The following is a 144179-nucleotide window of genomic DNA, read 5'->3' on the forward strand; positions in this document are numbered from 1 at the left end:
CTTTTACAGGAAAAGCAATCAAGTACACTTGATTACCTGCATAGAAATAAAATTTATATATTTGTAAAAACAATCATTACAGGATTTTTGGTGCAAAATTAATGTACGTGCATTGACTAGTTTCGTGGCGCTAACAGTGATTGTTTTCCATTTCCGGCCTAGGCATAGGTGAGTTTGGTATGTGGGCACTGATCCGAACAATAGGTTTTATCCGGTGTCCTTCATCTTTCTAGAAATCTCTTTTAAGTAATATAAACTTTGTTCACAATCTTTGTAAAGTTTCCATAAGTACAGACTTTAGGTTTATTGATATTAATGTACTGCTTTAAGTTATTATGATCTATTGTATAAGTAATAGATACAGTACTAGTTTTTCTTCCAAAGTGTCCTCTTACAGACGTAAGAAGCCATTTTGCTAGGACGAACACCAAATTTGTCAGAGACGAAGCCGAGGATAAAATTGGTGTTCGTCCTAGCGAAACGGTTTATTACGTCTGTAAGAGGACACTTTTGAAGAAAACACGAGTAACTGTATCTGACTTATACGACGATAAGTGTATTGCATATATTAGTGAGAAATTAATGCATTAACAAATAAATAAATAGAGATTTATTAATAGATTAATAGAAATATTTTTCCGAAAGATAAACATTAGATTATTATCATGGTCTTTCTAAATACAATGTATCGGCTAGTGGGAATACTCGAAAATCTCGTGCACGGTCCGCTTACAACCGTACGAAGATACTTTGTCAATAGCTCTGCTGGGGGTAAGGTCGTATAAAGATTTTTGGTGGGGTTTAGTAGCTCGATTTCCTCGTCATTTTGTAGTAAATACTGTAGGACACTCGCAGTTTTGGAGAAGAAAGAAAGGAAATTTAAGAAAACAAATTGAACAGTTCGTTAGGGATATTTGGATGATAAGATTGATCTTCAGAAGTGGAAGTATAAAATAAAGACGGAGTGGGCGGCGGAGTCAACTAGAAAAATGGTGAGAATGGAAAATTATATTCTCTCAATTTAAAGGATTTGCAATGAAAGACAGTTGGGGTTGAACAATGAAGTGATGATTTAATTTTTGAATTGCGCTAAATCGCTATTTTTATATGTACACAAATCATTATGTGTTTTATTGTTTTGATTATTTGAGTAAAATGAATGAACATGATAATAAATCTAAATAAAAAATTGAAAGTGTGTCTGCCTGTCTCTCTGTCTAAAAAGAAAATCATTTACTGACATCAACAATCGTTTCCAAAATTTAAAAAATGGTCTTCCTATAATCAGTCTGCGAATCATTACAATGTTACCCCAAAACAATAAATAACCCCCTCTATCATTTCTCAGACAGAAATCCTTGTCCATTCATCTTGAAGGTTAGATTACAGGAAATCTTGTTCAGTAATAACTTCATCAAATATGAATGCAATGGAAAAACAATAGGTCGAGATATACACTATTTGTTGCAACATGGTATTTCTTTGCATCGAATTACATACAACCGGACGATTCTTTGTCATATTTAACCAATCATTACGTTTAACCATTTGAATCATATACAGGTGCAAAATAGCGAAAACATAACATGTTGAAAATTTATTAAGGTTTAATACAAGAGTCTGCTGATAAGCATCAACAATGTTACAACGTTGACATACTTGTGAGCTTTATTTCAATTTTCAGTACCGATCAGTTTGTTTTTCTTTTTGTCACAATGACCTTTACCTTTAACCTAGGTGCCCCAAAGGTAAGTTTGACGCCGCCTGCCCGAATAACGACGAACGTCGATCTAATAATCAAGTTTCACTCAATGAAAACCCTGTAGATGTAGATTCAGCCTGTTTTTTAAAATCACAAACCATTCAGATTTAAAACTTATAAGAATGGAAGTAGCCGATAGTCTCAGATGGGAAAACCGTGCTTCGAATTAATGACATATGTTAATTAAAAGAAATAAGGCATGTAAAAATGGGTAGGCACGTCCGAATCGGTGTAAGTTGCCTTAGTTCTACCGCCTTAGGTTTCAATTATTAAATCTGGAAAAGAATAAGACAATCAAAACTCCTCAGCCACTTTCCATCGAAAACAACATCAAATGTATGCCGGTACAGCTGTAGAAGGAATTCGTACATTTATTAATAATATTATTAATTCATTGTTTTGTTTAAACGTTTACTTAGTATTACTAGGTTCAAATTGATTCCGAGTGAAGTTTATTATTCCAAGAACAATAACTATTCCTAAGAGTGAAGGCCTTAGGTTTAACTGCTATATTGAAATTATTATACGGTGTAATTGCAGCGTAGTTAAATGTAAATAATTCTGGTATTGTAAACCGTACATATACAACCGATGTTGTTTTCGATGGAAAATGGTCGAAGAGATCCGATCAGGATGAAGATTAAAAATCGGGACACGTCTCCTCTCCATAGAATTGCGTATTGTTATCAGAGATCTAGGGTTTGTTCAGATAATTGCTTTCTGTATGTGTAAGCATTCAAATTCTTTGGAAATTCTCTTAGGGAAATATAATTTAATTCCTGATTTAGTTTTATTATAAGAATAATGCAGACGTTCAAGGCTACGAGACTGGGTAAAAAAGGAAATAAGTCTGGCCGATTGCAACTGTCATATTGGTTGCTATAAACAAATGATTACTCCTTTGTTTGCGTGAGTTTTGCAATGTTTTGGGATACCCTTGGATCTTCTTTAAATGATTAGACGATTTGAAAATATAATATTTTGATATGTGTGTAATGTCTGTTATATTTTAGGGTATTCCGTCAAATGTTTGGGTACATGGTTTGTCCCTGAAGTGTCCGCCACAGGCCTAGGTGGTCCGCTCTTTTTTCTGTAGAAACATTTTGTATTTGTTGTTTCAGTCGTCAAAATCGACCATAGCTAAATTATTGAGCAGACAAATTGAAAAACATCTCGTTGTCATTTGCTCACACAAACGTATAATTATGCTACCTCTTACTACTGACAAATAAGCCTTGGTTAAGAAATAGACTTACTGAAATGTATCTATGATGCCTTCGTTAGAATCGATCTACGAGTTATTAATGAACGAACAATTTGAAAAAAGGCCTGCGCAAAAATACAAACATCAATGTGTTATTGTTTCATTCGTGTCCTTTGTTTGATGTTTCATTGGACTTAATCATTTACATTTAAACAGGTCCTGGGTTATCTTTTATGCTATTGTGCTCTCCTTTCAAATAAGTTCATTTGCCGATGGTTTTCAGGAATACTTTAGGGCCTTAACAGGATGAGTTAGTCACAATTTTAAGACATGAATGTTGTTTATCTAGGAGTGAATGGAAAGTTCCTATACCACAATAGTATTATCTTTTGGCGTCCAGAGATAAAATAATTGGAAGCCTGATTTTACAAAACTATTGCGTCGATGTATCTCAAATATAGCTATTTGGGTCAAGGCTAGAAGGTACCCAACCTTTCTATATCGGTCGCTTGGTACCGTTTCGCCTAAAAGCCTTTAAATGGATATATGTTTCACGGTCGACTTGTTCCATCTATGAGCAATGTTCTCGCATGATTTATTTCGATTTTAATACATTAGAAATATCCTTCTAATCAAAAGCAATGTTGCTATCAGCAATGTGGTCTCGTAAATTTTAATTTATCGCGGCAAATAATGTCTATTAATTTCTTTGATCATTCGAAACTCAGTCTTCATTTCTTTTTTCGTTTGTGTCTGCAACCTAAAGCTTTAATGTGCTTCAACGAACATTTGATAGCTCAATTTATATATCTCATTCGAAGTAACGACAATTCGTTCAATTTATTAGCGAGCATTTTCAGATTCAAAGTTCTCAAATGCAGCCTCTTGTGCCTCATAGTGTCTAATACATAACCAAATGCTTCCAGTTGTCGAATAAAATATTCTATAACATGTGTCTATTCAGAGTTATTAGCCTACTCAGTTCAGCCAAAACAGCATCAACAGTTCATTGCCATGTTTTTATAATTTATATCAATTCATGGGCATGTTTTTACAATTCAAAACAATAAATGGGCATGTTTTGACAATTTATAATAATTAAGGGGCATGTAATGACAATTCATATCAAGTCAGTGGCATGTTTTGACAATTTATAACAATTAAGGGGCATGTTTTGACAATTCATAACACTGAATGTGAATGTCGTGACAATTTACAGTCTATATGATCATATGAAATAACTATTTCTTTAAGAAAAGTCATTGAAGTAGTAAGACAAAAAGTAATAAGAGACGATTTTATCAATAGTATACCAAGTAACGAACTTTAATTTCGTTGCAGCCACTATGTTGTTTTGAACGGCAAATGTAATAGGATCTTGTATATTTTTATTTTTTTCTCATTAGCTTCCTCCATTGTTTTCCTTTGATTATGACCATATTTCAATTAGTTCGTTGGTGTCTCTAAATAAATTATTTAAGTGTATTGTAATGAACTCACAGAATATGCATTTTCACAATCACTTTTGTTAAAACCATTTTTATAAAAAGCCTGACCTATTTAAAACAAGTCCAAAGTTTTTGTCAATATCGTTAGAGCTATGACATGTCTACTCACTATCCATCCAATTAATGGCAAACCAAAATGAGCATACATCATTCAGATCGAGTTTGTTCCTCGTAGTAATGTGTTAAAACAAGCATTTGTTATGTTGGAGTCAATATTTGTATTCTGAATGGTAAACAAGTATGATTTACACACTGTGTGCGTGGTAAAACCATAAGAGTTATTCGCAGGAAATAAATTACACCACTTCACTAAACCTTAAAACAACTGTGTTTTAATCCTGTAGGTTGTTTTCGATTAGAGGGTGTGTTTTTTTTCAAATATAATATAGGTAATAGCTAATTAACTAATTTCCTAGGTGATTTTCGGCTCTTATCATACTAAGTCCTTGAAACACTTATTCTGGTGAAGTGACAGCGTATTAAGTACAACGTCATGGTCCAATATATTTATCGACTCAGACAAGTATACCAATAACCAAATTATAGTGCATGAAATACCTGGATATGAACTGATGACCTCCATTTGCTTTGAGAAAACCAGAACGTTGTTATGTGTGGTGACAGTATCATTACATTAGTGCAATGTCAGTAGCGACCCCATTTATATTCAATGTACTTAGAAACTCGGCCAGTTTTTTAAGGATCTATTTTTCTTTAAATAAATTTCACGTGGACATAACATGTCCAGGAAGTCGTTAAATTGTTAAGAAAATCCAGCACATTGGCTATATTGCAATATATTCTTTGCTATTTGAATAACGACTTGAAATTAGTACGGAAGATATTATCCTCCATTAAATTAATGACTATTTCTAATTGTATAAGACATTTGAAATGACAACTGAATGTACCCTTTTAACTAAAATATCACATGAACTCGACTGTTCTATTATTCTGCAAGTAACATGTTCTTTTCACTTTTCAATTATGTACGATTCTAAATAAGAAGCCGTCATCGTCATCCATGTGTATAGGTTTTGTTATTATTGTCTGCCTGTATTTCCTGCATGACTTGTCGTTGCCTAATATTTGAATTAAAGTTAAGAGTTGAAATATATTGACAAACCATTCTTAAAGTTAGCCATCTATAATATTTTCTTTTACGTATACATAGATGTGTTCACGCATTTAGGATAGGAAAACTTTGACTTTTTCTCTGTCAGTTTATATTGATTAACCATTACATTGCTTGAATAACCCAATTATGATACACAGATGGAGGTAACAAAACAAAGTCGTACCATGATTGCAAAGAAATTGTATTACTTCATTTTTTAAATAGCATAATGTCCATCTGATAAAAAGCTTTCGGTGATAACAAAAATACTTAAATTTAACATTCTTTACTTTGAAATGAAACTTTTCCACTAGCATTATTTGTATAGATGACGGACAAATTACCATAACCCTGTGGAAACAATAGGCCTTTGGCAGGGCTGTCAGATGTAACACTGTATACATACTACGTGGTTAGAACGCCATATGTAAACAGATTCTTGATGCGTATTCGGACAGTTGTACCCCGTCAAAATTGATTTGTACTTATTTTTATTTTTATGCGTCGAACTTAAATTCAAATATCCATAATTTAAAGCTTGGATATATTTCTGTCTTGGTTCTGTTCGGAAATACAGATCTTTTTGGCCATTTTGATGCAATTTACAAAAAATGTTTTGTAACCAATATATTTATTTCATATTTTCGTTAAATAAATATATTTTCATAATAGAAACAAATATATTCCTCGTCTTATATTCGCCGGTAAAATTTTCCTATATTTAAGCAAAGGTCTGGTAATACATTTTTGGATGTTTCATCGGTCAAATGTGTTCAAAAGACAACAACTTATTTGTGACAGACAGCCACTTGCTTTTATTCGCGAATATTGGATAACAAATTGGATTAGATAACAAATTAGGAGGATAATTCTTTCATAACTGAGACAGTGAAGTTCGTAAAAACATCTCAGCAAAACTTATGACGGGCACGAGATGTTGCGAAGTTACGCAATGATAAACTCAATAAAACAGGAAATTCCAATAGCGCAACATATAGTTTCTACTTAGCTACATAAGAAGAAAACATATTTACACAGTTACTTGAAATAGTGCGCCACCTGTAGAGAGTAATAAAGATAAGGACGAATAACTTGTACAATTATACATAAATATTTTATTTTCCAGAAACACATTATTCAATAAACCGAAAAACTAAAAAGGGAATAGTTCATCATAGTTTAGATGAAGTAGGTATCATTGATCAGTATGATATAATCTACAGAAACTTTTGGAATATTTTTCCATATGCCGTAAAAGAAGAGAATATTCATCAAAGAAATGCATACATCTTAAAATAATATAAGCCTCCTGCAAATAAGGTTTTCCAACCATTCCCGTTAATATATCTTTTAGAGTGCGGTCTGTGAAACATCTCGGAGATTATTACTAGTTCTGTGCGTTACGTAGTATAGCGCAGAACTTTTGTCTTAACATTTTGGCGCGCACATATTAGTGCGCGGTTTAATCGGGTGTAAAAGTCAGGTGACAAATGGCTATTGGTCGGCGGTTTAGGCGGGATAATGGTCGTGGCGATTAGTTCTATGCTCGACAGCGATCTGAACGGTCAACTTTTCAGGCAATCAGGTTCAAGTTTATGTTGTTTTACAATATTAGGTATGATTTTGTAAGAGAAATGTACAGATATATGGCAATGTTGTCTTAAAGCATGACACAATAATACTCGCATATTGTATATGGTATGTTAAGTGTATTATTTCGCAAGTCTTAAGATATAGTGGGAACAGTTTTCCAGAGCATTTTACACTCTATTGTTGTTGTCTAAGTGTATCTCTGGTTTTTAATCTGACCCATGATATCTTTTCATATAGTTTGTTGTTTAACAGAACGCTTTAATTGTAAGCAAATATTTCGTAGAAAACGATTTGATCAGATGTATATTATTGTAACGATGTTGTACGTACTATACCAGTGAACTGCTGACGCTGTTTCAAGCAATAAATCGCATGTCCTGCCCCGGCATCGCATGTCCTGCCCCGGCAAAGGTGTTTGTTATTTGTAAAAGAAGTGTTCAGACTGTCTGAGATAGAAATCCCTGACCTTTTGTTTACAATTCAGATTACAGTAACAATCCCCTTGAAATTGAAATATAGTCTATAGAATAAGATTAAGACGGATCATATTGACTCATATGGGAAAGACCGTGCAGATTTATGTAATTCCTGACTGTATTAAATCGAAAAGTACAATTAATCGTCTGCAATATCGTGGAGTTCAAGGCAAATCAAATCCGTACTGCTAGAATAATAGTAAACGTTGCTGAAGGGAGTATCACTTCTTGGTCCTTGGGTTTAAAGCTGTGTGTCGATGACTGCCTGCAAGGCCGTTGTTGGTAACGAATTAAAAGGTCTGCCCGCGCCTAATGCAATCCTTGGCCAAAATTTCAACTTAACGGAATCTTGGAGAAAAATGCAAAGCTGGATGTTTAACCAATGATTGCATCATTAAAACACAAGCAACTCTTAAATATTTCACAAGTGTACACGCAGATGATAACATAGACTTTTACAGGCAAAGAATCGATTTTGGCATAAAATGTTATTTAGAAATTAAGGTCACTTACTTGTGTGCTTACAAAGATTGTGACCCGTGGTGACCCTTAATAACTCGACGTGTTTAATGTTTAACCCTATGAATATATAGTCTTCCGGAAGTAAACAAGTATGATTTACACATTTCTTGCATGGTCATCATACATAGCTGTACTCCCTATATTTTCTCAGTAAATATTCCAGGAGGAAAAAAACAACGTTATTTAGAGACAACAACACAGTATAGCCACCATTACCTTGATAGTACAAATAACTAAAAGTATGTCAGTTTTATATGGTTTTATATGGTTGAACATTTTATATTTAGGTGTAATAGTGTCATTATTTTTTTAATAGTTTTCTTACCAGGGGCCTGTAATGTTAAACGTAGAATCTTAGAATTTGATGAATGAAACGCCGGTGGAAAATAGCATTGTGTAGGGCTGAATATGCATTGTGGTATGATAGTGTAGGGCTGGCTATGTATTGTGGTATTATAGTGTATGGCTGGTTATGCATTGCGGTATGATAGCGTAGGGCTTGCTATACATTGTGGTATGATAGTGTAGGGCTGGCTATGCATTGTGGTATGACAGTGTATGGCTGGCTATGTATTGTGGTATGATAGTGTAGGGTTGGCTATGCATTGTGGTATGATAGTTTAGGGCTGGCTATGCATTGTTGTATGATAGTGTAGGGATGGCTATGTATTGTGGTATGATAGTGTAGGGTTGGCTGCACATTGTGGTATGACAGTGTATGGCTGGCTATGTATTGTGGTATGATAGTGTAGGGTTGGCTATGCATTGTGGTATGATAGTTTAGGGCTGGCTATGCATTGTTGTATGATAGTGTAGGGATGGCTATGTATTGTGGTATGATAGTGTAGGGTTGGCTGTACATTGTGGTATGATAGTGTAGGGCTGGCTATGTATGGTGGTATGATATATAGGGCTGGCTAAGCATTGTGGTATGATATAAAGGGCTTGCTCTATGCATTGTGGTATGATATATAGGGCTGGCTATGCATTGTGGTATGATAGATAGGGCTGGCTATGCATTGTGATATGAAAGTGTATGGCTGGCTATGCATTGTGGTATAAAAGTGTAGGGCTGGCTTTGCATTGTGGTATAATAGTGCAGGGCTGGTTATGCATTGTGGTATGATAGTGAAGGGCTGGCTATGTATTGTGGTATGATAGTGTTGGGCTGGTTATGTATTTTGGTATTTTAGTGCAAGGCTGGTTATGCATTGTGGTTTTAAAGTGTATGGTTTGCTATGTATTGTTGTATGATAGCGTATGGCTGGCTATGCATTGTGGTATGATGGATAGAGCTGGCTACGTATTGCGGTATGATAGTGTAGGGCTGGATATGCATTGTGGTATGATAGTGTAGGGCTGGCTATGTATTGTGGTATGATAGTGTTGGGCTGGATATGTATTGTGGTATTTTAGTGCAAGGCTGGTTATGCATTGTGGTTTTAAAGTGTATGGTTTGCTATGTATTGTTGTATGATAGCGTATGGCTGGCTATGCATTGTGGTATGATGGATAGAGCTGGCTACGTATTGTGGTATGATAGTGTAGGGCTGGATATGCATTGTGGTATGATAGTGTAGGGCTGGCAATGTATTGTGGTATGATAGTGTAGGGCTGGTTATACATTGTGGAATGATAGTGTAGGGCTGACTATGTATTGTGGTATGATAGTGCAGAGCTGGTTATGCATTGTGGTGTGATAGTGCAGGGTTTGCTATGTATTGTGGTATGATAGTGTAGGGTTTGCTATGTATTGTGGTATGATAGTGTAGGGTTTGCTATGTATTGTGGTATGATAGTGTAGGGTTTGCTATGTATTGTGGTATGATAGTGCAGGGTTTGCTATGTATTGTGGTATGATAGTGTAGGGTTGGCTATTCATTGTGGTATGATATTGAAGGTAGATAGTGTAGGGTTTGCTATGTATTGCTATGGATTGTGGTATGATAGTGTAGGGCTGGCTATGCAGTGTGGTATGATAGTGTAGGGCTGGCTATTCATTGTGGTATAATGGATAGTGCTGGCTATGCATTGTGGTACTATGGATAGGGTTGGCTATTCATTGTGGTATGATATTAAAGGTAGATAGTGTAGGTTTTGCTATGTATTGCTATGTATTGTGGTATGATAGTGTAGGGCTGGCTATGCGGTGTGGTATGATAGTGTAGGGCTGGCTATTCATTGTGGTATGATGGATAGTGCTGGCTATGTATTGTGGTATGATAGTGTAGGGCTGGGTATGTATTGTGGTATGATAGTGTAGGGCTGGCTATGCATTGTGGTATAATAGTGTAGGGCTGGCTATGTATTGTGGTATGATAGATATGGCTGGCTGTGCATTGTGGTAAGATGTAGATTAGCGATATCATGCCACTAGAATATGTATGTGTGAAGACGACTCTTATATGTAACATAATAGTAATGCATGCAGTTCCTTCCCTTGATAATGTTTCACATTTTGAAAAAAAAAAACTGTACAAAATACAAAAATATAATTCAATGGAAATATCTGTTCTATAATATTTTCATAACCTTCCACTGAAGTATCAAATGGTGTGACATTATTATAATTGATTTTAGATTATAGGTATAATAATATACATATATCCATTGTATTAATTTTATGCTCCCCTAAATAAGAACATGCAGTCGCCGCCTTGTACATCCTTCCTTCCATCCGTCCGTCACACCCTTGCCCGGAGAATAATTTCCAAACAACTGATAAGATTGAAATATATCTTGATATATAAATAGATAAATGGCAATGAGAGGGGGGCCCTCCCTTCAACCATTTTCTTTCATAATTGCGAATTATTCGGACTATATCTTGGACAATACTTTAGGGATTGAAATAAAACTTGGTCTATAGGTTTAGATGACAACAAGAGGAATTGCAATGCATGAATATCATTACCAAATCAATCATAATCATTAAGTTAAGTATCCCCTTAACCATTTTTTCAATTGTTTTCTAACATTGGTGCTTGTCGGGGCCATAATCTTGGAAAGTGTTAAAGGGATTGAAATGAAACTTCAAATAAAGATAGATGGCAAGGAGAGTGCATAGCAAAACAACATGCTCCTGTTCTGCATATTTAGTTCTCTCGCTTATACCTGACTATGTTTAAGTAATATGTGCTTGTCCGGACCACATCTTGGAATGTACTTAGTGTTAAAATAAAACTTGGTGTATGAATAAATGGCAATGATAGCAAGTGTAGTACCCAAGAATAATAATACCTTTATATATATTTAGTTATCTCCACTTAATTTGATTTATTTCTATAACAGGTGCTTGTTCGGTAAAAAATCTCGATTATTTCTTAAAATGGGAGTGGTACAAGCATTATTGGCAGAAGTTGTAGGCGCAAACAGTTTCAGTTTGATTGTGACCCTTTCTATTGGCAGAAGTAGTTAGCACAACAGGTCTCTGTTTGAGTGTAACCCTTTCTTGTGGCAGAAATAGTCGGCACAACAAGTCTCAGTTTTATTGTGACCCTTTCTATTGGCAGAAGTAGAAGGCAAAACCAGTCTTAGGTTGTGACCCTTTCTATTGGCAGAAGAAGTAGGCACAACCAGTCTCTGTTTGATTGTTACCCTTTCTATTGGCAGAAGTAGTAGGCACAGCCAGTCTCATTTTGAGTGTGACCCTTTTTATTGACAGAAATGGTAGGCACAACAAGTCTCAGTTTGATTGCGATCATTTCTATTGGCAGAGGTGGTCGGCACAACAAGTCTCAGTTTGATTGTGACCCTTTCTATTGGCAGAAGTGGTAGCCACAACAAGTCTCAGTTTGATTGCGATCATTTCTTCTGGCAGAAGTGGTAGGCACAACAAGTCTCAGTTTGATTGTGACCCTTTCTATTGGCAGAGAAAGTAGGCATAACCAATCTCAGTTTGATTGTGACCCTTTCTATTGGCAGAGAAAGTAGGCATAACCAATCTCAGTTTGATTGTGACCCTTTCTATTGGCAGAGAAAGTAGGCACAACGAGTCTCGGTTTGATTGTGACCCTTTCTATTGGCAGAGAAAGTAGGCATAACGAGTCTCGGTTTGATTGTGACCCTTTCTATTGGCAGAGAAAGTAGGCATAACCAATCTCAGTTTGATTGTGTCCCTTTCTATTGGCAGAAAAAGTAGGCATAACCAATCTCAGTTTGATTGTGACCCTTTCTATTGGCAGAGAAAGTAGGCACAACAAGTCTCAGTTTGATTGTGACCCTTTCTATTGGCAGAGAAAGTAGGCATAACCAATCTCAGTTTGATTGTGACCCTTTCTATTGGCAGAGAAAGTAGGCACAACCAGTCTTAGGTTGTGACCCTTTCTATTGGCAGAAGAAGTAGGCACAACCAGTCTCTGTTTGATTGTTACCCTTTCTATTGGCAGAAGTAGTAGACACAGCCAGTCTCATTTTGAGTGTGACCCTTTTTATTGACAGAAATGGTGGCACAACAAGTCTCAGTTTGATTGCGATCATTTCTTTTTGCAAAAGTGGTAGGCACAACAAGTCTCAGTTTGGTTGTGACCCTTTCTATTGGCAGAAGTGGTAGCCACAACAAGTCTCAGTTTGATTGCGATCATTTCTTCTGGCAGAAGTGGTAGGCACAACAAGTCTCAGTTTGATTGTGACCCTTTCTATTGCCAGAGAAAGTAGGCATAACCAATCTCAGTTTGATTGTGACCCTTTTTATTGGCAGAGAAAGTAGGCACAACGAGTCTTAGTTTGATTGTGACCCTTTCTATTGGCAGAGAAAGTAGGCAAAACGAGTCTCTGTTTGATTGTGACCCTTTCTATTGGCAGAGAAAGTAGGCATAACCAATCTCAGTTTGATTGGGACCCTTTCTATTGGCAGAGAAAGTAGGCACAACAAGTCTCAGTTTCATTGTGACCCTTTCTACTGGCAGAGAAAGTAGGCACAACGAGTCTCAGTTTGATTGTGACCCTTTCTATTGGCAGAGAAAGTAGGCATAACCAATCTCAGTTTGATTGTGTCTCTTTCTATTGGCAGAAAAAGTAGGCATAACCAATCTCAGTTTGATTGTGACCCTTTCTATTGGCAGAGAAAGTAGGCACAACAAGTCTCAGTTTGATTGTGACCCTTTCTATTGGCAGAGAAAGTAGGCATAACCAATCTCAGTTTGATTGTGACCCTTTCTATTGGCAGAGAAAGTAGGCATAACCAATCTCAGTTTGATTGTGACCCTTTCTATTGGCAGAGAAAGTAGGCACAACCAGTCTCTGTTTGATTGTTACCCTTTCTATTGGCAGAAGTAGTAGACACAGCCAGTCTCATTTTGAGTGTGACCCTTTTTATTGACAGAAATGGTGGCACAACAAGTCTCAGTTTGATTGCGATCATTTCTTTTTGCAAAAGTGGTAGGCACAACAAGTCTCAGTTTGGTTGTGACCCTTTCTATTGGCAGAAGTGGTAGCCACAACAAGTCTCAGTTTGATTGCGATCATTTCTTCTGGCAGAAGTGGTAGGCACAACAAGTCTCAGTTTGATTGTGACCCTTTCTATTGCCAGAGAAAGTAGGCATAACCAATCTCAGTTTGATTGTGACCCTTTCTATTGGCAGAGAAAGTAGGCACAACCAGTCTTAGGTTGTGACCCTTTCTATTGGCAGAAGAAGTAGGCACAACCAGTCTCTGTTTGATTGTTACCCTTTCTATTGGCAGAAGTAGTAGACACAGCCAGTCTCATTTTGAGTGTGACCCTTTTTATTGACAGAAATGGTGGCACAACAAGTCTCAGTTTGATTGCGATCATTTCTTTTTGCAAAAGTGGTAGGCACAACAAGTCTCAGTTTGGTTGTGACCCTTTCTATTGGCAGAAGTGGTAGCCACAACAAGTCTCAGTTTGATTGCGATCATTTCTTCTGGCAGAAGTGGTAGGCACAACAAGTCTCAGTTTGATTGTGACCCTTTCTATTGCCAGAGAAAGTAGGCATAACCAATCTCAGTTTGATTGTGACCCTTTTTATTGGCAGAGAAAGTAGGCACAACGAGTCTTAGTTTGATTGTGACCCTTTCTATTGGCAGAGAAAGTAGGCAAAACGAGTCTCTGTTTGATTGTGACCCTTTCTATTGGCAGAGAAAGTAGGCATAACCAATCTCAGTTTGATTGTAACCCTTTCTATTGGCAGAGAAAGTAGGCATAACCAATCTCAGTTTGATTGTGACCCTTTGTTTTGGCAGAGAAAGTAGGCATAACCAATCTCAGTTTGATTGTGACCCTTTCTATTGGCAGAGAAAGTAGGCACAACAAGTCTCAGTTTCATTGTGACCCTTTCTATTGGCAGAGAAAGTAGGCACAACGAGTCTCAGTTTGATTGTGACCCTTTTTATTGGCAGAGAAAGTAGGCACAACAAGTCTCAGGTTGATTGTGACCCTTTCTATTGGCAGAGAAAGTAGGCACAACGAGTCTCAGTTTGATTGTGACCCTTTCTATTGGCAGAGAAAGTAGGCATAACCAATCTCAGTTTGATTGTGACCCTTTCTATTGGCAGAGAAAGTAGGCACAACAAGTCTCAGTTTGATTGTGACCTTTTCTATTGGCAGAGAAAGTAGGCACAACGAGTATCAGTTTGGTTGTTACCCATTCGATTGGCAGTAGTAGGCACAATTAGTCTCAGTTTGATTGTGACCCTTTCTATTGGCAGACAAAGTAGGCACAACAAGTATCAGTTTGATTGTGACCCTTTCTTTTGGCAGAGAAATAGGCACAACTAGTCTCAGTTTGATTGTGAACCTTTCTATTGGCAGAGAAAGTAGGCACAACGAGTCTCAGTTTGATTGTGACCCTTTCTATTGGCAGAGAAAGTAGGCATAACCAATCTCAGTTTGATTGTGACCCTTTCTATTGGCGGAGAAAGTAGGCACAACAAGTCTCAGTTTGATTGTGACCTTTTCTATTTGGCAGAGAAAGTAGCCACAACGAGTATCAGTTTGGTTGTTACCCATTCGATTGGCAGTAGTAGGCACAATTAGTCTCAGTTTGATTGTGACCCTTTCTATTGGCAGACAAAGTAGGCACAACAAGTATCAGTTTGATTGTGACCCTTTCTTTTGGCAGAAGTGGTAGGCACAACCAGTCTGTTTGATTGTGACCCTTTCTATTGGCAGAAGAGGTAGGCACAACCAGTCTGTTTGGTTGTGACCCTTTCTATTGGCAAAAGAAGTAGGCAAAACTAGTCTGTTTGATTGTGACCCTTTATATTTGCAGAAGAAGTAGGTACAACAAATCTCAGTTTGATTGTGACTCTTTCCACTGGCAGAAGATGTAGGCTCAAACAGTCTCGGTTTGGTTTGACCTCTGATTGTGACCTTTCCTTTTGGCAGAAATGTAGGCACAACAAGTCTAAGTTTGATTATAAATCTTTCTTTTGGCAGAAGTGGTAGGCACAACAAGTCTGAACTTGATTGTGACCCTTTCTATTTACAGAAGTAGTAGGCACAAGTCTCAACTTGATTGTGACCCTTTCTATTGGCAGAAGAAGAAGGAACAACCAGTCTCAGGTTGTGACCCTTTCTATTGGCAGAAGTAGTAGGCACAACCAGTGTCTGTTTGATTGTTTCCATTTCTATTGGCAGAAGTAGAAGGCACAACCAGTCTCAGTTTGATTGTGACCCTTTCTATTGGCAGAAGTAGTAGGCACAACAAGTCTCAGTTTTATTGTGACCCTTTTTATTGACAGAAATTGTAGGCACAACAAGTCTCAGTTTGATTATGAATCTTTCTTTTGGCAGAAGTGGTAGGCACAACAAGTCTAAACTTGATTGTGACCCTTTCTATTTACAGAAGTAGTAGGCACAACAAGTCTCAACTTGAATGTGACCCTTTCTATTGGCAGAAGAAGAAGGAACAACCAGTCTCAGGTTGTGACCCTTTCTATTGGCAGAAGTAGTAGGCACAACCAGTGTCTGTTTGATTGTTTCCATTTCTATTGGCAGAAGTAGAAGGCACAACCAGTCTCAGTTTGATTGTGACCCTTTCTATTGGCAGAAGTAGTAGGCACAACAAGTCTCAGTTTTATTGTGACCCTTTTTATTGACAGAAATTGTAGGCACAACAATTCTCAGTTTGATTGCGATCATTTCTTTTGGCAGAAGTTGTAGGCACAACAAGTCTCAACTTGATTGTGACCCTTTCTATTGGCAGAAGAAGAAGGAACAACCAGTCCCAGGTTGTGACCCTTTCTATTGGCAGAAGTAGTAGGCACAACCAGTGTCTGTTTGATTGTTTCCATTTCTATTGGCAGAAGTAGAAGGCACAACCAGTCTGTTTGATTGTGACCCTTTCTATCGGCAGATGTAGTAGGCACAACCAGTCTTTGTGACCCTTTCTATTGGCAGATGTAGTAGGCACAACCAGTGTCTGTTTGATTGTGACCCTTTCTAATGGCAGAAGAAGTATGCACAGCCAGTATCAATTTGATTGTGACCCTTTCTATTGACAGAAATGGTAGGCACAACAAGTCTAAACTTGATTGTGACCCTTTCTATTTACAGAAGTAGTAGGCACAACAAGTCTCAACTTGATTGTGACCCTTTCTATTGGCAGAAGAAGAAGGAACAACCAGTCTCAGGTTGTGACCCTTTCTATTGGCAGAAGTAGTAGGCACAACCAGTGTCTGTTTGATTGTTTCCATTTCTATTGGCAGAAGTAGAAGGCACAACCAGTCTCAGTTTGATTGTGACCCTTTCTATTGGCAGAAGTAGTAGGCACAACAAGTCTCTGTTTTATTGTGACCCTTTTTATTGACAGAAATTGTAGGCACAACAATTCTCAGTTTGATTGCGATCATTTCTTTTGGCAGAAGTTGTAGGCACAACAAGTCTCAACTTGATTGTGACCCTTTCTATTGGCAGAAGAAGAAGGAACAACCAGTCCCAGGTTGTGACCCTTTCTATTGGCAGAAGTAGTAGGCACAACCAGTGTCTGTTTGATTGTTTCCATTTCTATTGGCAGAAGTAGAAGGCACAACCAGTCTGTTTGATTGTGACCCTTTCTATTGGCAGATGTAGTAGGCACAACCAGTCTTTGTGACCCTTTCTATTGGCAGATGTAGTAGGCACAACCAGTGTCTGTTTGATTGTGACCCTTTCTAATGGCAGAAGAAGTAGGCACAGCCAGTATCAATTTGATTGTGACCCTTTTTATTGACAGAAATGGTAGGCACAACAAGTCTCATATTGATTGCGATCATTTCTTTTTGCAGAAGTGGTAGGCACAACATGTCTCATTTTGATTGTAACCCTTTCCATTGGCAGAAGAGGTAGGCTCAAATAGTCTCGGTTTGATTATGACTCTTTCCATTGGCAGAAGATGTAGGCTCAAACAGTCTCGGTTTGATTTGGCCTCTTTCCACTGGCAGAAGTGGTAGGCACAGACAGTCACGGTTTGATTGGGACCCTTTCCATTGCCAGAAGTTGTAGGCACAGTCTCGGTTTGATTATGACTCTTTCCATTGGTAGAAGAGATAGGCTCAAAGAGTCTCGGTTTGATTTGGCCTCTTTCCACAGGCAGAAGTCTTAGGCACAGACAGTCACGGTTCGATTGGGACCCTTTCCATTGCCAGAAGTTGTAGGCACAGTCTCGGTTTGATTATGACTCTTTCCATTGCCAGAAGAGGTAGGTTCAAACAGTCTCGGTTTGATTTGGCCTCTTTCCACAGGCAGAAGTTGTAGGCACAGACAGTCACGGTTTGATTGGGACCCTTTCCATTGCCAGAAGTTGTAGGCACAGTCTCGGTTTGATTATGACTCTTACCATTGGCAGAAGAGGTAGGCTCAAACAGTCTCGGTTTGATTTGGCCTCTTTCCACAGGCAGAAGTGGTAGGCACAGACAGTCACGGTTTGATTGGGACCCTTTCCATTGGCAGAAGTGGTAGGCATAGTCTCGGTTTGATTGGGACTCTTTCCATTGCCAGAAGTTGTAGGCATAGTCTCGGTTTGATTGGGACCCTTTCCATTGCCAGAAGAATTAGGCGCAACAAGTATCAGTTTGATTGGGACCCTTTTCATTGACAAAAGTAGTAGGCACAACCAGTCTCTGTTTGATTTGGCCTCTTTTCATTTGCAGAAGTGGTGGGCACAAGTAGTCTCGGTTTAATTTGGCCTTTTTCCATTGGCAGAAGTGGTGGGCACAAACAGTCTTGGTTTGATTCCGCCACTATCCATTGGCAGTAGTGTTAGGCACAAGTAGTATTGGTTTGATTTGGCCTTTTTCCATTGGCAGAAGTGGTGGGCACAAACAGCCTCGGTTGGAATGTAACCCTTTCTATTGGCAGATGTAGTAGGCACAACAAGTCTCAGTTTGATTGTGACCTTTTCTTTTGGCAGAAATGGTAGGCACAACAAGTCTCAGTTTGATTGCGATCATTTCTTCTGGCAGAAGTGGTAGGCACAACAAGTCTCAGGTTGTGACCTTTTCTATTGGCAGAAGTAGTAGGCACAACCAGTCTCTGTTTGTTTGTTACCCTTTCTATTGGCAGAAGTAGTAGGCATAACTAATCTCAGTTTGATTGTGACCCATTTTATTGACAGAAATAGTAGGCACAACCAGTCTCAGTTTGATTGTTACCCTTTCTATTGGCAGAAAAAATAGGCATAACCAAATTTCAGTTTGATTGTGACCCTTTCTATTGGCAGAAGTAGTAGGCACAACCAGTCTCTGTTTGATTGTTACCCTTTCTATTGGCAGAAGTAGTAGGCACAGCCAGTCTCAATTTGATTGTGACCCTTTTTATTGACAGAAATGGTAGGCACAACAAGTCTCAGTTTGATTTCGATCATTTCTTTTTGCAGAAGTGGTAGGCACAACATGTCTCTTTTTGATTGTAACCCTTTCCATTGGCAGAAGAAGTAGGCTCAAACAGTCTCGGTTTGATTTGACCTCTTTCCACTGGCAGAAGTGGTAGGCAAAGACAGTTTCGGTTTGATTGGGACCCATTCCATTGCCAGAAGTGGTAGGCACAGTCTCGGTTTGATTGGGACCCTTTCTTTTGGCAGAAGTAGTAGGCACAACCAGTCTGTTTGATTGTGACCCATTCCATTGCCAGAAGTGGTAGGCACAGTCTCGGTTTGATTGGGACCCATTCCATTGCCTGAAGTGGTGGGCACAGTCTCGGTTCGATTGGGACCCTTTTCATTGGCAGAAGTGGTAGGCATAGTCTCGGTTTGATTGGGACCCTTTCCATTGGCAGAAGTGGTAGGCACAGTCTCGGTTTGATTGGGACCTATTCACTTGCTAGAAGTGGTAGGCATAGTCTCGGTTTGATTGGGACCCATTCCATTGCCTGAAGTGGTGGGCACAGTCTCGGTTTGATTGGGACCCATTCCATTGCCTGAAGTGGTGGGCACAGTCTCGGTTTGATTGGGACCCATTCCATTGCCTGAAGTGGTGGGCACAGTCTCGGTTTGATTGGGACCCATTCCATTGGCAGAAGTGGTAGGCACAGTCTCGGTTTGATTGGGACCCATTCCACTGGCAGAAGTGGTAGGCATAGTCTTGGTTTGATTGGGACCCATTCCATTGGCAGAAGTGGTAGGCACAGTCTCGGTTTGATTGGGACCCATTCCACTGGCAGAAGTGGTAGGCATAGTCTTGGTTTGATTGGGACCCATTCCATTGGCAGAAGTGGTAGGCACAGTCTCGGTTTGATTGGGACCCATTCCACTGGCAGAAGTGGTAGGCACAGTCTCGGTTTGATTGGGACCCATTCCATTGGCAGAAGTGGTAGGCACAGTCTCGGTTTGATTGGGACCCATTCCATTGGCAGAAGTGGTAGGCACAGTCTCGGTTTGATTGGGATCCTTTCCATTGGCAGAAGTGGTAGGCATAGTCTCGGTTTGATTGGGACCCATTCCATTGGCAGAAGTGGTAGGCATAGTCTCGGTTTGATTGGGCCTTTTTCCATTGACATAGGCAGATTTTACAGAACTTTGTTAAAGTAAACACAGTTGTTAATGGCATCATTGTTGTTAACTTTAAAATCTTTATTGACCTTAAACTTTTATGTGCACATTTGTCATCTGCAGTATTTCTAACAAGGTTTCAGATAACAAATTTAACTATACCTGATTTATCTAAATGTAGGAGCACAGAATTTAAATAGTTCACCCTTTAAAATTAACAAAGAAGCTGTTAACAACATTGTTTAACTTTATGATGCTCTGATCAATTGGCCTTGCATAAAAAATGTAACAAAACAATATTTTATAAAAGTAAACATTTTAATAGCACATTTATCCATATTATAATCTAACATATCAATGTAAACCATTTAAAAGCACATTCATCTATATTATAATCTAACATTTTTGATATTACACAGCTTTAACATTTATAATGTAAACATGCGGGAATAAAAAACATGCTGAAGTTTAATCATGACAAGAATTGGTTTGTACAAAGGTATTGATCTTGCAAATAATTTCAACTTGTAAACATGTATTATATTACACACAAATATAATATATCAAGACAATAAAGCAATAACGTAGCATTCACAAATAATCAGACATGTATTGTTTAAGAATAGGAATCTAAACTAGAATTCCAGGAATCAGCCAGGGGGGCCAATTTTTTTCTACTTAATATCACCAAGACCTTAATCTTAGACCAATCAATAACGGCCATCTTCAGACCAGCCCATATCATGTCTCTACAAATAGTCATTAATAAAAAGTGACTCATTGGAAAAGACTGATGGTGACGCTGCTGACGCTGCAAATGATGCCAGACAAATGAATTCCAGTAGGTCTGACATGCACACAGGTGACATTAAAAGTCAGTGAGTTTCACATTAAATTAAAAGACATCTACTAAATTATTGTTTTCAAAATATGGCAAATTGGTATTATGAGGTGAGTTTCAGGTTAAACTAGAACTGTAAGCCATAGGCTAACGAATACCCCCCACCCCTCCATGTCTAGGTTGTTTGCCCTGGAGTTAGGCCGGACAAAGCTAATTTTGCCTACAAGGGGAGATAACTCCAGTCAGGGTCATGTGACCTGTACCAAATTCACAGAGGCGAAAGTTTACAACATGGCCATTAATTTCTGAAAGTTTGATAAAGATTTGTTGAATAATAACAAAGATGAATCCCGGACAGGGCTTATTTTGCCTACTTTAACACATCAAGGGGAGATAACTCCAGTCAGGGTCATGTGACCTGTACCAAATTCACAGAGGCGAAAGTTTACAACATGGCCATTAATTTCTGAAAGTTTGATAAAGATTTGTTGAATAATAACAAAGATGAATCCCGGACAGGGCTTATTTTGCCTACTTTAACACATCAAGGGGAGATAACTCCAGTCAGGGTCATGTGACCTGTACCAATTTCACAGAGGCGCAAGTTTACATCATGGCCATTAATTTCTGAAAGTTTGAAAAAGATTTGTTGAATAATATCAAAAATGAATCCCGGACAGGGCTTATTTTGCCTACTTTAACACATCAAGGGGAGATAACTCTGGTCAGGGTCATGTGACCCGTACCAATTTCACAGAGGCGCAAGTTTACATCATGGCCATTAATATCTGAAAGTTTGAAAAAGATTTGTTCAATAACGACAAAGATGAATCCCGGACAAAAAAAAAACGGACGGACAGACGGACAGACAGACGGACAGACGGACAACCCGATTCCAGTATACCCCCCCCAAACTTTGTTTTGGGGGGTATAATTAAAGACTTCTACTAATTTATTGCATTCAAATTATGGCAAATGTGTATAGTTAACATAGTAGAATTACTAACACAAAGTGTATCTACCTTGTCCAAATATCATTACAACCTTTCCAACTGTAGCTAATACAAAGTATGAAGTACATGCAGCCAATCTGTTTAGCCAATGGCACATGGTATGGCAATTTATGATCAATGAGTTTTGGGAAAAGGCCAAAGGTAGAATAAATTGCACTTTTAGGGCAATCTGTTTTGGCAAATGTTGGATGGTATGGCGATGTCATTTCAGATTAATATGACATACAACAAGAATAAGTACATGAGAAAAAAACAACATGATACAGCACCAACTAGTGTGTACATGTACAAAAAGTATAAAAGTATTATAAAGCAAAACAGCACATTAAAAATAAACACTAGTTTGCAATAAAAAACCAAAATATTTGCAAGAAGTAACGTGAAAATGTACAAAATGTTTCAAGCATAACAATAAACTCTAGTTTGTTCCAGAACTCTCTCATCAAATTATAAATTACATAAATGAAATACAAATACTTTTCCGTAAAGCATTGAGTATAATACATACAAAGATATATATTCTCACTAAAATTAATTTCATTTAAATAAATGAATATGGTTAACTATTTTCAACGATTCAACGATTCAAAATGGTTGAAAATGTATACCAGTTTGAGACGTACAGAAGTACAAATTAAAATCAAAACACACAATGAACAGACAAAAATGATTTCAGATTTGTATTAAATCAACATTCAAACTACAGCTATCGATGAAGTGGTGAATTCCCCAGACAAACCTGGGCACAGTCCAGGTCTCTTCAACATGGTACAAATGTGAATAGATATGATTTGAACCAAAAAGACCCAAAATATCTTGATGCAACTTATAACCTTTTACAGTACAGAACAAAGGTGGTTTTATGCATTCCAGAAATAATGGCATGTATAATTGAAAGTCATATAAATATTCAATATATACCACAACAATCAAGGAGTTAAAAAATACACATTTTCAAATTATCACAAGCAAACAAATTAACAATGTTTATCAATATTTGCTCAAGTGTTTATTATGCGTATTTACAGTAAAATACTTTATTTAAAAGCAAGAGCTGTCACAGAGACAGCGCGCTTTTCAGTGTAAGGATTGAAAAGTTTTGGCGAAACATGCATGGATCACTGTTAGATTAGATTTCAATGCAATACATGATGTGCGGAGATATTAACAAAAATCTGCTTACATGAAAAATTTTAACCAGAATTTTTAAGTGTAATAATAAAGGGCCATTATTTGCAAAACACAGTTATCTAACTTGATTATTCAATTAGGTTGGGTGGTTGAATACCATTGTATAAAGTTTCAATGCAATACATCAAGTAGTTGCTGAGATATTATCCTATGTGTGCTAACATGCAAGACCTTAACCAGAATTTCTAAGTTGCATAATAAAGGGGCAAAAATGATATAATATGAAAGATAAGAGTTATCTTACTTGATTAAATAAAAAGGTTAAATGGTTGGGAGCATGTGAGTAAAGTTTCAATGCAATACATGATGTATTCGCTGAAGCATTGACTTAAAAGTGGTTACATGCAAAACCTTAACCAGAATTTCTATGTTGAATAAAAAAGGGGCCATTATTTTAATTTAATGCAAACTAGAGTTATCTTACTTGGTTATTTAATTAGATTGGATGGTTGAGTACCATTTTATAAAGTCTCAATGCAATTCCATCCAGTAGTTGCCGAGATATTAACCTATGTGTGCTTACATGCAAAATCTTAACCAGAATTTCTGAGTCGAATAATAAAGGGCAATTATTTGCATTAAATGCAAACTAGTGTTATCTAACTTGGTTAATTAAGTAGGTTGGATGGTTGAGTACCATTGTATCACGTCTCAATGCAATACCTCAAGTAGTTGCTGAGATATTAACCTACGTGTGCTTGAACACAAAACCTTAACCAGAATTTCGAAGTCAAATAATAAAGGCCTATTATTTTAATTAAATGCAAACTAGAGTTATCTAACTTGGTTAATTGAGTAGGTTGGATGGTTGAGTACCATTGTATCAAGTCTCAATGCAATACCTCTCGTAGTTGCTGAGATATTCCTATGTGTGCTTGCACGCAAAACCTTAACCAAGGCGCAGACGCCGACGCCAACGCTTGGGTGAGTAGTATAGCTCTCCTTATTCTTCGAATAGTCGAGCTAAAAACTTGCAAACAATGATACAAATTCATATCATGCATTCAAAAATACAAATACAAAAATCATGAGACCAATACTGCTTCGTGCCATAAAAAGTGACAATTAGACTTCAAGTAAAGTGCAATAACAAAAAACAAGCAAATTCGTTGACATCCACCCTCATATTAGGCAAAGTAGATTGCATGGAACATGTTGATGAAATATTCCAACCAAAACATGCAAGACTGCTGATGTGATGAATGAGGTTCTTTACAACTATTTGAAATGAAATAATATTGTATATAGTGTAGTATTTAAACTTGACCTAGTACCTTATAAAAAAATCATCAAGGCAAACATTCTGATTAAGTTTGATGAATATTGGACAAGAAATATTGCAAAAATATAACTTCTAGACTGTTCAAATGGTTTTAATTAAGATTTGAACTTGTGACCTAGTTTTTGAATGTAACCTAGTTTCAAACCGATCCAAACATTTTATCGTGGCCAATATTCTGATCAAGTCTCCTGAAGAATCGCCATATTTATTGCCTAGGTTTGTTCCTAAGATTTCTTTAAGATTTGACCTTATGACCTAGTTCATGATTCATGCGACCCACTTTTCAAGTCTTCCAAAATTACACATGAAGGGAAACATTCTGACCATAGTTTTATCAAAGTCTGACTAATTGAAACCAATTTTTGATTCTGGACATAATTTTTCTGACCTTGTCTAGTTAAGGGAAATATTCTGATTAAGTTTAATGAATATTGGATGAAATATAACGACTCTAGTTTTTTACCCACTTTCATAAGGAGTCGAGTATTCATCAAAGTGAACATTCTGACATAGTTTGAACATTATCATACAAATCCCCATCAAGATAAGGTAAAAAGAGAGTCGGACAGACGGAATGACAACGCCAAAACAAAACAAAATGAAGCTTGACACTTGTCAAAACAATTAAAGCAGACTTTTTCATTTGCCATACAATGCAAAAATCAGCCAATACACTTCGTCAATGGTGTACGGCAATTCGACGGGTGCATCAATAACATCGTTCTCTAGTCGGAACTCTAGGTCAAGGAGCATTTTCATGCTGGTAGGGTCTGATAGAACTGCTTTCAATACTGAAGGGTCTTTAACTTCCCGCCCCTTCATTCCTTCAGCCAGCTGTAAGACAAACACAACAACGATTTTATAAACATTTTAGCAAGTGCACCCCAAGTTGGTGAAAATGCTTGTTGTTTTTTACCAACACCAATGAGTCAACAAGTAGCGCAAAAAACATGGTGCCACAGGTTGGCATGGATACACAATCAAATAACATGATCTATTTGTTAAACATGCATGCACAACTAAATGTAGCATATTAGTCATTATGCATTTAATGTATGTGGGGTATATAAAGTTGTGACTAAGATTGAGGATAATGGGTATAGATTGACAAGCTTTTGTAACAGAATTTGAGGAGTAAAACATGTATCACAAACCCTTTTATTAATGTTGATATGACAAGGTTTGTGTTCTAGGCCACTGTGACCTTGACCATTGACCAACGTCTGTACCAAGTTTGAGGGCCTTAATATGATAGGTGCATAGGGTCAGTCAGACAAACTTTTCATGTTGTACCTTACCATTACCATGACCGTTGACCTACTGACCTAAATATCAATGAGGTTAATTTCTTGTCATGACTAAGCTCCTAACAAAATTTGATTCCCCAAAGCCTAGCATTCTTTAGTTATCCAATCAGACAACGTTTTTGTGTTCAAGGGGCAACATCACTTTGACCATTTACCTACTAGTCTCAAATTCTACTGGTCATGACCAACCTTCCTACCAAGTTTGAAGACCTGAGGCCCAAAGTGTTCTCTAGTTATCACTCAGAGAAGTTTTGGTTTCAGACTGACAGGGTGGCCACCAATTCGAAGCAATATAACCCTGCTTCTTCAAAGAAGGCATAAGAAGAAATATCATTGTACGCTTCTGAAGTTACATGTAAGGACAACACTGAGCTATTTACAAAAACCATTTTCGAGTGAAAAGGCTTCCAAATAATAGAAAAATAACCAAAGGGAGATAACTTAGACATAATGAATTTCAGAGTTATCTTTATGACAGGTAATATTTTACCAGAGTTAGCATTGGCTGGGCGCAGTATGGCAGAATTAACTTTCACATAATGAATCTCAGAGTTATCATTATGATAGGTAATATTTTACCAGCGTAAGCATAGGCTGGGCGCAGTGTGGCGGGAATGTTGATACCATGTCCATCATTTCATCATCTAGCATGGAGGCAGCGTCCAGGAGTTCTCCATACATCGCTAAGGCAGGGTCTGACTGGTGCGGCGGTTTTAAGTCCTCACCCTTGTATTGAAGAACATACAGTTATATATTTCAAGGGGTTATTTGAAACATACTTTATTCAAAATAAATCTTCAGATTTTAAGTTTGACTATATAATATATATGAACACAGTTTCAAACAATTCAGAGCTTATGGTGTTTGACTCAGACAAGTAAAACACTGTATCTACTTCCTAAAATGCAGAGCAAATTCTAATATCTCCTATGATATTAAGTATTATGTACTACGTATATTAAATATATTTACAGAAGTACATGAAATGATGTTTAAAAATATCTGATAAACAAATATGAGAATTTTGGATACTTATTCCGTAGCCCCATATTATTTTTGTATCATTAAAAATAATATAACAAACATGAAGGATTGCATACATTGTTTTGTGTCAGATTTCAATTGAAATAATCTGAAACAAAAAACGCTGCAATGCAAACCCAGGATTTCAATGATTGACAGAAGAACTTCAACCTTCATAGATTCAGTCTCAACTGTTTTTCTTTTTTTAGAAACAGTGTCCTAGACTTTGACTCCAAGGGTCCCAATCCAATGAAAGGTCGCATTAACTCTTCCTAAATATCAAGTTTAGTCAACATATGTCAACCCTTACCTAAGTTATTTTTCTATTTTTAGTAACAGTGACCTTGACCTTGAGCCCAGGAGCCCTAAATGCAACCCTATATAGGGTCTCCATAAAATCTTCTTAAAAACTACGGTACGTTAAGTCAAGATATGTAAATTTTAACTTTAGTTTCAACTGTTTTTCTATTTTTAGTAGCACTGACCTTGACCTTGACAATAGGGGCCCGAATGCAATCCAATGAAAGTTCTCCATTATTTCTTCCTAAATACCAACTTAAGTCAAGCTATGTCAACCCTTACTAAAGCTATTCAGTTTCAACTGTTCTTCTATCTTTTGTTACAATGACCTTAACCTTGACCCAAGGTCTCCATAATCTCTTCCTATATACAAAGTTTGGTCAATATATGTGAACCCTAACTAAAGTTAGAGTTGATACACTTTTATAACATTGTGTGTTATGTATTTTTTGTCATTTATTTTACATAATAGTAATAAGTAAGCAATTCACATTTAAATTGTAACAAAATTATATGGGATCAATTGGCCTCAAAACTTTACATAATTGTTAATATGGAACAAGCCGAGAGGTGTTTTATATGTGGGTCACATTCCTGAATGGCAGGCATATTGACAAACATAAAAAATTATACACTTACATCAAGAATGAAGCCAGCCCTTGTTAGCAGGTACAGCCACACATCTTGTGGGCTGATAAGCTTGTTGGCTAGGTCTATCAAAGTAAGACTGAGTTGCTTCCCTTTTTCAGTTTCATCCACCTGTAAAAAAGAACCATGTTTGTTTTCTTTCTGTAAATTGCAATGGAAGTATCCATCTTTTCTTTCAATTCAATAGGAAAAAAGGGATTTGTATCATTAACAAAAACATGTTGCTATTATGATACATGGTGGTCTTTCCTTAGCATATCAAAAACAACTTTCTGAAATTGGAAACAAATTTCTATTCAGTTATTTCAAAACATCCCCAGACAGCTATATGTATCCATTTTATCATGTACAATCCCTGAACAATTCGTGTTGCATGAAGATTCAATATACTACACATACACTTATGAAATTTCATAGGAATGTTGGTCTGTATTGGCAGTTGTGCACCTGCCATTTCTATAACATTTCACATAGTATTATAAGAGTTATGACCCTTGACATGTCAAAAATGGCCTGGAACATTTTTAGACCGACAAAATAATGGCAGGATGTTAATAAGTTTTACATGAACATGTTGTTTATTCCAAAACTTGACATTAGGCTGCATCTGAATTGATTACAAGCGTCTGCCAATCAGAAGATACCAAGTGTTTACTGTTGCGAAATAAAGGAGATGGTCGCAAATATCTGATGGTTGTGATCTTGCCCTTTTATTGGGGTGAGAATGACAAATCAGGTTTGTGTATAACAATTTTTACTGACTTAGCCTTTTTGGATCGAAAATAGAAAAAAATAGCAATTTTCAGACCAATTTTTTAACCATTTCCTGTTCCTGAAATCAATCCAGCGTGGTCAAAATCGGTCCAGACCGGAAAACTGTCGCTTTTTAAAGCCCTGATCTGGGGGTTTTCATCATTACTGTGATAAATAAATAGTTGTATTTTCTTTTTCATAAAAAAGCCTCGAACTTAATTTTCAAGTTATAAATCTTGTTACATTAATGAATTAACTTTTAATGCTAATGAAACGAAAAACTACCAGATCTGACAGCAGCACGAGATCTCTGGGTATTTTCATCAACTCAAATAGCTTCTTGTTCAATTCAGCCCTCGTCTTGTCATCCATTGATGTAATTCCCGCAAAAATATTCCTCACTTGCTCCAAGTCTTTGTCTGAAAGAAGATATATATTTTAGAGGGACTAAGAGCTTAACACTGAACAAAAAGTGTTTTATGAGGAAAAATACGTGCTTTATAACTTGTTCAAAAGAATATTCAAACAAATGTTTGGTATTCGAATGTCATAGGGTCAGTCGCTTGGGGAAGTACAATGTAGCCAGGTACCATCTTCGAAGAAGGGCCCTGGGTATTTCTTTATCAAATAATGATAGCTTACTACAACTTATGAAAGACTCATTTTGGTATTCGAATACAGTGGAACCCCGTTGTCTAGAACATGCATGGCTCCAATTTCTCGTTGGCGTGAACTTAATTTAAAGGACTGATTTCTATAAACTGAATGTAAACATTCGCGCTTGGCTCGATTTTTCCGAGGCATGAGGTATTTTTGCCGGTCCCTGAGAGTTTGACCTAGCGAGGTTCAACTGTATAATCAATGAAAAATATCAATTTTGCCATTCATTTGTATCCCTAGTTATAACAAAAGTTTCACCTTGTTGAAAAGCATTGGAAAATAAATGGTATTGAGCTTTATGTTGCCAGCAACAACAAGTTTTGAGGAAGAATAACATTTTATTTGTGCAAGCTTCAGTCATCATAAGCAGGCAATCATAGCTAATTTATAATATTTTTGAATATTTTTAAAAATTTAATTTTACCCATTGAAATAAATTGTTTTGTAATCTATTTATTTGTTTTTATTTATCTATTTTATTTATCTATGATTACAAAACAATTTAAAGAGTTTGAAGAACAGACCTGGGACCTGTGCGCGGCATGCAGTCTCATCATAGTGAACCTTTATTTTTTTAAACTTGCATGGTCATGATACATTTTTTTTAAACTTGCATGGTCAAGATACAGCCTGGAAAAATTCAGTCTGGACAGACAAACCCTCTTACACATACACCGAGCAATCACTGTGACAACTATGTCTTGCTCACCACAAGCAGGCTTGAAAAGAAATGTAGCTTAATAGTATTCCATGCAAATCATTTATGATTCAAAGCATGAAAAGACAAGAGGTCAAACAGCATAAACAAGGCTTTATGATAAGCCTGAAGCAGAGATACACAACCTGTGATATGTTTCCTCCCTGTAAAGCAATTTCTTATGAACTACTTGTAGCATACCGTTTACTACCTTTAGGCCAATATAATTAATTGCTAGATTTTCATCCAAATATTTTTTTAAATGGGGGTGGGGGTTGACATTTTATTTTTTATTTTTCTTATATGAGTTCATGCTTTCTTTAATATAGACGAACCACGAACACAATCATAACAATTCTCCTTCTGTACATGTTAATGCTATGCATGGACACCTAAGGTAACAAAAAATGCCACTCCCGAACAGTATCTCTAGATCAACATTTTTATTTGAGCCAATAAAATTTAAGGGGCGGCTGAAAAAAGAGGGGGCAGGCGAGGATGAAAACCTAGCAATTTATTTATAGTCGCCTTATCAAATCCCTAATACTATTTTCTTAGTAGTTGTCTGATACGTCACATCTAAACAATAAAGGCTTTCAGAAGTTCTAGGGGGCAGGCGAGGATGAAAACCTAGCAATTTATTTATAGGCGCCTTATCAAATTCCTAATACTATTTTCTTAGTAGTTGTCTGATACGTCACATCTAAACAATAAAGGCTTTCAGAAGTTCTAGGGGGCAGGCGGGGATGAAAACCTAGCAATTTATTTATAGTCCCCTTATCAAATCCCTAATAATATTTTCTTAGTAGTTGTCTGATACGTCACATCTAAACAATAAAGGCTTTCAGAAGTTCTAGGGGGCAGGCGAGGATGAAAACCTAGCAATTTATTTATAGGCGCCTTATCAAATTCCTAATACTATTTTCTTAGTAGTTGTCTGATACGTCACATCTAAACAATAAAGGCTTTCAGAAGTTCTAGGGGGCAGGCGGGGATGAAAACCTAGCAATTTATTTATAGTCCCCTTATCAAATCCCTACTAATATTTTCTTAGTAGTTGTCTGATACGTCACATCTAAACAATAAAGGCTTTCAGAAGTTCTAGGGGGCAGGCGAGGATGAAAACCTAGCAATTTATTTATAGGCGCCTTATCAAATTCCTAATACTATTTTCTTGGTAGTTGTCTGATACGTCACATCTAAACAATAAAGGCTTTCAGAAGTTCTAGAGCAATTAAAATATATAAGTTGACAGCAATTATTTTAACAATGTTGTTAACTTTAACTTAGTTCGGAACAATCGCCCATTATATCTAACCTAAAGTTGACTCACCTAGCTGGCGTATTTGTGGATGAGAAACATCAACAGCACCTGAAGGTACAGCCTGGGCGTCTACTTCATCGTAACCAATACAATCACAGAAGCCTCCATGATGTCCTGCAAAGAAATCATTAACATATTAAAGTTTGAAAATTGTTGTTTTATGCCAAAAACTCATTTTTACAAAACTTCTGTTTTCGAATGTAAGTATTAAAAACTGTGATCTGATATTTTGTCACCGGTCTTATATCACTGTTCTAAAGATATTTACGCAAAGATTGACTAATAATAAGCCCCCCTAAAAAGTTGTCAAAATGGTACATCTGTGAGAGTGCAGTTTAAAGGCCAAAGTTATTACGGGCCTTGCAACACTTAGAAATAAATCAATTGTGACTGGTAATAATCAAACTTGTGTACAATAAAAATCACTTAAATGCTTTTCAAGACAGATAAATAAATACTTTGCAAGACTGATTCATAAGTGAATTAATACATAATGTTTCACTGTTTTAGACAGTTGTGAAAATTAAGACCCTGTCCCTTAAAATCCAATATGGCCTGCACAGGTCTGGCACATAATTTCAATGACTTCATTCCATACAATATGGCGTGAAAAACTACAAATAACTATCATTTTATATCATTTTCAGGCACATAATAATAAGAACAAGAGCTGTCACAGAGACAGCGCGCTCGACTATTCCGCCGCTTTTCAATGTAAGGATTGGAATGTTTTGGCGAAACATGCATGGATCACTTTTAGATTAGATTTCAATGCAATATATGGTGTGCTGAGATATTAACATAAATGTGGTTCCATGCAAAATTTTAACGAGAATTTCTAAGTCTAATAATAAAGGGCCATTATTTGCAAAATACAGTTATATAACTTGGTTATTCAATTAAGTTGGGTGGTTGAATACCATTGTATAAAGTCTCAATGCAATACATCAAATAGTTGCTGAGATATTATCCTATGTGTGCTAACATGCAAGACCTTAACCAGAATTTCTAAGTCGCATAATAAAGGGGCAAAAATTATATATTATAAAAGATAGAGTTATCTTACTTGATTAAATAAGACGGTTAAATAGATGGGAGCCTGTGTGTAAAGTTTCAATGCAATACATGATGTATTGCTGAGGTATTGACTTAAAAGTGGTTACATGCAAAACCGTAACCAGAATTTCTATGTCGAATAAAAAAGGGGCCATTATTTTAATTTAATGCAAACTGGAGTTATCTCACTTGGTTATTTAAGTAGATTGGATGGTTGAGTACCATTGTATAAAGTCTTAATGCAATCCATCAAGTAATTGCTGAGATATTAACCTATGTGTGCTTACATGCAAAACCTTAACCAGAATGTCTAAGTCAAATAATAAAGGCCCATAATTTGCATTATATTCAAAAAAGTGTTATCTGGGAATACATATCTTATGTTTCAATGCAATACATGATATATTTGCTGAGATATTGACTTAAATGTGGTTACATGCAAAATCTTAACCAGAATTTCTAAGTCGAATAATAAAGGGCAATTATTTTGCATTTAATGCAAACTAGAGTTATCTAACTTGGTTAATTAAGTAGGTTGGATGGTTTACTACCATTGTATAAAGTCTCAATGCAATACCTCAAGTAGTTGCTGAGATATTAACCTATGTGTGCTTACACGCAAAACCTTAACCAGAATTTCTAAGTCAAATAATAAAGGGCAATTATTTGCATTAAATGCAAACTAGAGTTATCTTACTTAGTTAATTTAGTAGGTTGGATGGTTGAGTACCATTGTATCAAGTATCAATGCAATACCTCAAGTAGTTGCTTAGATATTAACCTGTGTGTGCTTACACGCAAAACCTTAACCAGAATTTCTAAGTCGAATAATAAAGGCCTATTATTTGCATTATATTCAAATAATTGTTATCTAACTTCATTAATTTAGTATCTTAGATAGTTGGGAATACATATCCAAAGTTTCAATGCAATAACTGATGTATTTACTGAGATAATGACTTAAAGGTGCTTACATGCAAAACCTTAACCAAGGTGTGACGCCAACGCCGACGCCAGGGTGAGTAGTATAGCTCTCCTTGTTCTTCGAATAGTCGAGCTAAAAATTGTTTGTTGACACCAAAAGTAAATATTTCACTCGTAGCTACACCACTCATAAAAAATATCAGTTTTCACTATGGTACCTCCTCGGTGAAAGATATTTCAATCTTACACAGAAACAATCAATTAATTATCCTCTATATCTTCAAACTGTGCACTGGTTTAAATTATGGTCTTGTAAAAGAATTTAAAGTAACTATGTCAATACAAAACAGTTTTCTTAAAGGCCTACTTTAAGCCTTCTATAAGTGACCCCCCCCCCAAAAAAAAAACGTGTATTTGTACACAACCTCTATTAATTGATCTTAATCTAATTGACTTATCCGATCTCCGATCTGAGTATCCTGCTGTGCAGTTTGGGATATTTTAAGATAGAAAAGGACCCTAAATGGCCCTGAGCCAATAAACGAATACACAGGAAATTGGCCCCTATCGATACTACAATCTTCAAAAAAACACTCGCACTAAACTTCAATACCAACCCTGTGCCAACACCAGCTGTAATTGTCCCGTTCTTTTCTCCACGTTTAGCTCATGAACATTATACGCGACTGCTGTGTTACAAGACAAGCCAATATCCCGATCTTTAAGGTACTCTGCCCCAGTGCTTCCTGAGATGTCCTTGAAGACCTGTAAAAGCAATGGAGACATCACCATACCAGTAAGTCTCCACAAAATCTATAAGTCTGAGGGGGGTGGGCATGTAGGGCATAAGTGCAAATTTTGAAGTCATAATCATTTTTTAATATTCACAGTCCTTGAAGTATTGCATTGATTAATACCTTTTTGTTAAGTGTTTAAGATGTGACTATCTATATTATTCAGTATTTAAATAACCTGTAATGGCAATAATAATGGCAAACTGTTTCTTTAAAAAGAGGCCATAACTCTGAGGTTATCCGACACTGCATGACCCCTAAACAAAGGGTCTTGTTTAATTAAAATCCATTGAGTTATTAAGTAATGCTCAAGACAAGAAAAAGTAACAAAGGGCAAAAACTCTGTACTTGGATGAATGGAATTATGGTTCTTGTACACTGCACTTCCTCTAATTGGGCTTTACTATAATGTATGGAAGCCCACTTGCAACTAACTTTCATCCAGTAGATTCAAATTATGTTCCAGGCAAAAAAAAATAACCAAGGGCAATTACTCTGTGATGAGCTGAAATAAACCAACCGACAAACCGACCACAGGGTGACTCCACTAAACCCCTTTCAATCATAGTTTAAATATGGGATGGGTTTAATTTATGATGTAGACACTCAATATAGCCTGACATAAAATGATTTTTTTAATTACAGAGCTACAGATTATGGTTGTTGATTATGGTTGCCAATAACGATATAAAATCCAACACATACTTTTTAAAAAAAAATATGAAGCCATTTGCAAGAATATTATTGTCTTCTGTATGAAGCTTTAAAGGTTTTAAATATATTAAACCATAATTAAAAAAAAATAAAATTAAACAACTGAATAAAGAAGAGCCGTCATAAGACAGCGCACTTTGACTTAGAATACAATAACGATGTAATAATACCAAGTTTGGTCTCTATTTGTCAAACCTAACTAAAATTGTTCGATACATAAGGTGACTTTGATGCTGCCCTCCCACCAGCCTGCCCAAACAATGACGCAAGTCATTCAAATAACTTGATTTCGCATTATGAAAATGTGGTTAAGAATATACAAATATGCCTTTCAAAGGAAATTAAAAAAAAAAATAAAAAATTCAAGGGCCATAATTTGTATTTAGGCTTAAAACGGAGTTATGTTTCTTGTTGTTAGACGGTTGTAAATAATTTTGAATTTTATTAAGTGCATTTAATTAATGGTATAGAAGTTTTTTTATTAAAATCCCAACTTGCCCTTAACTTTTACTTGCCTAAAACTTTAACCTAAGTCAATCAGGGGCCATAACTTGTATTAAGGATATGGAGTTGTGTAACCTCATTGGGTGATAGTCCTGAACAACTGTGTGAAGTATTAAGTCAATTGAACAAAGGGTATAGAAGTTATTGATAAATATTCCAACTTGCCCTAAAACTTTAACCTAAGTTCCATAGTCAATCAGGGGCCATAATCTGTGTAAAGAATAATATGGAGTTATCTAACCTCATCATGTGATGGCCCTGAACAACTGTGTGAAGTATTAAGTCAATTGAATGTCGGGTATTGGACTAATAAGTGAAAATCCCAACTTGCCCTAAAACTTGAACCGGACCCCGACCCCGACACCTGACGCCGACGCTGGGGCAAGTAGTATAGCCCACCTATTCTTCATATAGTCAAGCTAAAAAGCAGTAGGGTAGGCGCCTATTTCGTAGGTAGGGTCGGATTTACCCGAACCAAATGTATTTTTTAGGCCATATCAGTACAAATGCAAGAGTGTGCTGTTACTGGGACCAATTTATGAATGTTTAGAAAACAACTGTTTGACCAATATGAAGATGGCTGCTTAACAGGTATAGAATCACTTCAACTCCGACACAGTGATTTCCCTTAACCAGCGTTGTGATTTTTTTAAAGCAAAGGGTATGTAAGCGCTGTAAAATATTAACTTATATTCATAACACATACCCTAGTTGTTAAACTTACTTTTACTTTAGAGGTGGCCTCAATGTCAGCATCAGTGACCCTGTGAATCGTCCCACCATCTGGTAGGCTTGCAACTCCCGTTATGATACACAACACCTTAGACTTATCGCTGCGGATTTGTTGAATGTAGGGGTGGTCCATGTTGATGCTCCTAAAACAGAAATAAAGTTGTAATACGAGATAATAATTAAAACCTGTGTGCGAATTCCCTTCCTAGTAAAGATGCCTATAGTAATAAGTATGGTATAATAAAAGTTTTTTTTGCATGCCAATGACGATGCCAAGGCTATGACAATACTTCAAATTTAGTTCTTTGAATAACAGATAAGCTCAAAGTGGCAAGTACCTGTTAGTCAGGCTGTCAATTAGTTCCTGCTCCCGAATTTCCACTTTTTTCACCTTGCCAAACTTGATGTCCAGTGTTAGCGTGTCCTTAGCTTCCAACTCAACATCTGAAAAAAACCCATATCATATAATGGTATAAACTCATAAACAACAAGAGCTGTCACAGTATGTGACAAATGCCCCCGAATGTGACAGTGACCTATGAACAAGGTCAGTACATGAAAAGTTAAAGATCAAACAAATACATATGGCAAGTTATTTTAAATTGCCTCTGAACATAAAAAAATACCACCCATACTTGACAACCTACATTCTTATGTCCTTATATTCAGCATTCCATTGTGAATAAGCACTAACTGTATCTTTCACCTTAGAGGTAGGGACATGGGTCTTGCACGTGACACATCGTCTTGGTATGCCGAACACATGTGGCAAGTTATTTTAAAATCTGTCCATACAAGAAAAAGTTACAGCCCTGACATGACAACCTATACTCTATGTCCTTATATGCTGCATTCCATTGTGAATAAACACCTAAGTGTGACCTTGACCTAAGAGGTAGGGACACGGTTCTTGCACGTGACACGTCATCTTGGTATGCTGAACACATGTAGCAAGTTATTTTAAAATCTGTCCATACAAGGGAAAGTTACAGCCCGGACACGAGTTATTGAGCTGGTCACACGGACGGACAGACGGTCGGACAGACGGACTGACGGTGCGATTTTAATATGCCCACCTTCGGGGGCATAAAAATCATAATATTAGAAAAGAAAGTATTCATTTTTTATTTTCCTTGCTCAATTAGAACTATGAGCTAAAATGTGCCAGTATGCACAAAAAAAGTTTATTTTTATTTTACAATCCATGGGCTGATTGTTTGAAACTTTGTTGAAGTTAACAACCTTCTTAACAGCATCATTGTAAACTTTTAAAGGTGAACTATTTTGTAAGTGCTCATTTATTTAGATAAAACACGTACATCTGAAACTGGGTTTTGTACCTTGTTAGAAATACTGCAAATCAAAAGTGCAGTGTCCATCTTAATCCTAGTAAAGATTCGACCGTTAACAACGATCACATTAACAAAGTTAACAACAAGTTTTACAATGGACCCAGTAATACCTTATATAAGTCAGTATAGAATTTACTTATGATTATCAAATTTATTTGCTTTTGAAACATCAAAAACAATACTAGAATACAGAACTAGAAGAATAAGCTTAAATTTCTTTTTAATAACTGTTTACTTATAAGCCCTACCTAAAATTTCCTTGCTAATCTCGGCGCCGATTTTGCCTTTCAGCGATACTTTGGATGTTCTGTTGAACTCGGAGACAAGATCTGTCTGCTGGGTTGAGATACCAAGTGGCTTTTGGACCATCATTACATCCGTAAGCTGAAACAAGCATCATTAACAACTTGGTCGCAAATCATTCCATACAAATCATCCTCCCCCATTCAAAATCCCCACACACAAAATCCGGCCATATAAAACATATCTCACACAATCCCCCCTACAAAATTCCTGAATACAAAATTACCGCATTTATTTTCAAAGAAGGCTACCCTCCCCTCCCCCCCTCTTGCTTTCTAACAATTTTTCATGCTGTTTTTTAGTACAAATGTTATAAACTGTAAACTATTATATAATAAAATATTAATCAACGTACACAATAATTGAAGAAATGCCTATTCACTATATGTATATAATATATTCAACTGGCTAAAAAGTGACATGGACCTTAAAAACACATGATTTTTAGTTACAGGCAACTTTGTCTACATGCATTCAGTTAACATCATATTTAATACAAGACCCCTGCTAATGTTGCTGGTAACACTAACAATTTTTTAAAAATTCAAGGGCAGTTATAAATCTGATTTCTCTACAATGTAAATGTAGTGGGAAACAAAAACCAAGGAGCACAAGTTTGCACCAAATTAACATTCCCCGAAGGTTTAATGACTCTAGGTGGTATGGTTTTTTATCTTTGATCGACACAAGTCCAGAAATGCTATTATGGCTGGTACCACAGGCATCTGAAGCATTGTTTGTCACTAAAATGTTGTTTAAAACCATTTTGGGAACATACAATGTGATAAACAACACATCTGAAGATATTTAGTGTCTTTGATTTCTTTTTTGTATATCAAAGACACTAAATATCTTCAGATGTGTTGTTTATCACATTGTATGTTCCCAAAATGGTTTTAAACAACATTTTAGTGACAAACAATGCTTCAGATGCCTGTGGTTTTTATTGAAGAAAATAGAGTTGGCCTTAGTATATTCCGTACTAATTTATTCTAGCTTGATTGTGACAAAAGCAGACAGCTTATAGAACCACTCTTGATTCTATTTCAGGGCAGAAACCAGTACTGTGTGCTTTTTTAGAGGCCATGAGATTTTTTTTAAGTACCCCTGGTGGGGATCGACCTATAACCTCTTGGGTGAGAGGTTGATACCTAGACCACTCTCACCCCTAGTTTACCTTGAGTTGGCTTAAAAATAGTCAGTTGGATAACTTTTGTTTGGCCTTATATTATACCTGAAACTCTGTTGGTCTGAAGTCAGACTTCTCCCAGAAGATAAAACTTCTTCGCTTTGTCTTGACGACCAACTGGAACATTTTAACATTGTCTTTCTCATCGAGACTGGGTGTAGCGTGAAGCGTCGTCTTCCCTATCGACTTCACAAACTGATAACACGCTGCCGTAAACATTTCTTTCAGCGTGAACTCGGGTCTAAACTGCTGAATATTTGATGCTTTTATTTCAGGTTTCCCTAGTCGCAACCTAGAACTCTGAAATATTGTGACAAATGTCTGCCAGCCGTTTCTCACTGACATTGTAAACGTAGGCTCATGATTGGCAACGGGTCAGTTATAACTGTGTGCTGCTAGATATATTGACACAGGTTGACGTACATGTTAAATTGGCTTCATGCAGTTAAGGAATGGGAAGATTGGACAAAACTGCAAAGGAAAATAACAACAGAGTTACAACATAGTCACTCACAGAGTCCTGTTTCTTAAAAGGATCTTAGCCACAGTGTGTGTATACCACGTGATAAATTGCGTAATAAATGCTACGTCGGAAGGTCTTTCAATGAAGACTTTAAACAAAGATTACTTCACTATTTTTTCAACATTTTAAATGAAACATAGCCCAGTCTACGCCGCTTACGGGGCTCCACCTTCGGTCTTTTAACAGGGTTTGATTGAGGCTAAGCTTTTAGTTTTAAAAACACTTCGACAAACCTTTTCACAATACGGCCGTCTGATGGAGCACTGTCAAAACAATACTTTGAAAAGAGGTTTGTCGAAGTGTTTGATGAAACTAATCACCTTATCAAACTTTGGCAATAACACGAAGGCAGGGCTCTTTAAGTGGCATAGACTGCCCTTTGTTTTGTTTAAAATGGTGTAGTAAAAGAAAAGTTATTTGTTTTAAGTCTTTATTTTAAGCAAAATGTTGCCTTCCGACGTAGCATATATGACGTAATTTATCACGTGGTATACACACACTGTAGCCATAACATAAAAAATCTTAAAATCTGTAGAAAAGTCACAGTTGGCAACAATTATTTTTTTATTATTATATTTGAACGGCTTGATTTTTCTGAATTTGAATTCCCTCAAATTTTTGTTCAATTTTCATAATGGCTTAAGTTCAATGGACACAAATATATATAAGTAAATGAAACAAAAAATATTACGTTATGATTATTTCGTGTTACGACTAAGAACATCACTTATATACCGGTAATACATCGTTGAAACAGGTCCCTGGTTTGTGACAGTTAAACAACACCAAAATACATTGTGCGCAAAATGAACATGTGCAAGGGCCTAGGACTTGTATAATATATCTTTTGCTCATATGAAAGCTAAAAAGAAATCATATGTGTGGTTAAGGATAAAAATTGTGGGAAAACATAGTGAAGGTAGGGATTATAATTAAAGCGGCACTCTCACAGATTAACTGTTTTAACATTTTTATTTTTGTCTTGAAAAGAGCAACTTTTTGCGTAAATATCTGCAAACCAATGATATAAGATTGCTGACAAAAAGATCAGATCATAGATGTTCATATTTCCATTCGAAAATTAATGTTTTATGTCTTAAAGCATTACAATTACTGTTTAAGAAAAATGCATAAATCATCAATTTTTTAACTTAAATATATAAATTTGCGATCTATTTTTTTGTCAGCAGTCTTATATGAATAGTTTTCATGCATTTTCGCATAAACTGGCTAGTTCCAAGACAAAAAATAAAAAAAATGTCAAAACGTTCAATCTGTGACAGTGCAACTTTAAAGGTCAATTAAGGGTATTACAAAACAGTGTTTCCTGAACCACAAATTTTCCAGAAACATTAGCCTATTTCAGTGCTTGTACTTTTAAAATCGTTCAATTTTGCAAAACTCTATGAGCTTTCAGATTTTCCTTGCAACCGAAGGGTCCATTTTATCATACCCTAGTATGATCTCTTTTCCGAAGTTATAATTCTGTGTAATTACCAAAATCGTGTGATACAGCTCAATTGCAAATGCAACGAAAAGATACATGTATGCACAATAACCATAATACATGTACATGTACAACATACAATATTTGTAATATGAATGAATGCATCAGCAGCAGCCTTAACATAAACTTAATTGTGTTTTACATACTAAAGAACAAAGGTTTTCAAAAAATTTCCTCAATTTTCAACTCAAACCTTGAGTAAAATCACTTTGATTGTTGACTTTTAAGGTAAAAACTTTTCATTTTTTGTGCAAGCTATTTTTAATAATTAAAGCTGTCACAGAGACAGCAGACTTGACTTTTTCTGCTGCTTATAAGTTTACAGATTGCAATGTTTAGCATTCGGAACTCCTCGGCCATTTTTATCGAAAACAACCTCGGATGTATACCATTGAGTTGAAGTAGTTCGTAAATTTGTGCTTTATATCATTTATTAAATGCAGTGTTTAAGAGTTGTATTTATTGATCTAACTTTAAATTGATTGCCAGTGAAGTGTATTATTGCAAACATAATAAAGACTCTCACGAGTTAAAGCTGCACTCTCACAGATATTCCATTTTTACAACTTTTTTATTTTTTGTCTTGGAAAGAGCAAATTTTTGCGTTAATATCTACAATCCAATGATACAAGATTGCTGACAAAAAATCAGATCGTAGATTTTCATATTTCCGTTCTAATATTAATGTTTTATGGCTTAAACCGTTACTAACGGTTTAAGAAAAATGCATAAAACATCATCAACATAGAACATTTTTTAACTTAATTATAAAAATCTGCGATCTAATATTTTGTCAGCAGTCTTATATAACTGGTTTCCATGGATTTTTCGCAAAAAATTGGCTTGTTCCAAGACAAAAAATAAAAAAGTTGTCAAAACATTTAATCTGTGAGAGTGCAGCTTTAAGTCATAAAGTTTAACAGCTAAATAAAATTACTACACGATCTTCTGTCCAAATACATCCGAGGTAATGTTTTTGATAAAAATGGCCGAGGAGCTCCGAATGCAAAGTTTAGGTGGAACACATGCATTGGATCAATGTAGAATTCGAAAACATACAAAACCTTAATCAGAATTTTTAAGTCAAATAATAAACGGCCATATTTTGCATAATTTGTTAAGTTATCTTACACAGATAAATAAAAAGTTTGGATGGTTAAGTACTATTGAATAATGTTTCCATGCAATACATCATGTCTTTTCTGAGAAATTACACGGTGTGTACTTAATTCAAAACCTTAACCAAAAATTAAAGCCGAATAAAAAAGGACAATATTTTACATTAAATGTAAGATAGAGTTTTATTATGATCTGACTTGATTAATTAAGTAGGCTGGATAGTTGGGAACACATGTCTTATGTTTAAATTCAATGCATATTGTAACTGCTAAGAAATTGACTTAAATGTGTCAACATGCAAAACCTTAACCAGAATTAAAAGTAATAACAAACTCAACGTTTTTCAAATGTCCTTAATAAGACCATGATTGCATGTAATTCACATAGTTTATTTATGTCTGTGCCAAGATATCCTGAGAGCTATCAGTTACATAAGACTTCAAATTGCAAGTTTTACTCCATGTTGAGTGGATAATCACTTGAGATTATAATGAAATTTGAAGGCATTTTTAAGAAATCTTTATTTTTCCTTTTCATAACTCAAACTTGAGGCTTTATCTATAAGGGGAAATAAACCATTCAAAATAGATTATTCAGTAAAGTTTTAAATTTGTTGCATTTACGGCTTGGGAAAAAGTATAAAAGAGAAAGAAACAGGAAAACAGCCACTCTTGTTTTGAATGTATGTAGGTGCATAAAAATTTAGAAAGAATAGAATTACTTAGCAGATTTAACTGAAACTTGTCAAAAGTGCTCTTCAGTATACAAATATTCAAAAAACAAATATTCATACCTGAAACTACATGTATGTGCTCAGCTGCCAATTTAAGTGCATAAATATGTCAGTCAGAAAAACGTGTGATACTTTTTTGTTATCCAACATGCAGAATGACGAGCACTCTAATGGCTGAGAGCTGTTGAAATTGGGTAATTATAAACTGCCATAGTGAGTTTCTTCGAAAGTAGGCAGACAATTAAAAACAGACAAGGTGACAAGTAAACTCAAGCAGGAAGTTAAAGTTTAAACCCCTTCCTTCCTACCAAATTGCCTCTCAACCAGTATTTTACCTGAACAATAATTGACCTTTGACTTAACGAGAAATAGGACAGGTATGCCCCCATATGCCTCTTTGTCACAAAAGCAAGGGCTATTATTTTCAGAAAATAATCAAATACCCAGTAATCTCATCATTATTGCGGAATCACAGACGGATGGACAGACGCAGAGAAGGACAAGGAAAAATATGCTACAGGGCTTTTTCACCAAAAATTGTGAAGAGGCCTAGCCTATTCATTTTGGGAAATTTAAACGTGTGAAATTCTGCAAATTGGGAAATTTAAATGTGTAAACGTCTTAAATTGGGAAATTTCATATATGAGGATTGAAGACACCTGTTAAACACGGTTCGAGGTATCCATATTAAACTTGGAACTCATGTTACAAAAAAAGGCTCATATCTTACATGTGAGTCTACTTCTAGCCGATTTTTTTTCAATTATGACCTTTTTAATATGAAATGTGTACAAACACTCCACAGGGCCAAGCTTGAAAAGGCTAAAATGTATGGACTTCCAATTAATACACATGTGTAGATCTTATTGGGGGATAAATCATGTCTGTGACTTCCCTTTTTTAACATGTTGCAATGACAAGAGAGGGATAGAGATTAGTTTAAATTTTCATAGAGTTGATTCTAAATCGAGGGAATTGATAACAATATATGGAATAGATGGTCCCAATTGTGAAGTAGCCTAATTTCGGCCCTAGCAAAGAAGGTGAAAAAGCCCTGTGCTATATTGTGAGGGCATAAAAATGTTTTTGACATACATATGCTATCTGTTCAAAGAATACCTGTTGCTGTAGAATCTTTTAGGGTTTTGAAGTATTAGAGGTAACAGGAGAAGTCTTACAAACACAAACTTGCACCACTACAAAGTCATGCCAGTATAGGAAGATGCTGTCTCATATTTAGATTATAAAGATGAAATACCTATTCAAACTAACCTATAATGATCTCAGATGATCTCTGGCAACAGAAAATAAACCAGGAATTTTTATCCTTGAACCCCTATCTCCTGGCAGGGGATAAACAGGGCTCTCACTAGGCTGAAAATTTTGGGAGAAGTGACTTCTCCCTTCAGTCAATTTAGGGAGAAGTGGGGAGACTTTAAGGAGAAGTGATACTTTTCATAACACTTGATGCAAAAACTATGCCATACCACACCTCAGTTTATATTCACATTCAAATTGATTGCTATAACTATATAAAATGTTCATAAAATAATGTATCGTTTTTGGCTCAGCAAAAGTGTATTTGTCAATGTCACATAGTTTATCTCCAAATAGCATCTAAAATGAAACAAAAAACCAAGACAGCTAAGGATTTGAAACAATCAAAATGACTTATAAGTTAACTGACAATATAGTAGGGGGACGAATCTTGTTTTGGTACGTTCGGGATTGGGTACGAATGTCACATTCAGCTATGCTGTTATTTACTTGTCTCTGGCTAAATGATTTTAAATATGCTGACATTTAAGAACCAAATGACATTTAAATCACTGTCCTTGATGAAAACTTTACCAATACATAATGGGAGGTTGAGAAATTAACTCTGAAAATTGTTCTGACAAAATGGCAATCTCGCCGATGTTTTTTGACATCGTGATACTGTAAGTACTAAAACTCTACATAAAGCAAAACAAATATTTGTTGTGTTTACAAATCAATTTTTTTATCATGTGCATTTCACTAAAACCAATATTAAATATTTGGTGATACGTCATGTTATTGATTTTCTGAGCGCCACCTTGCCGATGGCCCGAGATGGCTATGACCGTCTGCTTCAAAAGGAACAATGTTTAAAATGTCTTGCATTGTTTGTTCAATACATATATCAATTACTTTTTAACTTCATTAATGCTTGACACGATTTTTCATAATTATGTCGCCATTTATATCTCATTTTAACGAATGTATATCATTTGATCAGGGTCTTCTCAATGTACATTCTGATTGGTTAACTTTCGATAGCTCCGCCTACCGGCGATGTTTTGGTATTGGATGACACGGCCCAATCATCGGATTAGGAGATTATCAAATTTTATGAATGGCTAATTGCGATGTTTTGACTAATGGGACAGTGGCCAAATACTCGCTGATTGACAGATTTACAAGGTGCTAAAATTTTCGGCGAAGTCAATGTCGCTTTGATGATACCAATGGGCGAAGTCTGGGAATTTTAGGCGACCACTTCGCCCAAGTCGCCCCCTCGCGAGAGCCCTGGATAAAGGTGCCCCAGATTTTTTTTCGGGAAGTTTTACATCAGGATAATAATGACAAAGTGAAACCACAGGCAGTAAGTGAAACTGAAGATAAACAAACAACTCTGTATGGGAGAAAATGACTTCATGATTAACAGTGATTTTTTTGTATCGATAAATGCTGAAAGTAAACATGCTAATCAACTTTTACAAGAGTGATTAATTTATTTGTAATAATGATCAAAGACAAACAAATATTACTTTTTGGGAAATGGAAGAAATAAATAATATTTATAATTCAGTGTTCAAAAGCGGTGGTAGTCTAATTGCTTGTGACTGCCAAATACAGCTTGGGCAACTGATTTTCCGCAGAAAATAACTCAACCAGGCTACTTTTTTTTCCTAATGTGATGAAAAATAAATCATGCCAATTAGATGCTCAAAGCAGTAGTTTTTCATACGATCTCCATTAATAAATGCCATTCTTGTACACCAGAGGGATGATCTATGCATACAACTTATTTGAGTTATCATAATAAAACCTCTGATGAATATGAATGATAAAGTCTAATTGTAATTGTTAAGAATTTTGGGGTGCAATTTTTTCATTGTAAGCTAAAAGTTCACTTCTCCCTAAAATTTGGGCCTAGGAGGAGCCCTCATAGCTTATTGATGCATTGTTCAGATTGTAGAACATTTATGAGATTATTGAAACTGTATTAGCGTGCTAGTTTAGGAGTTCAGAATCGTTGGGGAATCATATTCCAAACTCTCTATGTCGAAAAGGTATGTCAGAAATGACATAAGGAGTGTAATGGTTCAGTCAATCATTAATGCACTTAAACAAACACCAGTTTTCTATCACCAACAATCTTTGTTCTTCAGGATGTAAAACACAAATATGAATAGATCTACCTCAAAAATAACAAAAAAGTTCGGATACAAATAATGTCCGAAATCTAATACATTCAGGTATTTAGCGAAATTTTCAAGATGCATTCTATGTTACGTTAATCTTACTCCGTATGTGGCGGGTAGATTTCTGTTAACGGTATAATATAAAATATATGTTTTTACCTTAAAAATGAGAAAATAAACTTATTTCTTTGAGCAGGAAACTCAAAAACAAAAGAGGAAGGAAAGCAGTCAACACTTGCCGGTTCGCAAGGGAGCAGACAACAGTTGTATCGTTGGCAATGCCGTACGCGTGCAGTAACCGAACCTGACAGATAACGAAATACCATATTTTTTAGAGAAATAACGCTGTTTGAAGTTTGTAATATTACAGCAATTCAAACATTGTAAACTGTACCACTGAACTGGCTGTCGTAATCATCATCTAACTAAAAAACTTAGAGGATTAACATTTCGATTTTTTAATTAATATCATTTTGCATTTTGAAATCTCTTGCTCATCATGTGTAGTTACATAAAAAATAGCTTTCCATGGTCAACTTGCGGCAACATACTGGATGGTTTTAGCCTAGTTATTTAGTTTTTTGCTGGCCTCCGTGTAATGTGAACCCCTCCCCAGCCTGTAGATTTGTCTGCTTGCCAATTACCCTAGTTGTGTAACTCATGTTGCCTATATATAGATACATTGGACATGTAATTACAGTGCTTGTATTTAGTTAACTGTATAATACGGTATATGATTGCGATTGATGTCTGCGTTTGCTTTAAAAAGTTTAAACATATATAATAATTTAGCTGATTATTCCATGGCTGCAGGTCCAACATACGCTGTATACTATTACATTGTAAAACCTGTCTGCTATAACTATCATGCTTTTAATGTGCTCAGAAACTTCGGCTTAGACTTATTTTGTACTTAAATGCGTATATTTATAAATTAGCTCTTATCTTGAACATATTTATTATACATGTATTAATATGCAAGTCGGTGTAAAAGCTCAGTAGATGTTCTGTTACTTGTTATGTTATCCGACTTCTGTAAATAAATACCACTTGACTTGACTTGCACAACATCTGCTTTTCATCAAATTTATTCATATGCATTCATTGTTTGACAATTTTCTTGCAGTTTTTCATATTTTTGATGTTCAAAAACTGTTGTGTTTTTTTTCAAATAAACTTAGAAAAAGGACGATGTTCTTCTGCGCTGTAAAAAAGGTCGGTAGTTCATTACTCCAAATTTAAATACACATGTTTATGTAAAATTCAGACCTTTTCTCGATCCGCTAGCGCGTGCACGTCGTAAAGAGAGCACGAGACCCCTTGATATGAAACCATAACTATATTGTCCACAGCCGATGCAGCTTCGAAGTAAACCACTGCGTGGCTCCAATGAGGGTTCCTTCTTTACAAAGCGTCAGCACTGTGTGACCCTCCATATTTCATTAATCGCGGTCCTCGCAGCATTTTTGGCTTCGGAATTACTTTTTTGGTGTATTCCTCAACAACCGGTGGGTTGTAAATTTCAATGTTTGGCACAGAAGAAGAACTACAAGAAGAAGAAGAAGAAGAAGAAGAAGAAGAAGAAGAAGAAGAAGAAGAAGAAGAAGAAGAAGAAGAAGAAGGCCATTCATGATGTTACTCGACAAATAAACAAATAAACTTCGCACGATCGCTAGACCATTTTGAATCGAAGAGACGGTCATTTTGTACGCTCTTTTTGTCTTCAAACAGTCAGTTTTAATACTTCAAAGATGTTTACGTTTGTGATTTAATTCAGTTGAAGTGAAATCAATGAGAATGATGCTTTGTAGGTGTATACGCCCGACTCTTCATTTAGTAGACTGAGTTCAACGCCATGGCTTGAAACGGAGTAAAAGCCACGACCATTCAATGATTAAAAAAGAATGCCCAATTCATTTGCAAACAGAAGTTATCACCAATGTGCAGGTCATTGCCACCGCACTTCAGGGAGGCGTCTTTATGTAATGAGATTTTGTTTACGTCCATGCTTATATTTGCTATATGTTATTATTGAGGGTAAAAAACACTGCGTTTCAATAACTTCTCCCTGTTTGAAGCAAACAAAATGACATCAGAAACAGGTCGTTGATCCATTCCTTCGGGGATGAGTATGGCCGAGTGGTTTGCTCCCTACTCCTTGCATAAGGTCACTGCGTCAAGGCGAACACCTAATAGCAACCCGTATTTTCGAGGTGGTATCGATGTCAATGTAGATGACTGTATCGAATGTTTTAAAGAAGAACATATTAACTGGCCAGATTTCCATTCCGATCTTAATGGAACTTGGTCGAAAAGTGTTGTGTTTTTTTCGATTAAATATCAACGGAAATTGACATGACACCAGAATACCCAGATTTAAATACTTATAACTGTTTAACCAATGAAGGGAAATACTAGTTACATGATAACTCTCAGACAGACACTTGCACGTGTACATGATTTAATATGTAACTTTGTTAAACAGGAAGTAAGAATTGAGGGCTGCGGGAGTTTATCACCATATCATTTTAAAGTCATCCCAGGTGAAACCGGGCATTCGATGTGTATATAGCGGCACTTATATTGTCTGGGTATAGTGCTAGCTTTTATAGCGACGCGGTAGAGTGTCCGCCTTCAGAGCGAGAGGTCATGGGTTTGAACTCCGACAGGTACACATAGCAATTTGTGCAGTCTGTTACATAGGTGAAACATGAGTGATTTAGGTCAATTGTTTCAATACCTTGTTATCGCCACAGAGGTGACATAAACACCTAATCATTAAAGTAAGTTAGAAAAATTGTCTCCATAAAATCACCAGCCGCCAAAACAAAATTATCCTTCGTCGATCAGCTGACGCGTGCACGTCGCGAAGAGGGCTCTATTGTATGCATCCAATTGAGCTTCGAATCAGACAAGCAGAGTGGCTTATGAGTGCAGCCTTTTCTTTTTTTTCTTTACTAAGTGTCAGCGCTGCGGAATCACTCACTTTTCAGTAATCGCCATTCCACAGCATTTTGGCAACGAACTTTATACTTTTGATGTATGTCCAACGACCGCTTGGGGGTAATTTCCCTTTTCGACATCAAAACTCAACGTATTGAAGTCACCTTCGGCAGCATGGCCGGGTCGAGGCACAATGCAGTCATATGGGCGCGGGCAGATCATTATAAATTATAAAAATAGTTAAATAACGCAACCAGGTGCCTATTGCTTATTTACAAAACAACAATCATATCATTGGTTAACCGTTTGTTTGGTCTACAACTAGCGACTGTTCAGTATAAGGGAAGTTCAATTAGGCGTCACAACGAGTAACTAATCTTGAACATTTTTTCTTAACGAGGTCACAATTCCATGAAACTTGGTCAAAATGTTTGTCTCATAGATATCTTGGTCAAGTTATTTTAAGGAGCTGTTTTCACATGTTCAGCTGTGACCGTTACCTTGGGTCAATATGGTTAACATTGATTTCATTTTGGTAAAGAGAATTAACCCTTTATGCTACACACGAATTGAAATTAGTCTCACAGACGAAGCTACATGTATAGGAGAAACTATATGTTGAACTTCGATTGTTTTGTTATATTGATTTTGAAAACTTAACAGTCATACATCTAAAATAATCTTTATTGTAACAAATAAATAAATAAAAGTGTGCGGAGAAACGGATAATTATAATAGATAAATAATATAATACTGTTCTATCTTAAAGCTATAACGAAATGGCATCAAACTGGGCCTCCTCCAGACAATGTCTCAGATATTTTATTAAGTTCACGGACATCTTCCATCAAATTGCAGTATTCACGATGCCTCAGTTCTTTTTGTTTAAAGGCCTTCACAAGGCCAGTGGTGTTTTCAGTTGGCTCTGGACTGTGCACGGTATTATACACAATTGCAGGCATGTCGACATGAATTCTCATTTTCTCACTGGAGCCTGTCGGGGACTTCTTTTTTCCGGGACTATTTCTCTGGCTCCAGCTTTTTTCTGTATTGCGCGAACTCGTTCTACTTGTAGACATTGTACTCTTGCGCGCAATGTTTACATATTGACCACCAGGTTCGGCAGCATTTGCTTCTTGCGTCTTAAAGATAGACTCATCAATCAGTGTCTGGTCAAACGAAGATTCGACTCGATTTCCTGCCACGTACATACGGCAGTTGCAGTTACATGCCGTTGGAGGAACAAAGTTATCTGTGGCAATACGAAACCCGACTGTCTTACCGTTTTTACTCCGCTCAGTTAATGCAGCCTCGTTTTCAAAATGATTACACGGACTACTTACTCCAATTCTAGGCAAATGGACGTGGAGCTCATTTTCACTATCACTCGGCGACGCAGGGGGCCCAGGAACATAATATATGCAATAATAATCCTTCAGTTTATCCAGGTTCATTTTATCATCGTCACTTAGTGTATCAAGCCTAAAACTCTGAGGCATGAGTTTCAGCTTCTCTGTTTCCCTTGCCTCGTGTCTTAGTTTCAAGAGTTTCTGTTTTTGTCTCTGCATTATGGCAATCCGTTCCTCCGCCACATTTGAATTATTCGCGTCATGCGGCGTCGGGTGACTATGGCGACGAATGGAGCTACTTTCTAGAACTAAATCGCGATTGATATTCCTTCGCTGACGAGGAATGCTGGGTATCGGATGTGACGTCAGACGCTGTAAATTCAGTCTAACATTTTCATCTACCGATCGCTCAGAGGAAGTATCATTGCCATTATAAAGGCCACCACCACGCTTCTCGTGGCGATCGATTCGATCGGTAACTGGCGGAGTATCAATCAGCGACTTTCCCTCAAGTGGCATTATTGTCGGAGGCTCACGTTTCGGACGCATTCTTTGGAATTTCTCAAACGTGGTAATAAGAGTATTGCGCTTTGCAGGGTTATTTTCTTGTTGAGCGGAAAATCGCAGCTTCGCTTTCTTTTCCCGCTGTGGCTGACTGTACACATACTCGCGACCTGAAAAACATTAATGTTACATAATTATATACATTAATAAGAACATCGAGTTGCTAAACGCGACATGGCTAGCTAGATATGACATCGGTGTTAAAGTTTTGACTGCTGGAGTGAGGTAGCCAGCTGTGTCGTATGAAGCGAGCCGGTACCTGTCGTTTTTGACATATATGTTGATATATAATCAAACTATCTAAACAAGGCGGAACAAGTGGTGGAAATTTTCAACCTGGATTAAGTGGCCACCTGTCTTAAGCAGCCACTTTGACCTTTTCCCGAAGGTGGCCACTTAATACAGGTTTGACATATTTATATACATATATTTTATGAAACAAAATATGACTGAATGAAGTTTAAACTGATAAATGACGCATTTTATCATTTGAAGAATGATAACATATGTAAGCAGGTGGGATAACTCTGTTATTCCAGGAAACATTGATTTGTAAAAAACATTCAATCATCCGTCAACATCGTAAAAACTAATATCCGCGAATCTCACGAAATAAACTCGGTCATTTTCGGACTGTCCTCAATCATTCGATCTTAGTATGCCATGAGTTAAAAATTACCTAAAGTTACCTTAAAGTATCAATTCAGATCGTTTAAAGTTCCTGAAACTTACCATATGATCTCATTTTCAGTCTGTCGAGGGCGTTGGCCAAGTTGCTTTGCTCTTGTTGTATCAATTCCTCGCGAAGCTTGGACAAGCGTTTCAGGTACTCTGCGTGGTGCTGGAAAGCCTCCTTTTCATTTTCCACCCAAGGCAATGAACGCGCACTCCTCGCGCCTACTCCGGCGCGCTCCATCAACCTGAAAATATAAACAATATTTTTTTTCTCTATTTATTTATATTTGAATTAACTTTTGCCAAATAATGTTGGAAACAATGTTTTTCTAAAGAGTTTCCAAATCATACTCAAATGACCAATATGAATATCAGGATTGGTCTTAACTGGATCTAAGAATGATGTAGCTAATCGGATCGCGTGATATAAAAAAACCCGGGTCTATACCGCGAATTAAGGTAATCATGTATTGGGATACTATAGGTTGCAGATTGTATACCACTCCTGCACATGACGTCATGGAATGGCAAATTACTTAATCTGATGTATCTATACAAATCCATTTTAAGTCAGTTGATAATTAGGAATCATTCAATTCCAATGCAACGATGCTAAATAAACAATAGGATTATCACGGAGATAAACTACTGAGTATATTCACTCCCCCACATTGCTATAAAGAACCAGTTATTAACTGTTATCAGCTGAAAATAATCCACTGTTATAATCAAGCTAAAATACCATTCGGGGCTCTTCGGCCATTTTTATCGAAAACAACCTGGGATGTATCACAGTATGCCGGTACATCAGAAGAAGAAGTCCGTACATATTTGAATTATATCATTAATTAAATGTAGTGTTTTAGCTTGTATTTATTGATCTAAGTTTGAATTGATTGCCAGTGAAAAGTATTATTGCAAACATAATTAAGATTCCCAAAAGAAAAGTAATATGGTTTAAATGCTAAAATTACTACGCGATCTTATTGCTGCGGACTTATACATACCGATTTTTGAGTATGTAAACCGTCCATATACATCCGAGGTTGTTTTCGATAAAAATGGCCGAGGAGTTAAAAATGGCTAAACTATTTGATCATGTTTTTGATATTTTTTTAAATATAAAAACAAACAATGCCCTTGAAATGCATTTTCCAGTCATGGTAAATAAGGCAACAAGTAAACAATTACAGAGAAAACAATCCACATGTCTATCGATATACAGCCATCACCGACTCCCGCAACACATGAGACAGTTCCGATTACCATAATACGTATATTAAAATAACAAAGTAACAAAATCGTCAATAAAATCAATGACGAAACAAATGAAAACGTTATGGTTTATGGTTGAATCAGCGGTTTTAACCTTTATCTGCGGAAACTGTCAGTAAATGCCTTTGTTATATCGGAATAACATGAATAAGCTACAAAGACAGCCATCGATTCTTGGTAAAATAATCCAGCAGTTAATTCTAAGCAAACATTCCTAAACTGCGGTGGGGGTCTTCGGGTGAACCCGTCTGTGAACCGAAAACTCCAATGGTTTCAAATATTATACCAGTCCGGTAGTTACTTGTGTTTGTACAACAGACAAGACAGACAGACGGACGGACGGACGGTCAGGCAAGCTTGCTCGGGCGGGCTGGAAGGCGGGCAGGCAGGCAGGCTGGAAGGCGGGCGGGCCGGCGGGCCGGCGGGCAGGCGGGCAGGCAGGCAGGCATGCACTCTCGCACATACACAGAGAATTACAGACATACACACAGACAGACGGACAGACGCACCGACAGACATAGAGACACAGAGAAATACACAGACAGACTCACACAAAGACAGACGAGTGAAATAAGGAGAGAAATACACAGGACAAGAACAACTAGTGAAATATACCAACGTTTACGGCGTTATAACCATGTACAAGAACATACAAATATGCCGAACAACAATTTACAAGTTTTAGTTGTACATAATTATGCAATAGGTGGAGCACCTACCGTGCAAGAATCAGTGTGCACAATACAAAGTGTTTTTTTTCAATATACACATGCTATTTATTGCACGGTGACCTTGACAACGTGATACAAAACAGTTACTGCACGCTACACTAGAAGCGAAAAGTAGTTAGTATTCAATTACTGGAATAGTTGTAAAAGTAGCTTTTACACGAACGTTTTGCAAAAACTCGGAGTTTTTTTTTAATTCTCATATCAGATCGCTTAACAATGTAGGGTGCGAATAAATAAGAACGATATTTTAATATACATTGGTAAGCTTGACAGTATCATGGTCCGACACAGTAACTTCACATTCGGAACTCCTCGGCCATTTTTTCAAAAACAACCTCGGATGTATGCCGGTACATCTGTTGAAGTAGTCCGTATTTTTTTGAATAAAAGCATTAATTAAATGTAGTGTTTAAGAGTTGTATTCATTGCTCTCAGTTTAAATTGATTGCCAGTGAAGTGTATTATTGCAAACATAATTACGATTCCCAAGAGTTAAGTCATAAATTTTAACTACTAAATAAGATTACTACGCGATCTATTTGCAGCGGACTTAAACGTACCACTCTTTAAGTATGTAAACCGTCCATATACATCCGAGGTTGTTTTTGAAAAAAATGGCCGAGGAGTTCCGAATGAGTAACTTCACCGAACACTCGACGTGATTGAAATTAAACATAACTCGCGCTTCGTACTCGTTGTTTATATTTTCAATGACTCGGGTATTGAGTGCAGCAGCTATTATTAATATTGGCACTGTACATGCATTGTATGTGCATTCTGGTTAAACCAATATAATAAATTGATAAACTGCATAATATTTGTCATAACAGGGCGTATCGCATGCATTGTATATTTGATTTTTATGGCTTTTGACGTTGAACCTGCAATCATAAACACATGTGTCAATGTCCAAATTGAATTCAAAATACAATATCCGCTTCTTTCAGACACAAATAAACAATTGCTTGTTTACATTTTAAACTCTGAGGTATTATTTTACCACCCCGCCAATGATAAGTATCAGCATTTGCACTTGCTGGCTTTTTTCAGCTTTTTGTTTTCTTATCGTACCAGACATTTAACATTCTTTTGTTTATTTGTCAGTTTGTCAGACATGGAAAATGTGCAGACAATTTATCTTCAAATTGGAATTACTTTCTGCAAACACCGGATGGTTGTTCCATGAGTTTCAGGGACTGGTACAAATATAACGTAATTGTATCAACTCGGCAATCTCCGGCAACTTTCGGGATATACCGTTGGTTAATGGTCGAGGCACTAGCAGATTTAGGGGTGGGGGTGGGGGGGCTCTAAAATCGTCTAAAAAGTTTAATATTTATTTCAATATGGGAGTAAAAAAAGTATTAATGCAAGCTAAAAATGCACAATTTTCTGACTACAAATGGTTAAAATTGTCCTCAGGAAGCAATTCCAAAATCCAAACCCATATGCAAACCGTTTATGCCATATACTTTCGGAATCGAGGGAGAGGCGTGTGTCAAAAGGACACGCCCCTTAGTCACGCCCCCTTTAACGTCAATTCCTGGAACCGCCCCTGCGAAGTGTTGCGATATATATTACGAATGGCCATTACTTTCCGATTTCACTGTGCCTCCAAAATAGGGATTTTCTTTTCATCTTATTTTTTAAGTAAACTTGTCTTAATAATATTTACACACTTAAACTTATTGAGTAAGACCTAAGCACGCGACTTTCTGAAACCATGATTTAACAAAACGATGAACTTAAACTTAGAAAGCATTAACAGTAAGAACAAAATGTCTGCTTCCCAATAAAAAAGCCAGAACGGTATTTATTAGAATGCACATTATACGTATTAACTGCTATCATATTAAAACAAGTATCTTTTTTAACATTCTCGGAAAAGACATTTATATATAATCCGCCTCTCACCCAAGAGGTTGTGGGTTCGATCCCCTCCAGCGGTTATTTCTCATGACCTCCGAAAATGGACACCAGTACTGGTTTCTACCCAGGAAACGAATTCAAGAGTGATTCTATAACCTTCTAGCATCAATCACAGTCGAGCTAATTGAAATCAATATAAACTAAAATTTGTGTGTAAATCTCATACGAAGAGAATATAATTGTTTTAAGAAAATGCATGTAAGTAAAGGCTGAAGCTTACCCAGTTTAGTACAAACAACTCCTGGTCCTTCGATATATAAGTTTTAAAGTTAACCAAAATGCTTATTGATTGGTCAATAACTCAATATTCATCCCATAATTACTGTTGACAAACTTGTATACCGTACATTTTGTGACGTACAAATATGACAACGTTTTTTTATTGCAATGTTCTACACACGCCATCCAGAACGAAAAAAAACACACACACATTTAATTTAGTCAAATAATCATGATATTCCATTTTCCGTTAAAGTAAAGATGCAGACGGTACAAGTGTTACTCATGGTCTATGACATGTCTGTGACAATTTGAATACAAACATATTCAAAATCTATGTAAATTAATAAAATCATGCGTATTGGCATTAATGCAAAAGTGCATATATCTTCACAAAATTATTATTCAATCATGCTGTATTAAACTTTAAAAGTTCCTTAATGCAAATAAATGCGTAATTCTTTACAAACTAACACTTCATGATTTCAATAATAATAAGCTTGACACTGATCATCGAACATCGATTTGCCATTAAGGATAGTAAGTTAATCAAATATCGATGATTAAATAAATACGAAAATATCATTAAGCCATTCTGGTTCAGTTTACATGTAAATCAAATATCAATGCCAATATTAATAAGAAACATCCATTAAATCATATACTTTACATCACATTAAAAGATTACGTTCCATTGAAAAAAATAAGTTCATAACTGAAAATGAAATATTGATATCAATGCATAATCAATTTCTCATATTTAATTATCTTTACAACATGTTTTAAAAATTATATTCAGATATGTTTAACGTAAGATATCATTAAAAAAGAAAAAAAAATATTCCACGAAATAAGTCTTTTATATCTCATTTTAAAGAGTACCCTCTGTTGCAACAAGTAGTTTAGAACTGTGATTTAGTGCTCCAGCTAGGCCTTAACGGCAGTGGGGGGGAGGGGGCACCCTGCTGCCCCATCCTACTGCATTTACACAGCTGCCCCGACCTACTCCGTGGCTTAGTGGTTAAGGCGTCCGCCTACGGAGCGGGAGGTCGAAGGTTCGAGTCTCACTCGGGGCTTGTTCTGACATGGCCGGTTGCCGACCCAGCAGCTAGTTAAATCGAGGGGTACCGATTGCCTTCCTGCCAGGCGCCTGGTATTTGGGATAGGAATCGGGGTAAAGATGTTCACGAATGTAGGTGTCTCATAAGCCCAACGGGCTGGCCCTTAACTAAGAGGGGTGACACTATAATAAACAAACACTTTACTTTACTTTACCTACTGCACTTTTCTGGCCCCCTTCTGCCTTTTTACTAAATTCCATGTGCCCAAAGCAGCCTTTGATGTTAATGAACTTTATTTGATATATATTGGACATTAAATGTCAAATCAAATTTCATAAATGATTATGAAAATAATTAATATACATAATTTTGACACTGACGGAAAGAAAACAGCTAACTTAAAGGTATTCATAACAAACTTTAAGTATTGAACGCATTTACAATCCATACCAAATATGGATTCAACATTGGCCCTTGCAAGCGCCCCATTAAGGGCTCGTTCAATGCGCACCTAACACCCTGCCCTTTCAAATCCTGTCTGGAGCAATGAATGGAATTCAAATATTGATCACAAAATATCATGCATTAATGCATTTCAGTTTTCATTCAATTCAATTTAATACAATTTAAATGTTAAACATTACCTTGGTTTAGGAAATTCCAGTCGAAACTCTCCCGTATCACCGTGTATTGTAAATGATCGTTGCATGTTTACCACTAGTGTTTTAATAAATATATCTCCTTCCATTCAATATCTTAATCAATAATTTATATTTTCCATTTTCTCCTGGATTGTGATACCCCATAAAGCCTCTATTCAGTCCTTTCATAGAAGTGTCTCAATTCAACAGTGAGTTTGCTAACATGATAGGAATTTTTAATAACATCGACTTATTAGAAAGGTTCACTCCATTATTTACTTGCATTTAATTACAGATTTTCTTTTCATTTTTTTACACGAGATTTCACCCACTTTAATGAATCAGACACACAGTTAAGCTCGTTCTTTGATGGACCCTAATCTTAAGTGTACGCTGAGAGTAAAGAAATGAAATCGATAAGAGAAATCGGCCATTTTTGTCCAAAAAAAATCTCATTATTACTCAAACATTTGATATTATGAACACACACACACAGCCTTGATGTGTCTAAATGACCATGAAAAATAATAGACTATACTCCGCAAAGGTTATACTTAAACCTGTCATGGACATGGTTATTGTAAATTCCTTAAAGTCATCTTTAAACCCAGCATGGCCATCTTTAAACTTCATGGCGATGATATCACCCATCATGGTTATCTTTAAACCTGTCATGGTCATCATTTAAATCAGCCAGTGTTGACTTTAAATCTTTCATGGTTTTCTTTTAACCCGTCATGGTCATCATTTAGACCAGTCAATGTTATCTTTATATCCGTCATGGTCATCATTTAAACAGTCAAGGTTATCTTTAAACCCGTTATGGTCATCATTTGAACCAGTTAAGGTAATCTTTAAAACCGTCATGGTCATCATTTAAAACAGTCAAGGTTATCTTTAAACCCTTCATGGTCATCATTTAAAACAGTCAAGGCTAACTTTAAACCCTTCACGATCATCATTTAAACCAATCAAGGTTATCTTTAAGCCCGTCATGGCGACTATGACACCCATCATAGTAATCTTTTAATCCATCATGGTAATCATTGAACCCAGTCATGGTCGTCATTAAAATCCGTCATAGTCATCATTTAACCTCGTCTTGGTGATCTTTTAACTCGTCATGGTCATGATTTAAACCAGTTTAGTTTATCTTTAAACCCGTCATTTCATTATTTAAACCAGTCAATGTTATCTTTAAATCCGTCATGGCCATCATTCAACCCTGTCATTGCGATTATAACAACCCTCGTGGTGACCCTTAAACCCCGTTGATGTCATCATTAAACCCCGTAATGGTGATTAAACCCGTCATGGTGATAATTGAACCCTTCATGGTTATTATTGAAACCAGTCAATGTTATCTTTAAACCCGTCGTGGATATCATTCAACCCTGTCATGGCGATTATTACACCACTCATTGTAATCTTTTAACCCAGTCATAGTGATTTTTCAACCCATCATGGTGATCATTAGACCCCTTCATGGTCATATTTAAACCTCTAATGCTGATCTGGTAATTAGTGTTTTCTAATAACGAGATCGTATCTTTCAAAAACTATTATACAGTGTGGCACTAGCACGCTTCCATAAAAAGAAGAAATTAATTGTTTTGTCTGGGTTTTCCAGTGATCTTTAATCCTATATGGATCATATTTAAATGCTAAATAATTGTTTATGATGTTTCAGACAAGGTTTTTAAGTGAAAAAAGATCGTACTGTGGTCTACCTCAAACACATGCATTTAATGCATTAAAATCTGCTGGCAACTTGAAACATTTGAGTATTTAATGTTTAAGCTATAATGGATTTTTAAATGTTTACCCCATATGATTTTGATTAACTGCATAAAGATCACAGGTTTATTTTATTTTTCTTTACGAATGCATTTTCTATAGAGGTAATATTATCTTCGATGCAACATTTGTATTGAATACATCAAATTTATCTTTCGACCATTGTTAAAAGTGAATTGAAATATGCTATTAGAAAGTAATTCCACATGGGAATTATGCACAAGAGCAAATAAAATAAATAAAACTCAAAAGATGTTAATACCCTATGAATTACCACAAATGTATGCTTGCTTTTTCACATTAAGTGAAAGTGAATCGAATAGAAATCTCATAGAAAACGATTTTTCGACTTGAATAAGTTCTTTTTCTAAAGAGCAAAACTGACGTCCATAGTTCATGTACCGCACGCCGTTATGACGTCAATATGGCAATTTATCCAAGAAGGGTAATCGCGTTCATGGGAATGGCTAGTCTGACCATGATATATATCCCTGATACATTTTTAACTTACTAGTATACGAAATTTAGCTATTTTGAAAGTTTCATTTGAAAATAACTGTAAATGGTCACTTAAACTAAACTAAAAACACGTGAACTAAAAAAAATGCAAAACAGAATATGTAGACCCCGGTCTAATTTTCAATCACTTCTAATCGATAAAATTCAACTGAAGAAAACACTTCAAACAATTCCTTGCTTAATGTTGGCAATTTTCACTCAGTAAAATGCGTTTTCAAATACAGGCTAAGGTCATTTGAGATCGCACGAATCACCTCTGAAAAAAATTCAATCATTAAATATAAGCACTAGATTAAAATTTCAAAGATATAAATCTGATTACCTCTGAGTTCCGAAAAGCTTACGCTTCATTTTCAGGCACATACAGTACGAAGATAGTCCTTGTTCACAACTTGTGATCTTTTGAACATGCAGTGAAACGCTTTTATGAAAATAAATAGCTAATGTTTTGAACCAAGATATAAATAATAAATTGACCACATTGATCTGTTTCTATACGCGTTTGAATGCAAACATTTTAACATGAATTAGCAGACAATTGTCTACAAAACAAGTCGATGTAAATTTGTTAACTGTGTATCGCATGTCGCAAAATTTGACATAAAGCAAATATTTTCTTTAACTTATTAGAGTGTCTATATTATATCATTAGCTTTTAACGATACTTAACCTAAATATTTCTACTAAAGATAGTATGGTGTTTTGTAAAGTAATTTAAAAATGAATAATATTTGAAGAATACCTAAAACATAAGTTTTTTTTATTAAAGCTGCACTCTCACAGATTTACCATTTTAACATTTTTTTTATTTTTTGTCTTGGAAAGAGAAATTTGTGGGTAAATATCTGCAAACCAATAAAATAACATTGCTGACAAAAAATCAGATCGTAGATTTTCATATTTCCGTTCGAAAATTAATGTTTTATCGCTTAAACCGTTACTAACGGTTTAAGAAAAATGCATAAATTTTTTTTGAACTTAAATATAAAAATCTGTGATCTGATATTTTGTCAGCAGTTTTATATAACTGATTTCCATGGATTTTCGCAAAAAAATGACTCGTTCCAAGGCAAAAAAATAATGTCAAAACGTTCAATCTGTGAGAGTGCAGCTTTAAAGCGCACAGTATAGGTTGATGTAAAATATGTTTCTTTAATTTGAATGCATTAGAATGTCTTACTCGTTTGACGTTTATGATCAAAACATAAAAACCCATCTAATTAAGGTACAGCGAAGATGATGGTGACGATGACAACAGCGATATGACGATGATGACAGCGATGATGATGACCACAGCGATGGTGAGGATGACCACAGCGATGATTACGATGACGACCGATGATGATGACGATGATGACAGCGATGATGATGACCACAGCGATGATGACGACAGCGATGATGGCGATGACAACAGCGAGGACGGCGATGAAGACACGGATAATAACAACGCGACGGGGACGACGACGACGACGATGATGATGATGATGATGATGATGAGAATAAGGATAATATCAATATGATAAGAGATAGGTCCTTTTTAAAATTGTTAGAGATGGGTATAACGCCGTACTGTCCGTAATAAGTTATTCAAACAAATCGTATAATTCGTCTATTTTAATTTCATTAACTGTTACAGTTATCTTATTAGCCTGATATGTAAACTTCAGCTACCTAATCACCAAACAATAGTATTATCTGACCAACGTAATACAATTAACACCTGATATAAAAAGTTCAATATTTTTCTTTTTATATCTACTTTGGCTGGTGGCCATTGACACTTTTCAGTCTTTACTCTTGACAAAGATAAACATCTAAATTATAGTTTACAATGCTCGTAGATATCTACATTTATAACATCGATCGAAGTACTAAAATAATTACAAAACATGACGAAATATGCTGTAGTAAGGTAAAGCTGCACTCTCGCAGAATGATTTTTTTTTGTCTTGAAATGAGCCTTTTTTACGTTAATGTCCTGTTAGCCAGTGATAAATCGTAGTAGACCGCAGTTTTCATTTCATGTTCATGTCTGAAAAATGATGTATTATGGCTAAAAGCATTACTAATGCTTTAAGAATTTGTTTCGGCAGATGACCAAACAATTGAAATCTGTTTTATTGTGTGTTATCTAATATGTATATGGCTGAAATGAAGGCACTGATGCCCAAATCAGCTGATTCTGAGTCATTTTTTTTATTAAAGATCAAAACTGTAAATTTTTGAGAGTGAAGCTTTAACTATACATGCTTATTTGACTAATAATGGAAATGGTACAACTTATCTTTTGGCATAATTTTGGTCGCATTATAGAAAGTAAGTAAGTGTTGGTTCAAATCTAATGTAAATGGTACGACTATGCTCTTTGATTGCTTTATTTTTTAAATAAAATACTGAGTTCATTTATTCGACATAAATCACGTTCCTCAAATATTTAAAAGAAAGGTTTTGGTTTTTAATAATTAGAAGTCAATAGTGTTTAATACGCTCTATTTAAAGTCAATAACCTTATACGAGTGAATACAAATAATTGAAAAACGAAACTTAAAACTTTAGCAAGGTTGACTGACAGTTACGCGCATTAGGTAAAATTGACACATTTTTGTGGTAATTCAGTATGTAGCTCTGTTTCCGTGACGTTTTTTAATTATGATATCCCGTTACGTTTATTTTATATCTGGGCTGGCCCCCAATTTCTTGAAACATCTTAAATCCCTTATAATAAGATTTGCTTAGCTTATTGTTTTGTTGTGGTATAATTTGGATAATTCATCAAAACTAAATATTCTATTTTTTAACGATTTAAGTGAATATTGGCCCAGCTCGACTCGATATATTAGTGAATATGATGGACCCAGCTGGTCTCAATACGTTAATAAAAATGAACCCCATTTTCATTTTGATGGATTTCCCGGGATTGTATTTAAAACATTCATCCGATTATTTTATTAATGCACATGAGGTCATATTTGTCCCCGAAGATAATAAAATAAAATAAAATAAACGGCGTACTATAAACTCATGCCATAGAATATTCCCAAATTTAAAATCGTATTTGGTAAAATAAAGTTTCGCCTTTTTCTGAGTTTATTAAATAATTAAACATTTTTTTTAAAAAGATATAAAAATAATATGACAATTATAATACCTTGAAACTCCGTTTTTGAAATGAGTCTCTTATTATAACTAAACAAAAATGGCCGATCTCTCTATTTATTTCAAAAGTAAAAAGCCCTTCAACCTCTTCAACCTGTCTTCAATTTATGAACAATTACCAACCTTTCAAATGAAATTTACGAAGCTATTGTTTAAAGGAGTTTTATAACTTATTCATGTCCGATAAGAACATTCAAGTTAACAATTCGATAATCCATTAATTATGAAGTATCCATAATAACACACAGCTGTATATCCAAAAATAACATTAGTAACTATAAAAACTACTTTCTTTTGAACAGACGGCCGAATGCATATTTAAGTACCAACCAATTTGCGGTAAAATTTCACTGTCATAGTTTATAATTAATCAAATATAATCATAAGTAGTTGTTCAATAACCCATAATCTACCACTCAAAGCACTAACGATCCGTGTTAAGTCTTTTGTTTTACGACACTATTGTAATATATTCAGTCAGCGGTATTCACCAAATCCGAAACGTTTTGACTTAATGAACAAAGCGGCCAATATTTGAACTATTCAGGCCTGTCAATGGACAAAGTTTGTCAACATTTTCTTTAAATAAGATTGCTTGAACAGTGTAACACTTTGTCATCCAAGCACTTAAAAGATGTACATAATGTGATGAATGCAAATAAACAGTTATAATATTACATAATCTTTGTTTAACGTTTTATTGAGCTTTTCGGTCGGTCAAAAATATAATCTAATTAGATTTTCCATTATATTTGTTATAAAATAAGACACTGATTGGCAAAACAATAACAGAAAAAAGATATTCCTCTATTTATTCATTGTATTGTACAGTCATGTATTGCATTTATATCGTAGTATACTATTCTGCACTGCACTGCACTGCACTGCACTGCACTGCACTGCACTGCACTGCACTGCTATGTATACATTACAATACGCTGCACTGCACTGCACCGCACTGCACTGCACTGCTCTCTGTTCTGTTCATTACTGTATTATTCTGTACTGCTATATACGGCACTGTACTGCAATATACTGTTACTGTACTGTACACTGTTCGATATTGTGCTGTTCGATACAGCACTGCACTTCACTGCACTGCACTGCCCTGTCCTGCATTTTTCAGTTATGTTAATACGTTCTGTACTGTTCGGTACTGTACTATGTGAAGTTAATGTTAACGTTATATGCTTAGTGCTATAGATCTTGAATGTTGTAAACACCATGAAAGACCAGAACAGAATTTTCTTAAGAGTTATGCAGTAAAGAATATAAATATATTTATATACATGATTAAAATGTCAGAGTGGATGCGACCCATTCCATTATACATTCCATAATACAGTAACGCTTCTAAACATGTTTACTCAAAGGAAAACCAAAATGTACTGATATTTGTGGTAAGATTAAAATTAATTCTTTAGCTATTTCGGAATTGTTTTTATAGTTTATTACTTTAACATCGCAGCTATTGGCTTTTAAAAGTAAGGTAAGGCGACTAAATTAATTGCTAGATTCTCACCCCTGCCCCCCCCCCCTCACTTTTTGCGCCGCGTCTTAAATTTTAATGAAAATATTGAACTTGGGTCTGTATTTGCGTTTTGTCCGGTACTGTACGGGAACGGCGTTTATTGATACCTATAGAGTCGATGTATGATGATTCACATGTAAAACATGATAATTGTTACGGTCGTGTTCGTGGTTCGTCTAGGAACACATGTGTATGGTCCTTTAGGCAATAAGAAAAAGTATGGACACCGTTTTCTTTTAATCATTTTGTAAAGTGACCTGAACATTAAATAAATGCTTCAACTTCGTCTGTCATAGTTTTATCAAGACAATGTACGTGCAAGACAACTTTTTTATATTGTATCTTATAATTCTTTGAAAGAATGGCTATGTGCTTTATGTTTTATGTGTCTGTATGTATATGTATTATGATGTACACAGACGAGACTGAAATAATCTATAAAATCTAAAATATATTGAACGGCAACACACTCATCTAAGGAAAAGGAAGGAGAATGTCATTTAAAAAGAAAAAAAGTGGATGAAAATCTAGCAATAAATTTAGTTTGGCCTAAACAAATGAAAGTTAATCTAACACAGTACAACTGTAAGTCAATTTAAAAAAGAAAGAATAACCTACTTCAAAATGGTTTTATAAAACAGCATTCTTGTTTAAATAATCCCATTTCATTATTTGCTTTACAAAACTATTTAAGTTACAAACAACAAGTACTTACAATTTGTAATTCCATGTTTTGAATATGAAGTTTAGAGGCTTTAATATTGAACAATTTCCAATTTTGTTATGCTGACAAAAACAATTTACGGACCTTAAGAAGGTCAAAACTTTCAAAACTGAACTTGAATACAGAATAAATAACAGCGTTTTGACAAATTCGCCTACTTTAACCAAGGGCTGTATTTAATCACGACCAATAGACCAATTTCAAGTAATTTGGTGTATTTACCTTTGTCAAAGACAACTAATAAGGGTTCTCTATTTGAGAGCTTTTATTTGAATATTTCGACTTCAACGGAAGACATTATTATTATAATTATAAGCCGACTGTTTACAATACAATTATTGCATAGTAAATATCATATAACATCATATTTGTTTACTAACCACATTGTGTTTATTGACTTAAGGCGCAAGAAGAAAATAGAGAAACGTGTATTAAGTTAAAACAAATATTAGAATACTTACTTTGAAAGTTCACTTGCACAATTTTTATTCTTTATATAGACCTACGGTTTGGGATTAAAGGACTCGTAGTTTCTTATCCTGTTTATGTCAGTACATTTAAGAACTTTCATAATCCATATTCAAGGTATCAAATGATGCTCTGACACCGGAGTTTCAAGCTCAATAATAAAATAAAAAAATCAAAAAAAAATCTTATAATTTCCAACTAAAAATTATAATACCGAAATTGTGAAAACATATTGATTGTTTTTTATAAACTTGCATTTTGTACTGCATATTATACTAATATACTGAGTTTGAAAATCCTGTGCCAGTGCAATGTTAGTACACAATAAACCTATTGCCGGTTCAAGGTCGCATGTCGTTGCAAGGACAAACAAACAAAATGCCCCCGCCCGCCGCCCCCCCCCCCCCCCCCCGCTATATTTTGCAAGCAAACCTGATAGATAGAAGTATACGTCTTTAATACATCAGAATGCACCAATTCATATTTATTTCACAACATTTTCAATTTCCAAGTTTTCTCGGCGTAGGTCCGTAATCTGTTATCAAATTTAAAGCCGATATTTTATTTTTAGTTTCCGATCATGGGGGCTGGAGTTACGCCCCATCAAACCATAATGAAAGTCCTATCACATATCTCATTTTAGACTGCGAATATTTTTGCACTAGCAAATTAAAAGCGATCAGTGAAATACATTTCCTATTACATAATTCCGATTGTATTAAATATATATATATATATATATATATATATATATATATATATATATATATATATATATATATATAGAAGACACCATGTTTTCCAAATGTAACGAGCTTTACCTGATTCTAGGAAGATTGTAGCGGTACATCTTTGTCTTGATTGTACAGCTTTTCCTCTGTTTTTCAGGTTTTTATGTCATATTGTACCAAAGAAACAAACTCATCGTTCTTTCATTTCTGTAAATCTGCACCGTTGCTACGTAGAAACGTCATAAACGTTCATGACGTCATTACCCGATATGACGTCACAGCCAATAATCTCAAAATAAGTATGACGTCAAGAATGACGATGAAATTATCTGCAGTTCAACGCTTCGTCAAAATGGAAATGAAAATTATTTAGCAACAGTGGTTAAACTAAATGGGAATTTCATTTCAATCAATGATATTTCTTGTTTCGAATATATATTTACCTGAACATCCATGCTTCACGTGGAGCTAAACCGTACGTCACTTCCGGTAATGTATTTTCATCTTCCGGTAATAATAATTTCCGGTCACATGACCCATTTTTTCTTAACGTCAGTGATTCCCCATCGTCAAAATCACTATTTTCACCGTCAGAATACGGAGTTTGTTCTTTATTCACATCGGAAAGTACTATAGTTGGAACTGGCTCCGTGTTATACCGAATTAAAGGTGCTTTAAGCTGGGTAATTTCCATTTTATTTAATATACTAACAGTCACCACCAATTTTGTCTTTTCATAATGCTGTTTTACCCTTTTCTTCACTCATCGTGGTAAGTCTTCAATTTTAAATACTTTATATTATTTAAATAACCTTTCATTATTGGTTATAAAACAATAATGTCCAAAGAAAACAATTTATTGTATTTTCTCTTCAACCAGAACCTCGTTATTAAATTTCCAAACTGCCACAACCTGCACGTTAAATATAAGCATCGAATTGATAAGAAATAAACGTTATTTACCAAAATCTCAGACCCGAATTAATGACACTTCAAGTCAAGTCAAGTCAAACACCTGCTTTTAAATCCAGCCACACCGTTCCCTATTTATTTTTTTGGTACTTGAACTTGATGATTACGCAATAAAATGGAACTCAAATTAATTCCAATCTCATTAAATGGTAATAATTCTTGTTTTTGCGGTGCCATAATGTTCATTTGTTAAACGGATAAATCGATTATGTGTGAGTATTTGACAGTATTTTGCAGTTGAAACCACTTAAGAAAAATGTTTAAGATAAACTTGAACTATTTTTCAATACGTCTGATCGAAATTTATTGCTGAAAATATTAGTTTTTATCCCCGCTGTGAATTTATATTCTTATCAGTACAAAAAATCTGGTCCCCAGCTTATATGGAATAAATACTTAAGAGCTCGGTATAAATGTATACTTCACGACAGGTATATTGTTATCAAATCTTTTTTAATTAATAAATCAGAAGAGAACTTGCACACGCACAGATTATAGTTACCAACTTACAAACACGAATGGTATGACAACAGCGGTTTTAAATGAAAAAATGCCATAAATTATCACAGCCGTTTGAAGGGGATGAACTCCTGCTTTGGTGCAATATGACCTGTAAATTATAGTGACATTTGACCTAAAAGTATTCATTTTTTTCTTCAGATTTATCAAAGGGTTAACGACGATCTAGCATAAACTTACTATGAATCATAGTTATAGGTTTCGGTTAATATTTTTAGGTAAAATGTCACTAAACATGTACAGGTCATATGACACTAAACCCGGAGATCATTACCTTCAATCGACTGTGTATATAACACATACTTGCATGCAGACAAATATATAGTATCCGATGAACAATTTCCTTTTAATTCTAAAACGTTCAATCTCTGTGAAGTACAACTCTGAGAACAGACGGGAAAATGCCACCAATCTATAACATATTATATAGATACCATATATTTGAACCATTAGATTATCCTAATCCTTATTGTAATCCATTTTGTCTAAATTGAGATTTAATTTAAAATTCTAATACTTTATCCAAGATGCTGCATTAGAAATATCGGAACCCAGATTTAGATATATTCCAACATTTTTGAGTTGCTGCAATTTCAGGATTATTCCCTAATTCCAAATTATGCCTTTAATTCTTAAAGCATGCCTATAGAGATTTTATATTTAAAAAAAAACTCATCCTTCAACGAAGTATTTATTGTAGCATTTCCATTCACTTTTGTCATTTAATTGGAAACACCAAGATTAAATAAAATAATTCATTAAAAGCAATATATCCAATCAAATGCGTCACTGATTAGATTCTTGTATTTTATAGGTCGTGAGATTTAAATGAAAATGATTACCCTGAGCAGATATTATCTATTCAAAATGCCAATGAAAACTGTTGATGAACTTTTAGCATATTTAGCGATTCGTTGTCGTAAACAAAACGATCATTTTACGACAATGAATTCTTTTCAACAACAAAAACACATTATATAAATGCGCATCAGTAAGTTTTGAAATTAAACGGTATTATATTCAAATTAAATATATCCACTTCAGAATTGTAATATTTATATTCCATACAATGTTTACCTTAATTTTTATCCCTACATCTAACAGCGAAATTTAAATTCCATGTGTATGTCATTAACAATATTAATGATGCCCAAATAAGGTTTTCTATTCAAAGATTATTCAATAGAAGTGTTTTTGTGTCATAGAGAACTGCTCTCTTTGACAAATTGCTATTGAAATATACGGGTGAAAATTATCATAAAGAACAATATTTATTGTTCAAATTAAAATTATGGTTCATAAAAAGCGAATTTCTACAAATGAGCGTGTCCTTACTACAAAGTGCAGACAACGGGCCGTCTGTGCAGAACTTCAATAAAAGGAGCATTTTTGTTAACTTCATCATTGTAAACTTTAAAATATTTACTTCTCTGAAAGTGTAATGGATTCACTTGTGATCTGTATTCCTAAATAGATTTGGAACGACTGTTTCCGATGTACTTAAAAAAATCAAATATATTAACATACCAAAAAATAGTTCACTTTTTAAAGTTAACATCGATGAAGTTAACAACGTTGTTAACAATAACGAAGTTCTGAACATTATTGTACTATTATTGACCGATCAGTCTGTTGTTGCCAGGTCAGCCTGGCTTTAACCGAAACAGGATGTTATAAGGACATTAGCAAGTAAGACGAACTACTTCTATGAAAGCCATTATGATTCAGCCAAAATTTCAGGGTTTTTTCTTTTCTATCTCCATAAATTTACTCTCATGTTTCCGCCAATGAGATCGCCGTACGGATTTAGTCTAAACTTTGGATAATTAACCGGACATAATAAACCGTTTCAGTTATTTGTCAACTACACGGTTCGTACTCGCAATATCTGGTGTCACTTCCTGCATATGATTCTGTTGTTTTTTATATCTTTTGGCAAATTATTAGGAGTGTTAAATCTAAGATACTGGCGGCTGAAACCCTGTAACAATTGTTGATATATACTCAAATATTGTCTTCAAGTCCACAATTATGAAAAGCCTTAGTAACGATTTTCATTAAAAGGCTTAAAGGTTACACAATGCTTATGCATGAATCCTTGTGGGCGAGCGGTCTTCGTGTTAATTTCCTATTTTTTCTTAGTTGTACCGTCGTGGGTTCGCTCCCAACAAAAACGATTTTTTTATTCTTGAATTCTATTTTCTGGAATTTCATCATCAAAAAGAAAAATAGCTTTGGAAAGAATTAGCATGGAAAAATAGTCCCAAAACATGAGCGAGTCCCTATATTGCCGAAAGGTTGAGCAGACATAAAAGTAAACATAAATTAAAAAAAAAACACTAAAGAAATGATTGTTCATCTAAAAACGTGATAGCAAACTTTCTCATGGACTTCTCAATGCGGACTTGAGTTTAGGAGTTCATATAAACAAACCATTCAAATATAATTGAAATTAAAACACTTATTATGTTAGAGAAATCCTATACAAAAACAACTTAATCATAAGTGTTAAGTCTGGCTCGCGCATGGGAAAATGCATTTCGATAAGTCAGTTTCTGAAATCCTACTGTGAGGGTATAAACAACCATTTCAGTAACCGGCGTGTCACTGTTTTGATAAGGAACCGACTTCAAATAGTTGTTAAATCCCATTAAATTCCTAATATTTGTGAAAAAGAATTTTAACCCTAGTTATTAAGCTATGCGCTACAGTCCGAACGAAACATTGATCAAAATACAAGTACTTTCAAATATTTGCTTTTTGATAATTGATAAAAGTCTGACACGTCTTTGCAATGACAAAACTAACAATTCTAAACTAATTCTATTAAAATAAAAGTGTCAATGTAATGAATGCAGTGAGTCTATCATAATGCCCCCAAGAGCTTATTAAACGGTTCTTCTGTGTTAAAAGTATTGAAATTATATTAAAAATGTGCATGTGAAAAATGAAAATCATTGAATGGTTTTAGATAACGTCTATATAAATTAAACCAGTATGATATATCTACTTTAGTACCATATTGTAAAGATTATAAGTATCTTCCATGGCCGAGAGTGTAAGATAGGTTCATTCCGACCCGAGCGTAAACCTCGTTTCCGCAATACATCCTGCGCGAGGGTCGGGATGAACCTATCTTACACGAGCGGCTATGGTAGATGCTTTTTCTCCCACCTCAGTTAAACAAAATTAAGTAAAATTGTAGTTTTTGCTGGAACTCTTTTGTGCTAGGTGAAAATAATTGCGTATGGATATGCGATAATTCGTGGTTGTCATGGGTATGCGCGCAGTGATTCAGATTATGTTAATAGTCAAATCGGTCTTTAAATAGTTCTAGGGAGAGTGAATGATTATTTCTGGAGAGGTGCGCGAAAACTGTTTTATGGTGACATTTGAAGCGGAAATAATTAATAAGCGTTCTAAATATTGCCACAAGACTAGGTTTCCATGATGCTTAAACAGACGAGAGTCTTCAACAAGGGAGGTAATTACAATGTGGTGACCATTAAAAAAAGAGTTTCATACGGGCATTTTATCTTCGCCCGTGGGCAAGATAAGAATTTCAAGCATGGTTAAATACATATAGCCCGGAATTAACATAACAGGGTTTTCCCATGCCGGTACAAATAAAAGGTGAATTTCGAGCTATTGAAATTCATGTAACAGTTCAATGACTCTATTGTTTCCTAAGTATCATGTGTATATTACAGCGATTTAATTTTGTTTGTACTGGAGGATTAGGTCGGAAAAACCAGAATGGCTATAATTCCGGGCTACAACTATTGGATCTACTTATCTGAGGTGGGAGAAATCTCGTTTCTTCTATCTTTTATGCATTATTATTCATATGAGAACTGCATGAAACTCTTCAATCAAGCTCTTAGGCGGCTATAAATGAATTGCTAGGTTTTTATTCCCGCCCGCCCCCTCTTTTTTCCGCAGCCCGTTTAATTTTATTGACTTAAACAGAATGTTGAATTAGGATCTGTATTTGCGTATCAGACCGGTATTGTCCGGAAACGGAGTTTATTTATACCTACGGTGTCGATGTATGACATTCATATGTAAATATGAATAAATATTACTATTTTTGATGTCCTTCATTAAAATTATACATTTCCATCGCATTTCCAATCTATTTTGATAGTTGTTTTAGTGAATTTGGTTGCCTTTAAGTCCAAAATTAATGAAGAAGATTCTGGTAGTAGGTGCAATAACTATTACTTTTTTCTCCCACCTCTGATAAGTAGATCCAAATATTTGGCCATGCTGGAAATCCTTAGTTTGCCCACAGGCACAGATAAAAAAAGTACCCGCATGGAACTACTTTTCCACTACGTACAAAAGACTTCCATCGAAAAAATACAATTAATTTTTTACTATATTTTGTATAACCGAGGAGGGAGAAAACCATCTACCATGGTCGCTGTTTAAGAGAGCCTCACTCCCTACCAATGCACCGGGTGTTCTGCGCAAACTCGGTAACTTTCGTTTCCGCAAAAAAACCTACACACGGGTTTAAATGAACCCATCTTAAAAATTCGGCTATGGAAGATACTTCACATATCCTGGCACAATGTACTTTTAAGCCCAGTTTTTAATTGTGTTAAAAGTAAATGGTAATTATGCATATCTTAACACATCAGTGTTTATAAATAGTAGGATATCGTATGGCAATATAATAGTTAAATTAAAATATATGAATGCCATATCTAAGTAAGTATAATTTTATCTTATGACTGGCATGATAGTAAATATGTCTTTCAATACATTATCTGTCCGACGCAGTTATCAAAACCATGATTTATCTTAAAATCCAGTAATCATTTTTTGTCACCGATTTTAATAGCCACATATTAATATTGTTATGCAATTCACTTCATATCCTAAACTTCTATTTTTTCTCACTTCTCCGAGTATAAATCTTTGAACCACTAAAATCCAATCATTTTCCAATTTCATTGTTCATTTTTCACCATTTCCATTCAAAAGCGCATTTGTATTCATCAATTTATTCCATCCTACTTTCTTATCGCTAATATTTATGTGAAATATCTGACGTACGATAATAGCGCAAAAGAGCATTGAAAAGCCATTCACCATTTAACTACATTAGCTAAAGAGACTCGGCTATTTACCAATAATGTTTTTTCAACATGTTATAGAAGAAAATAATAACAGCGAAGAATACTCTTAATCGTTTACATAGGAAATTATCGACGGTTGCTCAAGTCCTTAGAAATATGAAATATGTTTTTTTTCTTTTACAAAAGCAAAAAAAAATCGAACTCGATAGCTTTTATTGAACTCAAGGTTAATCGCTTTGAAACATCAGGTTAAATGATGTTAAAAGAGCGATTTGGTTAATTCTATAAACAGAAATGTTTTCTAAGGATGGTCGGATGACGTTAAAGGCATATCGTAAGCCTTTTCAGGTGCATACTTAAGTTCCTAAAGAGCATAATAGTAAAGTATGGTTTAGTTGGATTTAGTGACGAACAGAAGGACATCAAAAGATAAAGTGCTGTTATGCATAGGAGAGCTAATCGCTGAGAAGAACTGTACAGCTTAGTCACAGGGCACTGCATTCCGAACCAGTACAAAACAGTTCAGCTCAATTATGTACAGTACAGTACAGTACAGTACCATACCGCAGCGTACAGCACCGCACCGTACAGTACAGTTTAGTACAGTACAGTACAATACAGTACAGTACAGTGCAGTGCAGTGCAGTGCAGTGCAGTGCAGTTCAGTACAGTACAGTTCAGTTCAATACAGTACAGTACAGTACAGTACCATACCGCAGCGTACAGCACCGCACCGTACAGTACAGTTTAGTACAGTACAGTACAATACAGTACAGTACAGTGCAGTGCATCGCATCGCATCGCATCGCATCGCATCGCAGTGCAGTGCAGTGCAGTGCAGTGCAGTGCAGTTCAGTACAGTACAGTTCAGTTCAGTACAGTACAGTACAGTACAGTACAGTACAGTACAATACAACATAGCACTGTACAATACAGAACAGTATAGTATAGTGCAGTTCAATGCCCTACAGAAAAGGGCTACAGTATAGTGCAGTCAGTACTTCTCAATACAGTTCAGTGTATGGTGGTACTCTACATTAAAGTGTTGATTAGTATAGTAAAGAACAATATAACGTATAACAGTTCATTATAGTGCAGAGTGTACAATACAGTACAGCACAGCAGAGTATAGTCTTGTACTGTATTAAATGGAATTAAAATGAATTGAATGAAACAGTACACTACAGTACAGTAGAGTGAATTCAAGTGCAATAAAATGCAGTGCAGTTGCATTAGTATAGTATATACAGTACAGTACAGTACAGTACAGTACAGTACAGTACAGTTCAACAACGTACAGTACTAAAGTGCAGTCAATAACATTGCACACTTAAGTGCAATGAGTAAATCAATGGTCATAAAGGAACAGAACAATAACAATTTGCATACAATACAGTGTACCTTGGAGGATACTATTGCACCGAGAGTGTACGGTACTGGACAAAGCAATACTATGTAGGCTGTTTTGCTAGCATCGGAATTTAACATTATTTTTCTTATGTTAATATACGTAAAATGGTATTTTATACAAAATTTAAGTACCTTATAATGGCATGCACATGGGTAAAGAAAATGAAGTTTTCATTGGACACGAATATAATTTTATAACTTATATCAATGATTAACAACATTTTCCAAATTTTAATATTTAGACATTGGCAAGTACCTTTAAGATTGAGCAATTATTTCCTAGAAACGGCCACTCAATTATGTTTGACTGTTGCAGTAAACGTTTCCCCAACAGCCATTACAACTTTCAGGTTCATTACATCGACAGTTAATCAAACATCGGAAACCAGTCTTAATGGATCATAACAATAGAAGGTCTACGCTCCGTTGCTATGCACTTTATATAGTTAACATATTATTATAAACAATCATGAAATTATCGTTGGACCATACACATGTCGTTTATTTTGTATTAGGTATTCATGGTGTAATGAATGCATGTAATTCTGACATTGTGAAGCTATGCTGATAATACTATCAAATGTATCTATTGTAGCTACGTTACGCATGTTTTAGTTTAATTTACTCTATGTGCTTACGTAATGCAATGTGTTTCAACCCGAATAAACATCAAGCGATCGATCCATCCATCCATCCATCCATCCATCCATCGATCAATAATTCGAAACATGTTATGTTGCAAAGCGAGTAGTAGCGACTGTGAATTGAACATGTTGTCCCAAACATGTTGTGTTGCAAAGCGAGTAGTAGCGACAGTGAATTAAACATGTTGTCCCAAACAATGAATTAACCCTGTTGTTCCAAACATGTTATGTTGCAAAGCGAGTAGTAGCGACAATGAATTAACCCTGTTGTCCTAAACATGTTATGGTGCGAAGCGAGTAGTAGCGACAATGAATTAACCCTGTTGTCCTAAACATGTTATGGTGCGAAGCGAGAAGGAGCGACAATGAATTAACCCTGTTGTCCTAAACATGTTATGGTGCGAAGCGAGAAGGAGCGACAATGAATTAACCCTGTTGTCCTAAACATGTTATGTTAAAGAGCGAGTAGTAGCGACAATGAATTAAACCTGTTGTCCCATGCATGTTATGTTGCCAAGCGAGTAGTAGCGATAACGAATTAACCCTGTTGTCAAAGACATGTTATGTTGCCAAGCGAGTAATAGCGACAATGAATTTACCCTGTTGTCAAAGACATGTTATGTTGCAAAGCGAGTAGTAGCGACAATGAATTTACCCTGTTGTCAAAGACATGTTATGTTGCCAAGCGAGTAGTAGCGACAATGAATTTACCCTGTTGTCAAAGACATGTTATGTTGCAAAGCGAGTAGTAGCGATAACGAATTAACCCTGTTGTCCTAAACATGTTATGTTGCCAAGCGAGTAATAGAGACAATGAATTAACCCTGTTGTCAAAGACATGTTATGTTGCAAAGCGAGTAGTAGCGACAATGAATTAACCCTGTTGTCAAAGACATGTTATGTTGCCAAGCGAGTAATAGCGACAATGAATTAAACCTGTTGTCCCATGCATGTTATGTTGCAAAGCGAGTAGTAGCGATAACGAATTAACCCTGTTGTCCTAAACATGTTATGTTGCCAAGCGAGTAATAGCGACAATGAATTTACCCTGTTGTCAAAGACATGTTATGGTGCAAAGCGAGTAGTAGCGACAATGAATTAACCCTGTTGTCAAAGACATGTTATGTTGCAAAGCGAGTAGTAGCGACAATGAATTAACCCTGTTGTCAAAGACATGTTATGTTGCCAAGCGAGTAATAGCGACAATGAATTAAACCTGTTGTCCCATGCATGTTATGTTGCAAAGCGAGTAGTAGCGATAACGAATTAACCCTGTTGTCCTAAACATGTTATGTTGCCAAGCGAGTAATAGCGACAATGAATTTACCCTGTTGTCAAAGACATGTTATGTTGCAAAGCGAGTAGTAGCGACAATGAATTAACCCTGTGGTCAAAGACATGTTATGTTGCCAAGCGAGTAATAGCGACAATGAATTAACCCTGTTGTCCCATGCATGTTATGTTGCAAAGCGAGTAGTAGCGATAACGAATTAACCCTGTTGTCCTAAACATGTTATGTTGCCAAGCGAGTAATAGCGACAATGAATTTACCCTGTTGTCAAAGACATGTTATGTTGCGAAGCGAGTAGTAGCGACAATGAATTAACCCTGTTGTCCTAAACATGTTATGTTGCCAAGCGAATAATAGCGACAATGAATTTACCCTGTTGTCAAAGACATGTTATGTTGCAAAGCGAGTAGTAGCGACAATGAATTAACCCTGTTGTCAAAGACATGTTATGTTGCAAAGCGAGTTGTAGCGATAACGAATTACACCTGTTTTCCCAGACATGTTATGTTGCAAAGCGAGTAGTAGCGACAATGAATTAACCCTGTTGTCCCAATCATGTTATGTCGCAAAGCGAGTACCCGATTAAATCTATGTGTAACAAATTTGAACCAATGTTACAGCTGCCATGAACTAGTTTAATGGTCAGAAGTTACTCTATCATTCACATACATATGAAAACATATTTCTGTTTATTTTAATTGGTTTCAAGGCTTTCGAAAATATAAGAATATAAAAATATTTTTCTACATACCAGCAAACTGTCCATTTTTAAATGATAACAGAGTAAAGAGTATTCATCCAAGATATAGACCAAGTTCAATTGCTTAAACTTCACTTGAAAGAGATCGTATAAAGAAAAACACTTGAATAATCTCCATAGGTGAGGAATGTCAAAGTTTTGATATGGAGTGTTTTTCAATGCTTTAATGAGATATATTACAGACACGGCCAGGAAGTCAATTTTCAAACACAGGCGCTGATAAGGTTGTTATCGAATACGTTTGTTGATACGAATGAAAACAGAGTAAATTGCGTACAACAATTACGGCTATGTCTAAGTCGGAGAACGATGAAGGGATAGTTAGCGGTAGTAATGATGATGTGCCGATGATGATGATGATGGTGACGACGACGAGGAGGACGGCGACGACGACCACGACCACGACGACCACGACGACGATGATGATGATGATGATGATGATGATGATGATGGTGACGACGACGACGACGACGATGACGATGATGATGATGTTGTTGTTGATGATGATGATGATGATGATGATGATGATGATGATGATGATGATGATGATGATGTTGGAGATGATGTTGGAGATGCTTTTGATGCATATGAGGACGTTTCAGTCTATCTGTCGCTGTTTTTGCTGCTTCTGCTGCTTTTGCTCCTCCTGCTGATAAGGAGGATGACAATGACAACGCGGACGACCATGTTGATGGTGATAACAGATTGCGGGCAAGAATGTTGTCATCAATGTTATGTATTAAAGGCTTCAAATAGATCAACTAGCTATGCGATAAAAATGTAAAGCATACCTCTCATCCCTTGCAGTATCGAACGCCTTGGCACCCTTGATTGGAGGCAGCACAAGCTCCCTTAAGTTGTATGAAAACATGTCCTCCCGTTTCATGCTCACGTAGTTCTCCACTTCCTGTTTGTTGAAAAGCGGAAGTGGTTTCAGGCGCATGCGCGGCGACCCGATGTTCCTTTGTAGAGCCTCCATGTCTGAAAATGAAACATAAAACATTATTCTGTTTAATGGATTTTAATGTAAATAAGTAAATTGAATACAATTTAAAAGCAAGACGGTGTGAGTGTGTTTTGGTATAAATGCCAATCTCTCTTAGAGGTCTTTTGTTCGAACCCCAACTAAGGGCACATAACATTGGTCACAAAACAGACACATTACTGATTTCTGCCCAGGAAACGGACTCGAGACTGATTCATATCAGCGCATCGAGTTAAATAAATAAGTATAATCGAAGTGGTTCAAAAACCCACATTGGGTGCACTGGCACAGCATTTTCAAACTCAATCATTTTTAAAAAAAATCAAAAACAATCTTATAATTCCTTACTAAAAATTATAATACCGAATAGATGAAAAAATATTGATTTTTTAATATGCATTTTGCACTGTATATTATGCATTAATATCTGTCACTCAATAAAATAAGCACTGGTTCATCCTAAAAAGTTTACACTACACTAGTGATGTAAGTGCATGAGATCCACATTTTATCAAATGTGTAGATGGTCACGCATCAAATAAATAGGTGCTCAAAGATCCAACTTAAAATAGTTGCTCAAAGATTCAATTAAAAAATATGTGCTCAATAATGCAACTAAAAAAAAGTGCTCAATGATCCAACTTTAAAATAGGTGCTCAAAGATACAATTAAAACAAATGTACTAGAGTTTCCCACTAAAAGATCCCGCTCAAAAGTAGGTGCTCGAGGATCCCGCTCAAAAATAGGTTCCCAAAAAAAACCTTCTCAAAAATAGAAGCTCAAGGATCCCACTCAGAAATAGGTGCATAAAGGTCCAACACAACAATAGGTGATCAAGGATCCAACAACAATAGGTGCTCAAAGATCCCACACAACAATAGGTGCTCGAGGATCCCACACAACAATAGGTGATCAAGGATCCAACAACAATAGGTGCTCAAAGATCCCACACAATAATAGGTGCTCAAGGATCCCACACAACAATAGGTGCTCGAGGATCCCACACAACAATAGGTGCTCAAAGATCCCACACAACAATAGGTGCTCGAGGATCCCACACAACAATAGGTGCTCAAGGATCCCACACAACAATAGGTGCTCGAGGATCCCACACAACAATAGGTGCTCGAGGATCCCACACAACAATAGGTGCTCGAGGATCCCACACAACAATAGGTGCTCGAGTATCCCACACAACAAAAGGTGCTCGAGGATCCCACACAACAATAGGTGCTCGAGGATCCACACAACAATAGGTGCTCGAGGATCCAACACAACAATAGGTGCTCGAGGATCCAACACAACAATAGGTGCTCGAGGATCCAACACAACAATAGGTGCTCGAGGATCCAACACAACAATAGGTGCTCGAGGATCCAACACAACAATAGGTGCTCGAGGATCCCACACAACAATAGGTGCTCGAGGATCCAACACAACAAAAGGTGCTCGAGGATCCCACACAACAATAGGTGCTCGAGGATCCAACACAACAATAGGTGCTCGAGGATCCAACACAACAATAGGTGCTCGAGGATTCCACACAACAATAGGTGCTCGGGGATCCAACACAACAATAGGTGCTCGAGGATTCCACACAGCAATAGGTGCTCGGGGATCCAACACAACAATAGGTGCTCGAGGATCCCACACAGCAATAGGTGCTCGGGGATCCAACACAACAATAGGTGCTCGAGGATTCCACACAACAATAGGTGCTCGAGGATCCCACACAACAATAGGTGCTCGAAGATCCCACACAACAATAGGTGCTCGAGGATCCCACACAACAATAGGTGCTCAAGGATTACACACAACAATAGGTGCTTAAGGATCCTGCTTCGAAAACAGGTGCTCAACCATCCTACTCAAAATTCGGTAAGAACCCAGCGGAACAAAATGCAATGATAATACAATGAAATGGGGGAAGTAGAACACAATGATCAAAATCAAAAATCCAAGTTGAAAAAATGGAACTAAAGAAGATGGGACAAAAATGAATAAAAATGAAAAGGATCATAACAACATTAAGCGCTAATGTTCTGACGTTTACATGTAAAGTTCTACCTTGTAAAAGTTTCCTGAATTCCTTATCCTCCATAAGCATTCAGAACTATTTTCAGCTTAATATATTCATGTGTGAATGAAAATTTAAATATATTATAAACGATGGTAATAAATTATATTTCCAAATTTGACATCTTAGGCATCCTTTCGTTCACTGTTTATTGTTCATTTATAACGTCTTTATTATAGCCTGTAAATAATACTCAAAAAGCACTTTGGATTTAAGTGGATTTGGACATCTTATGATCTCATAATCGGCTTTAATAAATGATCATCGATTATGTGGCTGTTCTGATTAAGGACTAAATCATTCTCTAATCAATTCATTTAATATGGTTCTTTTCTTGTACAGTGATTATCCATTTATTTCTATATTGATTGTTCCAAGGGGTTTTGACAGTTGCGAGGATGCTTTTAAGCGTTAACATCATTTTCCATTTAATCATTTTGTTAAAGCTGCACTCTCACAGATTCATTGTTTGGACATTATGTCTTGGAATGTGCCAATTTTTGCAATATTGTCTCGAAAACAGTGATATAAGACTGCTGACAAAATAGCAGATCGCAGATCCATAATCTCGTCTGAAAATTGACGTTATATCGCTAAAAGTGTTAATAACGCTTTAAGAAAAATGATATTTTCGGCAGCTCTCAATGAAATTTTTGGCAGCTTCCAAAACAATTGAGATCTGTTCTATTGTGAGTTATCTTATATGACCGAATTAAAGGCATTGATGCCAAAATCAGCGGATCCTGAGACAAGAAAAAAACAAAAAAGGTAAAAACTGTCAATTTGTGAGAGTGCAGCTTTAAATATTTGACAAAAATGGTTTAGCAAATTCAACCCACAAGTAAACTAGTTTTCTGTTTTCTCCATTAACGATTATGTTAAATTTCGATGCCTGATGACCTCGTGAACTTACGTATTATTTGAAACGGTGTTGCTTGCTGTTTAATAAAATAAATGAAAGAAAGTTTTTTGTCCTTTATTTCACCTGAAATTCGACATGAGATAACATATTTCGCAAAAGATTTCCAGGACCAGAACAACTGAAAATAAAGGTTACTTATGGTAAGACTGTTATATTATTTCATGTTTAAATTTAGTAGTAAATTTTCTCTTTCTGCCTCTAAAATCCTTTAAAATGCTAACACCAAACTTTTGAATTTTACATATTAAAGCTGCACTCTCACAGATTGATCGTATTGACACCTTTTTTGGTCGTTGAATGATCCAACACCTTTTTTGGTCGTTGAATGATCCAATGTTTGCGTAAATTTCTCGAAACCAGTGATATAAAACTGGTGACAAAAGATCAGATCGCAATTTATCTTATTAAAAAACACTAATGTGTTGTTGCTAAAAGCGTTACGTTCGCATGAAGAAAAACTTAACTTTTCGGCAGTTTTGTCAAACATTTGAGATTTGTTTTATTGTGATTATTCTTATATGACTTAATTGAAGGCATTGATGCCCAAATCAGCCGATTCTTATACATTTTTTAAGAGTCTCAATACAGACAATCTGTGAGAGTGCAGCTTTATTTCAAAATGATGCTATGATATTTAGTGATATTAAAGAATATTATGTATAATAATATAGCATTGCGTAGTTTATATGTTGTCATCAAATTTGGTTTAAATGATATTCGTGATATTGTATTTGGTGAAAGGGAATTCAGTCCTAATTACTTTTTTCACAAAGTCCACAATCGTTGTATAACTAAACAATGTAAATACTAAATACATGTATATCTATAAAAGTACATGTCACTTGACTACGTTGAATATCATTGTTTATACCTTATTAACTGATGCAGTAAGACGTATATAATATAAACTTAGAGACCAAAGAACATTGACTGAATCACAGATACATACTATTCTGAACCTCGAGGTCATGTCAGTTTGTTTTCCCTGCTATATAGATTACACACGAGTCCAAGAGATATCATATTTTTATAGGCGCTACGAGAACGGACCGACGGAATGTTAATTTAAGCCGTTTTATCTTAAAAGCTGTTTAAAGAGTACATGTTCTGATTTTACAAATATCATTTTCTTTTCTTAATACATGCTTGATCTTTTATAGAAAGCCGAGCTTAAATGCATCTATGAACCTATTAAATCACAAATTAATGCTGCATTTCTGCACTATAGAATTGTCTTCCTAACCTAATTTGTGCGAACGTTAAAAAATTGCATAATAACACAACACAACTGAAAAAAGTTCACCCCTCTACAGAGGATTCATTTCTGTTTCGTTTTTTTTTTATAAAATGTTACATATTCTGTATGCATTTGTATCAACTATATAAAACATAGATCATTTTAATCCCCGCAAGTATTCATTGTAATGTTGTGTGTGTAGATTTTGCCGATTTCTTAAGTGATATAACTTTTGTTATGTGATACATCAAACGTTTTCCGTCGCACAGGTACTTTTAATCAGGTTGACTGTATTTTAAGGTTATCATGAATATAGCGCCTATGTTTTAAGCTCTGTTTAAAATAAAACGTAGTGCATTCTAAGTTAGAATTTGGCGAATGCTTACAAGACAATCGGAACATGCCATGTTTAAATTTACATTGCTTGGCCAAAACAACCTCATTGTTCAAATTGTCGTTTAATATTCTTGCACAAGGGACAAACAAGAAAGCGTGTCTCCGACTTTTCTGAACACCCCTCATAAATATACCAACTGTTAAGCATTGAAGAATGTTCAAAATTAACGAAAACCACTCTATGCCACTGTTAAAATTAGGCCTTACGATCACTTCTACAGGATAAGATTACCAACCAGGAGCATGAGTAAAGAGGTCGTGCGAAAGTCACGGATGGTCGTCATCACTGTTTGACAGTCCTGCCAACTGTATCCTGTTGAACAAGGGACTTAAATCGCGGGAGGTTCTTTTCCATGCAAAGTCACGAACCCATCGTGATCAGACTTCAATCCATACCGTGCTGGTATTATTCAGTAATTTCCAATAACTTAAAGATGCACTATTACTTCCAAATTTGATTTACCACAATACATCCGAATGTTTTAATATACCGAAAAGGATGAATTAATGTCGAACACAATGGTTCTTATGAAGGATACCGAGTTTGATTTGAAAGAAAGTTGCATAAAACACGGTATTTCTACATTATCAGACGATAGTAGATCACAGTAAATCTTTTAGCACTCACCAATCATTTAATATGTTTGCGTGTTCAGCTATTATATACACGGTTACAATCTCGTTATCTGTAATTTATATTTCCAATAAAAGCATTATTTAGTATGTGATTAAAAGTTTATCACTCAAAATATATATTTGTTATACATGTGTATGCATTGAATAAGAGTGTCACTTTATGGTTCCTGTCACACTAGTTATATAAGTTTGTTTAAGAGTGGGATGGTTTAATGATCGTAAGTAGTCGCCAATGCAGTTACATTACACAACTGGACTTCAATGATCGCAAGTCAAGTCCATCGTAAGGACTGTATCTAATTCTGCCTTTAATTGAAAAACACAATGTCGCTGATAATCGGGACAGGTTGGAGGTCATCGCAAATGGGTCGGCAATAATCTGACATACTCTTATGATCGTGCGAATAGTCGCAGGTGATCTCCTCGGAGGTGATCTTGATGTAATCCTGCGATGATTGAACACTGCTAACGTTAAATGCAGCCCGAGTATAAATTGAAAATAAGCCTGTTTAAAAGATTGACGGAGACCTGCGTATGACAATCGTTTGACAAAACACTTCCATGCGATTGAATTTACTTGTACTACATATTACAATTGCCAATGATTTGCAGATTCCCGCCGATCTCATGTACCATGTTGCACGAACTTTGTACTATTGTTTACGTTTACGATTTGCGCTCGCAAAATTTCTTATCATGTAGTAAGTGATCGAAATACGTAGTGGAAATAGGGTCCCGTGTGCCGAAGTGGCCTTGTTCGAGCGCACGTATAAATAAGCACACACACGCACGCACGCACGCGCGCGCGCGCGCGCACACACACACGCACGCACGCACACAACACACACACACACACACACGCACACACACACACACACACCTGAAAAGTATGTGTCTGCTAGTTTAACTGCAACCCACGATCGCTGGCAATCTGCCTTAGATCATGAAATCATTCCAGTCGCAATCATAGAATTGGGCTTTATTAATTGCAATATTTTTATTTTTAATTAAGTATTTACATTATGGGATTAAAATGAAATATTGATTCAGTTGACACGTAGTACAAGAGGGCCTTGTTTCGTTAGACAAACACAAGTAGTTTAAACACCCACTTCCAACATATCACTCAACATATTATCAGTTTTTTGAGTGATAAATTGGAGAACTATAATAGAAACTGTGTGTCCGCCCTTAAAAAGGCAAAAAAAACGGATGTGCCGATATAGGAAGTTTTGAAATCATTACGAATGTTATATTTTATACTTTTGTTGGTTTTCATGGATTGAAAGATTATAACTGATTTTACGAAAAATCAAAATAAACTCACTATTAAGTTTATAAAGAATTATTAATAATAAATTAATATATTTATAATTGTACATTGACCTGTACATATATGTTGTCTGTGTTGTGTTATTTTAGTACTGTTTTTCAAGCTTTACAAGATTCTTTGAACTCTCTATGCATTTTGATAACATCTCTAATACTTTAATACGTACATATATCTATAAGCTATGACAAATCCCACCTGTCAATAATCCGTAATATCTACCTGCCGAATTTCGATTTTATTTTTTAAAAACCATATTTTATACCTATGAAATATTTCAACCCAAAAAACTAATTTAAACAAAGCAATATTTTTAATTTTATAAAACAAAACGAATTTTTTTTTATATATATATATATATAAATAGGAACACTTCGAACACATAGAATTTTCCAAAATTTGCATAATTACTGATACAATACACTGTTACTTCAGTGGATTTATCTAAGTATGTTTTGCACGTTAATGCGTTCTTTAAAGAAAAATACATTCTAAGGAGCTGAACATTTTCCACGTAGTAGGTCTTTCTCAAATATTTAATATTTCTATAATTATTCAAGAAAACACTCCTTTTCTGGGTTAAAAGTAGACCCCTTACCTGCACTGTTCTTGACAAAAGATGCACCCCTGTGTGGAGGTTTGGTTATATATAATAATAATATATAAAAGAAGCTCTTAAACACAGAACTTCCATTACATATAGTGATTAGTTTATATCAGCTCATCTTCATGTTTATCATTTGCATATTATTTTTTCATGTATGGACAATTATTCATATCTATACATATAGACTTTGCATGTATCAGATCTGTATTATGTGACATGTTTATTTCACGTTATATTAATGTATTTATATTCTACGACTATGTACCATGTTGGTATACGTCGAATACAATTATATTTTCTTCCATTCTGTTCTGTTATAGGTTTCCATGAAGGTTTCTCACCTCTGCTAGAAATCTCCAGTTTGTCTTTATTCAGATCGATACTCAAAGACCTGCATATATAACAGGCTTATCAGTGCTGACACTATCATTCCCTTGCAATACTTGAACTCGTTGTATTTGTCATGTTAGTAAAATAATCATGTATTGAAAATAATTGTTCCAATATGTATACATATACGAAAGTCAAATGATATTTTACAAACTTTGATAAATTGCATTATAACTATTTTCATCCTTTATGATTATGTCAATACTATATATAGAAGTCGCTCACTGAATAGTATTGCTGTAATTTTTATATATAAGTCAATATGTTACCGCACAAGTACATAATTATTTGTATGTGTCACCATTGTGTACTTAATGCCTCATGGCTATACGACCTTCTGGTTTATTATAAATAAAACTTGAAACTTGAAACTATATTAATTTGTAAAATTAGCACATACACTGTTAAGTTTACTTGTAAAAAAAGGTTCTGTTCTGTTGTTGTTGTTTTTTTGTTCTGTTCTGTTATGTTCTGTTTTGTTCTGTTATACATGAGCTATAAACCATACATCGACTGTGTGGCTCTTCAGATATTAGATTATTTTTTTTTAAAATGCATGACACATGTATAAGATTTTCTTCTTGTTTATTGTGTTTTTCTATTCATTTATTTTTGAAAGTTTTTGAAACCTTTAAATAAAAAGATGGAATTCATATTCTCTGAAGTTTCAACACCTACCTTATTCGTGTTAAACTCCATTGTTGCCTTTTAAATTTCAGTATCTTTAAGATTTTTAATTCCGGTACAACTAGCAAGAGCTTCTAGATTTACAAGTATTGTTATTCCATCGGTATGCACTTTCATTTCAACAACCAAACACGCATTCAATACGCCCCCTTATTTGTAAGGCTAATGACATTATAAACGCTTCTCTCAAATTCAAACAGAAGAAAATGCGTGAATAGATCGATGTTTATCAAGCTATTTTCATAACAAAAGTGAAATCAACTTTGCCTTTTTCAGTGCGATAAAGCACGGAGATTACTTCTAATTTATGTTAGATTGGGCAATCACTGCAGTGAATAGAGCGCATAGTGGTTTTCTTGTCTTCGATATCTTTTAAATTATTGCTCTTGCATTTAAATTGCATCTATAAATACAGGTTGTCTGTACATGGACTCCAATATCGGAACGGTTACAAGTAGGCGGGGATTAACCGTTCAATAACTGCCGTACACGGATAAATTGCAACCATTACTTAAAACCGAACGCTGTTTATTGATTGAACGTTTTCCTTGACAACATGGTAAACAACAGTTACGTCACCCAACTACCTCGTGGTTCACTAAACTACACTCACTCCGCCCATTCTTAATCATCAAGATATATCTACATGCTAGATATATCTTCGTGTCAACTAACTAATTTCCTAAGATTGTCGAACTAATCGTTTACGGCATCACGAACATATAAACCATGTCCGTGACGGGTTCGGAAAAACGCCTACTTCTTTCGATCGCTTGCAGGAGAAAAACAAGGAAAACTACCATTAGCGAGCTTGTTCAAATGTTCAACATAAAAATACCAAGAAAAACAACAATGCAATGAAATACATAGAAGATAATTGCTCGTTTCAGTGTAATATCGTAATGCATTTCACCGTTGAAATATATTGCAATTTACACTGAAACAGACATTTTTTATTTCTTTTTTATTGAATGCCTTAAAGTGGTATTGAAAGAACTTCGATTGCATTTTGTTAAACATATATCGTGTCAAACTGTATGCGCATGTCACGTCATTTCATTGATATTGTGTCCCAGCCATGTGCGCGCAGAATAGCGAAAACGGGCAAGAACTTCCGAACAGTGAAAAAGGCCACACTTTCTATTTCCGATCACTGAAAACTCTCTGTAAACCGCCGGAAAGCAAATCATAATTTGCCTTCTTACACTGAGGCAAACAATCTATCCAAACCGATTTCTTTTCAAATTCAACATTGTTTTATGTTTTATTCATGATTAATTTACGTAAATCAACAGTCGTGTACTAAGTAATGCTTATAAACTTAAAAACTAAAAATAAAATATCAAAAACTATAAACAAATTAATGACCGGTTCTGACGGCGCAAGGATACCCACTCAAGAGGATCCGACAGGTTCCGTGTTGTTGTACGCACTATTATTGAGACTAGGTGAGACATATTTGCTATTTGACCCCACGATTGTTGAGGACAAGAACGGTCAGTTTACTATATTACAAAACTGTTTACTACATTTTTTTTTAATCGCATGGAATATCGCTTTACCATTCAGCGCATATATAACAGTTTTAGACAGTTTATTAACAATAAATATTATATACATTATGCCCATGAATATACATATATCAAAATCTATACATGCAGATGCAAATGCAGGTTTTTTGAGAGGTACGATCTGCAATGGCCAGAAAGGTGCCCTTATTTTAGCATACCTGTATGTAAATTTATGTTCTTTTGAGAAATGCTGAACGACTCACATCCACAGTTTACCTCCCCCCTCCCCGCAACGTACAAAACTGGATTGCTCCTGTACCATACGAAACCGTAGAAGGTCTGATAGAAAAGTCTTGGCACCATCAGTGTCTGCGAGAAGAGCGCGTGGAAGCCCAGTTGTATAATATTGCCCACACCCAAACATATGCTATAATATGTTATGGGAGACTTAATGCAACCCAACATTTTAGGATGTAAGCATCTGAACATACGTATATGTGATGAATATACTTAATTATATATATTTAATTTTGACTTACTTTCTTAATCTATGTTAATCCCTTTAAGATGTCTTTAAGCTTATTAACTTTAATCAAACACTTTGAGTAAAGATTAATGTTTTACTTATACTTGAAATAATCTTAGTCCAATTACCACCGAAACGAAATGATTATGACCAATACCTATTTTAAATACGATTCAATATATTTGTCAATCATAGGAACCGTGATTAATTTTTAATTTTAATTAAGACATATTCTTCCATTTAAACTATTGTTATAAAGGTCACGTAATTAAAAGATATGCATTGTTATGATTTGGCACGCAGTAAATGGTTTAAGGTATCACATGACATATTCAAGATATTTATTCTGATATAATCATCATCGATTATATCTGAATTTACATTTTATCAGATTACAAGGTGTATATCAAGATTATGTCATCTATTTTCAATAATTGTCATATCGTCGTGAATAGGATCACGCCGAATATCAATCAACAATTTTTAGTCAATAATTAAATTAAATTTTAAAGTACATGTTCTTCAAAAGACCAAAACATGTTTTCTATTTAAGGGTCGGCAACGATGCAAACGATATTTGAAAGACCAAAATTTAAAATGTAATTATTTTTTTTAGAACTTCAATATTTAGTAAGCATGATTCATATATCCGTTGCAATATGTGAACCTGTAAAGAGAAGTTGAACATTTTTGAGAAATAATTTTTATCAGATTTCCCATCAAAAAGCATTTCCGTTTACCCGGAAATGTCTTGATACAAAAGGAAAATGTTTATGAGTCGAAATGATCGGAACTACCCAATCCACAATGTCTTATGGCTTTGTGGTGATTGCAGCAATTTTAGAAAAAGATGTTTGCACTTTTTAACCCGGAAGTGAATTTCATCCACTATTTTCCATTATTTTGTTTAATAACTTTCTTATTTGAAAACATATCATCAAGAACTCTCTGGTGAAATCTTCTTTTTTATATTTGTTCAACTCCTTACTACCCCAAAATATGTCACCAAGAACGTATGTTTTACTTCCCTAGATTTTTCCCCAAAACTAAATAAAACATGATGTTTTGAAACGTTTTATTTTTAACCTTCCCCAACTATTTTTGCACTCAGGCCGGCCCCTAATTGCCGAAATATACTAAGTATCGGAATATGCTAAACACATTTTAACCGTTTAACTAATACGGTGTGTCCAGTTTAATGTTCAAAATGGAAATTATACATAAACGGTACACACTAATACCAAGAATACTGTAGAACCACATTGGCTCGAGCACACAGGGATAGGTGAAGTTACTCTGAGGCCCGGAAAATTCGAGCCAAGCGGGAATGTACATTTTAATGCAATCGAACACTTTATATCCAGTTCGAGCCAACGAGTTATTCGAATCAAGCGAGTTCGAGCCAACGGGGTTCGACTTAACATCTTAAATAGTTCGATCTTAGCCAGAGGGTTTACTCCCGCCTCATTTAGCATATCGGGATTTCAAGCATTATCATTTGAAGGTGGCCTCGGTCAATAATTATGTTCATATCGCTGCAGAATTTAAAGGTAATAAGTTAATAATTATATAAATCGGCAAGAAATGGGGAACATACTATCATTGAACTGCCTATTAGCTGTGGTTAATCAATCAATTTTGAAGATATTTTGGGAAATTAAACGCATTCACAAATCATTAAACGAGTTCTTAATAGATACAGGTTTTTATTAACCCGTTTAAAAGTAATGATTTTAACCTCCATGTGTCAGATTATCCTAAATTTGATAGGTTTAGTACGAATGTCTTCCTTAAATAACAAGTATGCCTAATTTCCTCACTCAGTCGTGTCATGTTCCAATTTTGCTTAACATTGTGCACGCGATTGACTTACGACTTGAGATTTTACATATTTAGCACGAACACCTTTCTTGAATAACAATATTGCCTATTTCCCTCAGTCTAGTGCATGTGTCAGTGTCATGTTGACAGTTTGCTTAACATCGGACACCCGAGTAACTAAGGATATACAGTCGAACCCCATTAGGTCTAACTCGCTTTGCTCGAATTCCTCGTTGGCTCGAACAGAATGTATAGGACCGCTTTATGTATACTTTAAGTAGGCATTCCCGCTTGGCTCGATATTTCCGAGAGGTATTTTTGCCGGTTCCTTGGAGTTCGAGCCAATGGGGTTCGTCTGTACAGTAGAAACTCGTTATGTCGAAGTAGTCCCTTAGTTCTCAACGACTTCGACAATGGAGTTTTGACTGTAAATGAATACACTTTTTTTATTATTAGCTGCTCAACCTGTGACTTTAGGTATTGAAATTATGCAGAAAAGGCACGATACGCTTATTGTTTGTGATATTGAAATCACGTAATTTTGTTCCTATTTGTATATAAAACAATGCAAATTAAAGGGGTCAAGCCAAGTAGATTAAAATCTTATCGTCCAATGAGTAGCGTGTATTTACAGAAAAATGCAATTTACTCGCACTCTATGTATTGCACGGACGAATAATAAAAAAGACGTTGTTTCTGTATTTCTTTCTACATTTTAGAACAGAAAGTATTCTAACATTCAAAAACATTTCTTCTACAGCACAAATGCTCCTGTTCAACTAATGTACATGTAATATGAAAAAGTGGTACCCTTCTTGTACTATACATATTATAACATAACCAGTTCTAATGTTATAAGAAAAATTGCCAAAATAAAACGAAAGCGAGAGAGAGAGATTCTTTATTTCCTACAATATGAAGAGACATAATTTAACACATTTTGAAGAGTTTAGCTCTAATATATTATTCATAATGGTACTTCAAAATAAATTGTGTGTACATAAGTACAAAAACATCTTAATATAGATCATTTCGATCTTAAGTCTAAAATTGAAACCGACCTTAACTTGTATGTGTGAAAGTTGGCCGATTTCTATCTGTATTGTACTTAATACATTTCAACCTCAAAGGTTATTCATTTCATTTCGTTTTTTTTTTCAAAATTGAGTTTTCTGCCTTTAAAAACAAACATGACTTTCTGATGGTGTTGTCAAAAACATTACTGACTGTCTGTTACCATCTACAAAATCGATGCGAAGGAAAATCGGCATGTTTGGAATCAAAATAATACGAACGAAGGAAATCAGCACGGTTCGTCTCAGAATGATTACGAACTCCTTGTAACACCCTTCTTGATCGATACCGAAGGAAATCAGCATGTTTCAACTCAAAATGATTACGAAGTCTTTGTAACATGCTTAAATCTTGACCGATTCCAAAGGAAATCAGCATGTTTAAACTGAAAATGATGAAGTCCCTATAAAATGCTTGAATCTTGACATATTCCAAAAGAAATCAGCATGTTTAAACTCAAAATGATTGAAAACTCTTTGTTACCAGCTTCTTGCCTGATACAAAGGGAAATCAGCATGATTGCACTATACGAAGAAATATCAGCATGTTTAGACTCGAAAATAATACAATCACTATGTAACCATCTTCTTGCAAGATACAATGAGAAATCTGCATGCTTCTACTCAAACTGAATTCGTTGTTATCAGCTTTTTGTAGATACGAAGCGAAATTTCGACTGAAAACGACAACGAACTCATTGTTACCAGCTACTTGCACGATACGAAGGGAAATGAACATGATTATGACGTATTATGCGGTAAAACATCGTGCAAATTAATTCGTCTGAAGTGTGAATAAAATACTTAGACATTATTAATCGTTAGATTGAGGGCTAGAATGTTTATACATATATTTTATTTAAATATGTGACATATGCTAGATATTTAACCAAAAAGCTGCACTTACGGTATTGAAAATTATTTTATACACTGCCAGATGCTGTTTGTTCATAAAATGAGGCATTTAACCAAATTTTAAAGAAGTTTAACAAATTGATGAAAACACATAAGTTTTGACTCTGTCCTGACACAGTATATTTACAGGACTAATCAGATTCGTGTTCTGCGTGTATGAAAGAAAGCCAAAGCGCTCAATTACATAAACTTTTCATATTTAAAGTACAAGGTAACGCTATCATTCAACAAGTTTTGTATGATTTGGGCTGATTTGCCAATGCAAATTTTCCATTTATGATAAAAGTACATTGAAATATTGGATACAAATACATGTATATACTGTCAACTATCGTTCGACTTCAAGGCTACCTTTGCAATTTTTGAAAATGGTTTCTAGATATAAATAACACTGACCTTAAATAAACCCTGTCGCAGATTCTCATAATAAAGCAATTATAACAGTACAGAAATGGAAGAATTTTCCGTCTTAGATAACAGTGTGTATGTACCACGTGATTAATTACGTCATAAATGCTTCGTCGGAAGGGAACATTTTGCTTTTAAACATCATATTTTATGAAACATGGTGCAGTGTAACGCCGCATAGCGGCATCGCCGCATAAACGTGTTTTTTTTCGTTTATGAGGTGATTTTCAACGCATAAACGTTTATACGGCGACGCTCAACGCATAAAGCAGAAATTGCTTATATGAGGTGCAACTGTGCCTTGTCGCCACATAAAGAGGATTAACCTAACCATTTATTAGCAATATTTCAACAAAAACGATGGTGATGACGTTGATGATGATGATGACGATGATGATGATGATGATGATGATGATGATGATGATGATGGTGATCAAGATGCTGCGGCTGCTGCTGCTGCTGCTGCTGCTGCTGCTACTGATGATGATGATGATGATGATGATGATGATGATGATGATGATGATGATGATGATGATGATGATCAAGATGATGATCAAGATGATGATGATGATGATAAAAATTATGATAGTTATGATGATGCTGGCGTTGGTAATAATGATGGTGGTGGTGGTTGTGATTGTGATTGTGGAGATGATGGTGGTGGTTGTGATATTGGAGATGATGATGGTGGTTGTGATGATGATGATGATGATGATGATGATGATGATGATGATGATGATGGTTGAGGGGATGATGATGGTGGTAGTGGTTGTGATTGTGGTGATGATGATAGTGGTTGTGATGATGTTGTTGATTATGGTGATGATTAAGATGAGGGCGTTGCACATTACTGTCATTTTAAAGAAAATAGGGGAAAAGTTGGCATGCAAGTTGAGCCAAAATGGAAGTTGAAAATAAACCCTTAGAGTGTTCAAATGACTAGTGCATTAAAACACAATCAATGAAAGAAAGAAGTCCATGATGACCCTATTTTTAGTTTGAAATGACGTTGAAAGTATGTAGTTAGCGGCCTAAAATGATATCCTATTTTCTTATAAAACAAAGAAATATTAACTGAGTATTAAGCACACACTATCACTCTGGGGCGATTATCAACATATATTTTTTTTAAAAGTCGAACAAGCAGTCAGCTTTTCAAAGCATGTGTACATGCCTCTTCTTCTATTTTTTTTTTTATATTTTCTGTGTTTATGCCCAAATTATCACTCTTAAACAATTATAAACCTTTAAAAAAATGTCGATTGAGCACTTCAGCGGCCTAGCGGCGTGAAGTTAGCGGCCTGGCGGCCTAGCAGCCTAAAATGGTATGTATACATGCGTTTTCTTCCAAAACAATGATAAATCTATGGTTTAACAATTTTGCTAAATACAAAAAAATAAAAATGCTGATATTCGCTATAATGGATTTTTTAGGCAGCTTGGTCGAGTTTTGGGCGAAATGCAGACATTCGTTAAAGGATGGTGATTTGTGATAGAACCATAACTTTGTCATTTTTTAGAGAAGGAAAGGCATGTATAAATGGTTTATATTAGAAACCAATTTTAGGCCGCTATGCCGCTAGGCCGCTGAACTGCTTGATAGACTATTTTGAAAAAAAAGTAAGTTCCTTAAGAGTGATTATTTGTGCACAAAACAGTAAATATATCATTGTTTTCGAAGAACAGGCATGTTTAAAGCTTTAAAATAGCTGACTACTTTATCGACATTTTTGGAAAAAAAATGTTGATAATAGCTTCAATGTGTTAATTTGTGCATAAAAGCAGTTACTATGTCATTGTTTTAAGAGAGAATGCATGTAAGCTACAAACAAAATACCTGGCTCATAGATGCAGTGGCCCGTTATATACACGTTAAAACTGGTTTTCTTGTCGAGAGAAACAGTATACGACGAAAATGCTTTAAAATGCGAATTATCACAAGCGCTAGCCAGACATTGTTCTGTCAAAATGCCGTGGTACCCAGCTCTCCTTCACCGATTAGCGAAAGCGGCCGAAGGGCGGGAACCACCGGAACACTCAACGCTTTTCCGATGGTTCCCGTCCTTCGGCCGCTTTCGCTAATCGATTAAGGCGAACCGGGTACTACGTCATTTTGACAGAACAATGTCTGGCTAGCGTATGTATAAAATATAATTTTGGCTAGTTGAAATTATTTGGCTAGTTGAAATTATTTATTGTGACTTTAATGAGCCTTTGCCATCAAGCCACTGTGGTCTACGCCGCTTACACAGCTCTGTCTTGGGTATTTTACTAGAGTTTGATTGAGAATTTAATTTCTTAAAACACTTCGAAAAACCTTTCCTTGACTCACTAACTCGATAAGTGGGTGCAGTAACTACAACTTGTCGTAAACTTGTGGTTGATATATTAAGTTTAAAATGTACTAAGTTAAAGAATGTTTTTTTAACTTAAATTTTGAGCAGTTTGACCGGAGCCCAAGACCTCAGTCATGAAAAGTGGGCTCGAGCCCGCGACCGTCTGCAACGCGCGCATGACTATCGCCATATGCACTCAAGTATGAAACCTATACACCTTTAACATTTTGACAGCGTAAAATGGTGATAAATGTAAGGTTTTATTACCTGTAATCGATGTAGAAATATCCTAATAGTTACCTATATACAATATTCGGTATGATATATAGTTGAGAAGTGAAAATAAAAAGAAATAATTATTATGACCGAACCCAGTGATATTAAAAAGAAAACAAATCTTACCCAAATGTGACTTATCCCCTCTGTGAAATGACGAAAATAGGCACAAAGTCTATTCTTCATTTTGAAAATTCAATATACATATATTTACCTAATGGTTTTGATATCAAAAAATTAAAATCAAAACAGCCAAATTGATGTTAACACTTGACTAATAGGTAATACAAATCTTTCCATTCAAATCATTTACTGCTTTGTAATGTTGATGTAATGTAATGCGTCCTAAAGCTTCGATTGAAAATATTTTAAATCTTTATAAAGGTGTTGGATATTTGAATTTCCTTTTTCGACGTTTAAATCTCTCAAATTTAAATTTATTTTATCTTTTAAAATCATTTCGTTTACTTTATGTATTAACGGGGATTTAGAGAAAATTGAAAATTTAAATCAAGCGCAAACTTAACATTAAAATTTCAAAGCTGTCCGTCTATGTTTTTAACTAAAGAAATGAAAACTTGACATGTTGCACTTTATCCTTTAAATGCAAAAGCTTTCTGCAAAGCAATACTTAAAGATGCACTCTAATCTCAAAAATTATGTACCACAATTAATACTGCTGTTTTAATATACCAAAAAGAATAAATAAAAGTCGAAAACAATGGTTTATATGAAGGATGCCGTGGTCTTGTCGTAACACACACATGACTGTCAATCAAGGGGTCGCACCACTAACCAAATACTAATCGTCATTTGAGAGGGACGTTAAATGGGGGTACCGTATGGCAGTGGTATACACTGTTGTACGTTAAACACTGTTGTACGTTAAAGAAACAGCGTAGCTCTAGCCAGGGCTTCACGTTTTGTCTGTGCACTATGCTGCAAAAAACAACAACATGACTACCAATTTAATCTACTCGCCGAATGAGCACGGCCCGAGTGCGAGTCGGGCAAGGTGGTTTGAGGGATGTCGGGACATATTTACCTCTGGAAGAGGAACACCCAGGAAACATTCCTGTGAAGTTTTGTTGAAAGTGTCCCAGTGGTTAATTAGGAGATAATTTGAATTAAAGTATGGACGACGGACGGACGGACGACCGGACGATGACGGACGACAACGGACGACGACGGACAATCACCCTATTACAATAGCTTACGCTTTGTGCTCAGATAAACTTAAAATAAGCCCATTGTGAACCAAAATTCATTTATCATTTAAGTGTTATCAAAGGTCAAACGTGTTTCTATAAGGATAGTACGAGGTCATAATCTTAACATGGAATTGTATGTAGGGCAGTGTAAAAGATAGCTTTCTTCTTCTTCTAAGTGAAAATTTATAAGCACATTCTGCGATAAAGGAGCCGTTATGGCAGCACTTTCACCAGGTAAGCAAAGTATTACATCTTAGTAATCAAATGAATTCATCTAGCTTGAATAAATTATTCTTTCATTTCGAAATGTTCTTGCTAGGACAGCTTTACAAGGTAGTTATTTAAAGTGTGTGACGAAATTTTCAAAATTAAGCCACGGGGGACAATGTTTCTTTTTCAACCGCATACTAGTGGACTGGTTATTTACATTCAATTGACAACGAGACAGTCACAATAGAACGAATTGTACGCGTATTGAAAAAAATACGTGATTACTCACGTTACGCCATTGTCGCATATTTGTTGCTGATCGCGTCACATATTAGAAGATGTATTATTTAAAACAAACACATACTGAAGAAGCGGCTGACAATAGCTTTGAATGAAATATTTGCCATCGAGTAATGGCATTGAGTGAAATTGAGTAGTGGGATTGAGTGGAAATGAGTAGTGGGCAGTGGTTGGAATTGAGTAGTGGCATTGAGTGGAATTGAGAAGTGGGATTGAGTGGAATTGAGAAGTAGCATTGAGTGGAATTGAGTAGTGGCATTGGGTGAAATTGTATAGTGACATTGAGTGGAATTGAGTAGAATTGAGTAGTGGCATTGGGTGGAATTGAGTAGTGAGATTAGGTGGAATTGAGTAGTGGCATTGAGTGGAATTGAGTAGTGAGATTGGGTGGAATTGAGTAGTGGCATTGGGTGGAATTGAGTAGTGAGAATGGGTGGAATTGAGTAGTGGCATTGGGGTGAATTGAGTAGTGGCATTGGGTGGAATTGAGTAGTGAGATTGGGTGGAATTGAGTTGTGATATTGGGTGAAATTGAGTAGTGGCATTGGGTGGAATTGAGTAGTGAGATTGGGTGGATTGAGTAGTAGCATAGAGTGGAATTAAGTAGTAGGATTGGGTGGTTTTGAGTAGTGGGCATTGAGTGGAAATAAGTTGTAGAATTGAGTGGTGAGATTGGGTGGAATTGAGTAGTGGGCATTGAGTGGAATTGAGTAGTGGCATTGGGTGGAATTGAGTAAAAGGATTGGGTGGAATTGAGTAGAATGAGTGAAATTGAGTAGTGGGCATTGAGTGGAATTGAGTAGTGGCATTGGGTGGAATTGAATAGTGGCATTGGGTGGCATTGAATAGTGGCAATAAGTAGTGGCATTAAATAGAATTGAGTAGTGGAATTGGGTGGAATTGAGTAGTGGCATTGAATCGAATTGAGTATTGGCATTGAGTGGAATTGAGTAGTGGCATTGGGTGGAATTGAATAGCGGCATTAAATCGAATTGAGTTATGGCATTGGGTGGAATTGAATAGTGGCATTGAGTGGAATTGAGTAGTGGCATTGAATCGAATTGAGTAGTGGCATTGAATTGAATGGAATTGAATAGTGGCATTGAGTGGAATTGAGAAGGAGCATTGAATCGAATTGAGTAATGGCATTGGGTGGAATTTAGTAGTGGTATTGAATCGAATTGAGTAGTGGCATTGAATCGAATTGAGTAATGGCATTGGGTGGAATTTAGTAGTGGTATTGAATCGAATTGAGTAGTGGCATTGGAGGGAATTGAGTAGTGGCATTGAATCGAATTGAGTAATGGCATCGGGTGGTATTGAGAAGTGGCATTGAATCAAATTGAGTAGTAGCATTGGGTGGAATTGAGTAGTGGCATTGAATCGAATTGAGTAGTGGCATTGAAGGGAATTAAATATTGGCATTGAATCGAATTGAGTGGAATTGAGTAGTGGCATTGGGTGGAATTGAATAGTGGCATTGAATCGAATTGAGTAATGGCATTGGGTGGAATTGAATACTGGCATTGGGTGAAATTGAAAAGTGGCATTGAATTGAATTAATTATTGGCATTGAGTGGAATTGAGTAGTGGCATTGGGTGGAATTGAATAGTGGCATTGAATCGAATTGAGTATTGGCATTGAGTAGTGGAATTAAATAGTGGCATTGAGTCGAATTGAGTAGTATCATTGGGTGGAATTGAATAGTGGCATTGGATCGAATTGAGTAATGGCATTGGGTGGAATTGAGTAGTGGCATTGAGTGGAATTGAACAGTGGCATTAGGTGGAATTGAATAGAGGCATTGAATCGAATTGAGTATTTGCATTGAGTGGAATTGAGTAGTGGCATTGAGTGGAATTTAATATTTGCATTGAATCGAATTGAGAAATAACATTGTGTGGAATTGAGTAGTGGCATTGAATCGAATTAAGTAGTGGCATTTGGTGGAATTAAATTGTGGCATTGAATCAAATTGAGTGGTGGCATTCGGTGGAATTGAATAGTGGCATTGAATCAAATTGAGTAGTGACATTGGGTGGAATTGAATAGTGGCATTGAATCGAATTAAGTAGTGGCATTGGGTAGAATTGAGTAGTGGCATTGGGTGAAATTCAATGGTGGCATTGAATCGAATTATGTAGTGGCATTGGGTGGAATTGAGTAATGGCATTGGGTGGAATTGAGTAATGGCGTTGGGTGGAATAGAGTAGTGGCATTGGATCGAATCGAGTATTGGGATTGAGTGGAATTGAGTAGTAAGATTGGGTGGAATTGAGTAGTGGAATTGAGTAGTGAAATTGAGTGGAATTTAGTAGTGGAATTGAGTGGAATTGAGTAGTGGAATTGAGTGGAATTGAGTAGTTGAATTAAGTGGAATTAAGTAGTGGAATTGAGTGGAATTGAGTGGAATTGGGTATTGGCATTGAGTAGAATTGAATAGTGGCATTGAATGGAATTTAGAAGTGGCATTGAGTGGAATTGAGTAGAAAGATAGGGTGGAATTGTGTATTGGCATTGAGTGGAATTGAGTTGTGAGATTGGGTGGATATGAGAAGTGAAATTGGGTGGAATTAAGTAGTGAGATTGGGTAGAATTGAGTAGTGGCATTGAGTGGAAATGATTAGTGAGATTGTCTAGAAATGAGTAATGGGATTGAGTGGAATTGAGTAGTTAGATTGGGTGGAATTGAGTATTGAGATTTGGTGGAATTGGGTAGTGAGATTGGGTTGAATTGAGTAGTGAGATTGAGTGGAATTGAGTGGTGGGATTGAGTGGAATTGAGTAGCGAGATTGGGTGGAATTGAGTATTGAGATTGGGTGGAATTGAGTGGTGAGATTGGGTGGAATTGAGTAGTGAGATTGGATGGAATTGAGTAGTGAGATTTGGTGGAATTGAGTAGTGGGATTGGGTGGGCTTGAGTGGTTTTGAGTTGTATTGAGTTTAATTGAGTAGTGAGATTGGGTGGAATTGAGTAGTGGAATTGAGTGGAATTGAGTGGAATTTAGTATTGGTATTGAGTCTAATTAAGTAGTGGCATTGGGTGGAATTGAGAAGTTAGATTGGGTGGAATTGAGGAGAAGCATTTGGTGGAACTGAGAAGTGAGATTGGGTGGAATTGAGTTGTGGTTTTGATTCGAATTGAGTATTGGCATTGGGTGGAATTGAGTAATGAGATTGGGTGGAATTGAGAAGTGGAATTGAGTGGAATTGAGTAGTGAGATTGGGTGGAATTAAGTAGTGGGATTGAGTGGAATTGAGAAGTATCATTGAGTGGTATTGAGTAGTGGCATTGGGTGAAATTGAATAGTGACATTGAGTGGAATTGAGTAGTGGGATTGAGTAGAATTGTATAATGGCATTGGGTGGAATTGAGTAGTAAGATTGCGTGGAATTGAATAGTGGAATTGAATGGAATTGAGTAGTTGAATTGAATCGACTTGAGTATTGGTATTGAGTCGAATTAAGTAGTGGCATTGGGTGAAATTGAGTAGTGGCATTGGGTGGAATAGAGTTGTGGCTTTGGGTGGAATTGAGTTGTGGCATTGAATCGAATTGATTAGTGGAATTGAGTGGAATAGATTAGTGGAATAGATTGAAAATGATAAGTGGAATTGATTGGAATTGATTATTGGAAAAGAGTGAAATTGATAAGTGGCATTGAATCGGATTGAGTATTGGCATTGAGTGGAATTGAGTAGTGGCATTGGCTGGAATTGAATAGTGGCATTGAATCTAATTGAGTTATGGCATTGGGTGGAATTGAATAGTGGCATTGAGTGATATTGAGTATTGGCATTGAGTGGAATTGAGTAGTGGCATTGAGTGGAATTGAATAGTGGCTTTGAGTGGAATTGAGCAGTGGCAATGGATCGAATTGAGTAGTGGAATTCAGTAGTGGAATTGAGTCGAATTGAGTATTGGTATTGAGTCGAATTAAGTAGTGGCATTGGGTGAAATTGAGTAGTGGCATTGGGTGGAATTTAGTTGTGGCATTGGGTGGAATTGAGTAGTGGCATTAAATCGAATTAATTTGTGGAATGGAGAGAAATTGATTAGTGGCATTGAGTCGAATTGAGTATTGGCATTGACTGAAATTTAGTAGTGGCTTTGGGTGGAATTGAATAGTGACATTGAATCGAATTGAGTTATGGCATTGGACAGAGTTAAATAGTGACATTGAGTGGAATTGAATAGTGGCATTGGATCGAATTGAGTAGTGGCATTGAGTGGAATTGAGTAGTGGCATTGCGTGGAATTGAGTAGTGGTATTGGGTGGAGTTGAATTGTGGCATTGAGTGGAATAGAGTTGTGGCATTGAGTGGAATTGAATAGTGGCATTGAATCGAATTGAGTAGTGAGATTGGGTGAAATTGAGTAATGGCATTGATTCGAATCGAGTATTGGCATTAAGTGGACTTCAGTAGTGGAATTGAGTATTGGCATTGAGTGGAATTGAGTTTTGGCATTGAGTGAAATTGAGTAGTGGAATTGAGTGGAATTGGGTGTTGAATTGAGTGGAATTGAGTAGTGGAATTGAGTGGAATTGAGTATTGGAATTTGGTGGAATTGAGTATTGGCATTGAGTCGAATTGAATAGTGGCATTGAATGGAATAGAGTAGTGGCATTGAGTGGAATTGAGTAGTGAGATTGGGTGGAATTGAGTAGTGAGATTGAGTGGAATTGAGTAGTGAGATTGGGATGAATTAAGTAGTGGGATTGGGTGGAATTGAGTAGTGAAATTGGTTGGAATTGAGTAGTGAGATTGGGTGGAATTGAGTAGTGGCAATGAGTGGTATTGAGTAGTAAAATTGAGTGGAATTGAGTAGTGGAATTGAGTGGAATTGAGTATTGGCATTGAGTCGAATTAAATAGTGGCATTGCATGGAATTGAGTAGTGACATTGAGTGGAATTGAGTTGTGAGATTGGGATGAATTAAGTAGTGAGATTGGGTGGAATTGAGTAGTGAGATTGGGTGGAATTGAGTAGTGAGATTGTGATGATTTAAGTAGTGAGATTGGGTGGAATTGAGAAATGGCAATGAGTGGAATTGAGTAGTGAAATTGAGTGGAATTGAGTAGTGGAATTGAGTGGAATTGAGTATTGGCATTGAGTCGAATTAAATAGTGGCATTGCATGGAATTGAGTAGTGGCATTGAGTGGAATTGAGTTGTGAGATTGGGATGAATTAAGTAGTGAGATTGGGTGAAATTGAGTAGTGAGATTGGGTGGAATTGAGTAGTGAGATTGTGATGAATTAAGTAGTGAGATTGGGTGGAATTGAATAGTGAGATTGGGTGGAATTGAGTATTGAGATTGGATGGAATTGAGTAGTGGCATTGAGTGGAATTAAGTAGTGAAATTGAGTAGAATTGAGTAGTGGAATTGAGTGGAATTGAGTAGTGAGATTGAGTGGAATTGAGTAGTGAGATTTGGTGTAATTGAGTAGTGAAATTGGGTGGAATTGAGTAGTGGCATTCAGTGAAATTGAGTAGTGAGATTGAGTTGAATTGAGTAGTGAAATTGGGTGGAATTGAGTAGTGGCATTGAGTGGAATTCAGTAGTAAAATTGAGTGGAATTGAGTAGTGGAAATGAGTGAAATTGAGTAGTGGAATTGAATTTTGTATTGAGTCGAATTTAGTAGTGGCATTCGGTGAAATTGAATAGTGGGATTGTGTGGAATTGAGTAGTAGCATTGAGTGGAATTGAGTAGTTTAATGGAGTGGAATTGAGTAGTGGAATTGAGTGGAATTGAGTAGTGAAATTGAGTCGAATTGAGTATTGGTATTGAGTCGAAATAAGTAGTGGCATTGGTTGAAATTTGGTAGTGGCATTGGGTGAAATTGAGTTGTGGCATTTGGTGGAATTGAGTAGTGGCATTGAATCGAATTGATTAGTGGAATTGAGAGGAATTGATTAGTGGAATTGATCGGAATTGATTAGTGGAATTTAGTGGAATTGAGTAGTGGCATTTGGTGGAATTGAATATAGGCATTTAATCGAATTAAGTAATGACATTGGGTGGTATTGAATTGTGGCATTGGGTGGAATTGAGTAGTGGCATTGAATCAAATTGATTAGTGGAATTGAGTGGAATTGAGTAGTGGAATTGATTGGAATTGATAAGTGGAATTGAGTGGAATTGATTAGTGGAATTGAGTCGAAATGAGTAGTGGCATTTGGTGGAATTGTGTATTGGCATTGAGTGGAATTGAGTAGTGAGATTGGGTGGAAATGAGTAGTGCAATTGGGTGGAATTGAGTAGTGGCATTGAGTGGAATTGAGTTGTGGGATTGGGTGGAATTGAGTAGTGAGATTGAGTGGAATTGAGTAGTGAGATTTGGTGGAATTGAGTAGTGAAATTGGGTGGTATTGAGTAGTGGCATTGAGTGAAATTGAGTAATGAGATTGAGTGGAATTGACTAGTGACATTATGTGGCATTGAGTAGAAAGATTGGGTGGAATTGAGTAGTGAGATTGGGAGGAATTGCATAGTGGCATTGAGTGGAATTGAGTAGTAGAATTGAGTGGAATTGAGTATTGGCATTAAGTCGAATTGAGTAGTGGCATTGAGTGGAATTGAGTTTAGGCATTGGGTGGAATTGAGTAGAAGGATTGAGTTGAATTGATGAGTGGGATTGAGTGGAATTGACTAGTGAGATTGAGGGGAATTGTGTAGTAGCATTGAGTGGAATTGAGTAGTGCCATCGAGTGGAATAAAGTAGTGACATTGAGTGGAACAGAGTATGATTGATTTAATTGACAAAAAACATGTGTAAAAACGACGCTTTCGCTGTTTATTTAATTGTAAAAAACAACCATTTTTAATGTCTCAGCAAAATTAAATGTTTAGTGCATGCAAGAAAAAAAGAATTTTTTTTTTGAGGTTCGGAAAGAAACACCTTTCCTTCGGCAAGCCTCTTTACCGACTTTCGCACGTGCCCTCGGGTCAGATATTTACACCCACAACGGAAATACATTATACTTATAATATTTATGTAAATATAAACAGATAAATTGTAAAAAGTAGCGATCAGGGCTATGCTAACATTGTACTTATTAATTTCAGCAGGATGGTGCGTCTTTGTTTTGTCCATAGCTGTAGCCCACGGTAAGCTTTTTTCTATCTCAATTTGTTAAGCAATCGGATACAAATACTTCAGAGCTTAAATGTGTATATAGAGTTAAGAGTGTTTTCATTTCGCCATACGTATTTAGTACATTGAACGCAAAACATGGGTTATCGGCATTCGTATTTAATAAATCAGATAGCATCATTAAGAGCTAGTTACGTCTGATTTACAAATTACAGCATAAAATCTGGTTACAAAATCACCGGAATTCGCCGAGTTACAAATAACCGCATTAAGCCTATTAAAAATTACCGCATTACACCGGGTAAAAAATTACCGCATAATGCCTTGTTACAAATAACTGCATAACGTCTGGTTACAAATAACCGGATTTCGTCTGGTTACAAATAATTGCATTACGCCTGGTAACAAATAAACGCATAACACCTGTTTACAAATAATCGGATTTTGCCTGGTTACAAATTACTGCATGTCGCCGGGATACAAATAACCGTATTACGTCTGGTAACAAATTACCGCATTACGCCCGGTTACAATTTACCGCATTACGCCTGGTTACAAATAACCACATTTCGTCTCGTTACAAATAACTACATTGCGCCTGGTTACAAATAACCGCATTTCGTCTCGTTACAAATTACCGTATTACGCCTGGTTACAAATAACCGCATTACGCCTGATTACAAATAACCGCAAAACGCCTGGTTATAAATAACCGCATTTCGCCTGGTTACAGATAACCGCATTTGGCCTGGTTACAAATAACCAGATAACGCCTGGTTACAAATAACCGCATTTCGTCTGGTTACAAATAACCGCAAAACGCCTGGTTACAAATAACCGCAAAACGGTTGTAAAATACCTAATAAGTTTCTATGTGCAAAGACTATCCCATCATCTGACACATGTATACTAATTAAACAGAAGTGGGTGCAAAAACTAGGTTTAAATGAAATAACAGATAAAGAGTGGGAAAATATAAATATGAATACAAACAGATGTTCCAATGACACAAACATAAGAAGTTTTCAATATAAATATTTACACAGAATCGTTCCTTGTAATGAATTCCTTTATAAATGCAAAATAAATGAAACAAGTGTGTGTGACTTTTGTCAATCCAATATTGAAACACTGGAACATCTTTTCTGGGAGTGCCCGAAAACACAACCGCTATGGAGTACACTAAACCAATTCTTAAAAGATAATCATATTAATATAAATTTAACATTAAAAAATATCAGCTTCGGAATAGTCAGCAATGAAAAACACAGCGATTACTAATTTCTTAATTGTGCTGATAAAATTCTACATCTTTGGTTCAAAGTATAGAAAAACAACGTCTCAATTCACTCAGTACAGGAAATACATGATAATTAGACATAATATAGAGAAAGAAATTGCCTTGATAAATGATAAAATGAAGCAGCATGATAATAAATGGTTTTACATCCGTTCTAATATTAATCAGTCTTAATTATCACCTGCCCAAATCCCCCTTTTTTGTGTTCATAATTTTCTTTTCTTATATAAAAGAAACACAGAATAAACTATGATAAACTATGTTCTACATATTTCATATTTTTTCATATTTTTTAGTTATCCAATGATTATGAAAAATTTATTGTGAAATGCTCAAATGCCCTTTTTTGATAAATGTATAGCTAATAAGTTTTCGAATATCCACCTAATCATTATCATTTTCTTCAAGAAATGTACATATTGATGTTCTTCTGCACAACATATTACTGTAATATAAATTTGAATAAAAAAATAATACGTGCAAAACGCCTGGTTACAAATAACCGGATTACGCCTGGTTACAAATAACCGGATAACGCCTGGTTACAAATAACCGCATTTCGTCTGGTTACGAATAACCGAATTACGCTGGGTTACAAATAACCGCATTTCGTCTGGTTACAAATAACCGGATTACGCTGAGGTTACAAATAACCGGATTGCGTCTGGTTATAAATTACCGCATTACGCCTGGTACCATAGTGGATATGGATAAATAACTGCAATATACCGGGTAACATGAAACACCTGTTTATAACTGAAACGGACTGGACAGTTTTATTGGAAATGAATTAGTTGAGTCTTGTGATTCATGTTTATAACCGAAACGGACTGGACAGTTTTATTGGAAATTAATTAGTTGAATATTGCGACGCATGTTCAAAACCGAAACGTCTCGGACAGTTATTGATCCTAGTACACATAAGGCATCTTATGTTCAAAAAGTGATTTTGCAAACAACTTGCATACTTAACGGCTACGTTGACGATAACATCATACAAAAACTAGTAATGCTTCAAACTTATCCACATAATACAGTTCAAACACTTTTTAACTCTATACCACTAGGTACGCATGTATACCAATAGTAATGTTTATTTAAGAGCATACTCTAGAATAAAAATAGAAATCGACCCACACATCATTTATAGCCAAGTAATGCCTCTGTATACGAACTGAATGTAACTGTTTTCCTTTTATTTGCCAGCTCGAATATGCAACGACTACGAAAAAAGTAATAACTGTCACGGAAGCCACACGGCGTGCAATGTTCATTATTACAACGGATACAACCATTTCGTCTGCGAATGCGAGCAGAACCATTTCGGAGACTCATGCCAGTATTGTAAGTGTTATTTTAAAGGGGCTAGAACCAGATGATACAATTGCCAAAGAAATTGTCAAAAACTTACATTAAATTGATATCGTTGTGTAAAACGTCATTTACCAAATCGAAATATACTGGAGTTGTCTACCACGTAAATCCCAGTAAGTTTAAAATTAGCATTGGTATTCTTATCTTTACTCATACACTGATATGATATAAACTGGGAAACCATTATGCGCTTTTTTAAATGGGAAAACACAGACGAGACAGCAAAATGATTGTTGCGCTTATTATTTTCACCATGTAAAGTGAAGTAATATAATATAATAAAACTGAAAAGTGTATTCTAGGTACTAATACATTATTCTTCCACATATGCTTGTGATAAACTTCAGGAAAAGGGCTTATGGTGTTTGCTTCTACTCAGTGAACTTGATTGCAGTTGACAGCTTCCGAGGAAAATGATCTGAAAGAAGCAACAACAGTCTTTAAGACCAAAATAGCTGAACCTTTAATCAAATTATTATTGACTTATGATCCAAAGATGAATATTCACCAAGAAGAACGAATTCGAGTTATCGAATAACATTTTTCCCTAGTGATATAAACAGCAATTTTAATTAATTAATTGTGAAACAATTGTAGTAACTTGAACGATTTTAATTAATTGATTAATTCCCAGACTATTGCCATGACCCGCACTACTGTCACAATGGTGGGTCGTGTTATATCAGCAATCATGGACCTCAATGCCTTTGTACCAGTAATCACTTTGGACAAAGATGCGAATACAGTAAGTAATGATCATGACAATAAAGTAAGTAGAGATAATGACAATACAGTTAAATAGAGATAATGCCAGTACAGTAGATAGAGATCATGACAAGACAGTAAGTAATGATCATGCCAATAAAGTAAGTAGCGATCATGGCAATACAGTAAATAGAGATAATGCCAGTACAGTTAATATAGATCATGACAAAACAGTAGGTAAAGATCAGGACAATACAGTTAGTAGAGATCATGACAATACAGTAAAATAGAGATAATGCCAGTACAGTAAATGGAGATCATGACAAAACAGTAGGTAAAGGCCAGGACAAAACAGTTAGTAGAGATAATGACAATACAGTAAATAGAGATAATGCCAGTACAGTACATAGAGATCATGACAAAACAGTAGGTAAAGATCAGGACAATATAGTTAGTAGAGATAATGACAATACAGTAAATAGAGAAAATGACAATACAGTCAGTAGAGAGAATGGGAACCATTTTTGGAATCCTAGCCAATGGAATCACTTTGTGTGTTGTATTTTATATCCAGTTACAAAACTCATGTTGACCATAACCATTACCCTTGTTTATATTCAAAGTTGAAGATTATTAAATTGCCATTCCACGGGAAGTACAATTATTTCCCCTACCTCATTAATATGTATGAAAACGAGATTTAATCAGTCAATTTTAGACGGTAGTGTAAACAGGGAAAAGAACTAAGGTTTCCGACGATGTGTGCCAACAAAAGTGACTTATTACGTGTTGAAATAAGCTTTCTAACAAATGTAGTAAAAAAGTTTAAATTAAAATCAACCCAAATGTTCGTGTGACAATACACGTTTCGGGGACATCTGTGAATTCAGTATGCTTCACTTTTTTATTGTAACAAACGAAATCTAATCAAGGTATTTTTCATGGTTACATTCGAGTAAATTAACGCGTATGTTGGGTTGTTGGTCTACAATATGTAGCTGTAAATGCCTTTATACGTAAACTTACATGTTGGCAATTCGATGAACAGACCTTTTTTCTTTATACCTTACATGTTGACAAACAAATATGTTCCTTCGTAAACGTACACTGTGTTGCTAATTTTATGATGTGTCATTGCTTTCACGCTAGTTAACAAATAAGTTCCTTCGTAAACATACACTGGCATTCTGAAGCTTATTTTGTGGCGTATTATTGCTTTCAGGTTTAGATACGTGTACTCTTACGTATACATACATTGTGGCATTCTGAAGCTTATTTTGTGGCGTATTATTGCTTTCAAGTTTAGATACGTGTACTCTTATGTATACATACATTGTGGCATTCTGAAGCTTATTTTGTGGCGTATTATTGCTTTCAGGTTTAGATACGTGTACTCTTACGTATACATACATTGTGGCATTCTGTAGCTAATTTTGTGATGTATTATTGCTTTCATGCTGGTAAACGTGTTTACCTACGCGAACATTCATTGTGGCATTCTGTCTCTCATTTTGTGGTGTATGATTTTGAAAACACATGTGTTCCTACTAAACCGTACATTGTGGCATTCTTTGTTATTTTTGTGGTACATCATTTACTAATTTTGTGGTGCATCATTGCTTTCACGCTGGTAAACACATGTGTTCCTACATAATCGTTCATTTTGATTTTCTGGCGCTAATTCTGTTGTGTGTCATTGCGTTCACACTGGTATACATATGTGTTACTATACATGTTCATTGTGACATTCTGTCGCTTTTCCTGGTGTAGTATTGCTTTCACGTTGGTAAAGACATGTGTTCCCACATAACCGTACATTGTGCCATTCCGTCGCTCATGTAGTGACGTATCATTGCTTTCACGTTAGAAAACTCGTGTACTCTTAAGATTTACGTACATTGAGACATTTTGTAGCTGATATTGTGGGATATCTTTGTTTTCAACCTGGTAAACACATATGTCCCTATGTGAACGTAGATTGTTGCATTCTTTCGCTCATTTTGTGGTTTATTATTCGCGAATTTTGTGGGATATCTTTGTTTTCAACCTGGTAAACACATATGTCCCTATGTGAACGTAGATTGTTGCATTCTTTCGCTCATTTGTGGTTTATTATTCGCGAATTTTGTGGGATATCATTGTTTTCAACCTGGTAAACACATATGTCCCTATGTGAACGTAGATTGTTGCATTCTTTCGCTCATTTGTGGTTTATTATTCGCGAATTTTGTGGGATATCATTGTTTTCAACCTGGTAAACACATATGTCCCTATGTGAACGTAGATTGTTGCATTCTTTCGCTCATTTTGTGGTTTATTATTCGCGAATTTTGTGGGATATCATTGTTTTCAACCTGGTAAACACATATGTCCCTATGTGAACGTAAATTGTTGCATTCTTTCGCTCATTTTGTGGTTTATTATTCGCGAATTTTGTGGGATATCTTTGTTTTCAACCTGGTAAACACATATGTCCCTATGTGAACGTAAATTGTTGCATTCTTTCGCTCATTTGTGGTTTATTATTCGCGAATTTTGTGGGATATCATTGTTTTCAACCTGGTAAACACATATGTCCCTATGTGAACGTAGATTGTTGCATTCTTTCGCTCATTTGTGGTTTATTATTCGCGAATTTTGTGGGATATCTTTGTTTTCAACCTGGTAAACACATATGTCCCTATGTGAACGTAGATTGTTGCATTCTTTCGCTCATTTTGTGGTTTATTATTCGCGAATTTTGTGGTGTGTTATTGCGTTCAACCTGGTTGACACATGTGTTCCTACGTAAATATACAGTGTGGTATTCTTTTATAAATTATGTGGTGTGTCCTTGCTTTAATGTTGGTAAACACGTAAACGTACACTGTGGCATTCTTTCTTTATTTTTGTGGTGTATCATTGGTTTTATGTTGTTTAACACATTAGTGTTCCTACTTAAACGTACATTGTGGCATTCTGCCGCTGAGATGATGATACAACACGGCTTTCATGTTGGCAAACATATATCTATATCTACGTTTTTTTGGTGGCGATCTTGTTACTGAGCTTCTTCGCTAAATTGTTTTCTTTTATAAATTAAAGCAAACATATATATTCCGAGCAGAACGTAAAACGTTTTTATAGCACTGAATTATACATGCTCGAAAATAAACGTATTTTTATCGATTTCAAACCGTTTTGTGGTATTATTTCATAAGATAAATGTAAAGACCAGTCCTACTGTCAACACCGAGGCATCTGTTACTACGACCAGCACAGAAAATGTTCTTGCAACGAGGGGTTTACCGGGGAACAGTGCGAGTTGAGTAAGTACTAGTCAAATCTCCTATTTGGACATTGGACTTTCTTTTGACTATTTATATGATATATTATCTCACTAGAGTGCCAGCATCGTAAAACACTTTCATCCCCGTTTCACAGCGGTAAACAAGTTTAAATGTTATGTAAGGAAAACAACTCGTTTCATTGATAGGTCTTCTTCATATTAATGATTTGATCAAAGATAAACATCACATTTTGAAGTGTGTGTAAATATATATAAAAATTGGCACTAACCGTCGAAAAGAAAATAATATGCAAATATTTAATGAACAATAGCTAGAATAGGTACAAGAATGGTGCACGTTGACTAAAACACAGTTTCAAGTCACGCAATTTTCTATTTTCACTTTGTAAACAAGCAATCGTTCAGCTTTTACATTCAATATTTTTTTGTTAATGCCTCTAAAACATAGGTTTAAAAACTGTGAGAAGCTTACACATGTGGCCTCCGGGTAGGCGTATTTATGTTGCGAGAAAAGTGATAAGACTTACTTACCAGGTGAAAATATCCTCCCAAAGCACCAAAATCTCTTTGAACACCGCCATTTTATTCCGCTTTACACATTCCCTCACTTAAAATTTGGAAAACACAAAACACGTTGGACTCCCTGCTGTGAGTAAGTTGACAGGTTTTAAACCTTTGGTAGCTGCTGTTTATAAATCTAATAAGATTGTTTTCAGATAATGTGTTTGCTTTGTATATGTTTGACTTGATGTTGATGCCTTGTAGAAATGTTATGAAATTAGAACCAGACCCTAAACTCAGTATAACATGAGTAAACAGTCTAAAAGTATCACATCTTTAAATCCAGCCAAGTGTCACCAGGGTGCGGACTTCTGTCACGGCTACGGGTATTGCTATCGAGACCACGGTGGCGATAAATGTAAATGTTTTGATGGGTTCCTCGGAGACCGGTGTGAAAAGGGTCAGTATTGGCTGCTTGTGGTTCCAAGGTTTTAAAAAAACATTTACACCTCAACTTCCAATCCTAAAATGAACTGCTTTTCGGGAATTGCGTTTATCAATCGATGAACGCAACCTTTTCGGATATGTTCGGATCGCAATTTCATCGCATAACAATATACATGAAAACTTTTGATCTTGTTATTGTTTGTATTGTGTCAGAAAGTCCCGTAAAAATCAATCAACATTTAAGAAAGTGTTAACTTATTATATTTCAAAAACAAAAAATTATAAACAAGAAACATGGAAGAACAGCACAAAACTCCACAAACAGCAGAGTGTATGCATACTTTATATATATTATAACAGAACTAGGTATGTATATCAAGGATTATTAGGTACCGCCTTGAAACAGCCAGTAAAATGTAAATTTACTGGGGGTTTAAACCAGTTTTCGTGCACAAACCTCACTCTTATCACAACAATCCTAAATAAAGAAATAAAGTAAAAGGTAAATCTTATCAAGGTATACATTTAATTGAGGAAACTTGAATATAAAACAAAAGTCTGATGAATACAACGTTAGAAATGAATATTTCAGCGAGATGATTTAAATAATCAAAGGCTTACGAATATCTTAATGGCCCTGGTCGACCAATTTAATGAATGTAAGAAAGACGGATCCATTCCCAGATCTATATATATTTAGAAATATTGACTAAAAAACAACAAAAGAACGCTCTGCCTTTCCAATGGTAGAGGATATGTACTTCATCTTTTAAGTGAGCGCAAGGTTTAAGTAGGTTTGGTCGTCCTATGTAATGATTTTAAGAAAGACGGATCCATTTCCTACTGTTTTTATTTTAGGAAATTTCACTAAATAACAAAAAGAGCGCTTTGCCTTACCAACGGTAGAGGATGTGTACATCATTTGTCAAGTGAGCGCAAAGTTTTAGTAGGCTTGGCATAGCATATCATGATACCAGCAAATGGTCCGTTCTTAACATGACAAAAGAATGGCGTAAAGTAAACTCATTTAAATAAATATGTACAACGTCCTGCTTTTCCCATTAATGCAATGCGCCTGCATTATTTTTTTCAGAAATATGTTTGCGGAGTGAATGTAGTAACAATGGTAACTGTTTCAAGATCAACGGTCACGTGACGTGTGAATGCGAACATGGCTACTTTGGACATGTCTGTGCCAATGGTAACTTCAAAGATTTTTTTCTGAAAGAAAACAAAATGTGTTTTTTAATGAATTTCAAATCAACCGTGGTGCGGCACTCTCGGTCATCATAGTGATTGCACTACGTGTTTGTTAGATTTGTCATCACCAAACCTCTGCAAGGCAACTATTCAGTGGTGGACTTAATCATTAAGAAATTCAACTTTCGCGCGTGTTAAAATGTCCGCCTACTGCCAATCATTCGATACATACTCCCTGCGTCAGAGTTTGCGTTGACAATGTATCAGCCAATGAGGTTGTATTCTAAGTCAGCTAGATGACATAAGTGAATTCTTAGTAATTAAGAAGGGCTTGTTCGCAACGCTCACACCGCCCATGGAAGGTGTTTTATTCAATAAAACTTTTTATATTTATTTAAGATCCTTGTAGCAACGTTACTTGTCAAAATAACGGGACGTGTCACAAAATGTCACATGAACCATTCTTCCAATGCCGATGTAACCAGGACTATCGGGGACAATTCTGTGAAGGTAAGCATAGGTTTTAAGAAGGCCACTTATTCTTGACGATAATTCATACTACAAAACGTTAAAATTTGATATTACATCGAAAGCTTTAAGAACATAAAAATGAAATGCAAGATGTATATTATTGATGTTTTCATTAAACTATGTATCATAATACTCAACTAGCTGATTGTGACAAAAAAGCAATTGAAATTACATGCTTTATGTTGGCTTAGACGACTATAAATTAATTGCTAGATTGTTCAGCCACCTCTTAAATTGTATTGTACCCTATACAAATGTTCAACTAGGGTTTGTTTATGCATATCGGTCCAGTACTGTCCGGGAACGGCGTTTGTTCATGCCTTCAGTGTCGATGTATAAACATGCATATGGAAAACCAGAGAAAAGTTACGACGTGTTTTTGGCTCGTGCAGAAACACATGCATATGGTCCCTTATGCAATAAGTAAGAGAATGAACACGGTGAAAAAGTCATCTAAGCAAAATAAGAAAATAATAATATAAAAAAAATTGTCAACCCGCTCCCATTTTAAAAATAAATAGATACAAATCTAGCAATTAATTCTATATACGTCCTAGATATAGTTTTCTCTGAAAGAGTTCCAGCAAAAAAAATCAATTTTACTTTATTTTGTTTAACTGAGGAGGGAGAAAAAGCATCTACCATAGCCGCTCGTGTAAGATAGGTTCATCCTAATCTTCGCGCTCGGTAAACCTCGTTTCCGCAAAACACCCTACGCTAGGATTGAGATGATCTTACTCTCTCGGCCATGGAATATACTTATATTCTAATCGGAACTACTGAACAAAAGGTCATGCGGGATAATTAAAATGAAGGAAATATGGAAATATGGAAACTTGTACGTTCATTATTTACGTTGAATTCTAGTTTACGACCCATGTCAACACAACTACTGTAAAAATGGAGGAACATGTGTACAACATGCGGATGGCTCCAGGGGCTATACATGTCAATGCCGTGACCATTATCTTGGAGAACACTGTGAATGTAAGCAACGCGAGTCTAAAATAACGACGTTCTTTTTAAACAAGGAATATTTATAACCTACGCTTGCGGCAATATATTCATTTTTTTTTGTCATTTCATTATTATAACGTTTCGATTTTTACAATTCAAGTTATGGGTCAAAATAGAAACGATTACTTCAAACAAATCACTGATATTTTATTTTAATTATAACTTGATACAAAACTACTCATATTCGAACCGTAGTATGTGACTCACACGAATTTGGAAACCAATGCATACGATCAACGAGATAGTAACCGTAGAATTGTTTCTATCTTTAACTTCTTTTATTGTTTCAGTTCACCCCTGTTTAAACATTCATTGCCAAAATGGTGGATCCTGTGTACCGTTGGACGGTGGTAGAAGCGTTAGTTGTGTGTGCCCTCCGGAGTTTATAGGCCACCATTGTCAGTGTAAGAAATCCTTCTGTTCCGAACAACACGCTACTTTCACCAGAACCTTCCCTTAAACATTAAGACCTTTTCACGTCTCATGAGTAGCATGTCAGGCATATAGGGATCATCATAGTAGCATGACAGGCATATAGGGATCATCATAGTAGCATGACAGGCATATAGGGATCATCAAAGTAGCATGGCAGGCATATAGGGATCATCATAGTAGCATGACAGGCATATAGGGATCATCATAGTAGCATGACAGGCATATAGGGATCATCATAGTAGCATGACAGGCATATAGGGATCATCATAGTAGCATGACAGGCATATAGGGATCATCATAGTAGCATGACAGGCATATAGGGATCATCATAGTAGCATGGCAGGCATATAGGGATCATCATAGTAGCATGGCAGGCATATAGGGATCATCATAGTAGCATGACAGGCATATAGGGATCATCATAGTAGCATGACAGGCATATAGGGATCATCATAGTAGCATGACAGGCATATAGAGATCATCATAGTAGCATGACAAACATGTAGGGATCATCATAGTAGCATGACAGGCATGTAGGGATCATCATAGTAGCATGACAAACATATAGGGATCATCATAGTAGCATGACAAACATATAGGGATCATCATAGTAGCATGACAGGCATATAGGGATCATCATAGTAGCATGACAGGCATATAGGGATCATCATAGTAGCATGACAGGCATATAGGGATCATCATAGTAGCATGACAGGCATATAGGGATCATCATAGTAGCATGACAGGCATATAGGGATCATCATAGTAGCATGACAGGCATATAGGGATCATCATAGTAGCATGACAGACATATAGGGATAAACATATACGTCGTCGGCAACGTCCGTGTTGTTTCTTTCTTTTATTTTCCGATCGCTTACTTTTCTCTTCGTCATCCAATCTTTACCAAACTTGGTCGCACATATGTATTGGCATCATAGTTCGCTCCACAGACAGTTAGCCTTTTTATTGTCAGAAATTTATCAATTTCACTTTTTATCAAATCTAATTTGAACACTTTTTATCCAATATTGATGAAACTTTCATATAATGTTTTTATGCTAAATAACTCGACTTTGTTCAACAGCAAGACCGCAATATTAACTATGAAATTATGCCCCTTGGATTAAAAAAGTGACCTAATTTTTGTTGTACTCTCTTTGTATGTGCATTTGCTATACAAACACACTAAAATGAGTTACAATCTATAAGTAAATAATATCTCAAATAAGTAAAATCAACAGTCAAATCATCCATTCTATTTAATTTGGGGTTATAAACATTAAATTGACAAAAGACCAAATTAACTTCGGACCTCATTCTAAAATCTTCCATATTCAATTCTTAACAATTTTGGGAATACTAAATATTAGGGACCAGTGGCGGATCGTGGATTTGACCTTAGAAAATTAGGGGCGTAACCATTTCATTACCCCTTTTCTTCTTTATTGAAATAAAAAAGTAAACTTTGAGGAGTTGGGGGAGGTGATCCGCTCAATGGGATAAGATTGCATGCAGATAGCATTTATAATTCCAGAGTTACGGCAAAGGGAATTGTGAACAACTGACCACATCAGGACTTGATTGAGTTTTATCCCTTGCCAAAGAAATGTTTGGGTCTCAAGGGCATATCAACTATATTTCAATTTATTTACTTTTCAGTTGCATATGCTTTTTCAATATTTATGTATGCAATTTTTTATTCAAGTGACATTGTACTATTTTTGGACTGTTTTTACAAAAAGGAATTGAAGTTATGTGAACATATCTGCTTTCGCTATGGCACGTAAAATATTACTAATTCGTTTGGTCAAACACTGGTGAGCTCTACCGACAGGTGACATATTCCATTCGCGGAATTCAAGTAAAAAATGTTAATAAATACTTTGATAATCTAAATAATAATGCTGGGAAGCCCAAAAAAACACTGCAGCTTTTGAAATAGTTACCTTCAACTATTTTAGATACAAGTCATTGCTAAATACATCTTGTCCAATTATTGTTCGCACGTTGAAAGTTAATACTGTCAATTATCTATTAAAATACATAACATAAATACTCCTTAGACATAGAATATAAACGTGTTTTGGTGTTTTACTGAGTAAGGGAATGTTTACGATTGAATTTTTTTCTTAAGTTTTGGTGAATATTCGATTGCACGCACACGCAATATGATGAAACTGTTGTAAAGAAAAGTGGCAGACCATGTGTTAAAAAATATCACTGACGTCTTTTAAAAGAAATTATTCCTAACGCTATTCCTATTATTGCAGCAATTAAGCTTTTTAATGCAAAAATGTTCTTGCTTAATTTTATGAAATGTTCCTTTTGTAAAATTTGCACAGCTTTGAAATTTTTATTTACATGTATGAAATGATACTAATGTATAATTATGCTTGCTGAATATTTGATTTGAACAAACATGGTACTTGACTTTTTGAATGTTTTGATGTTTTACTCCCTAAATATTTTGAAATGCGATGCACGTGTCATGTTCTCCAGCACACACTGTAATGGCTTCCTTGAATTTTGTTCGGCTTATTTTTCATCACCTCATAATATTAACTTCCAACATAGGGATTATTTAATATTTTAGACACAACTACCACAACGACCACCACCACAACGACCACCACTACACCGCCTACTACGACTGCATACATTGGTAATTAAAACACTTGTATAAAATGTTTTCCATTCTTTCTAAAATATATCTTAAAATGGTTGATATATCGTTATCAAATACGGGTAGTTTTAGATGGTTTAAACAAAATTGAACGAATGGCTGTAAATATACTGCTAAAATCAAAAGTAAATATTATAACGTTTCGCGCTCAATTGGTGAAATATACTGCTAACATCGAAACAAAAAATAAAAATCCACAATATCCTTTATAATATTACTTGGTCAGATGCTCACAAAGAAGTTTTAACCAACCTGTATCACAAACAAATAAACCAAGGTCAAAACTGGTTCACGTGATGTCCAAGTCTACTTTTGACAATCCAATAAATTAATATTGTAGTAAGAATCAGTGCTGCCAAGCCAATTGAGCATTCATTTTTTTTATTTAGGTCTCATTCCTCTCTGTTTATAATTGGCCTCAGTTTAATCAATGTCATTTCTTCAAATAACAAGTCCACTATAGTCTGATTCCACTGTGATTCTAAGCGCTATGCTGTTATACACACAAACAGGATACCTCCACTGCAACAAGTACTCAACCGTGGCGGACCTCGCCCACACAGCACCAGTAACCAATCAGAACGCGTCTGAGTGTGTACACTCGCAAAGTCACGCCTCCTCAGAAGCCCTGGTAATGCATGATTGTAATGTAACCACACCAGATACTTGGCAAAAAGGAAGGAAGGTAATTTTTTGTTAACGTTTATTTTCAACATGGCGTCAATTGTGTAGAAATGAACATCAGGACGATTCACATGTCTTTGTTATTAATGCTTCATTCTGCAGGCTATAATGGCCATTGGAAACAGATTTACAATTAAACAATCGCCAAAGCAATTAGTATAACCCGTCCAGATTATTTATCCAGCTTTTTCAGTATATTTATAGGCAAATGCTGTATTGCCATTTCATTCATTTATCAAATATAGTCTATTTATTAGTAATTAATCATTTGCTTGATTTAGATACATACTAAAGTATTTCGATAGAAAATATTTTGTCAAATGCTGTATTGCTATTCATTTATCAAATATAGTCTTTTTGTTTGTAATTAATCATTTGATTTGTTTCGATAAATAATTATTAATGTATACATTTCGAAAGTGAATATTTAATGAGTTATTTTGTTTAATTGATTATAACTGGATCGATTGATAAATTAGCTTGTCCCTGTATTTAACCATCGTATCATTATAAACACAGATCGTTGGTAACTGTGCGTCTATCCCAGCCTATACTGCCATTGGGACATTTGCCAGTGACGCATTCCCGACTGGACAGGGTCTTGCCGGGATATTTCTGGAATGCCTACCCAATGGATTTAAGGTATACAATGATTTGAAAAATTATTAATATCAAATTAAGTCTTCGGATTCTGTGTTTGTACCCATAGTTTTGAGGGTATTACAAATGGTTACAACGAAACATTTGAGAATATGGGAATTATAGCACATAATCTAATGTGATCAAGGATCAAATGCAAAACAGCCATAACCTAATGTGACCAAGGATATAAGGCCAAACAGCCATAACCTACGGTGACCATAATCGAATACCAAACAGCTATAACCTAATGTGACCAAGGATCTAAATCCAAACAGCAATAATCTAATGTGACCAAGGATCGAAGGTCAAACAGCCATGGCCTAATGTGACCAAGAATCAAAGGCCAATCAGCCATGACCTAATGTGACCAAGGATCGAAGGCCATATAGCCACAACCTAAATGTGACCAATGATCTAAGGCCAAACAGCCATAACATATTGTGACCAAGGACCTAAGGCAAAACAGCCATAACCTATTGTGACCATAATTGAATGCCAAACAACCATAACCTCATGTGACCAAGGATCGAAGGCCAAACATCCATGACCTAATGTGACCAAGGACCTAAGGACAAACAGCCATAACCTATTGTGACCATAATTGAATGCCAAACAACCATAACATCATGTGACCAAGGATCGAAGGCCAAACATCCATGACCTAATGTGACCAAGGATCAAAGGCCAAACAGTCATGACCTAATGTGACCATGGAGCAAAGGCCAAACAGCAATTACCTAATGTGACCAAGGAACGAAGGCCATATATCCATAACCTACTGTCACGAAGGATCGAAGGCCAAACAGCCATAAGCTAATGTCACGAAGGATCAAAGGCCAAACGGCCATGACCTAATGTGACCAAGGATCAAAGGCCAAACAGCCATGACCTGATGTGACCAAGGATTGAAGGCCAAACGGCCATGACCTAATGTGACCAAGGATCAAAGGCCAAACAGCCATGACCTGATGTGACCAAGGATTGAAGGCCAAACAGCCATGACCTAACTTGACCAGGGATCCAAAGCCAAACAGCCATGACCTGATGTGACCAAGGATCGAAGACCATATAGCCATAACCTTTTGTCACGAAGGATTGAAGGGCAAACAGCCATAACCTAATTTGACCAAGGACCGAAGGCCAAACAAACAGCCATAACCTATTGTGACCATAATTGAAAACCAAACATCGATAACTAATTGCCACCACGGTTGAAGGCCAAACAACCATAACCTATTGTCACCACGATTGAAGGCCAAACAGCAATAACCTATTGTCACCACGATTGAAGACCAAACAGCCATAACCTATTGTTACCACGATTGAAGGCAAAACAGCCATAGCCTAATGTCACCACGATTGAAGACCAAACAGCCATAACCTATAACAGCCAGTCATAATGTGTAACCAAAGGTCGTAGGCCAAGCAACCAGAAACTAACTAAATCAGCAATAAAGTATTAATATCTGAACAATGTCCATATACCGCATTTTGTAAAAGGCAGCACTAAACACACGGTACCATGCTGATACGGGATCGAATAGCTAAAGTAACGCGATATAGATATTCAAATACGGCTTTCCGTACAAGGTAAATAATATAGTCATTTAAATAATTGATTTCTGTTCCATTTTAGGTGGCGTTACAGACATGTGACCACTCATCTAAGATAATACATATCGAAACAGGAGGGGTTGGTTTGTTGGATCCGAAAATGTACTTCACCATTCAGTAAACACTAACTCTCTGGGCTAAAATATATAACTTCACTGCTGTTAAACCATTATTTGATTTTGCTAGATGCTATCATATGCAATAAATTACACGAATATGGAGCAAGTGTTACGGTGTATCTTCCGTCCAGTGAGTAATCCTAATAACTAAAATTGTATCAAGCTCTAACAGTTTCAGGCTCTCGCGCTCGCAAGCTCTTAGAGTCTCAATCTTTTACCATCCCATTCCCTATCAGTTTCAAGCTCTTACTGTTTAAAACTCATACAGAGCCATGCCATTACAGTCGCAGGCTATCATCTTTTCAAGCTATTGCAAGCCAAAAACATCTTTCAGACCCACATTGTTACAGTTTCAATTTTTAACAGTTTCAAACTCTTTCCGTCTCAATCTCTTACAATCTCAAACTCTCACAGTCCAAAGTTATTTAATCCGAAGCTATAATAAGCTTAAGCTATATCAGTATTAAGCTATTACAGTCTCATAACTGAACCAATTCCAACACTTTACATCAAAGTTGCAAAACTTTTACCGTCTGAAGGGCCTACAGTCCCAAACTCGTACATTCCAAGTTATTTCAGTCTCAATCTATAACTGTCTCAATTTTTTGTGTCTCATGTTCTTTGAGTCTAGGGCTCTTACAGCTTGACGCTTCTGCCGTCTCAAGGTCTTTTAATTTCAAGTCCCAATATCTTACTTTCGTAAGCCCTTACAGTCTCAGGTATTCAGTCTTGAGCTCTTACATGCCCTAGCTCGGGCAGTGAGTGCAAAGCTTTTTGAGATTCAAACTATTTTCGTCGCCAGCTCTTAGAAACACAAGCTCTAACAGTCCCAAATTACTACAGTCTCAGCTCTTATAGTCTCAAACTCTTACAAGGGATTATTTTATACGTACTTTAGATAATTTTATCGAACAATGATAGAGCATAAGCCAAGTGTCGCCATTTCGCCTTCTTGTCTAACAATAAATGTTGGTAAAGAAAATATTGTATGATCTAAATACAAGTGCTCGTTGCAGGTTTGAGAGGTAGTAATAGGAGTCCTCGTCGACCCCTGAGAACTGGTTATGACGCCCATTATTCTGACAGCTAATGTGTTTGCTATGGAAATAAATATTTTATGTATATCCCCAGTCATGTGAAACAGGAAAACAGTTAAATATGCATGTATTGGTTATGTATGTTATATTTCTATAAGTATGTATCATTATAGCAGTAGAGATAAAAACATCCAACTTCAGTCACAGGGCGTGGCGGCTTAATCTACAAGCCTCGTAAACGGCTTGTACACATGCGCTTGGGTCAGATTTTTTTATCATCATACCCCTAATAAACTGGAAGAATTTAAAATCTCTTTTAGGTCAGTGGGTCAAATGATAAGGTCAGGGTTGCCGTAAGCTGAAAAATACGTAGTTTCCTATCAATAATGGAAACAGGCTTATGCCTTGAGACTTTGAACTTTGTAGAGGTCACTCAAACATGACCTGCTTCTATACCATTTCGACGTTAGTTATTCAAAGGTCAAGCTAGTTGTGACCTTGACCTAAAAACCGATTTCGTTCAATATCAGAATCATGTTTGTACTCTGGCTCCTTAAACTTGCTATGATTCTGAACTGCATTTGCTACCTTTTAGTCATGCTTCAAAAACATTAACTGGTCCTTAATGTTTTGCATCAAAATGAGTCCGGTTAACCTTTGTTTAAGCTCTTGTCTTACTGAAATTAATAAAAACGCCAACGGGAGGGTAAGACTGATCCTGCACCAGACAAACACTGCATAAAACTTCGACGGGACACATTTAAGGTGTTTATATATAAAGCAAATGTACCAATGTTATATGCTTAAGCCTTCGTAAAAAAATGATTGCAAACACTCGGTGATAATTTATTTAAAACAGGTTTTTACTGACACCGTCTTCTACAATCAACTTGAATGATTTTAAGCGTTGGACTCAATTATGGATCCGCAAATATTTACGGGTAGTGAGTTCTTAAAATGTTCAATACCTTCTTTAAGGTCTCCACGTTACCCTGTTCAGAGTGATCATATTTCACGATTGATAAACGATCGTTATAACAAAATAATCACTGTCGTCGGCATGATGTTACGCTTGAGTGTTTTGTGCGGTGAGGTAACCTGAGTACCAGGAGAAAGCCCACTTGTCCGGCTTTGTGAGCACAAACAAAATTCACATGCTCTCGACTGGGAATCGAACCCGGGTCGCCTTGGTGCTCTAACCACTTCGTTAAAGTGACAACCTGCTTTTCTTGTGAGTCGATGTCAGGGGGATTCAACTTGCTTCTACTAAGTTCTCAAATAGTTGTCTAACCACATAACTTAGAATAAATCACAACTATAACGTATGTTATACGTTAAGAATGGTAAGTTGTATGATGGCTCATTGTATTTTGTACAATTTACAGGCGTAGATATTTCATTTTATGCAGATTTTTGAATAATGTCTTCCGTCTTACTAGACTCAAGTGCAGCTAGAAAGAGTAAATAAATTACAAGGATATTCCTCTTTGAAGAAATGTACAGTATGCAACAGTATGTTAACATAACAAAGAACAAAATGCATCGGGAATGTATTGACGAGAAAATGTCAACTGAAATGATACATACTGGAATAGCTTCAATTGGACAAAGAAAGAAGATACATTAGATTGTGAGATATTGAGTAAGATTGAATATGATTGAGTAGTATTAAGTGAGATAATGTAGTGGGAGTAGTGGGATAGCGTTTGATTAAGTATTGTGATTGAGAAGTGAGATTGAGTTGATTTAAGTGGGATGGAGTAGCGAGATTGAGTGTGATTTAGTAGAATTTAGTGGGATTGAGTAGGATTTAGTGGGATTAAGTAGGATTGAGTGGGATTGAGTAGGATTAAGTGAGATAATGTAGTGGGAATAGTGGGATAGCGTATAACTAAGTATTGCGATTGAGAAGTGATATTGAGTTGATTTAAGTGGGATGGGGTAGAATTCAGTTAGATTGAGTAGGATTGAGTAATATTGAGTAGGATTTAGTAAGATTGAGTAGGATTTAATAGAATTGAGTGGGTTTTAGTGTATTGAGTAGGATTTAGTGGGATTGAGTAAGATGTAGTAAGATTGCGTAGGATTTAGAAGGAATTTGTAGGATTAAGTGGGATTGAGTAGGATTAATTGAGATTGAGTGGGATATAATGGGATTGAGAAATATTTGGTGGGATTTATTAGGATTGAGTAAGATTGAGTTTGTTTAAGTGAATGGATTAGCGAGATTAAGTAGTGAGATAGAGTAGTGGTATTGAGTAGAATTGCGTATGTTTGAGTAGGAATTGAGCAAGGGTGAGTGGGATTGCGTTAGATTGCGTAAGATTGAGTAAGATTGAGAGGGATTGAGTACCGCTTAGTGGGATTTAGTAAGATTGAGTGGGCCTGAGTAGGATATAGTGAAATTGAGTAAGATTGAGTGGGATTGAGTAGGTTTTAATGGGATTGAGTAAGACTATTGGGAATGAGTCGGATTGAGTCGTCGTTTTGTGTAGTGAGATTGTGTAGCGAGATTGAGTAGCGAGATTGAGTAAGATTAAGTGGGATTGAGTGGATATGAGGATTGAGATTGTGTAGTGGGATTGAGTGGAATTGGGTAGTGGGATTGAGCGGGATTGAATAGTGGGATAGTGTGGTGGATTCAGCAGGATTGAGTAGTGTGATAGAGTGCTGAGATTAAACGAGATTGAGTGGGAATGAGAATGCAAATTGAGTAGCGGGATTCATGGGGCATTATGAAGTGAAATTGAATAAGATTGTGTAAGATTGAGTGTAATTTATTGGAATCTAGTAGTATGATTACGTGGAATTTAGTAGTGAAATTGAGTTGGATTGAGTTGTTGTATTGAGTTCGATTGAGTGGGCTTGAGTTGTGGGAGTGAGTGAGATTGAGGTTTAAGTTTGAGTAGGAATGAGTAGAACATAGTGGTGAAATTGGGTGGAATTGAGTAGGGATAAATTGGATTAAGTTGGGGTACTGAGTGGAATTGAGTTGTGGGATTGAGTGTGTTTGAGTAGACAGATAAAGTAGAATTGAATAGGATTCAGTGAGATCCTCTAGCTTAACACTGACCTTAAATAAACTCTGTCGCAGATTTCCATAATAAAGCAATTCTAACAGTACAGAAATGGAAGAATGTTCCGCCTTAGATAACAGTGTGTGTATACTAACGTCATAAATAGTTCGTCGGAAGGCAACATTTTTGCTTTGAATCATCATATTTTATGAAACATGGTCCAATCTTCGCCGCTTACACAGCTCTTCCATATGTTTTAACCAGAGATTGATTGAGCGCTTAGTTTTTTTTAAAACACTTCGACAAACCTATTCACTAACCCGCCACCTGAAGTAGCACTGTCAAAACATAATTTTGGAAACATGTTTGTCGAAGTGTTTGGGGAAACTTATCACATAATCAAACTCCGATAATAAAACGAAGGCGGGGATCTTTAGGTGGCATAGACTGCCCTTTGTTTCATTTATTTTGCCAAAGAAAACGAAAAGTTCTCTTTGTTTTAAGTCATCATTCGAAGCAAAATGTTGCCTTCCGACGTAGCATTTGTGACGTAAATTATCACGTGGTATACACACATTGGAATAGTAGAAACAAATGAACCAGTATCTAAATAGTCATCTGTATGTTGTATAACATAAAATATATGTAATATGTTGGTAAGTACAGCTATAAAGTCATCGTAGGAAAAAGTTTTGTTGTTAACGTGCCATGTACTTCTATTATTATTTCGTCTATACTTTATCTTCTATTATCGGAAGGTAGTAGGCGGATCTAAAATTTGCTAATCAATTACAATGCTTTTCATTTATACTTCACGCTAGTTATTGAACAGTTTCCTTGACTCACTGACTGGATAAGTGGGTGCAGTTACTGCAACTTGTCGTAATCTTGTGGCTGATATATTAAGTTTGAAATGTAAATTTGGTTGTCCGGTTGAGCGCAGTGGTTAGCACACTCGCTTCTCACCGTGGCGACCTGGGCTTTATTCCCGGCCTGGGCGCATGTGAGGTTCGTAAGTGGTCACCAAGCCGGACAAGTGGGTTTCCTCCAGGTACTCCGGTTTTCTCCACAACACAAGACAACACTCTCACGCAACATCCTGCCAACGATAGTGATTTAGTTTAAGTTGTAATAGCTTATTTCACAATCGTTGGCAAATTAACAAATTTAAAACTAAACTAAAATGTACAAACGTTGAAGAATATGTTTTAACTTAAAACTCCAGTAGTTTGAGCCCAAGGCCTCAGTCGTAAAAAGTTGACTTGAGCCCGCCACCATCTGGAACGCGCGCATTACTATCACCATTTGCACTTAAATAAGAAATCTATACACCTTTAACATTTGACAACGTAAATTTGTAATAAATGCAAGGTTTTATTACCTGTAATAAACGAAGAAATATCCTAAAAGTTACCTATATACGATATTCAGTGTGATATATGGTTGAGAAGTGATATTAAATAGAAATCATTATTATGACCCCAAACCCAGTGATATTAAAAAGAAAACAAATCTTTCCTTTTTCGGCGTTTAAGTCTCTCAAATTCAAATTTATTTTATCTTTTAAAATCATTTCGTTTACTTTATGTATTAACGGGGATTTAGAGAAAATTGAAAATTTAAATCAAGCGCAAACTTAACATTTAAATTTCAAACCTGTCTGTCTATTTTTTTAACTGAAGAAATGAAAATTTGACATGTTGCACTTTATCCTTTTAATGCGAATGCTTTCCGCAAAGCAATGCTTAAAGATGCACTCTTACTATCAATAAATATGTACCCCAATAATACAGCTGTTGTAATATACCAAAATGAATAAACAAAAGTCCAAAACAATGGTTCGTATGAAGGATTCCGTGGTCTAGTGGTAACACACATGACACAGGGGTCGCATCACTAAGCAAATACTAATCGTCTTTTGGGAGGGACGTTAAGTGGGGGTACCATGTGACAGTGATATACACTGGTGTATGTTAAAGAAACAGGGAAGCTGTAGCCAGGGCTTCACGTTCTGTCTGTGCACTATGCTGCAAAAAACAACAACATATAAACATAATAGTTTGACCTTTTTGACGGACGACGGACGGACGGACGATGACGGACGACGACGGACAATCACCCTACCACAATAGCTTAAACTGAGCACTTTGTGCTTATATGAACTTAAAATAAGCCCAAATATGAACCATAACTCATTTATCATTTAAGTGCTGACATAGGTCAAACGTGTTTCTATAAGGTCAGTACGAGGTCATAATTTAAACATGGAATCGAATATAGGGCTGTGTAAATGAAAGCTTGCTTGTTCTTCTTAGTGAGAGTCTAAGAGCACATTCTGCGATAAAGGAGACGTTATGGCAACTCTTTCATTAGGTAAGTAAAGTGTTCCATCTTAGTAATCAATTAAACTCACCTAGCCTTAATTATTCTTTCATTTCGTAATGGTTTTGCTAGGAGAGCTTTACAAGGTAGTTATATAAAACGTGTGACGAAATCAGCAAAATTAAGTCAGGGGGAACAATGTTCCTTTTTCAACGGCATGAAAATGGGCTGTCTTTTTACATTCAATTAAAACAGAGACAGTCACTATAAAACGAATTTTATGCGTAATAAAAGGCATTACGTGATTACACATGTTACGTCATTGTCGCCTTGTTGTTGCTGATCGCGTCACATATTAGATGTTTAATTTGAAACAAACACATACTGAAGAAGCGGCTAACAATAGCTTTAAATGCAAAATGTGGCATCGAGTGGCATTGAGCAGTTGGCATTAAGTGGAATTGTGTAGTGGGATTGAGGGGAATTGTGTAGTGGCATTGAGTGGAATTGTGTAGTGGGATTGAGAAGAATTATGTAGTGGGATTGAGTGAAATTGAGTAGTGGCATTGAGTGGAATTGTGTTGTAGGATTGAGAAGAATTATGTAGTGGGATTGAGTGGTGGCATTGAGTGGAATTGTGTAGTGGGATTGAGTGGAATTGTGTAGTGGCATTGAGTGGAGTTGTGTAGTGGAATTGAGTCGAATTGAATAGTGGCATTGATTGGAATTGAGTAGTGGCATTGAGTGGATTTCAGTAGTGGCATTGAGTGGAATTGAGTGATATTAAGTCGAATTGAGTGGAATTGAGTGGAATTGATTGGAATTGAGTAGTGGCATTGAGTCGAATTGAGTAGTGGCATTGAGTGGAATTGACTAGTGGAATTGAGTGGATTTGAGTAGTGGGATTGAGTGGAATTGAGTAGTGGCATTGAGTGGAATAGAGTAGTGGAATTGAGTGGAATTTAGTGGAATTGAGTAGTGGCATTGAGTGGCATTGGGTAGTGGGGTTGAGTGGAATTGATTAATAGCATTGAGTGGAATTGAGTAGTGGCTTTGAGTGGAATTGAGTAGTGGCATTAAGTTGAATTGAGTAATGGGGTTGAGTAGTGGCGTTGAGTGTAATTAAATAGTGCCATTGAGTGGAATTGAGTAGTGGCATTGAGTGGAATTGAGTAGTGGGGTTAAGTGGAATTGAGTAGTGGCATTGAGTGGAATTGAGTAGTGGGGTTGATTGGAATTGAGTAGTGGCATTGAGTGGAACAGAGTATGATTGATATGATTAAACAAAATATATGTGTAAAAACCGACCCGTTTACTGCATGCAAAAAAATAATTAATCTTTTTTTGAGGTTCGGAATTCAAGCCTTTTGACCGGGTTTCGCATGTGCCCTCGAGTCGGATATTTAAACCTGCAACGGAAAAACATTAAATATATATTATTAATGTATATAAAAACAGATAGTAGAAAAAAATAGCGATCAGGGATATGCTAACATTGTACTTATTTATTTCAGCAGGATGGTGCTTTTTCGTTTTGTCCATAGCTGTAGTCCGCGGTAAGATTTTTTCTTCTCAATTTGTTAATCAACCGAATACAAATGAATGTACTTCAAAGCTTAAATATGTCGATAGAGTTAAAGGGTTTTCATTTCAGCATACGTATTAAGTACATTGAATGCAAAAATAATGGATTATCGGCCTTCGTTTTTAATAAAAAAAGATACAAGTATTTAGAGCAAGTTACGTCTACGAATAACCGCAATACGCCTAGTTAAAAATAACCGCATTACGCCTGGTTTGAAATAACCGCATTACGTCCGGTTACAAATAACCGCATTTCGCCTGGTAACAAATAACCGCATTTCGTCTGGTTACAAAAAATGGATAGCACCTGGTTACAAATTACCGCATTTCACCGGGTTACAAATAACCTTAATACGACTGGTTAAAAATAACCGCATTACGCCACTTGCAAATAACCGCATTACGTCCGGTTACAAATAATCGCATTACGCTGGGTTACAAATTACTGCATTACGCCGTGTTACAAATAACCGCATTACGCCGGTAAACAAATAACCGCATTACGCCTGGTAACAAGTAGCCGTATAACGCCTGGTTACAAATAACTGCATTACGCCTGGTTACGAATAACCGCATTTCGTCTGGTAACAAAAAACCGGATAACGCCTGGTTTCAAATAACCGGATAACGCCTTGTTACAAATAACCTGATTACGTCTGGTTACAAAAAAACGCCTGGTTACGAATAAGCACATTACGCCTCGTTACAAATAACCGCATTTCGTTTGGTTACATATAAGCGGATAACGTCTGGTCACAAAATACTGCAATACGCTTGGTTACAAATAACCGCATTACGCCTGGTTACAAATAATGGTATAACGTCAGGTAACAAATGACCGGATAACGCCTGGTAACAAGTAACTGGATAACGTCAGGTTACATATGACCGGATAACGTCTGGTTACAAATAACCGGATAACGTCTGGGTACAAATAACCGGATAACGTCTTGTTACAAATAACCGGATAACGCCTGGTTATAAATAACCAGATAACGCCTTGTTACAATTAACCGGATAACGCCTGTTTACAAATAACCGGAATACGTCCAGTAACAAATTGCATTCCGCCTGGTTACAAATAACCGCATTACGCCTGGTTACAAATTACAGCATTACGCCTGGTAACAAATGGGGATATAGATAAACAATCGCATTATACCGGGTAACATGAAGGAAAAATGACGAATAGCCACAATTCGCAAGGTAACACGATGGACAAAAGACTGGAAAGATAGGCAACTAAACACATTACACCGAAATGCAGATAGGAGGATGGACAACTAACCCCATAATACCGGGATACAGATAGGAAGATGGACAACTTACCCCATAATACCAGGATGCAGTTAGGAAGATGGACAACTAACCCTATATACCGAGATGCAGATAGGAAGATGGACAACTTACCCCATAATACCGGGATGTAGATAGGAAGATGGACGACTTACCCCATAAAACCTGGAAGTAGATAGGAAGATGGACAACTAACCGCATAATACCGGTATGCAGATAGGAAGGCGGACAACTAACCCCATAATACATGGATGTAGATAGGAAGATGGACATCTAAGCGCGTAATACCGTGATGCAGATAGGAAGATGGACAACTAACCGCATAATACCGAGATGCAGATAGGAAGGACAACTAACCCCATAATACATGGATGTAGATAGGCAGATGGACAACCAACCCCATAATACCGGGATTCAGATAGGAAGGTGGACATCTAAGCGCATAATACCGGGATGCAGATAGGAAGATGGACAACTAACCCTATAATACCGGGATGCAGATAGGAAGGTGGACAACTAACCCCATAATACCGGGATGCAGTAAGGAAGATGGACAACTTACCCCATAATATTAGGATGCAGTTAGGAAGATGAACAACTGACCCTATAATACCGAGATGCAGATAGGAAGATGGACAACTTACCCTATAATATCGGAATGCAGATAGTGAGATGGACGACTTACCCCATAATATCGGGATGTAGATAGGAAGATGGACGACTTACCCCATAAAACCTGGATGTAGATAGGAAGATGGACAACTAACCGCATACTACCGGAATGCAGATAGGAAGGCGGACAACTTACTGTATAATACCGGGATGCAGATAGGAAGATAGACATCTAACCGCATAACACCGATATGCAAATAGGAAGATGGACAACTAACCCCATAATGCATGGATGTAGATAGGTAGATGGACAACCAACCCCATAATACCGGGATGCAATACTAAAGGACAAATAACTACAATGCACTGAGTAACGGATAGAAATAAGGGTTTATAACCGCATTACACCGGATTGGAGACAGACATATTGAAAAATAGCATCATTACGCCGTATTACAGGCAGAAAAAAAGACATAAAACCGGAGTAAGAGTACGGAATAAGGATAATAACCGCATAGAACCGAGTAACAGAACAAACAATGGATAAATAATAAGAACTATTGGCATTACACGATACTTTTACTATGTTGCCCTGACTTATAATTTGCTTTAGCATGATTAAAAGCCAAAATTTTGCCTAGAATACACCAGGTTTTATTGAAGATGCATTGATTGAGTCTTGTGACACATGTTTGTAACCGAAATGGCCAGGACAGTTTTATTGGAAATGAATTGGTTGAGTCGCGTGGCAGATGTTTATAACCGAAATGGCCTGAACTGTTTTATTGGAAATGAATTGGTTGAGTCGCGTGGCAGATGTTTGTAACCGAAATGGCCAGGACAGTTTTATTGGAAATGAATTGGTTGAGTCGCGTGGCAGATGTTTATAACCGAAATGGCCTGAACAGTTTTATTGGAAATGAATTGGTTGAATCTTGTGACACATGTTTGTAACTGAACTAGCCTGGACAGTTTTATAGAAAATTAATTTGCTGTGTATTGTGGCATATGTTTATAACCGTAACGACATGGACAATTTAATTGAAAATGAATTGGTCGAGTATTGTGACACATGTTTATAACTGAAATATCCTGGACAGTTTTATTGAAAATTAATTTGCTGTGTATTGTGGCACATGTTTATAACAGAAACGACATGGACAGTTAAATTGAAAATGAATTGGTCAAGTCTTGTGACACATGGTTATAACTGAATTGGTTGAGTAATTTTGAAACATTTCTATATAATGACAGTTAGAAACGCCATTTTATGTATATACCTGGCTTAGCTTCTGAAAGGCCACACAGGCCGTGGCCAACAGTTTTCTTTAAATATATAGGACACACCTCTAAAATAGATATGTTTTTTAAAAAGCAAAATCTTAAATACAAACAGAAATCATTTATAGCCAAGCAATGCCTCTTATACGAAATGTATATAACTGCTTTCCTTTTATTTGCCAGCTCGATTATGCACCGACTCCGAGAAAAGAATTCACTGTCAAGGAAGCCACTGGGCATGCTATGTTAATTTTAACAAATACGACTGTGAATGCGAGCAGAACCGCTTCGGAGACTCGTGCCAGTATTGTAAGTGCTATTTTAAAGGGCCTAGACACCAGAAGATACAATTGCATGAAAAAAGAAAACTGTCAAAAAATCTTACATTAATTTGATATCGTTGTGTACAACGCATTGAATCTTACTTACTGATGTATCAAATCGCGTACGACATATGCGTCTTTCGCAGTTTATGATCGTTTTTCCAATCCGAAATTTACTAGGAATGCCTACAACGTAAATCCCATTTAGTTTAAAGCTGCACTCTCACAGATTTACCATTTTTATAACATTTTCTTGGAAAGTGCATGTTTTGCGTAGATATCTGCAAACCAATGATATAAGGTTGCTGACAAAAAAAAAACCAGATCGTAGTTTTCCATATTTCTGTTCGAAAATTGATGTTTTACGGCACTAACGGTTTAAGAAAAATGCATAAAACATCAATTTTTGAACTTACATATAAAAACCGATCTGTTTTTTTCTTAAGCAGTCGAAAATCGGCTCGTTCCAAGACAAAAAAAAAAAAAAAGTTGTCACAACGTTCAATCTGTGAGAGTGCAGCTTTAAAAATAGCATGGGTATATTTATCTTTACCCATTAACAGATATGATATAAACTGGGAAACCATAATGCGCCATTTTAAATTGGTTTAAACAGACGAGACAGCAACATGTACACTCAAATACAGTGAAGTAATATCGGCCCCGTACTAGCTCGCATTGAAAATTCTAGGCTTATTTTGAAGATATTGCATTTACCGATTTTTGGACCATCTTGTCTCTAGCCCCTTTAAGGTTGATACTGAGGAATTTGAATAGGTGTTCGCCTTTCCCTGGAAAGGTTGACGGTTATATACCCACTTATAGCATATTCACATGCCGTTTTAAAATCGACACCAGGGCCTGTATTTATAAAGCATTTCAAGCCATTTTTTATTATTTCAATTGTCAATTTAAAAAAGGTTCAAGTGTTTTAACTTCAAAGTATGCATATAACATAAAATTGAAAAGTGTATTCTAGGTACTAATACATTATTCTACCACATGTATGCTTGTGATAAACTTCAGGAAGGGCTTATGGTGTTTGCCTCGACTCAGTGAACTTGATTGCAGTTGACAGCTTCCGAGGAAAATGATCTGAAAGAAGCAACAACAGTCTTTAAGACCAAAATAGCTGAACCTTTAATCAAATTATTATTGACTTATGATCCAAAGATGAATATTCACCAAGAAGAACGAATTCGAGTTATCGAATAACATTTTTCCCTAGTGATATAAACTGCAATTTTAATTAATTAATTGTTAAACAATTGTAGTAACTTGAACGATGTTAATTAATTGATTAATTCCCAGACTATTGCCATGGCCCGCACTACTGTCACAATGGTGGGTCGTGTTATATCAGCAATCATGGACCTCAATGCCTTTGTACCAGTAATCACTTTGGACAAAGATGCGAATACAGTAAGTAATGATCATGACAATAAAGTAAGTAGAGATAATGACAATACACTTAAATAGAGATAATGTCAGTACAGTAAATAGAGATCATGACAAGACAGTAAGTAATGATCATGACAATAAAGTAAGTAGCGATCATGGCAATACAGTAAATAGAGATAATGCCAGTACAGTTAATATAGATCATGACAAAACAGTAGGTAAAGATCAGGACAAAACAGTTAGTAGAGATAATGACAATACAGTAAATAGAGATAATGCCAGTACAGTACATAGAGATCATGACAAAACAGTAGGTAAAGATCAGGACAATATAGTTAGTAGAGATAATGACAATACAGTAAATAGAGAAAATGACAATACAGTCAGTAGAGAGAATGGGAACCATTTTTGGAATCCTAGCCAATGGAATCACTTTGTGTGTTGTATTTTATATCCAGTTACAAAACTCATGTTGACCAAAACCATTACCCTTGTTTATATTCAAAGTTGAAGATTATTAAATTGCCATTCCACAGGAAGTACAATTATTTCCCCTACCTCATTAATATGTATGAAAACGAGATTTAATCAGTCAATTTTAGACGGTAGTGTAAACAGGGAAAAGAACTAAGGTTTCCGACGATGTGTGTCAACAAAAGTGACTTATTACGTGTTGAAATAAGCTTTCTAACAAATGTAGTAAAAATTTAAGTTTAAATTAAATAAAACATTTAATAATTCATTAATTTTCAGCCCATTGCACTACCAATCATAACTGTTACAATGGAGGGACGTGCCATCACGACCAAGGCGATCATTGTTTTTGCACGAGCAGTCACGTAGGACCAAGATGCGAACACCGTAAGTAGAACTAACGTCAATTGACCATATTATTTGTATTTAGATTGCTAAGAAACTGCATGATGGTATATTTGTAAGCTTACAAAGGCATTTTGGTCGCATATGAAATACTGATTCCACTCATTCAACTCATTCTCCTCTATGTGATATTTATCATTTGATATTACCTCTTCTATCCGTATATTGGAACGGATGAATAAAGAAAACTTCATTTGATGCGAATGAGAGCGGCAGCCTTTGTCTGAACGGCAGTTAGGGCTGTAACAGTGAGTTGTCTGTATGACTTCGAGGTAGTATTATTTTTCAAATGCATGTCATAATATCTCTGTATTTTAAATTTAAGTCATGTGAACATGAACAATGCTTTTACTATCCATTTCTTCTGCTTGTTGGTTTATATTCTGTTTTACATATTCAATTGTACTCATCGATTTTTTAAGATAAAATAAAAATTCATTCCGTTATAAAAAATAATATATATATAAACCAAGCGAAACTTCGGCGTCCTTGTGACGGTTGAATGACAGTCCTGGTACGGAAGGTGTTTTCTTTTTTCTTTGAATGGCCTGTTCAATAAATATAAAGCTGAATAACCGGAGAGGTCACAGGTTCGTCTTTATTTTTAAAAAAAAATAAAAGGCCATAGATATACTTTTCCGAACTTAATTTGTGCAGAACGATGTCAAAAGCTGATGTTATCAAAAGTTCGACAAGAGATTACAATCGTCTTTTCGCCAGTCGTGCCATTTCGTTTATGTTTTAATTGGATTAAATAATGCCATATTTCACCCTACCCCCGAAAAAAACTTAAAATTGAACTGGCAAACAGTCAGCTACAACGACGTATTACATCTGTCGAAATGTGTCGAGTTAGAAAAATGCGGGGAGAAAATAAACTTTTTTATACACTATCACTAACAATATCACTCAGAATTATATTTAAAAAAAACGTTTTATTCCACATAATAATAATATAAACATCAATACTTTTAAAACATAATGTTCAGTATAATCACCTCTTCAATGCAATTCGTCATCGAAATCAGTTTCAACACTCATTTTACGATTCCCCAGTCTGTCAGCGCTTTCACTGCTTTGATCTTAGTTTGTAATCAAACATCACTTGTTTCAGACGCCTGTAGTGGCGGCACGAATTGTCATAACAACGGAACATGTTATCATGAGAACGGTCATGACCATTGCTATTGTGGCAACACGAATTATGTCGGTAGTACATGTCAATACCGTGAGTACATCGTTCATTGTACATGACGTTTGCTTAATTATTCAAAGCTTTGTTAAAGTTAACAACGTGATTAACGAGGACGTTTACAAATATTGCGTCTACGTAAATATTTTGTTTATAATATATTACCAGGTTATCAAAAAGGGGTGATTTCACAGAAATAAGAAGATTACCTCGAGTATATAAAGAAATGTTCTATCAGGTCGGGTATAAAGACTTGCAATTATATATTTGGAATTCTAGATAGAAAATCTTTCCAAATCTCCTTACAGAGTTTATGTACCATTTATTTGTGACTACTGTTGTGTTATAATAAGTTAAAAGACATGGATTGTGGATATTATGGTGATTATACAGACTGTAGTTAATTACACATAGAAACTTGATAAAAAAGTGTTTCGTCACCACGATATGTATGTTTTTCTTCGACAGAAAAGTGCTCTGCAAGTACATACTGTCACGGCCACGGCACATGCTATATAGCTAACGGTCAACCCAAATGTTCGTGTGACAATACACGTTTCGGGGACAAATGTGAATTCAGTATGCTTCACTTTTCTATTGTAACAAACGAAATCTAATCAAGGTATTTTTCATGGTTACATTCGAGTAAATTAACGCGTATGTTGGGTTGTTGGTCTACAATATGTAGCTGTAAATGCCTTCATACGTAAACTTACATGTTGGCAATTCGATGAACAGACCTTTTTTCTTTATACCTTACATGTTGACAAACAAATATGTTCGTAAACGTACACTGTGTTGCTAATTTTATGATGTGTCATTGCTTTCACGCTAGTTAACAAATAAGTTCCTTCGTAAACATACACTGGCATTCTGAAGCTTATTTTGTGGCGTATTATTGCTTTTAGGTTTAGATACGTGTACTCTTACGTATACATACATTGTGGCATTCTGTAGCTAATTTTGTGATGTATTATTGCTTTCAGGTTTAGATACGTGTACTCTAACGTATACATACATTGTGGCATTCTGAAGCTTATTTTGTGGCGTATTATTGCTTTCAGGTTTAGATACGTGTACTCTAACGTATACATACATTGTGGCATTCTGTAGCTAATTTTGTGGCGTATTATTGCTTTCAGGTTTAGATACGTGTACTCTTACGTATACATACATTGTGGCATTCTGTAGCTAATTTTGTGGCGTATTATTGCTTTCAGGTTTAGATACGTGTACTCTTACGTATATATACATTGTGGCATTCTGTAGCTAATTTTGTGATGTATTATTGCTTTCATGCTGGTAATCGTGTTTACCTACGCGAACATTCATTGTGGCATTCTGTCTCTCATTTTGTGGTGTATGATTTTGAAAACACATGTGTTCCTACTAAACCGTACATTGTGGCATTCTTTGTTATTTTTGTGGTACATCATTTACTAATTTTGTGGTGCATCATTGCTTTCATGCTGGTAAACACATGTGTTCCTACATAATCGTTCATTTTGATTTTCTGGCGCTAATTCTGTGGTGTGTCATTGCGTTCACACTGGTATACATATGTGTTACTATACATGTTCATTGTGACATTCTGTCGCTTTTTCCTGGTGTAATATTGCTTTTACGTTGGTAAAGACATGTGTTCCCACATAACCGTACATTGTGCCATTCCGTCGCTCATGTTGTGACGTATCATTGCTTTCACGTTAGAAAACTCGCGTACTCTTAAGTTTTACGTACATTGAGACATTTTGTAGCTGATATTGTGGAATAGCATTGCTTTCAACCTGGTAAACAAATATGTCCCCATGTGAACGTAGATTGTGGCACTGTTTCGCTCATTGTGTGGCTTATTATTCGCGAATCTTGTGGGATATCTTTGTTTTCAACCTGGTAAACACATATGTCCCCATGTGAACGTAGATTGTGGCATTCTTTCGCTCATTTTGTGGTTTATTATTCGCGAATCTTGTGGGATATCTTTGTTTTCAACCTGGTAAACACATATGTCCCTATGTGAACGTAGATTGTGGCACTGTTTCGCTCATTTTGTGGCTTATTATTCGCGAATTTTGTGGGATATCTTTGTTTTCAACCTGGTAAACACATATGTCCCTATGTGAACGTAGATTGTTGCATTCTTTCGCTCATTTTGTGGCTTATTATTCGCGAATTTTGTGGGATATCATTGCTTTCAATCTGGTAAACAAATATGTCCCTATGTGAACGTAGATTGTGGCATTCTTTCGCTCATTTTGTGGTTTATTATTCGCGAATTTTGTAGTGTGTTATTGCGTTCAACCTGGTTGACACATGTGTTCCTACGTAAATATACAGTGTGGTATTCTTTTATAAATTGTGTGGTGTGTCCTTGCTTTAATGTTGGTAAACACGTAAACGTACACTGTGGCATTCTTTCTTTATTTTTGTGGTGTATCATTGGTTTTATGTTGTTTAACACATTAGTGTTCCTACGTAAACGTACATTGTGGCATTCTGCCGCTGAGATGATGATACAACACGGCTTTCATGTTGGCAAACATATATCTATATCTACGTTTTTTTGGTGGCGATCTTGTTACTGAGCTTCTTCGCTAAATTGTTTTCTTTTATAAATTAGAGCAAAACAAATATATTCCGAGCAGAACGTAAAACGTTTTTACAGCACTGAATTATACATGCCCGAAAATAAACGTATTTTTATCGATTTCAAACCGTTTTGTGGTATTATTTCATAAGATAAATGTATAGACCAGTCCTACTGTCAACACCGAGGCATCTGTTACCACGACCAGCACAGAAAATGTTCTTGCAACGAGGGGTTTACCGGGGAAGAGTGCGAGTTGAGTAAGTACTAGTCAAATCTCCCTTTTGGACATTGGACTTTCTTATGACTATTTATATGATATATTATCTCACTAGAGTGCCAGCATCGTAAAACACTTTCATCCCCGTTTCACAGCGGTAAACAAGTTTAAATGTGATGTAAGGAAAACAACTCGTTTCATTGATAGGTCTTCTTCATATTAATGATTTGATCAAAGATAAACATCACATTTTGAAGTGTGTGTAAATATATATAAAAATTGGCACTAACCGTCGAAAAGAAAATAATATGCAAATATTTAATGAACAATAGCTAGAATAGGTACAAGAATGGTGCACGTTGACTAAAACACAGTTTCAAGTCACGCAATTTTCTATTTTCACTTTGCAAACAAGCAATCGTTCAGCTTTTACATTCAATATTTTTTTGTTAATGCCTCTAAAACATAGGTTTAAAAACTGTGAGAAGCTTACACGTGTGGCCTCCGGGTAGGCGTATTTATGTTGCGAGAAAAGTGATAAGACTTACTTACCAGGTGAAAATATCCTCCCAAAGCACCAAAATCTCTTTGAACACCGCCATTTTATTCCGCATCACACATTCCCTCACTTAAAATTTGGAAAACACAAAACACGTTGGACTCCCTGCTGTGAGTAAGTTGACAAGTTTTAAACCTTTGGTAGCTGCTGTTTATAAATCTAATAAGATTGTTTTCAGATAATGTGTTTGCTTTGTATATGTTTGACTTGATGTTGATGCCTTGTAGAAATGTTATGAAATTAGAACCAGACCCTAAACTCAGTATAACATGAGTAAACAGTCTAAAAGTATCACATCTTTAAATCCAGCCAAGTGTCACAAGGGTGCGGACTTCTGTCACGGCCACGGGTATTGCTATCGAGACCACGGTGGCGATAAATGTAAATGTTTTGATGGGTTCCTCGGAGACCGGTGTGAAAAGGGTCAGTATTGGCTGCTTGTGGTTCCAAGGTTTTAAAAAAACATTTACACCTCAACTTCCAATCCTAAAATGAACTGCTTCTCGGGAATTGCGTTTATCAATCGATGAACGCAACATCTTCAGATATGTTCGGATCGCAATTTCATCGCATAACAATATACATGAAAACTTTTGATCTTGTTATTGTTTGTGTTGTGTCAGAAAGTCGCGTAAAAATCAATCAACATTTAAGAAAGTGTTAACTTATTATATTTCAAAAACAAAAACAATCATAAACAAGAAACATGGAAGAACATCACACAACTCCACAAACAGCAGAGTGCATGCATACTTTATATATATTATAACAAAACTAGGTATGTATATCAAGGATTATTAGGTACCGCCTTGAAACAGCCAGTAAAATGTAAATTTACTAGGGGTTTTAACCAGTTTACGTGCACAAACCTCACTCTTATCACAACAATCCTAAATAAAGAAATAAAGTAAAAGGTAAATCTTATCAAGGTATACATTTAATTGAGGAAACTTGAATATAAAACAAAAGTCTGATGAATAAAACGTTAGAAATGAATATTTCAGCGAGATGATTTAAATAATCAAAGGCTTACGAATATCTTAATGGCCCTGGTCGACCAAGTTAATGAATGTAAGAAAGACGGATCCATTCCCAGATCTATATATATTTAGAAATATTGACTAGATAACAACAAAAGAACGCTCTGCCTTTCCAATGGTAGAGGATATGTACTTCATTTTTTAAGTGAGCACAAGGTTTAAGTAGGTTTGGTCGTCCTATGTAATGATTTTAAGAAAGACGGATCCATTCCCTACTGTTTTTATTTTAGGAAATTTCACTCAATAACAAAAAGAGCGCTTTGCCTTACCAACGGTAGAGGATGTGTACATCATTTGTCAAGTGAGCGCAAAGTTTTAGTAGGCTTGGCATAGCATATCATGATACTAGCAAATGGTCCGTTCTTAACATGACAAAAGAATGGCGTAAAGTAAACTCATTTAATTAAATATGTGCAACGTCCTGCTTTTCCCATTAATGCAATGCGCCTGCATTATTTTTTCAGAAATATGTTTGCGGAGTGAATGTAGTAACAATGGTAACTGTTTCAAGATCAACGGTCACGTGACGTGTGAATGCGAACATGGCTACTTTGGACATGTCTGTGCCAATGGTAACTTCAAACTTTTTCTGAAAGAAAACAACATGTGTTTTTTAATGAATTTCAAATCAACCGTGGTGCGGCACTCTCGGTCATCATAGTTATTGCACTACGTGTTTGTTAGATTTGTCATGACCAAACCTCTCCTAAATGGGAATGGTAGTCCGGCAGCAACATGCGATAATTTAGGCGGTATAAAGAAACATAAATTATTAGCAAACAACCTACATTTTCCGCCAATGAAATTGCAGAAAGGCAACCATTCAGTGGTGGACTTAATCATTAAGAAATTCAACTTTCGCGCGTGTTAAAATGTCCGCCAACTGCCAATCATTCGATACATACGTCAGAGTTTGCGTTGACAATGTATCAGCCAATGAGGTTGTATTCTAAGTCAGTTAGATGACATGAAGTGAATTCTTAGTAATTAAGAAGGGCTCATTCGCTATGCTCACTCCGCCCATGGATGGTGTTCTATTCAATAAAACTTTTTATATTTATTTAAGATCCTTGTAGCAACGTCACTTGTCAAAATAACGGGACGTGTCACAAAATGTCACATGATCCCTTCTTCCAATGCGGATGTAACCATGACTTTCGGGGACAATTCTGTGAAGGTAAGCATGGGTTTAAGAAGGCGACTTAATCTTGACGATAATTCATACTACAAAACGTTAATATTTGATATTACATCGAAAGATTTACATTTATTAAGAACATAAAAATGAAATGCAAGATGTATATCATAGATGTATTCATTAAACTATATATCATAATATTCAACAAGCTGATTGTGACAAAAAAGCAATTGAAATTACATGCTTTATGTTGGCTTAGACGACTATAAATTAGGGATGCAAACGAATGGCAAAATTGATATTCGAATATTCGGTAATTCTTTCGATCGAATATTCGAATATTCGTTTACCTAAATCAATATTTTGGAAGATGTAGTAAACTACTATTATTATTCGCTTAAGTAATAGCCGGGGCAATTTGACCGTATTTGTCGTAGCGGCGGACCCCGATTTTCTCCAAATATGCCTTTGAAATTCGCAATTTTCAGGAAGAAAAAAGAATATATTATAAACAGACAAACAACACAATCAAATAATTTCAATTCCGCTGCCTTTATATGTGTAAACAATGTGAAATTAGCTGTCCCAGAGTCCTAGTCAAATAGCGTTTTGCGCCAACAGAGGGTCTTTCCATAGGACATGCAGCCTCGTTCTGAGATTGATCTTTAAATTGACTAAATGTAACTATGGAAAACCCAAACCAACTCGTGATTTATAGATAAATCAATTGCTAGATTGTTCAGCCACCTCTTAAATTGTATTGTACCCTATACAAATGTTCAACTAGGGTTTGTTTATGCATATCGGTCCAGTACTGTCCGGGAACGGCGTTTGTTCATGCCTTCAGTGTCGATGTATAAACATGCCAATGGAAATCCAGAGAAAAGTTAAGACGTGTTTTTGGCTCGTGCAGAAACACATGCATATGGTCCCTTATGCAATAAGTTAGAGAATGAACAGATACTATTCAACGGTGAAACAGTCATCTAAGCAAAATAAGAAAATAATAATAAAACAAAACATGTCAACCCGCTCCCATTTAAAAATAAATCGATACTAATCTAGCAATTAATTCTATATACGTCTTAGATATAGTTTTCTCCGAAAAAGTTCTAGCAAAAAATTCAATTTTACTTTATTTTTTTTAACTGAGGAGGGAGAAAAAGCATCTACCATAGCCGCTCGTGTAAGATAGGTTCATCCCAATCTTCGCGATCGGTAAACCTCGTTTCCGCAAAACACCCTACGCTAGGGTTGAGATGAACCTATCTTACCCTCTCGGCCATGGAATATACTTACATTCTAATCGGAACTACTGAACAAAAGGTCATGCGGAAAATGAAGGAAATGTGGAAATATGGAAACTTGTGCATTCATTATTTACGTTGAATTCTAGTTTATGACCCATGTCAACACAGCCACTGTAGAAATGGAGGGACATGTTTACAACATGCGGATGGCTCCAGGGGCTATACATGTCGATGCCGTGACCTTTATCTTGGGGAACACTGCGAATGTAAGCAACGCGAGTCTGAAATAACGATGTACATTTTAACAAGGAATATTTATAACCTACGCTTGCGGCAAGTGTTCATTCTGTAGTCATTTCATTATTGTAACTTTTCGAATTTTAGAACTAAAGTAATGGGACAAAATGTAAACGATTACTTCCATCAAATCACCGATATAATTTCTTTTTATATCTTGATACAAAACCACTCATATTCGAACCGTAGTATGTGACTCACACAAATTTGGAAACCAATGCATAAAAACAATTAAATAGTAACCGTAACATTGTTTCTATCTTTAATTTATTTTAATGTTGCAGTTCACCCCTGTTCATACAATCATTGCCAAAATGGTGGATCCTGTGTACCTTTGAACGGTGGTAAGAACGCCAGATGTGTATGCCCTCCAGAGTTTACAGGCCACCATTGTCAGTGTAAGACATCCTTCTGTTCCGAACAACACGCTACTTTCATCAGAACCTTCCCTTAAACATTAAGACCTTTTCACGTCTCATGAGTAGCATGTCAGGCATATAGGGATCATCATAGTAGCATGACAGACATATAGGGATCATCATAGTAGCATGACAGGCATATAGGGATCATCATAGTAGCATGACAGGCGTATAGAGATCATCATAGTAGCATGACAGGCATATAGGGATCATCATAGTAGCATGACAGGCATATAGGGATCATCATAGTAGCATGACAGGCATTTAGGGATCAACATTTACGTCGTCGTCAGCATGACAGGCATATAGGGATCATCATAGTAGCATGACAGGAATATAGGGATCATCATAGTAGCATGACAGGCATATAGGGATCATCATAGTAGCATGACAGGCATATAGGAATCATCATAGTAGCAAGACAGGCATATAGAGATCATCATAGTAGCAAGACAGGCATATAGGGATCATCATAGTAGCATGACAGGCATATAGGGATCATCATAGTAGCATGACAGGCATATAGGGATCATCATAGTAGCTTGACAGGCATATAGGGATCATAATAGTAGCATGACAGGCATATAGGGATCATCATTTACGTCGTCGTCATCATGACAGGCATATAGGGATCATCATAGTAGCATGACAGGCATATAGGGATCATCAAAGTAGCATGACAGGCATATAGGGATCATCATAGTAGCATGACAGGCATATAGGGATCATCATAGTAGCTTGACAGGCATATTGGGATCATTATTTACGTCGTCGTCAGCATGACAGGCATATAGGGATCCTCAAAACTAAACTATTATGAGTTACAATCTAACGTTTAATAATATATCAAATAAATTAAATCAACAGACAGATCACCCTATTCAATTCGGGGTCATGCCCAATAAATTGACAAAATATGATCAAATCAACTCATTCCTCTTATTTTCAAGAATTTCGTGTTAAATTCTTGGCAAAGTTGGAAATAATGTTAGGGACCAGTGGCGGATCGTGGATTTGACCTTATAGAAATTAGGGGCGTAACCATTTCATTTCATTTTTTTTTTCATTATTGAAATAAAAAAGTGAAGCTGATCCATTTAGGGGGGGGGGGGTAGGTGATTCGCTAAAGTGGATATCATTGCATGCAGATAGCTTTTATAATTCCAGAGTAACGGCCCTGGAAAT

At 35.9% G+C, this 144179-nt stretch overlaps 5 protein-coding genes and 1 long non-coding RNA gene across 17 annotated transcripts in view; 3 read left to right on the forward strand and 3 right to left on the reverse strand.

Moving 5' to 3' along the window:
- Positions 1-19431: 19431 nt before the first annotated feature.
- On the reverse strand, positions 19432-20079 carry LOC128240978 (uncharacterized). The gene has a single exon (XM_052957966.1). It carries the CDS (start codon positions 20077-20079, stop codon positions 19432-19434), a length of 648 nt encoding a protein of 215 aa, XP_052813926.1.
- A 1082-nt stretch (positions 20080-21161) lies between these two features.
- Positions 21162-46328, reverse strand: LOC128240718 (gasdermin-E-like). 3 transcript variants are annotated; one of them, XM_052957500.1, is made up of 12 exons: positions 46204-46328; positions 38759-39184; positions 37470-37605; positions 36208-36313; positions 35862-36012; positions 33743-33890; positions 31155-31259; positions 29968-29985; positions 28750-28883; positions 27703-27822; positions 26320-26466; positions 21162-25267 (listed from the first exon to the last, which is right to left on the reverse strand). In XM_052957500.1, exons 2-12 carry the CDS (start codon positions 39056-39058, stop codon positions 25073-25075), a joined length of 1560 nt encoding a protein of 519 aa, XP_052813460.1. In that variant the 5' UTR covers positions 39059-39184; positions 46204-46328; the 3' UTR covers positions 21162-25072. The 3 variants fall into 3 exon arrangements, with proteins under 3 accessions (XP_052813460.1, XP_052813463.1, XP_052813461.1); XM_052957503.1 differs by having other exon boundaries at positions 38759-39013; positions 46204-46291; XM_052957501.1 differs by lacking the exon at positions 29968-29985.
- A 3329-nt stretch (positions 46329-49657) lies between these two features.
- On the reverse strand, positions 49658-95439 carry LOC128241920 (uncharacterized). 10 transcript variants are annotated; one of them, XM_052959054.1, is made up of 4 exons: positions 95300-95439; positions 77832-78021; positions 51633-51820; positions 49658-51010 (listed from the first exon to the last, which is right to left on the reverse strand). In XM_052959054.1, the coding sequence occupies exons 2-4, from the start codon at positions 78017-78019 to the stop codon at positions 49773-49775; spliced, it is 1614 nt and encodes a 537-aa protein (XP_052815014.1). In that variant the 5' UTR covers positions 78020-78021; positions 95300-95439; the 3' UTR covers positions 49658-49772. The 10 variants fall into 10 exon arrangements, with proteins under 10 accessions (XP_052815014.1, XP_052815012.1, XP_052815011.1 ...); XM_052959052.1 differs by lacking the exon at positions 95300-95439 and adding an exon at positions 88358-88469; XM_052959051.1 differs by lacking the exon at positions 95300-95439 and adding an exon at positions 86299-86530.
- Positions 95440-110614: 15175 nt separating this feature from the next.
- Positions 110615-120642, forward strand: LOC128241855 (notch homolog 2 N-terminal-like protein A). Its single transcript, XM_052958961.1, has 10 exons — positions 110615-110683; positions 111512-111625; positions 112706-112813; positions 113212-113322; positions 114211-114330; positions 114651-114764; positions 117392-117460; positions 117994-118166; positions 118685-118807; positions 120444-120642. Exons 4-10 carry the CDS (start codon positions 113259-113261, stop codon positions 120540-120542), a joined length of 762 nt encoding a protein of 253 aa, XP_052814921.1. The 5' UTR covers positions 110615-110683; positions 111512-111625; positions 112706-112813; positions 113212-113258; the 3' UTR covers positions 120543-120642.
- An 18529-nt stretch (positions 120643-139171) lies between these two features.
- Positions 139172-141003, forward strand: LOC128240329 (uncharacterized). Its single transcript, XR_008262145.1, has 3 exons — positions 139172-139273; positions 140355-140462; positions 140957-141003. It is a non-coding gene; the product is annotated as an uncharacterized LOC128240329 (long non-coding RNA).
- Positions 141004-144179, forward strand: part of LOC128240979 (notch homolog 2 N-terminal-like protein A) — a 6904-nt gene continuing 3728 nt past the window's right edge. The window contains exons 1-2 of the mRNA XM_052957967.1: positions 141004-141067; positions 142860-142973. Coding sequence (XP_052813927.1) covers positions 141004-141067; positions 142860-142973 — 178 coding nt within the window. The remainder of the gene's footprint in view (positions 141068-142859; positions 142974-144179) is intronic.

The sequence above is a fragment of the Mya arenaria genome, chromosome 7 (assembly GCF_026914265.1).
Source record: "Mya arenaria isolate MELC-2E11 chromosome 7, ASM2691426v1".
NCBI classification, from domain to species: domain Eukaryota; kingdom Metazoa; phylum Mollusca; class Bivalvia; order Myida; family Myidae; genus Mya; species Mya arenaria.

Excerpts from the sequence above, each read along its gene's own strand:
- LOC128240978 (XM_052957966.1), bottom strand. The coding sequence starts at position 20,079 with ATGCCTACCACTTCTGCCAATGGAATGGGTCCCAATCAAACCGAGACT.
- LOC128240718 (XM_052957500.1), bottom strand. The coding sequence starts at position 39,058 with ATGTCAGTGAGAAACGGCTGGCAGACATTTGTCACAATATTTCAGAGT. Across the intron at positions 36,314-37,469 it reads GATTAGCAAGGAAATTTTAG|ATGTTGAGTTGGAAGCTAAG; the intron begins GTAGGGCTTATA and ends GGTTTTTTTCAG. Across the intron at positions 36,013-36,207 it reads ATTGACAGCCTGACTAACAG|GAGCATCAACATGGACCACC; the intron begins GTACTTGCCACT and ends TTTCTGTTTTAG.
- LOC128241920 (XM_052959049.1), bottom strand. The coding sequence starts at position 67,051 with ATGGAAATTACCCAGCTTAAAGCACCTTTAATTCGGTATAACACGGAG. Across the intron at positions 51,821-66,800 it reads CGTGAAGCATGGATGTTCAG|GTTGATGGAGCGCGCCGGAG; the intron begins GTAAATATATAT and ends TTATATTTTCAG. Across the intron at positions 51,011-51,632 it reads ACTGAAAATGAGATCATATG|GTCGCGAGTATGTGTACAGT; the intron begins GTAAGTTTCAGG and ends AATGTTTTTCAG.
- LOC128241855 (XM_052958961.1), top strand. The coding sequence starts at position 113,259 with ATGTCACATGAACCATTCTTCCAATGCCGATGTAACCAGGACTATCGG. Across the intron at positions 117,461-117,993 it reads TACTACGACTGCATACATTG|GATACCTCCACTGCAACAAG; the intron begins GTAATTAAAACA and ends ACACACAAACAG. Across the intron at positions 118,808-120,443 it reads GCCTACCCAATGGATTTAAG|GTGGCGTTACAGACATGTGA; the intron begins GTATACAATGAT and ends GTTCCATTTTAG.